The sequence below is a fragment of the Panthera uncia genome (assembly GCF_023721935.1).
Source record: "Panthera uncia isolate 11264 chromosome C1 unlocalized genomic scaffold, Puncia_PCG_1.0 HiC_scaffold_3, whole genome shotgun sequence".
In the NCBI taxonomy this organism is placed as follows: Eukaryota; Metazoa; Chordata; class Mammalia; order Carnivora; family Felidae; genus Panthera; species Panthera uncia.
Genome location: NW_026057584.1, coordinates 99020988 through 99165166, shown reverse-complemented (window position 1 = coordinate 99165166; position 144179 = coordinate 99020988). Strand labels below are relative to the sequence as shown.

The 144179-nt window shown below is 37.7% G+C and overlaps 1 pseudogene; it reads left to right on the top strand.

Moving 5' to 3' along the window:
• The first annotated feature begins 29651 nt into the window (after positions 1-29651).
• LOC125911431 (uncharacterized) lies at positions 29652-138907 on the top strand (annotated as a pseudogene).
• The last annotated feature ends 5272 nt before the right edge of the window (positions 138908-144179 follow it).

The following is a 144179-nucleotide window of genomic DNA, read 5'->3' as shown; positions in this document are numbered from 1 at the left end:
AAATGAAATTATTCTTGTCCTTGGTATTATCTTTCCTCAATACCACATTGCCTCGATTCATGTAACATCATAGTGAGTGTTGTAATCAGATACTGTGTGTTTTCTTGATTTATTCTTCCTTTTCAGAATTGTTTTGCAGTGTTACAATAAAAGTAACTAATACTTACTAGGTCCCAGACATTCTGCTAGTGCACTGCACGAATTTTTTCATTTAGTCCTCATAACAACATTATAAAATGCAGAGATTTATTATCATTCCCATTTTCCAGATGAAGAATTTGAGACTCAGAGGGACTAGTAAATTGGCCAACGTCATTCAATTAGTAAGTGGTAGATCCAGAATTATGAATCCAAGTCTGTATGTCTCCAGAGGCTGAGAATTCATGAACTAAGCTGCATTTATTACACCTCATTTACCTTCTTACAATTTTTTTCATTCACCATTAGAGTGTCAACTCAGGAACAATGACTTGTTAAATACATAATAGAGGCTAAATAAATATCTTGATAGCTTACTTCTCTCACAATGTTTAGAACAAGGCCTTGTGCCCACTTACAAAAACTTTGGACTGAATTAATTGAGATGTGGTCTGTGCTGTGCTGTGGTATTGTAGGGTAGGATCAGGCATATTTTCAATATTCCCATCATTTTGCAATCTTTGACACTCCAAAGCCTGGGTTGCAATGGGAGGCTTTGAAGCAGAGCTGAAAGGGCAGTAATGAAACTCTAATGCTAATAAAGTCCTGGGCCAGGGGCATTTGTGCCCTAGCAGAGTGTGATCTATATTTTCAGTGGCCTCCAATGCCCTTTTCAGCAGTCTCTTTACAGCTCATTGGTGGGTAATAAGTCTTGACCAGTATTGGTCTTTGACATAGGTAGTAAAATACAATCTAAAAAGCACCCAATGGAGTATAAAAGTCAGCATCAGGACAGTGGAGATGATTTCTGATGTAATATCTTTCCCATCTTGGATCACCAAGTACAAGATCCGGGGGGCAGGTATTTTGCTCACCAGGCTAAATTATTAATTGAAAAAAAAAACCTCTTACTGTTTCTTCGGGTATGAAAGTTTACAAATAATCCTCTTCCCAAAGTTCTTTTTAGTAGTTCTCTTCAAAATAAATAAAACTGTCTATTTATAGTTCACAGTGTCAGTTTATGGAATAACTGAAGAAAGTTGACTTGGTTGGTGAAGTTCTGAGAAAAATATAATTTAAGGAGATTTGGAGGTATTCAGGTTAGACTAAAGAAGAGAAGATCAAGGTGGGAGCATAATATCTCTGTTCAAAAATTTGAAATGGTCTTTTTGGTGGGTGATTAATGTCCTCTACCCCTCCCCCCCATCCAAAAAAATCACATATACCTGGAACCTTAGAATGTGAGTTTATTTGGAAATAGAATCTTTCCAGATGTAATTAAATTAAGATGAGGTTGTATTGGATTAAGGTGGGTTCTAAATCCAATGATTGGTGTCCTTATAAGAAAAGAAGAAGATACATAGAGATACACAAAGGGAAAAAAGCCATGTAAATACAGAGGCAGAGATTGAAGTGATATAGCCACCAGCCCAGAGATGCCAAGTATTGCCAGGAACCAGCAGAAGCTAGGAAGAGACAAGGGAGGATTCCTCTCAAGAGACTTCAGAGGGAGCACGGTCCTGCCAATACCCTGATTTTAGACTTCCATCTTCCAGAACTGTGAGATAATAAATTTCTGTAATTTTAAGCTATCTAGTTTCTGATTTGTTATGACAACCCTAAGAAACTCATAAAGTTCTGAAATAGAATTGACAAAACTCATTCTGGGTTTCTAGAAGTAAAGGCAAGGAGAAGAAAACTCCAGCTTTACCAACCATGGATAGTAGAATCAGCAGCCTTCTGAAGACATGACCATCCACCACTGGAAATACAGTGTAGACTGACTGCTCATCTACAAGGAATGTAGAAACATCATTCCTAGACTTGGCTGGATTTTGGGATAAATAGGCTGTGCAATACTTCCTGCAGTATTGTCTCAGGACATAAATAAATTTATCTTTAAAAAATATCAACCACAATTTCCCAAAAAGATTTACAAATAACTAAAACCCCTTGATTAGATCTCTTTATTAGTCTGAATTTCTCTGTATAAACCATGAAGTAATTTTCCTTTCTTGTAGAAAGCACATAAAATTAACCAGCTATTATTGTCATCTTCTCTTACAAATATACATACATATATATATATATATATATATATACACACACACATATCATGCAGTCTTACAAAGAAATCTTTTTGTGTAGAAATTATGCTTTTATGTTTTTACATGTTTCTATTATAGAATATGTTAACAATTGTCTCTCCTGCCTTAAATAGGAAATGAGTTCTGGTTTAGATATTGTCATTGCAGCAGCTTACGGTATTTTTGATTATTAGCCTCAATTCTTTACCCTTCTCTGTATCTCCACATTTTGTTGTGTATCTTTGCAGTTTCTACCTGAGGAAGCAGGGTGAGTTTGGGCTTAGCTATGTGACTTGTTTTAGTCAATAGGGCATTAGCAGATGTGCTACTGGTAGAGGTTTGACATATGCTTATGGATGGGCGTGCTATTTTGTGTTTCTGCCCCTTTATTAGGAAGAACAGGTATGGGATAGTCCCAAGGAGGATGATAGGCATGTGGAACTGACATGGACTTTACAGTGTGGATCCAAGACTGGCTGAACTCAACCTATATCATCCAAGACCCAAACAATGCACAGAAATAGGATGAAAACAAATGATGATTTTTTTAAGGCTATGGAGTTGTATTATACAGTATTACTCTGTCAATAGTTGCCTTCATCAATATACTAAGAGAATATACTGGATGTCATCATCATGACTCCATATTTTATTCCACCAAAGTATGTAGGAAAAGGGATCGGACAATCTCTTCCCACCCCACTTCACTTGAATTTAAATGCCTCCACTGGACTTGGCTGTTTTCCACAAGACAAACTCTTTCCGTCCACTTCACCAAATAAGTTAGGCTAGCTTGGGATTCAGAAATGGTGGCAAACATCACTATCTGTCTAAAAAGTATCCATTCTCTTTTCTTTCTTACTAAGAGATCCCCAACATTATTTAGAAGTGACAATGTACCAAATTAAAAATATCTCCCTTATTCCCTTATGACTCAGTTCTGTAAAACAGCCAACTTTTGAGTAGAAGGATGCAAGCCATTAGCTGAAGATAGTGAAACAATAGAGGAAGACTGACTCTCCTGATGGCATCGTGAATTTGCCATATTCCTCTGTTATCTCATGAGAAACAATTTGGTTAAGTCATTGTTGTCAAGTTTCTGTTATACATGGCTACACGCAACTCAAGCTAATATAGAATTTGATATTAGATGGAGAGGCCCAATAGTTATAGAATATAGAATGTACAATTGGCTGAGTGAAGGTGGCAGGCTATGGGCGGTGAACACCCAGATATTGCAAGCGGGCGATCATTGTTATTGGCAGAAAACCCTTTGGTCAAGTTGTCACCTGTAGTATATGGGATGTAGACAACATGTTGACTAAAGTTATTGAGGAATAATGCAGATTATTGGGATTTTCTGGTTAGTTCTTTCCTATGTTAGCAACATTTTATGAGTGGAATGAATTCGGGCTAGAGCTAGTCAGTCTGAAAGTAGATAATGAAGAATATATAGCTTTGCTAAGGAAGATTTTTTTCATATTATGGCTGGCAGTATAAATTGACCAAGAGTCTCATTTTATATTTAAAACCTTGTACTGTTGAAAAAATTCACTCTTGCACATCAAACATAAACAATTATAAACACTGCTATGAAGTAGTGGGCCTTAGTTTCTAGCCTTTCTCAAACACTTTTCATTAAGTATTTTCTGCTAAGAGGTAAGCTGACAGACAAGGACTGGTGTTCTTTTTAAAATTTATTTTGAGGGGGGAGAGAGAGAAAGAGAGAAAGAGAGAGAGAGAATCCCAAGCAGGCCCCACATTGTCAGTGCAGAGCCTGATGTGGGACTTGTATTCATGAACCACAAGATCATGACCTGAGCCTGAACTCATGAGCCACAAGATCACGACCTGAGCTGAAATTAAGAGTTGGATGATTAACTGACTGAGCCACCCAAGTACCTCACAAGGACTGGTGTTCTTAGGGAAGCTTATTTTCGATTGCCTCAAGGTAACTACTGGTCACTATATGACCAGTATATGGCTAAAGGGATAAGCAGAATTCAAAAGTCAATTGATAAAAGATATGAGTCTTCAGGTTAAAAGAGGAAGTTTAGGCAAGATTTCACCTATGTGTACCATGACATTGACTAAATTTTAGATAGAACTTAAAAAATTCAAGCTTGCTTCTTTATGTTCAACTCTTGTGGCTATACCTGGACCTCTAAACTCAACCCATGAGATGAAATTCACAACCCCCCTGAAGTTTCTAAAAGAGGCATTTTCTCTAACTCTCATTTTAGATGTTGCCTTGGAGTTTAACAGACTGAAGGTATCTTCCCCAGAAGTCGGATTTATAGTGAATGAGTAAGATTTGCCTGGATAGCAGAATGGAGTCCCATCCAATAGACTAAGCACATCCTAAAGTCCTTACTATTCTTATCTAAGAAACATGCTGGTTTCCCATATCTGCCCCCCCCCCTTTTTTTACCCAATGAGAATACTTGTTATTGTAATCTGATTCCTTTTCCATCATTGTATATTGTGTATTTGTGAGAGATAACTTGTCTTTTAGTCTTAAATATCAAGAAACCAAGAGAAGCCTCATTCTATCTAGGCAGAGATATCATACATCACCCAGAGATCTGGACTTTGAACAGGATTAAGAAACTGAGTGAGACTTTGGGCTTGTTTCCATGTGAGGGAGTCTATTTAACTTGGGGAGGGGTAGACTGTGTGAGACACTGCTACTTTCTTATCCTGCATTTGAACTTTAAGTGACAAAAATCCCCTGATATTGTTGGGGATGGCAATGTGTTTAGTTTAAAACCAAAACCTTACTTCCTCAGACTCCCTTTCGGATACGGATGACCCTATGTCTCTGTTCTAGCATCTAAGATGGAATGACTTAGAAGACATTCCAGGAAAGCTATTATGTTCCTGTTGGGGGGGGGGGGGAAGGATGATTTGGCCATCACACACATTTCCCCTTTTGTGTTTATCCCCAACTTCCTTCCTGGAACACATAACCAGTTTAGCTATCTTGTCACTATAGGATGAAAGGTGTACTAAAGGTTGTGAAAAAGAAAGATAAAAGGACATGAGTTCCTGGTAATGCCAAGGCACCTGTGTATACCACTTACTTCTCAGCTGCTTGTGACATCAGAAATATACCCCTCCCCTCAAAATAAAGTACATAAATGAAATAGAAACACCTATCTGCTTAAGCTATTTTCAAAATTCTCTTACATGGAGATAGATATAACCCTAATGGATAGGAATTTTTGGGTATTCAAACAAATACCTCTTCCTGACACAATGAAAATTTACATTAAATGTAGTAATTTAATTTACAATAGTAAATTAATGAGAAAGTGAAAAACAAACACAAAAACAATACCCAACACCTTTCAACTAATATTTCTCTCATGATGTTCCGATACATCCACTGCTTGCAATTAAATGAATTTAAGTATGATTTCCTCCAAGAAGCAGAGTGAAATCTCATTTTGACAGACCTTAAGCTGTCCACATAACCACTTTTATATTTCGTAGGCCCTACCAAGTTGATGTGTCTTTTAAGTGCAGAGAAAGGAAATAGCCTTGAGGCAGCATGCAGAGCAATTCCAAATTGACTACTCTTCCCCCGTTACCCAGTACACAGGGCATGTCTGCTTTGGATCCACAGAGCAGAGAACTGCTCTCTTTCCAGGACCGTATAAACCAGATATCCATTAAACTAGATAACGTTATCAGCGCAATAGGAAAAAGAGCATTCTTACATTCTTACTTTCTGAAGTCCAGATCTGTAATATCCAACATCCTTAAGCCTCCCTTTCCAGATCTCTTCTTAATCTCTTTAGGGTTCTCTAGGGCCACAGAGATGATAGCAAAATGTGGTGACTGATCTTCTGGCATGGTCAGAAACTTTTGCTGTACCACCTTTCTTAGAAAATCCCCCCAAAAGCTTTACAGTGGGGCCGTCTATAAACCATTGCTTATTGCAAATCTATAAAAATCAACTTCCAACATCCATCATGAATGATAGAATTCTCAGAAAAGAGGTTCTGTTTGTCATGCAATGAGGCTATGGAAACTAAGGAAGTTCTACAGAAACCAGAGACACTTGGCTGGCACTGTTGCTACTGTTGGGAAATTTTTCTTCTTCATAGAGTTTCCTAGAAAACAGACACCAAGTAAAGAGTCAGATAAAAGCAATTCAAATTTAACAGATGGAGATGATTATGTTTGGCTACAATGGATCTTTAACAAACAGTTGCTCTCATGACTTTACTTGGTGGGATTAATGTATGGAGTCAGATGGTTTTACATTTTCTTCCAGTGGTGTTTGGCTTTTCATTGCATTGTAAGTGAAACCAGGGCTCTACTCATACTTTTTTTTCCCACCCCAATTCACTGCTTTAAAAAGTGCATTGGATAATCTTCTACACCTAATTTCTATTCAAACATATTTGGCAGTGTCTATAAAGAGAAAATACTAGAGCTGAAAATATTATGCCCTACAGTCAGGACTTGCATGGAAACTTGGAAGTGTGTTAAAGAATAGGAGTCAAGAATCCCACACAGATTTACAGATTTATACTGCCTAGAAGATTTTAACAATATACGACTCCTTCCGACATTCAGAACACGTGGAGATCAGTTAATCTAGATGTGTCTGCAAATCTGTCCCTCTATTAAACAATGGGAGATAAAGGAAATGTACTCAATTCATCAAATGAAATTTATAAAAATTATGTAAATGGAGCAAAACTACTCTGGTTCAAAGGGAGAAACTGGGAAGTAAGACTTGGCCTTGCCTTGACTCCTGAAGCAGGCACAAGGTATTCTAGGAAAAACTAGTGTTCCAAGGATCACAATTTATAAATCACTGACTTATTCAAAGCATCTCACTTTACTGAGAAGGCATCTGAGACATATGGATGTCCAACACCTACATTGTACTTCTAATCATTTCATGGGCTTATGTGCTTCAGGATCAACACTGGAATTTGGCAGGCACTCATAACAGCCATCCTTCTTTATCATCTCCCCCACTTCCTTTAGGCAGTGGAGACCATGATGAGGAAGAAAGATAATCAAGTGTTAAAAGTGGATCAATATGGCAAGGAGAGAAGACATTTCCTGGGGCTGGGATTTTAGGGTCTCTGACAAGAAATAGGATACCTGTCATGGTGCACATGTATGACAGAATCTCTGGATGCATCTCTCTATGGATCTCTGGATAGCCTAGTCTGAAGTCAGCAGAAAGACCATTGTGAGGCCACCTCTGAGGCAGCTGAGAGCATCAGGACTTGACAGATAGTGCCATATGTTGTGAGCAGGATCCCCAAGTGGCAGAGGGAACAATGAGGTCAAGAGCCAAGGCTTAAGAACCAGACCCTTCTCATCCCACCTACCCACCCTGAATATTTATATGAGTCAAGAAGTAAGGACTCCTAAGATGATGAGATGAATTTTTTTCCTGCTTGACTGGGGACGTCTCAATGTTGGTTGGCTTGCAACCTCTTCCAGTGTTTCCTGGGTATAATCTGAAACTGGTTTCTGAACGTAGAGGGCAGGAGACACTGAAGAAAGAGGCAAGACACTCCAGGTTGGAAGGTGGTAGCTTTAATAAGCAAGGGAACTTACATGAGGCTTGTCTTGGGTGGTTGCAAGATGAGGAGATCTTTGCACCCATCTGCTAAATCTTTTAAGTTTATGTAGAGGACTTAGCTGGGTTCAGTTATGTATGCCACCACATGGTCTCAGCACCACATCACTATCTCAAGGCTATGTTATTGGGGCAGCTTCTGAATGTGGCGAAAGCAAGTGGATTCCAAGGACTCAGAAGAGGAACCTTGAGTTGCTGCAGTCCAGCTCACAGGTCAGCTGGTGGTCACATTCACTTGATGACTTTGCCCAGTGATCTTGGACCAATTTGAACAATGTTGTGGGGCAAATTCATAAACTATTACAATACAAGTGGCAAGAGAAATATAACAATTGTGAATCCTTAATCATTCTGATGTGGCCCTGTTTGGACTATCTTCTACTCAAAGGACAGAGACATTTTGTGTATGAGAGGTCACATAGGAAAAACTGTGGGACAAAGTAACTCTGTGTCTCCATGATAGATCACCATAAAGACAAAATGGATTTGTTTGCAGTATTTCTATTAAACAACGGGAGATAAAGGACATGTACTCCATCTTCTCCAAATATTCAGAAATTCACAGTGTTTAATGACACAGATAAGTTCTGGGGACAGGAGGAATGACAACAATGCAAAATCAGAGAAGCAAAGAACATGTGGCGGAAGTCGTTTGTTTTCTAAGCAATGAAGTCATTTATCTCCATCTAGCAATGTTATCTATTGATCCGTCATTTTCCTCTAGGGAAAAGGAGAAGCAATAATCCCTGGCCAAAGGGGAAAAGGACCCCAGGTGCACAACCTATCTTACTGGTGGTGGCAGGTGTGCTGGCCAGCAAGTTTCCCCAGCGGCTTTGAAAGGTGAGTGACTGGCAGAGGAGGGGACACCTCTCTAGTTTTATGCCAGTTTCTAGAGCTGCAGATTGTTACTGCCCAGGCAGAAACAGACAAAGATTCTTCATTCTAGCAGGAGCCTGCCACATGGCCACCCCTCGTGAGGGGTTCATGCCACCTAAGATTTTGTTAACACACATGTTCCCTTAGAGTGGTACCTTCTTTTCTTTCCTTTTTTGGCAGCAAAAGCATTTTGAAAGTTACAAATATATGAGAAACATAGAGATAAATAAAATGAACTCAGTTTTAGCCCCAGATTTATCGTCTTAGCATTTTGTCACATTCGCAGGTTTTTTTCAAGGAATATTTTACAGAAGCAGTTGGCCCCCGGCTTCCTCTCCCTGTCCCATTCTCTGCTCATCTTCCTTTCCCGGAGGCCGTCCTTGAACAATTTGTTGGATATCATATTCATGAGACTTTTATACTTTTATCTACTTAATGTATTTACTTCCAAATAGCATACATGCTTTTAAACCTTTTAAAATGATAAAATATTATATATAGCCACTCTGTAATTTAGTGTTTTTGTTTACCATTGTTTTCAATATGTGGTTATTGTCAATTATATGCAATTGATTGTATATGATTAAGATTGGTAACATAAGGATATAATTGTGCATCTAGCAATCTTGTTAATTGCTATTAACGTCAGTAGTTTATCTGTAGATATCTCTAGATCTTTCTTGGATTTGTTATAGAAATAATAATAAACTTGTAAATATTGACACTTTGTTCTTCTTTTTAAATTCTTATGCTTTCTTTTTCTTTTCTGTTGATTCATGGCATTGGCCATGACCACTGGCATAATGCTGAATCTAAGTGAGAATAGATGGCATCTTTAATTCTTTCTTGGCTTGGATGGTTTGAATGGCTAAAGACTTTCTTTTCCATTCTCAGTTTGCTTGCAGTTTTACCATGAGCAACTGTTGCATTATAGCAAATACTTTTTCCTCTACTGAGAAAATTATATGATTTTCCTCCTTTACTCTCTTAATGTGATACTAATAGATTTTCTGATGTTGAAACATGAATTTGACTTTTACTGTGGTGAATTATATTTAATAGCATTTTACTTTAAGGTTTTAATCTTTAACAGTTTCATTCAAAAATAGCAACAAAAATTCACAGTTCTTTAGAATAAATCATACAAATTAAGTAGGTCATTTGTGAAGAACATACAAAATATTTTTCGAGGCCATAAAAGAATACCTGAATATGTATAACAAAATCTTTGATTATAAGTGATGATCACATTTACATGGGATTAGTTACTTTCTTTTTATTTTGCTCTTAACTCATTCTATCTTTCATTTTTATACTTTCTGCAATAGTTTTTTTTTTTTTTTTTTAACCCAAGAGATATCATTCTGTTCTCTTCTGGCTTGATAAAGATTTATCTGCAACATTGCCTGGTCCTAGTGTTCTGGATCTTCTTTACAAAGTATTTTAAGCAGGTGTGAACTCTTAATTTAATAAACAAATCAATTTCTTTATTAATTTTTAAAATTTTGTTTCAGTATAGTTAACACATAACGTCACACTACTTTCAAGTGCACGATATGGTGTTGGATAAGTTTATATGTTATGCTATGTTTACCATAAGCTACCACCTGTCACCATACAATGCTATCACAGTGCCATTGACTATACTGATTCTCAGTTTATTTATTTTTTTAACGTTTATTTATTTTGAGAGAAAGGGAGAGAGAAAGAGAGGGCACAAGTGGGAGGGAGAGGGAGAGAGAATTCCAAGTAGGCTCCGCACTGTCAGTACAGAGCTCAGTGTGAAGCTCAGATTCACAAACTGCAAGATCATGGCCTGAGCTGAAATCAAGAGTCAGGTGCTTAACTGACTGAGCCACCCAGGTGCCTTGACTCTCAGTTTAGATGCATAAAGATGAGGAAAGGGTTTTATTAATCAATTTCTGTGTTATGTCTGACCACTTCAGGAAGATGATACAGGTCCCAGAGTTTAATCCATGGAATAAATGATGATAAATTACCTGAGAGGGACAAGGAGTCAGCTTGGTTTCTAATGTGTCTGTTAAAATAACTTTCTAGACGTTTTTTGCTTATTGTAATTCTACTTTTATAAGTTGGATTTCTTTATATATAATATATGGAATTAACAATTAAAATGTAAGCATTCTGCATATGGTGTATGTATAAAAATGCATACACATATAATCTTTGTTTAAAAATAAAACATGAAAAAATAAAAATGCAACAAGAAAGAAATAATAATTGTGCAGGGATATAGAGATGAAATGTACAGGTGGATTCTTGGCAGGAAGTAAGGAGAGCTGTATTCATATTGCAACTGGTTAGTATTTAGCGTTCTGACCTCTGGCTAAGTGACTTTTACTCTCTTAAACCCAGTTACTTCATCTGTAAATGAGAGGTTTGAAACACTGTTTGCGCTTTGTGGCATCCCGAGGTGTTCTGTGAAGTCTACCCAGGAACTGTCATTGTCGAGGATTCTAGGTGTATCCAACTCTCTTCAACCATGGATGCTTCCTATGTGTCAAGCTCCACTTTGCCTACTTTATAGGCAGTACATCAGTAAGTTTAATTTATTTTTCAAAACTCTACAGTTAGGTAGTGTGGCTGTCCACAATGTGCAGATGAGATAAGTAAGGCAGAGGGAGGCTGAGTAACTTTCTCAAGGTCACGTAACTGGTTAAGTGGTGGTGATGGGCGTCTGGTTCCAGGGCCTCTAATTCCAATCCCTATGCTGCACTGTTATTTGCCTTGTAAGATTTACCTTGAATAAACAGTCTTGTGCCTATAATATTACAAATATAGAACCATCAAAATCTCTAAGATTCATAGTTTCAATTGTGCAGGTTCATCATGGCAAGGAGGCCACAATCAATCCTGCAATGTAGGAAACTCTTCTGGCTCTGGTCCGATGGACATGCCTGGGACTCAGGAGGAGTTTGATCTTTTTCCTCTAGAGCAATGCAGTGCCTCTCGAGGCCATGAATATCTGTGTGTTACAGTATTCATTCTCATTTCTAACCATCCAATTGTACCGATCTCCCTGGTCTTGTTGGGAACTAGAGACACTGAAAAAGTAAGACAAAAATGAAAAAAAATGAGGCAGACAGAAAGTAATGGCTTTTTTGTCAGGCCATGTAAAGCTGAGTTTAAGTCTCAGCTTTGCCAACAAATGTTAGCTGTGTGACTTTGGGAAAGTTAATTAATCTTTTGATACCTCAACATTTTTCATCTAGAAAGAAGGAATAATAATGCCATTTACTTTATAAGGCTGTATGAACATTAAGAAACAGAATGCGTACAAAAGTCTCAACATAATACCTGGTATACCATCAATAATTAATAAATATTCTGTACTCTCTTTTTGCCTCTCACAGAGGAGACTGTGTGCCAGAGGCCTTATTTCCTTAATCTGCCATGTTGGAATCTGGAATTGACTGCATGACTCCTGCTAGACTATACTTCTTTAATTTTTTCCATGTTTATTATTTTTGAGAGAGAGAGAGAGCGAGCACACATGTCTGAGCAGGGGAGAAGCAGAGAAAGAGGGAGACAGAGGATCTGAAGCAGGCTCCATGCTGACAGCAGAGAGCCTGATGCAGGGCTTGAACTCACGAACTATGAGATCTGACCTGAGCTGAAGTCAGATGCTTAACCCACTGAGCTACCCAGGTGTCTTTCCTCCTTTAATTTTTGTGGCTTTTTGCCAGTCTTCTGAGTAAGCCAGGTATTTGTTTTCTTTGTTATCACATTTCCTTAGATTTCTCTTCAATATGGAATTATTAGAGAAAGTCAGATATTTGATCTTTTTGTTGTGTTCTCTTTCCTCAATTTCCTCCTTACCTCAACACTTTGTCTCAAATTTCTTGTTCCTTTTGAGCCATACAAGTTCCTTTGAATATAGCCTGAAAAGTCCAGTAGCTGGGAGCTGAACACCAATCTTGGTCTTTGGTGGGAAATGATCTAAGTGTGGTGGCATAACTCACATGTGGATACGTTCTGTATTATTTTACCTCTTTTGCCTAAAGGAGAAAATATGCTGAACAGAAAAATCAACCTTATTCTTTTTGATGGAAGATAAACTATGAGTTGGTTGAGAACCCATACTTATTTAGAACTTTTCCAAGGACAAAACACGACTGTTGTATTATGATTCCAGGATCTGAGCCTGAATACTTATGAAAATATGTATTCCAGAATTGATTGTCCCTTTGATTAAACTTATCTATGACATCACTTGTTTTTTTTAATTTAACTCATATTTGTTGATTGCCAACCTTGTTTCAGGTACCAGGAGAAACTGTGAGGAAGCATAAGTCAGGACTCCTCTCCTGAAGGACTTAGCTGTCCTCTGAGTATCAATAATGTACTCTAGAGTTCCTCCCATGGCACATACGATAGGGCAAACTTCATTAAACCGATAGATAATTAAGGAAACTTCACCAGAAGGAATCGTGGTGAGCTTTGAATACATTTAATTATAGATGTAAGATTAATTCAAAAGTGGATACATGAATGGAAGAAGAGAAAGCAAATGCTTGTTCAGAAATAAAGGGAATAATTCAGCTAAAAAATCAGAAGAGAAGGAAAAGAGAAGGAAAGAGAAGGATCAGAGTCAATTTTTTGACTCATCTCTTAATGATTGTTATATAGGTGACAGGTATAACTGGCAGTCAAAGGATATCATTTAAAGCTGATGCACCAAATAGTAAAACCCTAAGTATGGGGACTGAGGGCTTCTTCATAAAAGGTAGTCTAGAAAAGTAGTCACTAGAACAAAAATACAAAGTCTCTTAAAGATCAAAAGAAATAAGAATAAAAAAGAGCAAATAAGAAAACATAGTTAATTTGACCTAATATGTACAGTAGATATAATTTAACATGTTTGAGAACAAACATTTAAGTTGTATTAATGAGTATAAATTCTTTAAATAAATTTTTTTTAATGCTTATTTATTATTTTTGAGCGAGAGACAGAGAGCGAGTGGGGTTGGGGCAGAGAGAGAGAGGGAGACATAAAATCCGAAGCAGGCTCCAGGCTCTGAGCTGTCAGCACACAGCCTGATGTGGGGCTTGAACTCAGGGACTGCGAGATCATGACCTGAGCCCAAGTTGGAAGGTTGGTCTACTGAGCCACCAAGGAGCCACAATGAGTATAAATTCTTAACTCACCTCTTAAAAGAAAAAAATATATATATTTTTAAAATGTTTATTCATTTATTTTGAGAGAGATAGAGTGTGTGTGCATGCACATGAGTGGGGGAGGGAGAGAGAGAGAGGAAGAGAGAAAATCCCAAACAGACTCTGTGTTGTCAATGCAGAGCCCTACATGGGGCTCCATCTCACAAACCACAAGATCATGACCTGAGCCAAAATCAGGAGTGAGATGCTTAACAGACTGAGCCACCCAAGTGCCCCAGAAAAAGATTTTCAAATTGAATTACAAAGTAAAACCAAGTTCTATGCTATAAACAAAAGATGCACCTAACACAAAATTACTCAGGAAAAAAAAAAAGTAAATAAAGGCATGGGCCAATGTGTGTCAAGTAAATGCAAACAATAAGGAAATGGGGCTTGCAGTCTTGATGTCAGACAATGTAAAATTCAGGCCAAAAAGCATTATGATATAAAGAACACATGCGTAGGGTTAAAGACCACAGTGCAAAATGAGTCTATTACGTCATGAATACTATGCATCATTTAATACAGCATTTGCCTTCATAAAGCAGAAACTAGGGGAGCTGCATGAGTGAAAACGGACAGAAATGTACTAACAGCAGGAGATTTTAAGAAACTATTCTAAGTCTAAGACAGGCCAGGTGAACTAAAAAATAAGTAAAGCTATTGAAAGCCTGAGCAACGTGATTGATGCATTGCATGTGTTGTGTTGGATGTTGGAGCTGGTTCAGACAATACGAATGCATATGTGTCTCCCTCACTCTGTGTTCAATGACAGCACATGGTAACTTGAAATTGGCAAAGCGGGCAGTATTTATTCCACAGAAATTGGAAAACCCTATACATCAGCGCTTTTTGTTGTTGTTGTTTCTTCTTCTTAGGGCTACTTTACTAGCATTCCTATGGATATATATATATATATATCAACTTATGTTCCTCCGTAATATAAAATACCTCTTCTTCTCAAGTACAGATGGATCATTAAAAAAAGAATTGACTGTACATTAGCAACTAAGAAAACTAAAAATAAATTACAAAATCAGTGTCAAAACTATCCTTCTATCAAATTATTCTTGGGTAACAGGAAACATAAAACATAATTGCAATTAAAAATAATGGCAATTGAAATAGTATGTTAAAATTTGTAGGATATGATTGAATCAGTGATAAAGGACACGTTTATATGTTTATATACTTATGTCGATTAATAGTTTCATTCACAAAATGAATAAATAATAAAAATGAATTATATTAAATTTAAAAAGCTAGTAAAAGAAAAACAAATTAAATCCCCCAAAAAGAAGAAATAAGAGTAACAGAAAAGCTATCAAAATATTGTTTTTTTTAAAAAAGTAACGAAAATAGACAAACCACAAACTATTATAATGTTGAATAAGAGGAGAAAGCACACATAGACAGAATATAAAATGGTAAGAAATGAGAGGAAATGACAAATAATAAGAAATAGTTTGTATAACTCCATATAAATAAATTTGAAGACCCAGGATAACAAGAATATTTTGCTACATAGATAAAATTTATTAAAATTGACCCTAGTATTGATTGAAAGTTTAACTACACCAATTTCCATGAAAAGAGAAAAAATGTTATCAAACGAAAAACAGAAATAACAAAGTCTGTCTTCCAAAACACTACAGTCCCAGGTGGTTTCACAGGGTAATTGTACCAAAAATTCAAAGACTAGGTGATCCTAATGCTGTATTGATATTTTCAGAGTACAGAGAATTATTTATACAAAGGAAGTACAACATTGATACCAAAATCTGGTAAAGTTGCACCAAAGAGAAAACTATATACAACTCAATTTTCATTTTGAATTGCAATGGAAAGATATACAGACCTATTTGTAAAATAATATTATGCTACATAGGAAGTGAGACTTGTTTACAGAATAAATTAATGTGCTTCTTCTCTTGTCCTTTGTTTTATTTTGTTGCCATATTATTTTATTTCTACACATGCTATAATTCCACAATAATAACAATGTTATTGTTTTTGCTTTAAGGAATTAATTCAGTTTTGAATAATTAAGAAAATAAAGAAAAGCAGGTTTTTTTTTTATATTACTCATACATTTCTCAGTGTGCTTCCTATCTTCCCCTGGATATGATATCTTTTTTTAAAAATGTTTATTTTTGAGAGAGAGAGAGAGAAAGAGAGACAGTGGGGGAGGGGCAGAGAGAGAGGGAGACAGAGAATCCCAAGCAGGCTCCACATCTGTCAGTGCAGAGCCCAATGTGGGGCTTGAACTCATGAACTGTGAGATCATGACCTGAGCCAAAATCAGGGCTCAGATGCTTAACTGACTGAGCCACCCAGGCAGCCCAAGATCTGATTTCTTATTTGATGTCTTTACCCTACTGTCTGAGTAAATGCCTTTAATATTTCTTATGATGGTCTATTAGCAACAATTTAATTTGTTTTTGCTTATTTGAAAATACTTTTATTTTATCTTTTGTGGGTACAAAATTCTAGGGTTTTTTTTTGTCTTTCAGTAAATTAATAATGTCAAAACATGATCTTTTGTCCTCTGTTGTTTCTGATGAGAAATAAGCTATCATTCTTGTTGTCATTTGTTTGTCAATAACGTGTTTCATTTTCCTCAGACAAGCTTTTAGAAATTTTGTCTTGTGTTTAGCATTATGCTTTGTTAGTGTGGGTATATTTTAGATTTTCCCTCAGTTCTAAAGTGAATCTGTTCATCATTATATGCCTTTAACTCTGAGGCACAGGTCTTAAGAGGTTCCTCTGGGAAATTTGAGGTATTTCCCAAACCCCTCTCATGTGACATGATTCACTCCAAAACCTGTATCCATCTACTGAAGCCTCTACTCAGGTGTCTCCATTATTCAGGGGTTCTTTTCACTTTGGTCTCTCTGGTCTCCACCAAATACATACAGTTCAGGGTCTCCCAAAGATTGGAGCAGAATTCCTGTGCAGATTTTGGGGCTCCTTGAGGTTTTCTTATTCCTAGGACTTTCCTCTCAACTTTGTGCAACTTTGATAATCCCAAACTCCTCCTTGGATTCCTCAGACCAGCAAGACTGAGGCCATGTTTGAATCCCAGCTCTGCAATGTCTTGTGTACTGAGAATACTCTCTGGGGAAAAGCTGGATGAACGTGCATCTCAGAGGGACTGATTGCTTCCAATTTCTGCCCTTGGTGATTTCAAACAGTTATTGTCTAGTTTTTCCCATTGTTTATAGTTGTTATCCCTGGAAGGGTTAGTGTAAATCAAGTTACCTTCCCCTTTCCTGGAATCAGAAATTAGACTATAACATATTGAATAAAAATAATGTTATGAGTCCTAGTGATAGTCAAGGTGTGTGTGTGTGTGTGCGTGTGTGTGTGTGTGTGTGTGTGTGTGAGAGAGAGAGAGAGAGGGAAAGAAAGAAAGAAAGAAAAAAGAAGGAAAGAAAGAATGAAAGAAAGAAAAGTGTTTTTTCTCTTAATGAAGGTAATGAACAATTTAGAAAATCGCTACTTTTCAATTCCTTAATATAAAAATTGCATCAGGCACAGGCCATCAAAGGCAAAAGGCTGTCAGAGAACAGGATACATCTATGATGTTAAAGTCTACAGACTGGTTACTCATTACAGTGTTTGAAAAAAAAGACAAAAGGAAAATTAAAAAAGGAAAATGAATCAGATGTTAATGATGACAAAAAAAAATCATACAAGTTTATACTGTTCATAATATCAGAAAGCAGAAAATAAAGAGAAAGCAAATGTTATTCATGAAGGATTAGGAATCAGACCAATAACAGATTAAATCTCAGAACACACTATGTCAACACCTTTAAAATTTGAGAGAAAAAACCTGCACCTTGAATTTTATTTCAAGGCAAGTTCTCAAACAAACTGAAGAGCAAAATATAAAAACCATTTTGGACGTATGAGAATGCAGAAAATTTTTCTCCTAGACATTCTCTATGAAAAAGTATACTTTAGGGCATACTCCAGGGAAAAAAAAAGCAAAGGGACCATTAATCCTGGGGAAAGAATGACATTACAGACCAGAAGCAGTGTCAGTTAACTATTCCCCCAGTGAAGTGAAAGAGCTGAAAGGGAAAATGTGGTTTCCTCCTGACAAAGACTCAGAAAATTGCTCTTCTACCAATGAGCAGTTGATGGCTTAGAATTGCAAAGTCATAATAATGAAAATGTTGATTTTTTTGTTTTATGAGCTTTAGTCACATCCTCAATATGAAATATAGGCAGCTAAATATAGTCTCATATTAAAATATAAATACTTTAAACATTGAAAATATAAATGTAACACTGAAATGAAGAGTGCACAGTAGATGAGGGGATGGCAAAGGAAGATGGACCAGGCCAAGTGCCTCAGTTTTGGTGATAGGGCAGCAGTAGATACTCTCAAGTTGGTAAATACTGAAGAGATGACTAACTCTTTGTACAAATCCATAAGGTGAAGACTAGAAGAACCAAAAACTGCCTTGGCAGAGTTATCCCTGTGGAGTGGGGACAAGATTGAGGGAAAGGAAGATTGTTTCACTTTCTTTTTATTCTTTTGTTCAAAGTATTTTTGTTAATAAGGTCATGCATTATTTGTATTATTAAAAATAGACTATTTTAAAAAAGTAATTTTATTTATGGTTACCCAAACGCTGAGATACTATACAGCAATGAAAAGAATAAACTAGATCTACGTGTACATCATGACAGGGAAAGATAGCCATTGTCATTGCCTCATGAAATAAGCCATGTTGCAGAAGAGAACTGCATACTCCCAGTGTGTGAAAACAGCGCACATATGCATATGTGTGTGTATTTATATATTTCATATAATAAAAACATGTTGGATAAGAAAAAAATTAAACTCAAAGGTAAGAACTTTGAACCAAGTGGTTCTCCAGCAATTCCCATCAAATTATTAGCAGCCCTGCCATCAGGCTTCTTGCATCCTGAACCTAGCTTAGGTCCAGCTGAGATACTAACAGCAATTCTCACCGGAATCTCTCCTCCTTAATCTTCCATTTTCCTTCTGTTTCCACCCAAGCGCCCTGAGTTGCTCTGCGTGTGGTGACCTACTAGTCTACAGCTCTGCCAGCTTCATATAAATTTGAACCCTTATTTTGCCAAGTTTACTGAGCTATCTCAGAGCAACAATTAAATGTATTTTTGGTATAATTGTCCATGTGCCCATTGGGAATAATTGGGGTATTGGTTTAAAAGGTTCCCTTAGCTAAATAAGCTCACCTCTATAGGCTCTGGTTTCCTTCTGACAAACCAGGTGTCTGGGCTGGAACATTCCTCAGGTCCCTGCTGGCTCCTCTATCCTGTACCTCTAGACTCTTGGTTTGTGAATATCTTAAAAGGGTAATGAGTTTTTGAAGGACATGGTTTAAAAATGATGGAAAATGTGGCTGAGAGCAACTTTAAGCATTGCTAAAAAATTCTATCAGGAACTCTTCAAATGTCCTACAGGAGAAATAAAAGGACTCAGACACAGCATGTTGCATCCATACCAGAACACCACCACGAGGGGAAATACTTGGCTCTCCCGGCGCTTGTTCAAGCCGCATTAATTTGACAGCATGCACGAACTGTTGACTGCCTGCCGAAGTCTTCCATTGTCTGCGGCTCGTTGAGTGCACAACTGCTCTGATCGAGAGCAGTTCTGTGCCAGGCAGCTGCGGAACGAACAAGTTATACACAGCCAAAGAAACCTGAAGCCTCATCAGCTAATCGGTGGGTGCCTTGGGAGAGGAATTGAAGTGGAGGAAGGTGCATATAGAATGAGGAAGGTGATGATGGAAAGAAATAAGCTGACATTAAGAGGTGACAAAAGTCACGGGAAAAATGTGTGCCTTCTGGTTAGAAGCAAATGAAACACATTTGGATACAATCACGGAGTCCAGGGCCACGGAGAAAATGAATTTGGTAAGGGAAGGTGATGAGAGGCTTCTGGAAGGTGGGAGAGAGTTAATGAAGTTGTTTGGAAGTGCTTAATGATTATGCTGATTATAAAATACAAGAGACACCAGGGGAAACAGAAATCTAGGCTGGACGCATTGTACATTTTACATCCGTTTGCTGGTTGCTGGTTGCTGGTTGAGACAAGAAGTGACAGCATAAGCTTGAAAGACAAGGGTTTGGCTGTGTCTTACAGCAAAGATCCTGGATATAGTAAGAATATGCAGGAGTTGGGTGATGTGGCCAACGTCAATATTTCAGACTGTAGCTGGCCTTGTCTGGGGATTCTGACCCCCAGAGGCATTCTCTCTGGAAGGCAAATGCTTACATGCTCTGCCACTTAGGAAAAAGTCACCCTCGGGATCAATTTACTGTCCTGCTTGGTAAACATGCTTGTCTTCATGGGGCATCTGTAGGCTGTACCCTTCTGTCACCCGATCTGCCTTTTTCCCCATCATGAAGCCCCCAAATACGGAGATGATGGCCACACGAGGCATCTAAGGGATTGTCCAGTCCAATCTTTCCATTTTTCCAGGTAGGAGATTAGGCCCCCGAGGAGTTTGCCCCCAAACACTCAGCTAATTCGTGGGAGGGCTTGAACTTATTGGGGCTTTCCTTCTCTCAGGCTGGTGGTCTTTCCTACTTATGCTACCTCTCTTTAAAAGTCAGAGATATTATTTCAAACATCATCCATCTTCCCTTAATAATCATTTGTAATTTTTTTGGAATCCTTTTTTTGTTCTTGATTCATTCCATCAACACATAACAGAGTGACTACTATATGTTCTTAGGAGGCTTATCGGCCAGAAGAGGAGACAGACCATGAAAACAAACAAATGTCAGCGATGCCAGCCAGGCATAGGAACTATGAAGAAAATTAATGTGGGTTGAGGAGACACTATTTTCAACAAGCTTTGAAGATTCTGTGTGTGGCGGGGGGGGGGGGCAGTTTGAGCACACAGTTGAAAGATAGGAGGGAGGAAAACATGAATGTGTCTTAAGGATAGGCCTTCTCTAAGTTTTCTTTCATTGTTTTGTCCTGATGATCTCTTTTAAGAGGATGAGGGGTGTGAGGGCTGACGTACAGCATACTGAACCATAATAAACAAATCCGTATTTTCTCTATTCATAACTTTTCCTTCTTTTTCTCTAATTTCAAAACATATTTCCTCCCCCATTCAGCACTGACAGGCCAAGAGTGGAAATAGCTGCAGCTTCCTATTAGTTTTGATATTAGGCCATATCCTCCTGCTTATCGGGTGAAATAATCCATTTGGCCATTTATTGTGCGCTAGAGCCCGCACATAAGCCATTATCTTATTAACCTACTGTATTACCTCTTTTAATCTTCTCGACAACTGTGCATGAGAGGCTTTATTATATTCATATTACAGTGAGGAAACCAAGGCCCGTAGAAGTTAAATGACTCCAAGTATTGCGGTCGGTGAGTGGCAGAACTGAAGAAAGACCCAGATCTGGTGCAAACCAAAGCCCACGAACGTCCCACTGTACAGAAGCCCCCGAGTCTCCCTAAAGAGCACTTGGAGCCCCCAGACCTGAGTCAGTTGTCCTTCCTCAGGATTTCTATACCCTCTTGATTGAGTAAAGCAACCTGGCCTAATTAGTTGGTTTCTCAGAATAGGAGGGTAACTTCTAATTCATCCAGTGCCAATACCAGCTTATCTATGATGCCATTATCATCACCAAAGCAATTTTCAGTTTTGATTCCTAGTGCAATTTCCATTGTGTGAAATGCATTTTTTCTGTATTTCATTTGGGTCCCATTCCAGCTAGTCTAGACTGAACTAGCTTTTAAAGCCAACCTGGGCTCTTTGTTTTGATTTTTATTGTTTTGTAAACAGGGGTTAGGAGAAATACTCTTTCCAAATGAGCCCTGTTACTTTCCAAACTGAAATTTCTCAGTGGTGTGCTCAGGACAGGTTGGTTGATCACAGCCTATTTGGGAACTCTGAGTTTGGAATTGCCCTCAGGGTTTCTTCTGAGAGGCCACAATGGTGGTGCATGCTCGTTCGTTGTGATTTCAGAAGTAGTGCTAGTTGGATAAACAAATTTGGGTCCAAATAGTGTGGTTATAAACCAGTGAGCTAATTTTCTTGTGGGGTTTAGAAGCAGCTCTAAATCCAATTCTGAAAGAGGCTTCTCATAATGTTTTGTGGATTGAAAATATTGCTTATTCCCTTGTTGTGAATCTTTAATGTGAGTGTATAAATTCTAGTACGTTTCTGGATTGAAGAAAAATCAATCATTATTTTATTCAATTACCTCATGCACTTTTTTTTATCTTTGATAAAAGAATGATTAGGAAGGCAAATCAGTCTCCCAGAGCAATCGTCTGTAGTCTCCACAGGAAACATTGACTGACATCAGGAAATTCTGGCTGGGTCTCTGACCCAAAGATAAAAAGTTGGGGACTGGAGCTGCAGAAATGGCTGCTGGTGCAGTGATTTCTGGGCCAAAGTTCTGTGTGGGTTTAGCCTGTATATGAAGGACCAACATATAATTTCTCTTCAGGATAAATAAAACATATGATGAATTTCCTCAACATATGAGGAAACTAAGCCTATAAACAATGGCATTGAAATATGCAGATATAGTAATTCTAGTCAAGTCTATAGAATTTTACCTATTTTTTAATTGTTTATTTGTTTATTTATTTGACAGAGAGAGAGATCGATGGGCAGAGAGAGAGGGAGACTTAGAATCCTAAGCAGGTTCAGTGCCATCAGCGTAAAGCCCTATGCAGGGCTAGAACCCACAGACCATGAGATCAAGACCTGAGCTGAAATCAAGAGTCGGAGGCTTAAATGACAGAGCTACTCAGCCACCCACCCCAAACTTGATGTATTTTTAAAGTTAGTTTGCCCCCTCCCCATCCCGATACATTTATTCTTTACTGACTTATGTATGGACTTCACTTTGCAGAAAAGAGCGTGCACTTTAAAGTTAAGCTGCACTGTTACAGAGAACAGACTTTTTTCTCCACCCACGCTACATCCTCGGTAACTTTTCTTCATTCCTCTTTTCAGGAAAACAAACACACACTAAGAGGAAAAAATCTAACCCATTACATTGAAATTCAGGAGGAGAGCACAACACACCAGTTGTTAAGGAAATTGTTAAGGAAATCTTTGAGCCATTTGGTCCACAGTTTAAAAGGCTCTTCATGTCTTTCTGAACCTATTGTTCCAGGAGGGCCTCATCCTAACTGACAACAATTTCCAGATATAGAATAGACACTTGTGACTGTAACAAGCAAGTAAAATCACGCTCTAAAAATGAGGTGGGCATCACGGGAAGAATATTCAGCTGCTGAAATTTTGAATTGCCCTGTACTCTGGCTCTTAACATACAAAGATTCCAGTAGAAGTATGGATGCTTTTCCTTTTCCCTCCCTCCGTCCCTCCCTCCCTTCTTCTTATATGAACACCAGTTTTCTCATTTGTGTGTGTGTGTGTTTTACCAGTTTTCTCATTTGTAAAAGACAAGCAATACTGTATATACCACTTTTAAAAAAAAATTATGAAAGACAAAATACTTAGCATTGTCCTAGTACTTATCAGTAGTTCAATAAATTTAGCTTCCATTGCCTGGCTAATTAGTCACTTCTAATACATTTACTTACAAATAATATCTTAGATATAAATATTAAGTCTTCAAGCAAAAACAAAGGCAAAAAAATAAGATAAGCTTTTAGCCTCTCTACTTACTATACAACCTCCAGTTCCTCAGACAAGAGAGGGCATCTTCTTTCCATTCAGAATGGGTTAAAGCTGACTTTTAGTCGGACAAATATGGGCAAACATGAATTAAATAGAGTGCTTGGCAGTGGTTCGCACTTTTTAGTGTCCAACACGATCACTTGATGTGTTCGTGGAATATGAAAGCCTGCTGTCCAGCTCCCCAGGGAATCTGCTTCAGCACTATGTATAGTACAGCATGTCTAGCAGTGTGGAATCCAGGAATCTGCATTTTTCACAAGTCTCTCGGGATTTTCTTTTTTTTAATTTTTTTTAACGTTTATTCATTTCTGAGAGAGAAAGAGAGAGAGAGAGAGAGAGAGAACGTGAGAAGGACAGGGCAGAGAGACAAGGAGACACAGCATCTGAAGCAGGCTCCAGGCTTTGAGCTGTCAGCACAGAGCCCAATGTGGGGCTTTAACCCACGAACTGCGAGATCATGACCTGAGCCCAAGTTGGGCTCTTAAGTGACTGAGCCTCCCAGGCACCCCTCTCAGGATTTTCTATTGAAGAAAGTTCGCAGAAACTGGTTTGAGAGAATGAGGAGACAGAACATTGAATTTCATGGGTAAAAGGTAGAAGTAGAACCTCCCTTTTTAATCACCTTTTAGTGAAAAACATTTTGATATATCTGAATTTGTTTTTTTGCATAAATGGGTAGAATCTGATTATTAAAGCTTAGAATGAAACACATCTCACTCTTCACTAAGGTAATTTTATTTAAAAAAATGAATAGTCGGTCCTCTTAAGGACAAGTTGCACTAATTTTAATAATTACATTAATTTTTTTTCTGTCTGTGCACACAAGAAATTGAATGAGTGATTATCAGTCTAAATCTAGATACTAGAATAGAGTACAATATGTCTCCAAGGAGGCTACATTCTAATGATACGGAATAGGACCAAATGAGAGTACATATGTATAAAATTCCATTCCAGAAATTTCTAGCATGTATTTCAAATGTTGACACACTGGTTTTCCTATAGATCCACTGAAGGCAAACTGTTTACTTGGGATCATATTCCTTCTTCATCATCAGTCACTGGTTCTAGGGAATGGTTAAATTTAGCATTTATCCCAAAGACATGGGGTTGTCAGAAGGTATATCTGGACTTCATTCAGACTGAAATAGAGGAGGTCTGGAGATTACATAGAGAGCATGGGTTTGGAGCAGACTTAAGTTATTCTCTGTGGGGATGTGTACCTGTGCATGATTCCGGGTTGCCTCTTTTTCGAGAACAAATAAATGCCCTTGTGTCTATATGGGACAGTGGGTTATGTTAGGGGACGGTTTTGAAATTGTACTCTTGGGATATATTATTTCTCTCTCTCAAAAATCTGAAACGTATCTATATAAAACAAATCTAAACTCATTAAAACTTTAAATCAAGACATTTTTCAGTCATTACCTAGACCTTATCATTCCAAGTTTTTCTTCAACTGACATAACCTTTGCACCAGTTATACTCATTTTATCCTTCCTGTTTACTCATAGTCTTTTCACTGTCTCTAGGGCCCTCTTCTTCATGTCTATTGTTTTCTTTTTACTTTCAGTCTAACCCTACATTCCCTTTAAACCGTCCTCAATTTGTCCCTTCCTTACCTGGTCAACTCCCATGTATAATTCAAGGCAAAGTCATGTTTTCACTTTTTGTTTCTACCCTATAATTTGGGTTCCCAATATCCTCTGCAGCAGGAAGAATGAACAGGGACAGTGGAAAGATGAAACTGACATGAGAATTATCTCTGCCTGTAGCAGTAAGTACTGCTCATGACTTCCACTTCTCAAGATTCTTCATTACCTATAGACTTCATTCAAGTGTCTCCATTACCTATAGACTAACTCAGTAGTTCCCCAAAAGTGGCTGAATACTACAATCATCTGGGGAATTCTACAAAGTCAAGATACCTGTGCCCATCTTCAGTCATTCTGATTTAATTTGTGGTGTGTGGCTGATACATAATTCGCTTTTAAAGGCCCCCCAGTGATAATGATGGGCAGCCAGAGTGGAGAACTACTGGCTCTAACCAAACTATAAAGAGTTTAGAGTTTCTTCCCCATTCCTTTAAAATATAAGAAAGAAAGAAAGAAAGAAAGAAAGAAAGAAAGAAAGAAAAAGAAAGAAAGAGAAAAGAAAAAAGTAAAGCCTGCTATCTCTGCAGACACTGGGTGTTCTAGTGATAATCTGCCTGATCTTCAGAATTCTAAGAGAATAAATGTATGTTTTCATACATCACCAAGTTTATGGCAATTTGTTCCAGGAGCAATGGGAAACTAATACACTGATAAAACACATAATTAGGGAACAATGAACAAAAGTATAAATATATTTTTCTAGTATTTTTTTCCATCATACAGATTTAGAATTTCTTTTCACTTAATTCCTAACTTTGTTTTGATCTCAGCGTGTCTCAAAGGTAACTTTTTCTAATCTTGACAGATCAATTCCCCCTGTAGATACTTGAAGCACCATGGCCCTCACTGAAAGCACTTTTTCAAGTTCTAATTTTACCTTTATTGATGTGATCATTTCCCACAAGACTTTGGAGTCCATGAGGGTCAGGACCTTGGGTGCTTTGTTCATCATTTTTTTTTTTTCTCTCCAGGGTCTAGCAGAGAATCTGGAGAGTAGTGGACCTTCAATAAATATTTGTCAAAATGAACTGATGAATTTGGACAGACTCAGGTGGTGAATTCAGCTAAGGAAGCCAGAATCAGGTATGTGGGGATGAGACATGAAGTTATGGAAAAAGCAGTCTAGGAAGAAGATGATAGATCAAGGTACCAAGGTCAGTGTCAGGGTAGGAATGGAGGAGAGGAGGCTGAGCAGCGTGAGAGCACCATATGAGTGCACCACTAGGTTCCAGAAGCCCTCAATCCACCTTCACATTTGGACATGTGTGTGGAGTCCCAGGGAGTGTAAATGTAGGGTAAGAAATCTTTTTTTTTTTTTTAATTTCCTTCCTGATGTTTTCTTTGAAGAACTTAAAATTTTATGACTTCAGCATTTATAATTTCATAATTTTATTGGAACATTCAGTCAACCTTAGGTACATTATGATTAAAGGCATTTTTTAAGTTGAAATTCTTAAAAGCTGTTTTCTTGACACTTTCTCATATTTTTAAAAACTCAGAAATCATGATGGCCTTCCATTAGTGAGTGTCCTTCTGGGTAAGTTAAGCATTTTTCTAGACTTTTTCCTAAATTCTTACCAATTTTAAATGAGAATAGAAAATATAACACACATCCTCAAAATACTTACAACCCAAATCACCATCATCAGAATGATTCTGAAAGAGCATTTCTTCCTCATTTTTAGATGTAGTTAAAATGTTTGGTTCTTATTAGAACACTGCCTTTCTAGTTGATGAGTTTCTTTGCCAGAATGAGGGTATGGTAAGTATCAGCATTTATATATATATATATATATTAACAGTGCACTGTTCCGTAATTCAAAAGATTCAATTAAATGGACTATTATTGAACATCTCAGTCATGCCAAGAATTGTGCTAACCTTTATGAACTTGGGCATTGGTTGTGCCATATTGGCATTTCCAATAATTATAATAGCCGCTTATATTTAATTTTTTTCTTTTAACTCATCTTTTTTTCTTCCGTATATTTTTTTAGGTTTTTACAGCAACCTTGGCAGACTAGACACAAGAGTTAGATTTTGCTAATGACTAGTGTGTAGCCTAAGGCAAGCCGCTTAAATCTGAATCTCAGTTTCCTCACATGTCAAAGGAGGATAGTTGCATTTATCTTGTAGGGTTTTGTGACAATTGGAATTTAACCATACAAAGTGCCAAATTCCATGCTTGACATGCAGTAGGTAATCAATACATAGTGTCGTTAGTATCACTCCATTATTCTTTTTAAGGAAAATAAGTCTCACATAGGTTTAGTATGCCTTAATAAGGAATAGCTTTTTGGCACTCAGAAATGACTTCCTTAGACAGTATGGAGTTTCTTATTATGAGGCATATTTAGTCATAAATTTAATCACACATTGACAGGGCTGTGGTAGAGAAGATTATGGTGTTTACTAGTTAAAAAAAAATATTGAGTCCCAAATATCATCTTTATAATCCCTTCCAATCCTGAGTTTGTCTTAACTTGATTCAAGGCATTTTTCTAATAAGTGGTAAAGAATGTACCAGAAGCCATCTCCCGAAACTTTATCTGGTACAACATGCATTATACATACGAAAGAGCAGCAGAGGTATAAGGTTCTGTTTCTGTGGGGTATCATGAACTAGGATAGAACACTCAACTAAAAAAAAATCTTAAATAATAGGGTGCATTTGTGTGTTACATTTTTCTAAATCTTTTCTCATTTATCTTCAATATTATTTTGCTTTTTTAAAAAATATATTTATTTATTTTCAGAGAGAGAGAGGAAGAGAGAGAGGGAGCAGGGAGGGCCAGAGAGAGAGAGGAGAGAGAGAATCCCAAGCAGGCTCCACACTGTCAGAGCAGAGCCTGACGTGGGGCTTGAACCCATGAGCTGTGAGATGATGACCTAAGCTGAAACCAAGAGTCAGACGTTGAACCAACTGAGCCATCCAGGTGCTCCAATATGATTTTGCTTTTTAACATCCTGAACAACAGGTCAAGTAATTTACATGTATATTTTTCAGAAAAGAAAAAAATGGCATAGAATAATAGTTTGGAATGGTATAGACTAATGAAATGATTCATTAGTGACGAGATTATGAATTATAGATGGAATTAGGATGAAAATCTCCATCTCTCTCCTTTAGGCTACTGGCTGCTTCTTGCTTGTACAGAGAGTAATAGCAAATAGCTGGCAAGTGATACAGGTAACCTTTCAATCTGGGTCTTCTGAGTGTGGCTTCATTCTTCTTTTTGCTATACCACATCACTTCTGAGTATTCTTAAATGAATTCTTAAGCATTCTTAAATTAATGACAATGACAAGAAAGTATTCTTTCTTCAAAGAGGGGTTTAGTAAGTTAATATACAGAGAAAACTCTCTGAATATGCTACAGAGCAATTTAAACATAAGGTATTAAAAATTATTATTAGTATTGTTGTACTATTTTTGCAACTACCTGATTCATGTGGCACATCTTGGATTATTTATGCTTCTGGGATTCAATGTGCTTCTGGATCAAAATGCTCATCGTTTCTAATCAGTTGTAGATACATTCAGCCATTATTTCTTTGGATAATTTTTCTCCTACACTCTCATGATTCTCTGTTATTGCAAGATATTAGAAGCATATTGAAAGTTATTATATCTTCCAAATCTCTTAATCGCCTTCCTTTTTAAGTTTCTAATTTTCTGGGTTTTTTTGTGTGTGGCATATTTCATGTAATTTCTGCAAATGTACTTTCAGACCGGATTAAATCTTACCCCGGTAGGTATAAACCACTGACTCATGACTCAAAAACCCTACATGGAAATATCCAATTGGCTGAGCCTAGAACCCATGATCACCCTTTAACTGTCAGGAGTAGAACTAAGGATTAACTGGATGGTAAATTGAGCAATTATAGGGCATTCGTGAATCAAGACCTTGCCTCCCACTGAGACTGACAAAATGAGGGACTTTTTTTTTTTTCTAAAGAAGAAAGCTTGGATAATGGAAAGACAGAAAAAAATAAAATATGACTAGTTTACGAAGTCAGGTCTCCTGAGTTCACTGCCTGAGTTCTTCACAATGGGACTAAGGATTTTGTGTGTACACAGAACTGTGGTTGCAAAGTGTGCTCCGTAGAAGAGTAGACCCAATCGATGTTTTGTGGAATTTAAAAGTGTTCCATGGCCCTTATATGTTTTGGAAACACTTTAGCCTGTAGCTTATATTTGGAGCTCCGTAGATCACATTTCTATATGTCAGGTTCTGAGAAACCCCACAGTAAAGAAGCCCGCTTGATTCTGTTAACTGGGTCTGTCATATTTATTTAATCTCCAAAACATTTTTTATTTATGTAGCACTTGTTATCTTCCCTAGGACGGTCATTGAGAATTGCTGGACTAGAATAATAGCTCTGATTTAATAGGAGTAAGGAGGATGCCTTCCAGCAGCAAAGCTGGCACACCGGAGGTCATGTGTTGGAATGCCTCCTCCAGGAGCGAGCTCACTGGCAGGCAGAGGGTGGAGCTGGGTCCAATGTTCATGGATCTGGTTTGGCAACACAGTCCTCTGTTAGTGGCTTTAGTCTTGCGTGTCTGCTATCCCTTTCTTCCAGATAGCACACTGGCATCAGCCTTATAAATGGTCTCTGCATTTTGGCTTATTGGTGAGGCTCAGGCCATCCCCTTTGCAAATAACCTGGCCATGTCAGTGATCCACAAACACAGATGCATATCAGCATCACCTGGGTCATCTTGTTAAAAATATAAATTCTTCAGTTCCGCTACTGAGAGTCTCCATGAGGAGATCTGAGACAGGTTCTGGGCATCTGTGGGTATGTATCTCCCACCTATTAACCAAGGCTCGGCAAGGTTTATGCAGCTGTTCTGTCGATCAGCACCTGAGAGCCACTGGGAACATCACAACTTTTCCTCCTCTTTGACTTCCTTCATGTCCTTCCAAGGTTTCAGGCCATATTCCTCTGCTCATATAAAACTAATTTTACTAATTTTTTTCCAGTAAAATTTTATGAGCCATGGCAGTCAAACACTTTAGTAAGATCCCAACATACAGTTCATGATGCATTTTCTTCATTATTTTGGAAATGATAATTGCATGGCCATAAAGTTTGTTGAATATAATTTGTTTGGAGTAATCTTGTGTAATTTATATCTGATGGTTCCTCTGTCTTTTCAGGGTTTGTTGATTTATTTATTTCCTTTCTAGTTATAGTGTAGCAGAACAATTCAAGCTACCTTCCGATTTATTAAGTTGTGACTTCTTGGATACCATTTTATTTTGGACAAAGCTTTAATTATTACCATTATTATTCTATTTTGTCTTAATTAAATAATCCCAAGTATTTTAGCATGAACATGAGCTAATTCCTACAATATTCTCTGCACTGTTTCGTAGCATTATTATTTTTTGTCTTTAATTACTCCCCACTCCGGCTATACCAACACTTCTATTGCTTAAAATAAAATTAACTCAAAATATTATTTTACTTAAATTTAAAAGATGGGTTTAATATTTCAGACATTTTCAAGGTTATGTCTGAGGTAATAAAATTGCTCCATAATGTAAAGTGTTATCATTAACTTTTCAATGCACTTTCTCATGAAAACTTTTCAGATCTTAAAATAATCATATAGTGACATAGGGGAGATAATGTCATCTCTATAGAAAAGATAAGGCTACTTCAGGTGGGGGGAAATTAAATTAATTGGAGATCATACATAGCCAGAGAAAGAACTTAGAGCTCCTTACATCTAGTTCAGAACTCTGTCTGAAATCATTGGCCTGAATTGGTGCCCCCAGGCTGACTTTACAGAGGAAAGGCCCTCTAACCCATTGATAGCAGAACATTCTGCTTAAGAATTCCTTCTGTATGGGAAGGACACTGTTTCTTATTCTTGTAATACAAGGTATGTATCACAGAGAAACAGAAGGAAAACAATATGTAATTGAGTAGCTAGGAGAGGAAGTTAGTTGATAACGATGATTGGATCAATTTTAAAATCACCCTGGAATGTAAAAATGAGAATCAACTCTGTCATAATTCAACTCATTAAAATAAAGACTTACAGGTATCACAGATTGCCATTAGTTGAATTCATAACGTTATGAATCCCCTTATGGGAAGCAAAACATGTAAGAGAATCTCAGGGCTACAATTAAAAGCTACTGCGTCATTTCTCTACAATCCATTCTATATCCTCCTCACCCTCAGCAACCATCTCTGCTGCCTTCTGTGTGTTACTGATATTGTGACTCACAGCCTCCCATACGAAGCATCTAAGCCCCTGTCCCCAACAGAAAGAGGGCCCTGAGCTCCAGTATTGGGCCATGGGTACTATACATATTCATTTACAGTTACAATTGAGAAAAGCAGTACCAAGAGTTGCCCAAGTAGCTCACTTAGATTTTACCTGTTTTCTTCCTTGCCTTTGTAGTGTATATATTATATCATCAACCCTCCCTCTTCCTCATAATCCAGGTCAGTTACTCTTGCTAACACAGCTATTTCTCTTCTTGCCTCTAGGTCTTAGATACAAGAGGCTCTAAGTGCCTGGCCAGCAGCTCTAGCTTATAATTCCATGGTGCCCTTGTTTTGTGTCTACTAGAAGTGTGTCCCCTTTGATTACCACGGTTTCTACCTGAAGAATCTAGAGTTGTGGGAACAAGAAGTATGTAGTCTTTCAGCAGAATATTGAGAATAACGGTGAGTGGGGTGATTCCTGCTCCCACTTTTGGTTTTTGGACTCCTTGCCCTCTCTCTACTAAGGACACAGAACCATAATAAGATCTGTGAATCAGCACATATACTGCATCCCAGATGAGGGCACTATTTTTGTGTGTACTACCTCCAACCCCTGGAACACGTCAGCTATGACCTGAACTGAAATCAGGAGTTGGACACTTAGCCGACTTGCATCCCAGGCTTGTCTTCCATTTTAATAACATTTTTGTGATCCTCCATATATCTTTCTTCTTTTTCTTCTCTTGCCTGTGTGTGTTTTAGCTTTCTTTAATGCACTGGATTTAAATTTTAATTCAGTTCTATTATTTCTTGTCAATTTGTAATTTTTCTTCCTTTCTCAGATAATTTTTGTCTTTTTCTCAGTTTCCCATCTGAGTTTAATAAATTTCATTAAATTTGTTCTTTTTCCATATGTATCAGGTTTTTTTCTGGTTTTTAAATTTTTGACTATAGTTTTCTTTTTCTTTTTTTAAAAATAGATATGTGTCTCTGAATGTTTGAGGATATTTAGTTCAGTTTGGAGTGCCATATTACATTATTTTGCTTCAGAGTTATTTTTACAGGGAGAATATTTATGAAATAATATGTTGCAATTTCACATTTTTATTATGTTTTTTTTAATATGAAATTTATTGTCAAATTGGTTTCCATACAACACCCAGTGCTCATCCCAACAGGTGCCCTCCTCAATACCCATCACTCACCCTCCCCGCTCTCCCACACCCCCCATCAACCTTCAGTTTATTCTCAGTTTTTAAGAGTCTCTTATGGTTTGGCTCCCTCCCTCTCTAACTTTTTTTTTTTCCTTCCTCTCCCCCATGGTCTTTTGTTAAGTTTCTCAGGATCCACATAAGAGTGAAAACATATGGTATTTGTCTTTCTCTGTATGACTTATTTCACTTAGCATAACACTCTCCAGTTCCATCCACGTTGCTACAAAAAGCCATATTTCATTCTTTCTCATTGCCACATAGTATTCCATTGTGTACATAAACTACAATTTCTTTATCCATTCATCAGTTGATGGACATTTAGGCTCTTTCCATAATTTGGCTATTGTTGAAAGTGCTACTATAAACATTGGGGTACAAGTGCCCTTATGCATCAGCACTCCTGTATGTTTTTATTATGTTAAATTATGAAAGGTGGGGCACCTGTGTGGCTCAGTCAGTTAAGTGTCCAACTCTTGGTTTTGGCTGAGGTCATGATCTCACAGTTTGTGGAATCAAGCCCCAAGTCAGGTTCTGGACTGACAGTGCAGGTCCTGCTTGGGATTCTCTCTTCTGCCCTTCCCCTGCTTGCTTGTACATGCTCTCTCTCTCTCTCTCTCTCTCAAAATAAATAAACTTTTAAAAATGTAAATAAATAAATAAATAAATAGTGAAAGCTAGGAGAGACACTACACAAAAATGGGAGTAGAGCATCCATTCATCTTATCTATACCTCCTGCATGTATTTGAGGTTTTATTTTTTAAAAAAAGCCCACATCTAATTTATCCATTGTCCACTTATATTATGACTGACTGAGCAAATAAATTAATGAATTAATGGTAGAATGCCTTCAGTCAGGGTTCCTCTCTGAATCAGAATTGGAACTCTTCTCTCAAGTAGAAAGCTCTCAAGTCAATAACCTACATTCCACCTTGAGGAAGTAGGAAAAGAAAGCAAAGTAGACCTAATCTAGTGGAAGAAAGAACACAATGAAAGATTAGAATGGAGGTATATAAAAAATAGCATAAAAAGTACAGTAGATAAAAATCAATAAAACCAGAAGTTCACTCTTTTAAAAGTTCAACAAAATTGTCAAGCTTTTAGATAGACTGACATAGAAGAAAAGAGAGAAGATGCAAATAACTCCATTTTTATTGTTCAACTCATCTTTCATTTAAACATAGGGATAATGTTGCCAATTATACAAGGTTCTTATTAAATTCTTTACATCAAACAAACAAACAAACAAACAATTCTTACTACCTAGAATAGAGAGTTCAATGAAGACCAGGTTTTTCGATGGGGACCCCAAAAATGGCACCTTTTATTAGTAGGGTTAAACAAGTCATAGACTGAAGTCATTTAGATCTTACTTAACAAAGCTTAAAAGCAAGCTGTGAAAGGATTAAGCTAACAACTTGTTTGCCAAAATAAAGTTTGACAATGTGTAAAGGAATACAACAAAATAATGAAAAGCTGACATTGTAATATTCACAGTATTCTGCATCCAATCAGCAAATTTGAGATATGCAAAAGAAATAGGAAAATATGACAAATTATCAGGGAAAAAATCTGATTAATGGAAACAATCCCAGAAAAGGCAGAAATAATGGAATTAACAGACAGGGCTTTAAAATAGATGTTATGAATATATACAAAGAGTTAGAAGAAAATCGATATAAAATAAATATTTTCTCTGATTGTGTGCATTGTTTTTTCACTTTCTTGGTACTGTCTTTTGATGGACAAAAGCTTTTCATTTTGATGAAATAACATTTATCTGTTATTTTTTCTTTTGTTGCTCCTGTTTTGGTGTCATGTCTAGGAATCCATTGCCAAATCCAAAGTCGGGAAGATTTACTGCTATGCTTTCTTCTAAGAGTTTCATGGTTTAGCTCTTATATGACCTAAAGGCCATTGAATATTTTGAGTTAATTTTTGTATATGATGTGAGGAGGATGCCAAACATCATTCTGTTGATGTGGAAATTCAGTTGTCCCAGAAATATCTGTTGAAGAGACTTTCTTTCCGCATTGAATGGACTTGGCACACTGGTCAAAATCAATTGCCTATATATTTATGAGTTTATTTCTGGATTCTCCATTCTATTCCATTGGTCCATATGTCTACTTTTATGCCATTACCACATGGTTTTGATTACTCTAGCTTTGAGGTAACTTTTGAAATAAGAAATTGTGAGTCTTTCAGCTTTGTTCTTCTTTTTCAATATTGTTTTGGCTATGCAGGGCCTTTTGCAATTATGTATGAATTTGAAGATTGGCTTTTCTATTTCTGCAAAAAAGGCCCCTGGAATTTTGATAGTGAGTATGGTGAATTGGTCGAACTCTGAGAGCTGTTCAATTTACTGTTCTCAAGCAATTGCTCTATCCTCAGAGTTGTGGAGCTTTACTTTGGGTACAGCTTGGTATTTAGACAAAGATTCAGGATAAACCCTATTGATATTTCTATCCTTTTGGGAATTCTTTTTTTTTTAAGTTTATTTATTTATTTTGAGAGAGAGAGAGAGAGTGTGTGTGGGGAGGGTAAGGGCAGAAAGAAAGAGGGAGAGAGAAAATCCCAAGCAGGTTCTGGGTTGTCACTGCAGAGCCTGATGCGTAGCTCGATCCCACAAAATGTGAGATCATGACATAAGCTGAAATCAAGAGTCAAAGCTTAACTGACTGAGCCACCCAGGTGCCCCCCCACATTTGGAATTCTTATCCTACATATGTATCTGTATTCCAGTATTTTAGCTCACAGTTATCAGCTGAATCCACCTCCCGAACTCTGACATTTGTTTTTTTCAACTCAGTGTGCCTGCCAGTGTGTGCTTAGTTCTGCATCTTTGAGCTGCGGCACAGAAAGTTCCTCCTGGCAGAAAGCTGGAGCCATCATAGGGTTCACCTCATTTGTTTCTTTTGTCTCAGGGATCACAGCCCTACACTGCCTGTTGTCTGATATTTTAAAAATGGATGTTTCATACATTCTGCCCCATTTTCTTTTTTTTGTTTTGGTTTGTTTTTTGTTTTGTTTTGTTTTCTTTTAATGACCAGAGAGCAAATCTGGTTCTGGTTACTTCATTAGGGCTGCAAGCATATGAGTTCATTTTTGATACATAACTATGCAATTTCTGTCTTGTTTTCTGATTTGTGATTTATTCTTTATACTTTTATAATGGTAACAGCCTAAAAGGTTCTTGACAATAAAGATTATGTCTTATTCATCACTTTTTTCCCAGTGCCTAGTAGAGGGCTTGACAAAAGTTATGTTTCCAATGAATATTTGCTGAATCTTTAAATCAGATATTTTACCTGCCACACACATATAATATTTTATTCTTCTTAATTGTATTATTTTGTGCTTATCTCCTTGAACCCAAGTTTGGTAGCATATGGGTTTAATCTGATGTGTAAGACAGACTTTCTGTTCTTGTTAACAAGCCTTGTGTTTTAATGTTGATTTTTCCACAATTGGCAGCAACTTAGGAAAGTCATAATCATCTGTTTTTTCCCTGTATATATATGGAAAGATAGAATCCCTGCACTGCTTACCACCCAAGGCTGCTAAAATTCAGAACTGAAAGTGATGATGGATATGACTTCCCTTTGAGGAGTCATATACAGAAAATTATAACCTCACTGAATCTTGAACCCTATGCATTGATTTTGTCATCTTCCACATCCATTCTATTGCAGAATGTTGATGAGCTCCCTACACATGTTAAGTGCTCAATAAATGTTGGATGAATTTGAACGTATACATGTTTCATATCACTGAACTTCAAACGATTTTCCATCTTTCGTCTTATTGGTGATAATAATGCAGCAAGTAATACCTACATGAATTTCCAGAGCAATAGAGGGAAATTGTGGGAACATAGACACCTACTTAGATTCAGTTCCTAAAACAAAGTCAACAGCAGTGTGCACCAAAAGAACTTAGCACATTATTATTTTTGTTCCATTTGTTTTGTTTTTTGTGGAAAGCATTTGTCATTAAGGGCACTGCACAATCGGCCGTATTATTCCTATCCCTAAATGAAGGATGTGTCAAACAATGAAAGTCAATACTGTGAAGGTAGACAAGCCTTTACAATTAAGCTATTTAGGCCAAGTCAGAGGAAGTAAGAGTATCCAAAGGGAAGAGCAATTAGATCCAATGTGGGAGGCGTGTGCTTGAGAGACAAAGCTGAAATGGCAAAGACTGTCAAGGTGAACTGCTCAGAAATGTCTGATGGAGTATAAATGTTTCTTATTTTACCCAAAAGGGTATTTCCAAATTGCTGACTTGACACCTTTCTCTTCTTTGTTGGAACATTTCAATGACTCTTACTTTTTAACCTATGCACAGTTCCCTGGAAACTTTGTACCCTATTGACTTTTATCAACCTTCCACCTGGTACTATGGGGACATTTATCAAATGCCTGCTGTTGCAGAAATTGCTTTTGAATTGTAGCAGGTCATCGCTAGGAGGGGCTTTGGAGGAGAAGTAGTCCTGACTGCACATTTTCAGTTAAGGAAATAGATGCCTAGGAAAGGATTCTGGCTTCCGTAATGTCTTAGAGATAGTAACACAAGGATGACCTTGTGTTTCTGCCGGATTACACTACACTTTTTGTGATACAGGATGATATGGGGTTGGCTATGCAAACACAGACATTACTTTCTTAACTTTCTCTTTTCTTCTTTGCTTACTTCCTCTTTTCTTCCTTCTTTCCAGTATTTATGTCCATAGCGTTTACCAGTTTTCAAGTTTATGAGAATGTTTTATGTGTGTGTGTTAAACCCATTACTGAATTTTTGTGATGTCATTATAAGTAACTGTTTTAAAAATGGGAAGGTAAAAATTGTCATCCAATTTAGTGTCTGCTTTCTTTCCCCCCCCTTTTTTTCCACTAGGATGGAGCAAGCCTGTGAATCGAAATCTCATAATGGATGTCTAAAGGACCAGGTTAGTCGAAAACTGAAGTGCCCTTTTCTATTTTCAAATTCACTTTACTTTGATATCAAATGAAGCCCATTTGGTGTAGAAAATTAAAGTAGCTGCATTTTTCCTCAGCCCAGAGAAATCTTTTATTTCCCTCTAACCCTTTTCCATTTTTCATGACAGCCACAGCATTTTCTTCTCTGAAACACAAACAAGTCAATGTAAGCATGACTGCCATGCTAAAATGATTATGGGATAATTTGTGTTTGCCAGACCAAACAAAATCAATCACCATTGTTTAGAGGCCTACAACATTAAATGGCTAGGAGAGGGTATTTCTGGACTTTCATAAAATAGGTTTTTCAAACACAGATAAGAGAGGAGACCATCGGATACTCTCAGGTGTGGTTTGTAATTTTCAAATTCGCAGAAAAAATATCACTTGTACATATGGTGACTCAACTCCACCAGATTAACTCAAATTAAAGGCAGTCTGGCACCACGATGTCTCATACTTGAAATGATTGTCTCAGTTATAGGCTCCCAATGGGAAAGAATATAGAATGAATGTTTATGTAAAACTTGAAATAACCATTTGAGAAACATGACTTGCAGGCCTATAAGGATGGATGGAAGGTGACTTCACAACGAAACGGAAATCAAAATTGACAGAAACAAGTATACACTGTGTCTGTAGCCATTTGTTTCTGAGTATACTCAATACATATTGTTTGAGGGATGAGGTTTTCTGTTTGTTTGTTTGTTTGTTTGGATTATTTCCCTCCTCTATCCCAGTTGTATGCTCTTTTACAGACCATATAGGCCATAGCTCTCTCTCTCCCTCTTGTCTGAGAGTTTCTAAGAATCTACTTTCTCCCAGGGCTGGTGTCAACCTGCCAAAAACTGCTAAAGAAAATTTGGTCATAGTTTTGAACTAGTTGGGATTAGCTGATATGAGCATTTAAGGATTAAGATAGATTCTTCAGCTGGCAGAACAAGCTGAGTTCTTTTTGAAACTCTTCTGGAAAAGTAGATGGAAATTTCTAGCCCAGCTGTCTACAGCTCCCACCATTTTCCCCTCTTTCTCAATTACTTTTGACATTCCCATGAAATGTGGTTTTATATTATTTTGTGGCTTGAGAAATCTTAAAAGCAAAAAAAATTAAAAAATTAAAAAAAACCCTCTTAGTTCAGGTTACCTCAAAGCAGATCCTGAGATGGATATTTTTGTTTTAGTAAGTTACTGAGTGTGTGTTCTTGGGTAGAAAACCTATAAGTGAAGGAAGGAGGAGGGCTGGAGAAGAAGATGGGTATCAATGTGGGTTCCCCTGAAGTCAAGCTTTAGCTTGTTTCCACAAGAAGTTCTGAAGAGAAATCACACCACTTATTATTCTGCCTTGAGGAAAGAGGGCTGGCTTTTATACCCTAGTATCAGTAGGGATGTTGGCTGCAGACAGCCATCCTTAGACCCTTGGAGGATGTATAGTCTCCCAGCATCGCTCTTTGAGGTGGAAACTCTCATTGGCTGAAGGTTAATTCTGTGGGAAGGGTGCAGCTGTGATTGGTTAGCAGATAGCACTCATTGTAGCTGGAAAATACGTTCACTAGCCCAGTGAAGAGGCTCTGGGAAGGAGTGCAACACCGTCCACTAACTGATCGATACATATAACACCCCATCATTTCTTTTCATAACTACGTGATGCTTTGTATCATGGTATTTCTTTGGATGGATGCATTCCATTTTACTGATCTACCCTCCTATTGATAAATGGCTTCCACTCTTTCTGAATTATCGACCCCAAATGTTATTAAGGCATGCATCATCTTGCCATATGTATTCATGAATAGGCTACAGTCATAGATGCTAAAGTAATGGATCAAAAGGTGTGTGAGTTGGTAATTTATTTTTCTTTTTCCAAGTTGCCTTTTATAAAAGTGTTTTGCCAGTTTATACCAGCACTGTAGAAAATAATCTTTTCTCCATATCCTCATTAGAAGATATCACCAAACTTTGTGATGTTTATCAATCAAATGAAAAATGTCCAGGCTATTTTGCAAAGATGAATTTTCTCTGGCTGGACTTTTCTCATACATCCCCAGAATTTCCCAATTAATTCCTTATCCTTGAATCTCTGATGAAGATTCTTTAAAGAAAGCTTCTCTGACCTCCAGGCTAATTCAGATGACCCCATTAACATTCATAGAGCACCATGTATTTTCTTTACCATATCTCATACATGTTTGCATTTACATATTTGTGTCTTATGTAAAAACAACTCCCCCCCACCCCTCAGCTGGATAGTGAGTTCTATTAAGGTAGGGACTATGTTTCCCTTGTTTAAATATGCATCGCTAACAGACCCACATAGACTATAATAAATATCTGTGAAATGAATGAGAAAGTAAGTGAATAAGTCACATTACTAAAAGTTAAATTGGGATCTACCAGATCATAGCGCTCAAGTTCCTGATCATATCTTGGTCAGCTTCTTCCATTACTCAGTGGATCTCACTGTTCTCTCAGTGACAAAGTTATCTAGCTTTTAGTGATTTTGATTTTCCATAATGGCTCTGCTTTGGGGACAACACACCATTTGAAACCACCCTGGGGAATTATGTTCCATGGCTTCCTGGACAGAATTCAGGTAGCGGTACCCTCTGAATAAGGGAGTATTCTAAAGTAGATTTCATACTTCTTATACTTATCTAGGAAATACTTGCCCTGTTTCAATGTCTGGGGAGAACGATGACTCAGTGTTGACTGAAATTATTTTGACATCATTAATTATTTAATCAACAAAAAAGAGATGCAAAAGAATACACATGCAATCTGCATCATGGTCTAATGATATCCCCCTGGTTTCTCATGGAGTTGCTGCTGAAGCCTCAGCTTCATTCAGTTAGGGATGTGTCTCATCAGAAAATTTCAGAATTAGAGTTTCCTGTATTTTGTTCATTTTTAGGTTTGAGGGTAGCATAGAAATCAGTCCATATCACTCAGACCTAACACCCATAGGTGGGGCCATAATTTTTGACTGCCTCATAATTAATGTGACCTGGTTACTTCTGAGATGATTTATTGTTGCACCATTGGGTTCCTCAATTTTGCAGGACAGTGGGTCAGACTCTGTTCTACCATAATCCTCTCTTTGACAGGGAATGCATGGGTGGGAAGGAGAGGAACATGGGTTCCTACAGTCTAGAATAGATCTCAGTGGTGTGAAAATGCTACCTTTTTAATCTAGTGCATTTTTAATTGCAACTCACTGTGTCTTCCCATCCTAAACAACAAATACATAATCCAGGATCATTTTATGTTGTATAAATTGCCAGGTAAACATAGTGTTGCGTGGACAAGGTGTTAGAACTAATGCCTGGTATAGGTCCATTCACTTTCCAACACTTGGGGCACCAGATAGTGTAGATATACTTAGGAATTTAGTTCAACTCACTGTGCACAGTTTATGAGTTTTGTTATTCTGTGGTCTACCTTATCATGAAGTTCTTCAAGTTTTCCTTGCAAAACCTTATTGGGATGTTGGACTAACTCTGAGAGGTGAAGCCTTCTGGATCCCAGCCACCTGTGTGCATCAGACCCTAATACATGGTGCCTGGGAGCTGTATCCTTGAAGTCCAACGTCAGTTTTGGATGGCATCAAGTACGGTTAGATAGTCTTCCTTCCTTCACTGTCACTTTCTTTTATCCTCTCCCTCATCTCCTCTTTCTTCCATGCTGTTTCATTGTTTGGCCCACTTTGTAGTGAGTGGTAGAGGACTCCTATGTTCAAGGTCCCTCTCTGGTTGCATCATTGCTAATGTGTCTTTGTACCATTGCATCTGCAGTAATTACACTATTGATTTTATTACTTGTGTGTTTTCTTGGTCTCTCTCACTCTTGAGATGAGAGGTTATGTCTGTCACCTTCAATGATGTATCCCCAGCATTTATCAGGGGCTTGGTAGAAAGTAGTACTACATAAATATTGGTTGAATGAGTGAATCCTCAAATTTTGCCAATTCTTTCTCCTCTCTGTTGCCTGTTGTCAGGTCCTGAATATCATTTCTGGTAATCACTCTTTGCTAAACCTTCTAGCCAGCCAAATATTCTTATGGTACCCAGGCTGTAAAATTAGCTGCCTTGTATCTGATATTTCTGGGATCTTGGTGTGGGCTGAAGGTCTTGAGGAAAAATGAACTAATCGGCTAAACTGATTCTCAGTTGTATCTGTTAGAGCTTTTTGGTTGCTCTGCTAACTTTTGCAAAAATGAAAGATGTTGAAAGGCCATTGGGTCGTTCATAGGATCCATGTATGGAAAACCAGGGCAGGATAGAGTAGATAGAAACTCATGAGACTTTTAGAATTGCTCTTGTTGATGATTGAAACTTCCCTGCTTTTGGTTCCTTAACAGACGGTGCTTAATACATATGATGCCAAAAAAGGAGTGGATCAAGTCATATCCGTCTATGAGAAGTGATAGTTTTTGGCAGAGGAGGTCATGTAGCATCCTTTAAATCACGATATTTTAACAGTCATTACCGCTGTCTACACATAGGATCGATCCAGGCAGCAGCTCTTAGTAACTCTATGTTCTAAATCATCCAGGTTACACAAAGTGACTTGCATACAGATGGTACTAAATAAGCTTGTTGAATGCATGACCAAGTGCTGTATCATGCAGTTCTGGGCCTCTTGCTCTTATAAGTAGACACATGTCTCCAGAAATAGGTTCACAAGAGGCTTGTTACACATCCATCATGTGCCGGAGTCTTTCTTCCTTGGAACTGCAGGAGATTTATGGATGTCTGTCTTGCCCTGGTGCCCGTGTGTGGAGTGCAGCACTTAGACTCCCTTTCTTAAATAGAGTGCAGTTGGCTTTGCACCTCTGCAGCTATAAGCTCTTAAATTACTCTTTCTAGAAAGGTTTAGCCTGTATGAGAAGTAACTAAAACAGAACAGAATGCAGGAGAAGAACAGTTTTGCATCAACATGCTTTCCATTCTCCTCTTTTTGTGGCTCTTTCAAGAGTTCTATGAAGATATTGTTGAGCCTAAATTCCTCATTTTTGGCATGCTGACCAATTAGAAATGCTTCTAAATCCTAATAGGTTGTTGTAGTTACTGAAATGGTGTGTGCCAAGACAAGTCTTTAATGTAATTCCCACAAACTATGAAAAGGTTGCTGGAAATTTCTGTTGTTTCATCTGAGGTTGTTTAAATTATTTAAGAGCACATGATTAAAAACTCTAGATTAGATATTTTTCAGGCTGGGGTCCAAGGTCTTCACATTGTTTTGGAGGGAGAGACAAGCTTTGATTTGGGTCATGATTCTGACCATAAAATTGGTCCAGCTTGTGAGTGGTCACTGACTAATTGACCAAAACTCCTCTGACCTCCTGGCTTCTTAGTGAGAAATTGTGGATGTTGGTTGTAGTATAGGAACCACTATACCAAGGCAAAAGTGAGAACATGGTCTAAAAGAACATCAAATTTAAATGCCACTGCAAAGATATAGTCTACCTGGTTTCCCATTTGGTAGAAAGTGTTTTTTGATGTTAACCAAGTGGAAGTAATTACTCAGAGAATATCAATTCCTCACCCCCTGCCCAGTGCTTGCAGCAATGATTCTTTAACAGAAGAGTTCTCAGCAACTAGAGATTCCCCACAAATCCTCAGAAATTATGCCCAAACAGCTATTTAGACACGAGGCCAGATTTAATTAGATTCTAAAATGTTTCTTTTCCCATAAGTTCGATATAAATAGGCCTAAGGAGAAAGATAGACTTTCAAGGATGGCAATGACCGTCCTACCTAGTCCTAGATTCAGTCCTTCCACAGTCACTGATTACCTATTACATGCTTGATGGTGGAAAGATAGTAAACAAGCAACATATGAACTGTATCCTTGAAAAGGGAATAGATTGATAACAACAGATTTCACATTAATTCATGTCATTATGGTGCATATGACACAAACACACATCTTACCAGGCAACTAGTACCTAAAGGGAACTTCTGTTTTTCTCTGTTGTTCTCCCTTTATGTTTTTTTTTTTTAATTTGTTTGTCTGTTTGTTTGGTTTAGTTGTGTGAGAGAGAGAAAGAGAGAGAGTGCTTGTGGGGGGGGAGGGGCAGAGAGAGAGAGAGAGAGAGAGAGAGAGAGAGACTCTCAAGCAGGTTCTATGCTCAGTGTGGAGTCCGATGAAGGACTCAATCCCACAACTCTGGGACCATGACCTGAGCCCAAATCAAGAGTTTGTCACGCAACTGACTGAGTCAACCAGGTGCCCCTCTTCCTATATGTTTTGAATACTTTTTCTTCACTTCAGATTGGGAAATCCAGACTTACTAATCCCCTGAATCCTGAACTGCCAGTGCCTTGATTCCACTAGTGGGATTCATATAAGCACTTTGGATCTGATGGTCAATAACACTCCTAACTACTGCTCTAAACACCAAGCAATTTTAACTAGGATTTTGTTTTAGACACTCTTGAGACAATAACTACTTCTGTCATTCTGAGGTAAAGGAACCAGCCCAGTCACTTGTGAATTAAAGTTTTTGATCCTACCCTTGTCCTGACCCTTCCACTCAGTGTTTGTACTAAAATTGCTCTACCAGTGGGATTGGGCAGTGGGCACAGATCTTGTTGGAAAGCCACTTCCTCTTCTGCATTAACTTTTCTCAGTCTTATTCAGGGTTTAAGATCCTAGACCAGGATTCTTTTCACCTTCAAGGATTTTCATAAGACCCTTACTCTTGTTGACCTACCCCCATGTTCCTCAACTGTTTTTCCCCCTTACCCTCTCATAAGGAAAATTTTTGGACATTACCTCACCCCTCCTTCATGAAGTTAAATGCTAAAAAATGAGATTTTATTATGTAAGGTAGAGCTTTGGTGTAAGTATTGTAATACCTAAAGTTTGTCCTCTTCCAAGAAACAATGTTCACACCTTCCTAGGCAATGTTGTCCTCTTGAGAATGAATTATGCAGCCTAGGATGTGACAGAATCACCCAAGGAGCTTGTTAAAACTCAGATTGCTGGGGCGCCTGGGTGGTTCAGTTGCTTGGGCAGCCAACTTTGGCTCAGGTCATAATCTCGTGGCTCCTTTGTTGGTTTTGAGCCCTGTGTCGACTCTTTGCTGTCAGCACGGAGCCCTCTTCGGATTCTCTGTTGTCCTCTCTGCCTCTCCCCCACTCGTGCTCTCTCCCCAAAATAAACATTTAAAAAGAAGAAGAAGAAAAAAAACTCAGATTGCTGTGGCTCAACCCCAGCCACTAGCAAGTAGATGTTTATATATTTTAAAAGTCTGTATTTAGATATAATGTTAAAAAGATAAGAGAGCAATTTTAGTCAAGACTTTGAAAACTGAATAATTTCTAATTTGTTACTTATATAATATTTTTTCTACCTACTAGGTTTCCTTCCAGAGATCTCCTAAGTATAGGTTGACTTGTTTTCTTTTCATATAACTAGTACCGGATTAAAATAATAAGAGAGAGACTCATATAGACTAATATATTATAAACCCAAATTCAGTAAATTTGATTCAAAAAGAAACAGGTGCATTATTTCCCCACAAGCACATGTGAGTTTTATTTATTTAATCTTTTATTATTGTAAATATATTTGTTCTCCCTAAAGCCCTAAATCAAGTGATTCATATTAAATATTGTGAGCATTATCTTAGGATTTATTTAGATACAAGTTAGTTATTCTTTTAACTTTCTAAACCTTTAAAAATATAACATTTAAATAGGCAGTTTGGTTTAAAATAAACAGTAGCGCATTACATTTAATATGAGTAATATGTAAATGATAGTTGAGAACAAGGTAGATCAATACAGAGACTGAAAGAAATTTAAATAAAACATGTCAGAGTAAACAAAAAGATGAAATAAAAAGAACAGGTAATGAGCATTGAAAATATTTGACTATAGAAGTTAGACCAAGAAAAATGTGGCAATTAGCATGCAGAAGAGAATAAAAGTGTAATTTGATCTGACCATGAAGAAAGGATACAATAACACAAGTTGGGAGAAGAAGGACAGAAGAAATGTCTTGGAACTATTTCAGGCAAAAATCCAATAAAAGAGGAAACTATGGTGACAGCGACATAGTGGGCTATGTGTTGCTTTTATCTTTGATACCCTCATTTTCTGTGGTGAAGAGAGTAGTTTTGATTAATCAACTACTGGGGAGAGTGCAGATTCGCCAGGTTTTTTTTCCCTGTAAATCAGTTCATTTTTGGTTTATATATTTGAAATGATACTTTATATATTTGAATTGATACTTCTTTATACATTTGACTGATCTAATTATAGACATTTGTTTTATACTTTGTAATTGCAAACATTTAAAACTTTCTTTCTCTTTTCTACTTGTCTTTTTTTTTTTCATAGTGCTGGTTGGTGTTTGGAAACATTTAGACTGAGGAAAAAGACTTACTGGGGCACACAAATCCATATTTGAGATAAAATCCACAAAATATGAATATTATTTAAATTCATATATAACAAAACTATTTTGAATACATATAGTTGAAATAGCAAATGATAACCCTGTTTAATAAGTATCCTCATTAAGTTATGCTTAACTATCCTTTTTATAATGTTTCTTTTATTTCTTAAAAGGAAACAATAATAGCTCTCTTTGGTACTTACCCAAATGAATTGAAACATACATCCACACAAAAACCCGCACACAGATGCTTAAGAGCACTTTTATTTATAACTGACCAAACTGGGAAGCCGCCGACATATCCTTCAGTAGCTGAGTGGATAAATGAACTGTGATATATCCAGAAAATGGAATATTACTCAGCAGTTAAAAACAATGAACTATCAGGCATGAGAAGACATAAAGGAATATACATGCATGTTACTTAGTGAAAGAAGCCAATCTGAAAAGGCTACATACTGTATGATACCGCATTCTGCAAAAGGCAAAATTATATTGACAATAAATAGATTGATGGTTTCCAGGGATTAGGAAAGTGGGAGAGATGAATAGGCAGAGCACAGAGAATTTTTATCAAATTATTCTATGTGATATTTTAATGGGGGATACATGTTATTATATACTTGTCAAAACCCACAGAAGGTACAACACCAATAGTGAACTTTAATATACAATATAGACTATGTACGATGTGTCATTGAGTTGCACTGATTGAACAGATGGACCACCGGTGCGGGATGTTGGCAGTGGGGAGGCTGTATGTGGGCAGGGGGGGTGTCATCAGGGGTATATAGGAACTCTGTATTTTCTGCTCAAATTTGCTGTGAATCTAAGATTCCTACAAAAATAAATATATTTTATTTTATTTTTTTAAACATTGTTTTATTTATTTGTTTCTGCTATTGTTTTGAATATAATTTATTGTCAAGTTAGCTAATGTAAAGTGTATACAGTGTGCTCTTGGTTTTCGGGGGTAGATTCCCTGATTCATCACTTGCATGCAACACCCAGTGCTCGTCCCAACAAGTGCCCTCCTCAATGTCCATCACCCATTTCCCCCCTCCCCCTCACCCCCATCAACCCTCAAGTTTGTTCCCTGTATTTAAGGGTCTATTATGGTTTGCCTCCCTCTCTGTTTGTAACTATTTTTTCCCCTTCCTTTCTCCCATGGTCTTCTGTTAAGTTTCTCAAGTTCCGCATGAGTGAAAACATATGGTATCTGTCTTTCCCTGACTGACTCATTTCACTTAGCACAATACCCTCTAGTTCCATCCACGTTGCTGCAAATAGCCAGATTTCATTCTTTCTCATTGCCAAGTAGTATTCCATTGTATATATAAACCGCATCTTCTTTATCCATTCATCAGTTGATGGACATTTAAGCTCTTTCCATAATTTGGCTATTGTTGAAAGCACTGCTATAAACATTGGGGTACAAGTGCCCCCTATGAATCAGCACTCTTATATCCTTTGGATAAATAGATATATTTAAAAACAAGCAAAAATTAATTTAAAATATTATAAAATCAAATTCCTTCATACTTTAGGTTCCAAAAACATTGAGACCAGGGGCACCTGGGTGACTCAGTAGGTTAAGCTTCCGACTTTGGCTCACGTCATGATCTCACTGTTCATGAGTTTGAGCCCCTCATTGGGCTCTGTGCTGATAGCTCAGAGCCTGGAGTCTGCTTCAGATTCTGTGTCTCCCTCTCTCTGTTCCTCCCCCACTCACACTCTGTGTGTGTGTGTGTGTGTGTGTGTGTGTGTGTTTCTCTCAAAAACAAATAAACATTAAAAAAATAATAACAAAAAATTGAGAACAAAAAGTAAGAAAACAATCCAAAATATATCAAAAAGTAAAAATAAAGAAATTTAACTTATACTTTGGAACTTATAATACCATATAACAAAATTAGCAATGCCAATAACAACAAGGACCCATTTCCCAGTCATACATACTGTGCACACAAGGAAGAATGTAAAAAAGAATAGCAAATTAAATTTAAAAACCCATGTTTTGGATATTAACATATGCGTATACACAGTACAAACAAGCTAATTGGTGATTTAAAAGAATCCTATCTTAAGTGGTAAATAAATTAGTTGGGGTGATTAGGCTGGAGGTCAGGAGTAGGTGCTACATTGTGTAGCCAGTGCAAAGCACTCTCCAGTGCAAGGGCTAGAAGTACGATAGAGGTGCCAAACAACAGGCTTGAATTTGGGCAGTTTATAAAGGAAGTCATGCTAATAATGTCCAAATATAATTTTAGCTGTTGTAAGGTTTTGAATTATTGCAAATATTGTTTTCAAATGTTATCGAGGGGTGTCTGGGTGGCTCAGTTGGTTAAATGGCCGACTTCTGCCCAGGCCGTAATCTCATGGCTCATAGGTTTGAGCCGCACGTCGGGCTCTGTGCTATACACACACACACACACACACACACACACACACACCACATCTTCTTTATCCATTCATCTGCCGATGGACATTTGGGCTCTTTCCATACTTTGGCTATTGTTGAAAGTGCTGCTATAAACATGGGGGTGCATTTGCCCCTTTGGAACAGCACACCTGTATCTCTTGGATAAATTCCTAGTTGTACTGACCTTATTAATTTCCAGTAACTCTTTCTTCCTGAAAGTCTATTTTGCCTACCATTAATACAGCCTCACTAACTTGTGGTTAGAATCTGCCAGATAGATTTTCTTCGGTACTTTTATGTTCAACATTTCTACGGTCTAATGTTTTAAGAGTAATCATTTGATATTTTAATCCAGTCTGATAACCTTTCTTTAAATGGTAATCTTAGTAATTTACACTTATTGCATTTATTATTATTATTATTCATTCTATGTACAGATTTGCTGTGTCATGGTATTTTGTACTTTTAAGATTTTTTTGTAGGCTTCTCTCTGTCTCTCCCTCTGTCTCTTTCTCCCTCTGTTTCTTTCTCTCTAATATTCTTGGTGTAATTTAAAAACATTCCATCCCTTTTCTCCTACTCTATTTCTATTTTTAACACGTGTTAAATAAATACTTAGCTAAAGATAAGGTAGATCAATGCCTTTGCCCTTCCCTCAATAATAGAACATTTATTTACTTTAACTGTGCTTAGCCTTACATGTAACTGTTTCCAGCGTTCTGTTTCTGTATTGTTCTATCTTGTTTGATCTTACTTTACCTTTTTATAGTCACCTATATTTATATCACTATTTATTTGCTCACTATTTCTTCTTCCATCTAATTTTCCTTTCCATTGAAGTTTATCTTTTAGGGAGGGTTTCTAGGCCATTCACCTCTTTTGGCCACAAAATTCCTCATTTTCCCTTGTTCTCTGTCATACAATTCCAGGATGACCATTTTATTTTAATACATCACCATCTTCTGGCCTTTATTTTTGCCTCAAAAATTTTTCTGTAGCTTAGCTTTCTTTTCTAGTTATTCTGACCTTTTTCTCTGGCTGCCCCAATGATCTTGCCTTTGTTTTTGGTATTCTCTGGTTTCACAACAATCTTTTAAAGTGTAGATCTCATTTTATTTATCCTATTTGAGATTCATTGTACTCCTTAATTCTGAAGCTTCATGCCTTACACCAATTCTGTAAAATTCCCAGTCATTTTTTCTAAGTATTACCTCTCCCTCATTCTCTTTATTCTTTTTTTTTTTTTAGCACTCCAAATCGGTACATATTCAACCTACTCATTTTATTTTCTACATCTTTTAACGCATCTTCGAGATTTTTCATCCACTTGTTTGAGCTGCAATCTGGGTCATATGATTCATTCATCAAATATTTATTGACTGACTATTATATGCCAAGAACTACTTAAGGTGTGGGAATAGAGCAGTGAATGAGATAGACAAAGACACTGACTATGTGCTTATGTGTTAGTTGTCTATTTTTCCATAGAAATAAATGTACAATGTATAGTTAGTTACATAGTATTTAAGTTTGTATGAAGTTCTATGCAGTACAATAGGCATAGTAAGAGGGAGAAGGCGTTTTGAAAGCTGGCAACTTCATGTGTGTAGACAGGGAAAGCCCATTAAAGCAACGTTTGAATAAAGCTGTGAATGATTAAAGAATGGGAGAAGAATAGTTTGGAGAGACAGAGGAAACTGTTTTTGCATTATTTTTTAAAATAGGTAATATAATAGGATGTGTATATAAAATTCTCTCTCTGTCTCTTACACACACGCACACACACACACCCTGAAAACATTTCTACTATACATCACATAGAAAATCAAGATAGCATATTCACCAAGTAAAAGCTGAAAACTAGAACAGTGAACATGAACTGTACTGATGTCAAGCTTTTCTGAGAGAATCGCTATTCACTATTCTTGGTGATATTAGCAAATTTGCTTTGGTAAGATTTGGACTAAGATGTGGCATGATCTTCTTTACAATTTAAATTTGATTGTATTTATAATTAATTTGCTGGTCAGAGAAAAGCAAGATGTGCAACTGGGAGACCACAGAATGCAACTCCCCAAAAAGCATCTACATCCAACTTTCTTTTATCTGAAAAACTAGAAAAAAATGTGAATTGCTGCTTACTAAGATAAGGAATACTGTGGACCAGGCAGGTCATGGGGAGAGGAGCAAGTTCATTTAAATGGTATAAATCCATTAGACATCGGAGTGGCAATGTTGAAGGACACAGATGGATAGATGAATCGGGAGTACACTGGGGGGGCGGTCTGGCCTGGAGGTAGAAGTTTATTAGTTTCAGAAGAAGCTTCTATTTGGTCGTGAAACTGGATTGGACCACTCAGGGAATAAGTGTAGATAGTCCAAAAGCTCATAGACGGAACCTTGATTTACTCGAACATTTACTGTGTGGAAGATGAGGGGAAACAGAGAGAAGAAATTGAGGAGTCATGGCCTGTGAAATTACGGGGGATAAATCAAGAGAGTAGTATTCTAGAACCCAAGTTAAGAAAACATTTCAGGAAGAGAAAGCACTCCCGTGTGGCAAAGGTTAGTGATAACTCAAGTAAGATGAGGAATAGAGATGATCCTTGATAGTTTGGTTTGCTTGCTTTATCTTTTTAACGTGCGGTCACAATAATCTGGATGGGAACTGTGTTGGTGGAGCGGTGGGTCCGAAGCCTTGCTGGCCCCAGCTCTTCCCATTCACCAGTTCCCACTTCACTGCTTCTCAGTGGGTGCTCTCTGGACCAGAGGCCCCTGCATCTGTATCACCAGAGAACTTGTTAGAAAAGTGCATTCCTGGCCCAGAGCTGCGGAGTCAGAAAGCCTGACAGTAAGCCTCAGCCAGGTGTGTTTTCTACAAGCTCTTCAGGTGATTCTGAGGCACAGTGAGGTTTGAGAATCACTATTCTTGGTGATATTAGCAAATTCGCTCAGAAAAGCTTGACATCAGTACAGTTCATGTTCACTGTTCTAGTTTTCAGCTCTTACTTGGAGAATATGCTATCTTGATTTTCTATGTGATGTATAGTAGAAATGTTTTCAGGGTGTGTGTGTGTGTGTGTAAGAGACAGAGAGAGAATTTTATATACACATCCTATTATATTACCTATTTTAAAAAATAATGCAAAAACAGTTTCCTCAGAAGTGTCACTTAAACAGTAAAAAGTAAAAGTACAAAGTGAATTTGATGTTCAATTTTTTTTAAATTTTTTAACGTTTATTTATTTTTGAGACAGAGAAAGACAGAGCATGAACAGGGGAGGGGCAGAGAGAGAGGGAGACACAGAATCTGAAATGGGCTCCAGGCTCTGATCTGTCAGCACAGAGCCCGACGCGGGGCTCAAACTCACGGACCGCGAGATCATGACCTGAGCCAAAGTTGGACACTTAACTGACTGAGCCACCCAGGCGCCCCGATGGTCAATTTTAAGTTAACAAAATATATGATGGAGGAAAGGCAAGGAGGCGTGAGTTCATGTTGGCTTGCTCAAGTGCTGTATTGCTTGCCTATCAAGTACTCTAAAACTTAATTACTGCAATCATATTGCACAGTACACTCTCCCAAATTCTGGATGTTTTTTGTAATATTATGTTAGAAATATAGTGTAAAACATAATATAATGTTCTAGAGGAAAAGAATAAAAGTACTGGGTTTGAGACCAGTTTAAGTGTTTCCAATATCAAGATATAAAGGCTGCAAAATATGCTAAATTCGCATAAATAGTCCACCTGATTTTATAGGTGTTGTTTTTTGTGGTTGCTGTTTTAAAGCAAAGTGATCTACCATTTCGTCATGCCTAATTCATCTCCTACCAGGTCACTGTGAAGTCTCGCCTGATCAGACCTATCTCACAGTGACATCTGCACCTGTAGGGGATGCTAGCCTGTCATTCGGTGTGAATTCATCCATCCCAGGACAGCATTGCCGAAGAGGAAAGAGAAAGCATGAACCACTCGAGCAGATATCTCTTACATAGGCATTTCTTTAGAAAATGGTAACTTTTTCAATAGCCAACTCTTAGTAGTTGCAGATGTATGATGTCACCAGCTGGAAGTGGAATTAACCATGTCCAAATTGCTTCTTCCTTTGACATGGAGAAAAGTCAAGTTTGCAGACAAGTTGAAGCTAATTAGAGTAGTAATAATAGTGTGTGTGTGTGTGTGTGTGTGTGTGTGTGACAGGGCCAATGCCTTTATTTAGATAAAGATTCTCATTGCTTTTTTTTTTGAAGCCTCATGGCTTCTCTAATTTACATTATTGTTTCTTTGAATACTTTTTGTGCATGTTCCCATTGCTTACATTTTTTGTTGAATTGAATAAAATACAAATGGTAAATTTTGTTGTGTTTTTTTTTTCTTTATTTGTCCAACCAGCTTTTGTGGAGTGCTGGGTACTCAGTACTGAGAAGTGGCTAAGGTGATCCTTCTGTTCCAGAGCTTGCAGAGTAAAAAGAGAGCAGATAAGGGAGCCAGCACTGTGGTTCTGTGCAGAAAGTACCATGAAAGTGTCATGGGGACGCCGCTGTGTGAGTGTGGAGGAAGGATCCCAACCTCAGACTGAGATGTCAGGAAGCACGTTCTACATGAAGATCCTCTACCTCTCTTTTGGTCCCAACAGGATGCCATATTTTTGCGTATTTAGGACAATGTCTGATGCTCAGTGAAAACTTCTTGAATGAATATATAAATGAATTTTATTCTAGATGCATAGTTTCCTAAGCACCAGAAACTTAAATGGAATTATTCATTATAAATCTGAAACTAAAACACAATCCAACCTCAAGTCTTAGTTATTGAAAACAATGTAAACTGACAATTCCTTGAATGTAATCTTTCAGTGCCTGATCTGACTTGTAAACAAAAAGCCCACATGGCTTGTGACTGACCAGCAAACTTCTTTAATAACCATCTGTCAGGCAACATATTTCCTACTCCATCTGCTATGAAATGAGCATGAGATAAATATATATGTATATATAAAATGTTCCTACAGCTTTCCTGTGGGTAACCAGCTTAGAAAGAAAGGCTGTAAGCATAGCAGACATGATGAATTAATGTCAGTAAGCAGCAGGATACAACTCCAGAATAAAAAATATAATAATAATCAAGTTACACATGGAAGTGCTGTCAGAAATAGGACAAGGAGATGAAACCCTTATTCTCTGTTTGAATAAAAAGACCGGTAAAGCTACATTTAATTTTAATGCAAGTAGTTTAGTTGCATTTAGGTTTTGCTATTAAATAATTGCCCTCTTTCTCCTATAGACAGATAGCTAGTGATAGCCTTAAATCATCAGTTCCAAAGGAGGATTGGAAGAGGAAAGGGAATTAATTTTTATTGAAGATCTACTAGGTGCCAGGCAGTTTATATTAATATTCTTCCTTTTTCTTTCCCCCTCTTGCCTTCCTCACTCTGGTCTCTCTTTCCAGATCCTTCTCATTCTCCCTGTAGTTGGGACTGTCTATTGTCTTCTCATGTCTTTACTCCTCTCCTTTCTCAGTAATAGAACAGTTAGTGTTGGCCAGACAGATATCTGCCCCAAATGAAGACTGTTGTCCTTGGTCTCCCTTGCAGCGAGGTTCAGCCCATGAAGGAGGTAGAAATGGGTGGGAAACGATATGGCCTTAGAGGTGGGGTGTCATGAACACTTCCTGCCTCCTTTTCTTTTTCCTACTGCTCCACATGAGAACGATGGCCAGAACTAGAGCGATTATCGACTCTGAAGCAGGACCTGCACTTTTAGGTCAGTAAAACAAGGAGGTCAAAGAAGGCAGCATCTTGATAATAGATTCTCTCGCCCAGGCTTGGATTTCTGTAAGAAACATGCAATTGGAAACACTCCTATTTTGAGTTTTGATCACTAACAGGAAACCTAATACTAATACATTTCCATTATTTCATTCACATAGTATTGCTTGATTCGTGAATTCATTAAGCACAGTGGCCCTCACGTGAGAAAATAAGTGGACACATAACGAGCATCTGTTGAAGATTAGTGTGCATGGATTTCTATTCCTTCTACTAGTCTATCTTGAGAAGTCATTGCTTTCTCTAATTCTTAATTTATGTACTTAAATAATGATAGGTGTAGGCCAGTGGTTCTCAACTGAGGCTTACAGTTGGGTTCTCAACTGGGGCAAAAGTCCTCATGGGACTTTTGAAATTTCGGACACAATTTTTGATTGCCACAATTGCGTGGTGAGGTGCTACTGGCATCTCGTGGACAGAGACCAGGGATGCTGGTAAACACTGTAAAAGACACAGCATCACCCCCATGACAAAGGGTTATCTGGCTGGAAATGTCAATAGTACTGAAGTTGAGAAATCCTGGTTTTGGCAAAATTTGTTGATTCTTTTCTAAACTTCAATAATTTCTCTAGGATTCGAAGTATTCATTTCTTAAGAGAATATTATTATGTGCCTTGTGGTGACTTTGGCAGGAAGTAAGAAAAACTCCTAGATAATGGGGAAAAAAAGAAAAATTAATCTTATGTAATAAATCTGGTGATGGAGACAGTTGCCATGGCTGGTTAAATCAGCAGGGATTATGTCATCTTTCTTTCTTTTTAAATTTCTTTTTAACATTTATTTATTATTGAAAGACAGAGAGAGACAGAGTGTGAGCAGGGGAGGGGAAGAGAGAGAGGGAGACACAGAATGTGAAGCAGGCTCCAGGCTCTGAGCTGTTAGCACAGAGCCCGATGCGGAGCTCGAACTCACAAACCGCAAGATAATGACCTGATCCAAAGTCGGACACTTAACCAACCGAGACACTCAGGCACCCCTATTAATGGGGACATTTTTGAAGAGAAGTGAATTAAAAAGGCAGACAGTGCATCCTCTGATTCTAGGGTGTAAATTACAACGACATGAAAAACGTAAGAAAAAAACATATAGGAGGTGCCTCTTACACTGAAAAGAGTAGCTTGCATCTACACTGTTCATCCTGTACTTTTGGGATCTTTCACACTATAGGAGGGCCCAATTTTATAGAAATACCATACAGACGGTTTGTTTTAGAATATATATTTAAAAAACCCATGAAATCCCCAAGCACTCTATAATGTAAGCCACAATGATTTTTCATTTTCCAGACTAGCCAGATTTTGTGATGCTAGAATCTAATTCCACATATTTAGTCCCCTATGTTTTAATTTGTATCTCTAGTTGTGTCTGTGTTCAGATTCTGCTTTACCAGCTAGGCTGAAAGCTTTTTGGGGGCAAGCATTTGAAGATAATGGTGATCTCTCTTCCACCCATAATAGCAGGAAATATGGCAGGAACAGAAGGAAATAAGAAGGAACGGAATCAAGTAGAAATAACTCTCTTCCTGTGGCAGTGATAAGGCTGCTAATGAAACAAATTTTTGTCACTGAAGTCTGTGTATGTTTGGTATAGCAAATTTTAGTGGAATTAATATTAGCACTTTAGCTGGAGTTTTTAATTTTATTAGTAATGAACATGGTAATTAAAGAGGTAAAGTGAGGTGTTCCAAATCACACAGCTAATTGGATTGGGAGTGGAAACAAGATGCCAGAATGCAAATACCCAGCTCTAGATCAAGTCAGATGTCAAACATGAAGACAAGCAAAGCTGAAGGTAGGACTCGGAGCTATTGATAGAACTCTTTCTGTAATTCTTCTCAGCTCTTTGTGAATGCTGACAGATTACCTCTTTGGTCAGATCTTGCTTCTCAAAAGTCTGCCATAGACATTTTATTCAACATTTACATTGAGCATCACTGAACTAGAAACTGAACATTTCCAACTCAGTTGAGTGGACTCTTCTACTAAATATCTCCCTAGGGTTTCAGCCAGCAGTGAACTTCTAGAACATTCAGTTTGGCCGAGTTAGAAGTTCTTAGCTATTGTCTTTTTTTTTCTTTCTTCCCTGCCCACCCCCCCTCCATTTTTGCAGAGGGAGGCTGGAGATCTATTTTAACATAATTATTTCTGACAGGCCAACTGTACCCAACAGGATGAAATTATAACCTTTTCAGTTAATTGTTGTGATTATCTACTTAGCATAATGTGCTTGCCTGTCACATTAAGGAGCTGCCTGCTGTGGGGATGCAGCTGGTAGTTAGGTATAAAGGATAAGCCTTAAGGTTTCATTAAAAACAAAAAACAAAAACCAAAAACCAAAAGAAAGCAGGTATGCTTTAGGGGATAGAACAGAAGAAGATCAGCACCTGGGTAACTGATCAATAAATTAAAGTTTTCTGCAAATGAATGAATGATTAGCCCTGCTCCTTGTCTGACTGTTTTCTACCTTAAAGGCCAGAAAGGCAATAGCGAATTGGGGATTTGGTGGCACACAAAGAATCATTTTCCAAGGGAATACCACAAGGAGGCAGCTGTCTAGGTCAGGGCTGTGGAAGAGGAGAGGCAAGCAGTTCCTGGGGAAATGTGATAGAACCTAGTAGAAAAAGTGGGTGATGGGCATTGAGGAGGGCACCTGTTGGGATGAGCACTGGGTGTTGTATGGAAACCAATCTGACAACAAATTATATTTAAATAAATAAATAAATAAGTAAATAATAACATTAAATTAAAAAAAAAGAAACTGGTAGATAAAGGAAGTACCCCCAATAACATTTTCCTAATGGCAGGAGTGAAATGGTCTTGCAGCGCATGGGGGTAAGAGCACAGAGCAGGGACAGGATCTGTGGAGAAGAGGACAAGCAGGAAAACTTGGAGAAGGGACCCTTTGGGACACTGTTTCCATCTCATCAATTTCTTCAGAGCACTCCTTTGTCTTTTATTTTGGTCCAGATACATTACTAAGCTGAAGGACAATCAGGACACTCATTATTAATTATTTTTTTTCATCAAGAGATAATAAGGTCCACATTACAATTTCAATTTCTATTAGCTAAGGACAAGGAGAATCAGGACTCTTGATTATATATAGGTCCAGGACCCAAAAATCTCATGTCTAAGGACTCTCTTGGTGTTTGCTGTGAGCGCCTGAGCTTTCATTTTATGGGTCCACCCTTGAAACTATAACCTTATTCTAATTGGCTTCAATATTATTCATAACTCAGAGATAATTAAAGTGTGTTCAAGACTTTAGAGAGGGCACCAAAAGTCAAACCCTTACTTAGGGATCCCTGATATATTGCTTCCATGGTGTCTGACCTCAGTAAAATGTCAGTATAATATCTTTTGGGCTTTGTAGCCTAATAACCTTGTCTGATTTCCTTAAAAAGAGTTGGTAAGTTTTGCCTTTCTCTCTTCTAAAATAAAGATGTTGGACTCGGGTAGCTCTCCATTGAGTACAGAACAGAGGAGGAAGTTAACATAATTTACAGGTGCCTAATACTTCCCACTTGAAGAAATTTCTTAAACACCATATCGAAGAGAGTGGCTTTATTCTATATGAAATATGGTGGGTACATTCGCACCTTTGCAGAGAGACATGACTAATCCATTCATAAGTACGTGTTTATTGTTTGTTTGCTTTATATCAAACATCTTGCTCTTCCTTTGATTGTATTTGTTTGCTAGGTCCATGTTCACATAACAAGAAATCAGGCTGAGGTTGTGGGCTGCATGTGTCTAATATATATTAATTTAATTCATTAATTCATCTGGGAGAATGAATGGTAATAAAGCTCAGTGGGACCATTAAGCTAATTTAGTCCTGGCAAACTGCTTTAAAAATGCCAGCTTGGTTATAAGAGGCATTGGAAGCAAAGTGAGATTTGGTTGGGGGCCTTGAAGTCACGGTGATTGAGCACGTGAGTAATGGAACCAGCTTGGCTAGGTCTCTATCCCTGCTGCACCATTTGCTGCCTGGGTGACCTGGGGCAAATTCTTTAATCTCTTTATACCTCAGTTTCCTCATCATTGAGATTCGGGCCATCATAGTGCTTATCCATGGGATTGTTTGAGTTCAGTGATATAATACAAGTAAAATGCTCAGCAAAGTGTGTATTAAGGTAAGTAATTTTTAAATTGCTGATTATAGAGTCTCATTTTGTATTCTCTAAGACTCTGTTTGCCCTTGAAAAAAGAAATTAGACATTTCCTTCTCCTTGGTGAGGGCTGGAGCTTTAGATCAGGAAAAAATTGGACTAAACAGTTAACAGTAATTTTGACGTTGGGAGAAGTGAGTTATTATGACTATGTGATTTTGTCTTCCCAAAATTCTTTGAGGACTGTTCTTGTGTTGGATGGTGTTGTTCCTCAGCTCCATACGTGTCTTGCCGTAGACTATTTTCTGTCAGTGGAGCTAGAAGCCCGCTTATTACATTTCAGTCAGATTTCTGCCAGGTTCTGCCAATGGGGAGTGCCAGCAGGAGATTGGAAGGTAGAACGAGGAGAAAAGAACGTGCCTCCAGTCAGTGATGGCGATAGGAATGGTGGCAACACCAGCATTTTAGCATCAAATGTCAGTGCTGTATATGAGATGGGGCTTGATCAGATTTTCAACACAGAAATGGATTGCATGAGAAGGTAAGACAGACTCCCTGGCAACCTCCTGCATGGAAGTCGCAGGTTACAGCGTTTACCGCATCATCTTGAAGCAGCTGGTTTTAAAGAATAACACGCTGCTTTTGATACCAGTTGGAACACAACACCTTGGGAGGTTGGGCTGTTTCCCTTAGGGGTGTGATATATGCTTTGAACCTGTGATGAATATGTCATGCTGTTTCCTTCACAGCCAGAATACCAAAGTCTGAAAGTCAAGAGTGGAAGCAAGAATGACTCATTCACTAATGTACTTAATACAAACATTTGCTTCCTGTCCCCACAGTTTTGGACTTTTCTGACTTAGGAGTTTTACTTCCCAGGAGAAAAGTTTCTAAGGATCACAGCACTATTTTCAATCAAATCGAAGTTGAGACTGCTACCTGGTTATTTTGAGCTCTTCATGGCATTGAACCTAGAAGCAAATAATGGGATTACTGTACAGGCTGCGGGGAGGGGGGTAGTTTTATTCTGATTATCAAATGGAAATATAATGTTGCTATTAGGGGCAGGGAAGACTGAGAAACCCAAGGGAATCTCTGGGGTGCTTCTTAGCACTTCCATGCACAATGGTAACATTAATGGAAGATTACAGAAATCCAGTAAAAAAGCAGGGCCGATAAGTAATCAGTCTTCAAAAATAAATGTTTAGGTTAAATGCCAGATAAAGAGCATCAAACAGCAAGCTGGAGTATTGGCTAGGACAAAGAGAAGGTGACATGAATCATTGATTACGGAAGTCACAAATATCAACTATGCTTTCATGGATAGTTACAGAAAAGAGGACTGTAGTGACTTCTCCTATTTTCCTATAACCTTGCTATATGCATATTTTATATATTTTTCATTTTTTCTTCTCCCTTTTTCCTACTACATTATGTAGGAAGCATTTCAATTGCTTCTTCAGGTAGTAGTATGTGTAAGTGGGCTCGTAGCTAAGTTAGAAATTGAATTAATATTATACTCTCCCTTATTTGATCTAATGTGTGGCCCTTTGGGGGGAACAAGTACATTTATGAGGTTAACTGCTTTTTGCTGTGTGCAAACCTGATGTCATTAAGGTTGTTGTTTGGAAATATAATTATGGGAGGAGGGGAGGGTATGGAAATGAATTGCCAGGAGTGGACTGGGCCAAATGGTGTCTGTATTCGCTCAGCTCCATATGCATGCTTTTATACTCATCCTTTGCCTACCAGGGCTGGAAGAGGATAAAGCATGTCTCTCCAAACTCCCTTGCCAGCTGGCTTCCTTTCCTGTTCAGCCAATGGGACATACTGGAGTGAGATTACAAGGCAGGAGAACAGGAGAGCCATCTTCTTCTACTCTCTGGCAGCGCGGTCTAAAGTGGAAGTGTCACCACTGGCAGAAACGGTGGAGACGCAAGCATTGGTTACTGGCAGGTGTGTGCCTTGGCTCCAGATGAGGCATCTCAGACCAACCACAGGCGTTTCAATGGGACAATGATCACAGGCACAGGCTGGTGGCATACCTTTGTTTCTGCGGCCCTAAGGGAGGTAGCAGTCACCTTCAGCTATGAATTTGGGGATAAAATGACCTTCCCTTGTTACTCTTCCAGATCTTCCACCTCCCTTTAGCCAAAGTCTTGCATTAAACTCAATTTTTAAAAGGGCCTAGAACGTCCCTTATTGGTATAGACTAATAGAGTTTCACAAAGGCACTGGTTTAAGTTGCTTACCCTTCCTTGATCCTCTGTTTGGATTGCCTAAAACTATTGCAGAACAAGGTCAAAGTGATAGAATTGGGGGTGGGAGGGTATGGCACAGATTTAGCCCCACCCACTTTGGTGTTTGGTTTCTCTCTACTGGGTTCCAGACCTTTTCCCCCTTACTGCTTCTGCAGCCTGGGGAAGCAGAAATAAGCACCATCCACTTGGGAGATGGGCCACTAATTGAAAGCACTCACAACCAGTCCTATGGTGTCTCTGAAATCGTCTTTTAAGTTCTCTCTTTATCTCTGATTTGAAAGATGGAAGGATTGGATTCCACTTTTCTAGAAGCTTTCCCACATTGGTTTTTCAGAGAGAGGACTGGCAGATAAAATACAGAATGTCTAGTAACTTTGAATTTCAGATCCATATTACATGGGGCATACTCATAACTTAAAAATGTTATTGTTTGTGTGAAATTTAAATTCAGTCATCTGAGATATATATGCATATTGATACACAAATATGGATATGCATACATATATGTGTATCTATATCTGTATATAATTTTCTCTTCTTTTGCTAAATCTGATAATCCTAGCCTAAGAATTTCAGTAAAGAGTTTCTCTAAGAGCTCCTCACGATATAACAGAATTGTATTATATGAGGCTTTATACTGTGTGGGTCTAAGAACAGTTTGAAGGTTTTTTCTCTTCAGCAGAGAGTTTGAGATAATAGACTTCTCAAATTTCGTGGTTGTTTTCTTTTTCTTTTTTCCTAGATTTCTTCAGTCTTACAGTAGGGGATGACACCTAACACAGTAGGCCAATGGTTCTCAAGGTCCCTAACTGGTAAAGTCAGCATCACCTGGGAATTGGTTAGAAATGCAAATACTCAAACCCCACTTAGACCAGCTGAGTCAGAAACTCTGGGGCTGGGGCCCAGCAATCCATTCTAACATACCCTCCAGAAAATCCTAATGCAAGGTGGAGTCTGAGAACCATGCATCAGTGTAGTCAAACATGGAGCCCGTGCAATGCTCCTTCCTATTCCTCTACCCATGTTGGAAGTTTTTACTTATGACTATATTATTTCCCACTCTCTCATCCTAGAATATTTCTCACATAGCTCTTTAGGCAGGCACTATTAATTTATTTCCCAATGTATTGTTAGTTTTAGAATATACTTCCAACTTCCCATCCCAAACTTTGGAATCTTAACTAAAATGTATTTTTTTTTCCTAGAATAATGCTTTGTATTCTGAAATACCCTTGCTGATAGCCCACAATTTCTTCAGAGATGGATCAAAAAGGCCTGGGCTGAGAGTGAGTTAAAAGAGCCTCGTGTTTTAATGCTGGTTCTTGGTACCATAAATTTACACCTGAAAGCATTGAAATTCATTAGCCAAAGGGTCTCTATAATGGTAAAATTTAAGACAGCGTGGAAGGTAAGTTAAATAAATTATCTTGGCAAGGAAAGATTTAACTGTGGCCTGCAAATCACATTGAAACAAGTAACAGTTTATTATGTCGACGCATAGATTGTGCTTTTGGTCTGTTGCCTTGGGAAAATCTGAGACATAAAATTCTTGTGGTCAATCCATTTGGGTGGATTTGGAGGTCCTGAAAGAGACACTATCTGAATTCACGGAGAAGAAATCTCCTTTCCCCATAGGTAAACAATTCTTGAAATAAAGTCATTATAAATTACAGTGTGGCTTATTTACCATCAATATACACCCCCTTAATTAGGTGTTGAATGGATCAATTGCAAGACAGCACTGGGTCAGGTCAACGTTTGAGAAAGGATGATGAAAAGTTGCTTGGCAAGAGGCCAGTTCTAATGAATAAAATTGGTGCGATTTCTTTCTTACTACAGAGGCAGGATTCATGTTTCCAGGAGACACACTTTGCCTGGCTCAGGAGTGTTGGGCAGAGCATACACTTAAGAACTGGTCTCAAAAGGTAAGGACAACTAACCAACCTCATTGCTAATAAAAATATTCTAATTAAAATGAGATATCATCTTTAACCTATATTATTGGCAATTTTCTTAAACGAACAAAGGATTTTGTGCTATCAGGGATGTGATGAGGTCTAAATTCTCAGATTTTTCTTACAGAAATGTTAACTCACGCGTTAATTAGGTTAATTTGATTATATACATCAGAAGTCTTTCAAATATTCCCTTTGACCCAGTAATTCAATTTATTGTAATTTGTCTTACATACACAACAAGAGATGCATAAATATTTATATACAAGAAGTTTTCTTGGAAATTTTTAAGATAGCAAAAATTTGGAAATAGCTAGCTTGATGTCTAACAATAAGATAATGACTAAATAAATTATGTGCTTATATGGCAGAATCATTACATGATTGTTACATCCTTTTTATATGAAATTCTTATGATGTAATGTGACATATAAAAGCAGGATAGAATACTGTACATATAAAAATTTAGTGTATAATATAAAAATATATTTATAATAAAGTGGAGGAGAATGAAACATGTCAAAATGCTTATAACCATTTTATCTAAATGATAGGTTCAACATCATCTTCCTAAATATATGCCACTTCTGTATTTTCTAAAATTTCTAAAATAATAATTTATTATGTTTTAAAATCAGAAATAAAATTATAGTATTTTATTTAAAAACTTTATTGACATTTCCCCAAGAATTCCATGACTAGGTTCAATAATTTATTTATTCATTATTTTACAAAACTAATATTTACCGAGTGCCCAGTAAGTGCTAAGAACAATAATATCCATGCAAACATACATATCCAGATACAAATTATCACAGGTATTATGAGAAGCACATTTAGGCCATGGTAAATAAAGGAATAGAGAGTGATGGGGTGGATATGTGTGTGTGATGAAGGAAGGCCTTTATTAAGAGACTAGAAGGAAATGGGAAAGCTGGCCATATAGCTATCTAAGGGAAGGACCTTCCAAGCAGAAAAAAAGAGCAGGTTATAAAAGTCCTTGGGTTGAGAGTGTGTTAGGCATGTTCAAGGTAGACAATGAGGCCAATATGACTGGAGATAACTGAGAGAGGGAAAAAAGCAGGGAATGAAGCTGAAACCAGAGTATATAGGATGTTTTAGGCCATGAAAAAAATTGGATTCTCCTCTGAGTGAGAATGAGAACCCATTGGGAAATTCTGAGCAGAGGGGTAACATGATCTGACTGGTTTCAAAAGGCTTACTCTAACTACAGTGTGAATGAATAAGCAAGCTGTAGAGGGGACCAAATAGGAAGAAAGAAGACCAGTTAGGAGGCTTTCAATATAATTCATGTGAAGGATAATGCCGGTTTTAACTAGGATGGCAGCAATGGAGGAAGTGAGAAATGATCAGATTGTGGATGTAGTTGAAAATACAGCCAGTTACACTTTTTTGTGCACTAGATATAAGGCACAAGAGCAAGGAGTCGGGATCATGCCATGAAAATTTTGGTCTGACCACCTTGAAGAACGGAATTGCCTTTACTGAGCTTGAGAATATGGTGGGAGGAACAGACCAATGGTTGGGGAGGGATGGACAGAGAATCAAGAATTTTGTTTTGGAGATGTTTAATCTAAGGTACCTGTGTGATATCCCAATGAGGATATACAGTGGAAGACACTGGATGCAAACATCAGAAGTGTATGCAGATCATGTGACTGGAGACATGCTTGGTCATTGCCCTTCTACAAAGAATCCACGTGTAGATTGAGAACATGTCTGAAGACTGAGTCTTAAGGCATCCTAATGCTAGAAGTTCAGCAGGGTAAACAAGAATAGTCAAAGGACATTGTGTATCTGCAACCCATTTGAACCAGTTATCTAGGGTAGAGATTCCTGGATTTTAATGTACATATATGAACCACCTGAGTTTCTTGTTAAAATGCAAATTCTGACAGAGTATGGGTGCTGTTTGTGATTTTGCATGAATAACAAGCTCCCACAAAATGCTTATTCTGCTGGCCGTTGGACAAGCAAGAACCTTGGAAAGAACGCGAAGTAAATTGTCCAGGGGAATATTTCTGTGTCTGTAAGAAGGTCTAAAGATTCCCCATAAAATTTGTGATCATGATTTAAAGTGAGACTAATCAGTAAGACTGTGTGTTTTTCTAAGCCCTTGTCTCTATTTGGGTCCAGGTGTGGAGTAGGTGAAGATCAGGATTTAACCTGGGTTGCATTTTCCTAAATGTGTAGAAAGGAGGGGAGAGGGACAAATACACTGACAGACTGTGCAAAGGACTTTGAGATATAGTGATGGCGATATATACTATAGTGATATATATGATAGTGATATATAATGATGGACTGTGAGATATAAAAACAATAGGGAAAGAAATGAAGAAATGGAGTGTGAGTGATCAACAGTGAAAATGTGTAGAGTCAGTGGATGGGAGGTCCCAATGGGGTGGGAGAGTGTTAGAGTTGGGAGATGAGAGAGGTTGAGATGGAAAGATTGGAAAGTTTAATAGGATGAACAGCAAGCTTGAGAGTATGGAGGGATTATAGTTAGAGTAATTTCAAGGTCTAGGTTATGACAATAGGGAAAATAACCGAGGTGGAGTGATGACAAAATCAAGTAACTGAGTGGCAGGTATGGAGATAATCTGTGTGGAGATTAACATCACTGAGTATTGGAGAAAATTATGGGAAAGAGGGAGGTGAACCATCTGCTAACATTCCAAAGAATCAAGGACAATGGTCAGATGACTGCAATAAGGAAAGACACTGGGTAGGGGGGAATGAGAGTTGCTAGTGACATTCAGACATATTCCCTATTCCTCTCTTTCAAGTCGTTTGGTAGAAATACTCCCAAGAAGTTATGCCCATTCATATGAGTCACTTTGGTCCATTAATAGGAACATCAGATGCTACCTCTGGAAGGTCATCTGCAAGAGCCAGTACACGAGTCTGCATGTCTCCTTATCGCTGCCATGATGAGTGACCAGATGCAGATTCCATCCACCGGGCTTCTAAATGACAGTGACATAGGCTCAAGTTTTCCACTGACCAGCGATGGATGCATTAGGTGAATGAGACATAAATCTTGGTTGGTTTAAGCCAGTAAGATAATGGTTACTAGTGAATCATAATTAAGGCAATCTTAATTAATATACTTTATTGATAGTATGGACTTCAAAGGAAATATTTTAGGCTTTGTGGGTTAAAAGGCAAAGTTAAGGATGGGGAACCTGTGTGGTGCAGTCGGTTAAGCATCTGACTTCAGCTCAGGTCATGATCTCATGGTCCATGAGTTCGAGCCCTGCATTGGGTTCTGTGCTGACAGCTCGGAGCCTGGAGCCTGCTTCGGATTCTGTGTCTCCCTCTTTCTCTGCCCTTCCCCCACTCGTTCTCTCTCTCTCAAAAATAAATAAACATTAAAAAAATAAAAACAGGCAAAGTTAAGGATATTCTGTAGGTGTATATATAACCATCTAAAATCTAACCATTTAGAGGCGCCTGGGTGGCTCAATAGGTTAAGCATCAGACTTCAGGTCAGGTCATGATCTCATGGTTTGTGAGTTTGAGCCCATCTCTCTGCCCTGCCCACCACCACTCTTGCATGCTCTCTCTCAAAGGTAAATAAACATTAAAAAAATTATAACTATATAACTATATAACTATATAGTTATACATATATAGTTATATACTATATAGTTATAGTATATAACTATATATACTATATACTATATATATATATACTATAGTTATATAACTATATATATATATATAACTCCATATATATATACACTATATATATATATATAGTGTATATATATATACATATATATATATATATATGTATACATGTATATATGTATACATATATATATATATATAAAAGAGCCAGGAATATATACATCATCACCCACCAGTTCTGAGTGTTTGCCCTTTCCTATGTTTTGCTAAGAACTGCAGAATCATTAGCTCATTTTGGGTTAACCATAATCCCGTGAAGCTGGCAGTATTATATACACTGAGGAGAGTTGAAAAAACTATGACTTACAAAAATCTAACTCGGCCTCTGCCAGTTACTTTAAGGGTCATGGGCACCAACACAAATAGCATTCCCCTTTCCACATAATATCACACGGAAAAGTTATATGATGTTACTCTGGAATGCTTTTTCCCCTTTTCTAGATGTTCCTTATGTTTTAATTTCCTTTGTTCAGAAGTGCCGGTGAGAAGAAAGGCAAGGAATATATTAGCTTGAAATAATATGAATCCTTGTGAGTATTGATGCACTGAAGTGCTCTTCTGTCCTGCCTTTTTCTGACCTGTGCTATGATCTCTTCCAAATTAGTTGGCACAGGGGCTGAAATGGATGCTCCTATGTTAGTTTGATTTTATAAAGTAGAGTACTTGAGGTTTTAAATATCAATGGACGGTTTGAGAAAAAGGGCACCGATCAAGTAGAGGTCTGTGACCTCTATTTCTTCCATCGATTTGAAGTTGGCTTTGTTTTCCTATAGGACTATAAAAAAATATTGAAACTAAAACAGAAACCTACACTTGTATTGTAGCCAGCTAGCGTGTTTGAGCTGCTTGATCTGTCTTAGAGAAAAGAAAGACCGACTGAATAATATGAGAAGAATCTATCGAAGAGAAATGTTCAAGTCGATAATATGCGAGAGGATAACCACAATAGGGTAACATCTGTTAACATCTTGCTGTGTATTTATTTTACATATGGTTTAAAAAACAACAATGGGGTAATGCTGTTCATATTCTTTCAGTTTCCTTATTTCTTTTAATTTGTGTGCATCTTTATCAAAATTTGATACAATTTCTTTACATAATGTTATATGGTGTGAGTGTAATTGAATCTATTTTTATGTCTGTCTACCTATATTTACTCATTGATATGTAGGCTACCTAAAATTTTCAAATTATACGAAATAATAAGAGGTATATACCATTATGTGTTAGTATTTGCAGCCATCTGTGATTATTTTGTTAGAACAATTTCCTACGGATCGAATTTCTGATTAGATCTTAAAAGTCAATAATTTCTTCAAGACCCATGTAATCACCAAGCCACAATTAAGAAAAGTAGGAAACTTTCCTCCAAATTTAAAGGAAAAATATCTTTTTATCTGGCTTCCTTGGGTGGGGTTGGAGGTTAAGGGTGAGGTTGGAATGAGGCATGGTAATATGTGTATTTCCCAAGTAACAGAAACTATATTTTCTCAATTCTGATTTTCTAAAAGTCACTGGTTAGAGTCATTAGTGTAAACATTCAGCTTCTGGGGGTGCCAGGATGGCTCAGTCGGTTGAGTGTCCGACTTCAGCTCAGGTCATGATCTCACGGTTCGTGAGTTCGAGCCCCACGTTGGGCTCTGTGTCGACAGGTCAGAGCCTGGAGCCTGCTTTGGATTCTGTGTCTCTCTCTCTCTATGCCCTTCCCCCATTCACACTCTGTCTCTCTCTCAAAAATTAATAAACATTAAAAAAATTAAACAGTCAGCTTCTTTCAATTAGTCTAATTGTTCTGAGCATTCTGCATTTAGCACACTGTATACATACACATAGATACCTCAATAACTTGTCGAGTGATGGTTCATCTGTATGGCAAGAGGGGCATTGGTATCTCCTGGATGTTTGGGTTTGCTATAATATTTTTACTGGAATAATTTTATTAAATGATAATGTAACTAATTAGTGACAAATCCATTTCTAGACCCTCTCCAATCTACTGCTGCATTTTCTTAAATCCATTAGAGTTTTAGTCCCATAAACAAATCATCATCTTTTAAAATTAAATGGCTTCATGTGACAGGTAGGGTAAGTAATTTTGGTGAAATAAGTGTGTGGAAAGTGTCAGTTTTTTAAGTCACTGATGAAATATAGAAGCTATATGCAAACATTTTTTAACTGAGTTTTTAAAATCTCAGTTTTATGCTGTAAAATGCAGCATATTTTAAATGTACTGAAGAAAGTGGCTCTTCAAAAAAAAAGATATTCGATAATTCCTTTGTAAAGTACTCATTATGTTCTCTTAAATCTATTCTAGCACCAACAGTCTTTGAAATAAAGAACTTCCAGATATAGAGGAGTCTGGCATTTTACAGATAGCGCTCTAGCAAGTGACAAGTCTGTACATCCTGTGATCCTATTCTAGAAGCCACTGGGAGAATCATTACATTTTCATTATGGGTATTTTCAGATTGATGGGATTTAATAAATCATAAGACTTGAAAGATGGACAAGTTAATAAGGTAATGAACATTTGTTTGAAAAGCTTTTACAGACTGTTCTCCAGGACTAAAAGTGAAGAGCAATCAAAAAGGTTGATCAAGAAGTCCTGAAGTTGATTAATTTATCTGTCCACCATTTTGGGGTCAGATGCCTATCATGGGACAGGACATGGGCAGACATTGCATAAGTCATTAGACAGTAGAGCCGGAAAGGGCCTTCGAAACCATTGAGTTCGATTATCCCATTTTAAAATGATGAAGTTGGGAGGCCCAGGGGCTTCCTATAGGACATTGGTGAGTTGTGACAGATCTGGAATTAGATTCTTGGTTGCTTGTTTCTCAAACCAGAGCTCTCTTCACATGCTGCTTTGTTGTGAGACACATAGTCAGCCTTGCACTACTGCCCTTGTGCTCTCGCTGAAGGGCCATATTGAGTTGACCCTTCCTTGATGACATTTGAGGGGATAAGCGATATTAATGGCTTCTCTCTACACCCAGGTTCTACTCTGTGAAGGGATAGACTGCATTACTTATCCTCTCCTGTCTGCAATTCCCATTTTCTTTTTATCTCCCCGCAAGCCGATTTTTGGTAGGGGCATTTAATTTTCAGGCCCTGTCTGTGATTGAATCTATAGGTCTTTCCTTCCAGTACCTTTTCTTTTTGTCTGCTCCTACGCATTCTCTTTATCTTCATTGTCATTAGATATTTCATTTGCTGGACCCTTTTCTCATTTGTAACCTATCACTTGATTTTATTATTTTCTCTCAGTCTCAGGCTTGTTTTGAGTAATGTGTTTTTCTCACTGTCTGTCTCCCAGGGAAATAAAGAGGAAATACAAGACAGAGGAAGAAAACATCCTTTTTGTAAAGAGTGAAAAGCCAATCTCCTTTCGCCTGGCACTGTGTCTTCTCTTTCTTCACCTTCTTTATTTTTGCAAATCTTTTTTAGGGCAAGTGAAGAGTAATCTCCTGAATCTCAGATTACACCTGAATTCTCAGCCATTTCCCAGTTACTAAAGAGCTCATTGTGCTCCTAGCCATTTAAAAAAACACCATACAAGAAATTCGTCCAAGCATATCAAGAAATAAAATTAAGAGGAACTTGTATTAATTAATTTACCCCCTTTTATTGTCAATATCTTATTAAATATAAGACTGCAATGTAGAGTTTATTACATAACACATCAATTGCTATACTCAGAGCTATATTTTTAAATAACTTTTTAAAAATGTTTTATTCATTTTTGAGAGAGAGAGACAAAGACAGAGACAGAGACAGAGTGTGAGCAGGGAAGGGGCAGAGAGAGATGAAGATACAGAACTCTAGGCAGGCTCCAGTCTCTGAGTTGACATCAGAGCCCAACATGGGGCTTGAACCTGCGGTCTGTGAGATCATGACCTGAACTGAAGTTGGACATTTAACCAACCGAGCCACCCAGGTGTCCCATAATAGAACTATATTTTAAAGAAATCATATTTACAGACTGGCTGATTGTCTTGATATTTTGTTCCAGATATGTTTGGAAGTAATTTCTGACCATGCAGTAGAGTAGTTCCACTATATGATGGCATCTCATTTTCTGACTCTCAGTCCCCATCTGATCCAAATGGCCTTGTCCTGAAGGTGGTATCTAGGTCACCTTAGAATGTTTACAAAAATCAAATATATACCTACAGAGGTGAGCAAATGTTTGTGATCAGTAATGGTCTGTAATTCAGTTTGTTGTAAATGATTGTTTCTAAGCTCTGAAGACACATGTTAACCTGTTCACGTGCCTTCTTCACCTTGGCAGATATCTGTGGAACTGTGTCTTCAGGAAATAAATACACACCATGCCCATAACCAGCTTAAGTTCTCTTCTTCTCCTTCTCCCCCTCCCCCTCCCCCTCCTCCTCCTCCTCCTCCTTCGTCTTCAATGTTTATTTATTTTGAGAGAGAGCATGAATGGGAGAGGGGCACAGAGAGAGGGAGAAAGATAATCCCAAGAAGACTCCGTGCGCAGCACAGCACCTGACACAGAACTCGATCTCACAAATTGTGAGATCATGACCTGGGCAGAAATCAAGAGTCAGACACTTAACAGACTGAACCACCCAGGTGCCCCTTAAGTGCATTTCTGAGAATGGCATAAAATGGATGACAGTCTTCACTTATACTTTATTCCATTATCTTTTGGGTGGAATAATGTCATCTTATGTATTTTACCTCTAAGGTTGCTTTTTGTAATGATTTGCAGAATTCCAAAAATAAATAGAACTTATTCCGAATTCGTAAGGGTTGCCTCACAAAACATCACCACCTTGTCTTCAAACCCAACGTCAACAGGAGTCAGTGCTTTCAGATTGGACTACCGAACTAGCCTTCCCACTAGATTCTCTGCACTTACCTCCTATTGTCCGTACAGGGGCCAGATAGAACCTTCAAGTGCGTGATGCAGATGGTGCCAAGGTTTTTCTCCAGATTTGCCTGTGACTTCCCAAAACTTTCAGAGGAAAAGTCCTTGCAATGGTTTGTGGGTCCTTCTATGACTTGCCTTCTCACCATTTCTCTCATCTTCTCTCTCACCACTGTTGCCGCCTCTGGATTGCCTGCTCTTTCTTAAACATGTCCAACGTGGCCCTGCCTTAAATCCTTTCTGCATGTTATTTTCTCTGCCTGGGATGATCTTATTCCAAATGCCCACATGGCTGGCAGGCAGATTTTCCTTAGGAGCTGCTCAATCATCACCTTATCAATGAAGCCTTCACTGAGGTGACCACTTCCTGGAAACAGCACCCCCGCTCTGCTACATTCCCTGCTGTTTCTTACTTTCCTTTACCCCCCATAGCATTTATTATCCGAATATGCTTGTTTATTCATTTACTGTCTGTCTCCATGCCTCCTCGAAGTTCCATGAGAGCAAGGATTTTTGCTTAGCACATAGAGGAAGTTTAATAAGTATTTATTGAAAGAATAAATCGATGAAAAAAGGAAAGATATCAGCAACGCATCTAAGAATAAAGTCTTAGGCATAAAATATATGTAGGACCAAGTGGCTGTGCAATCATGGGAAGAGCTCTATTGCAAAAAGGGAACAAAAACACTTATCTTACAGGCTGGTCATATGAATTAAGTAATTTATAGTGTGAAGAGTTTAAAAAAGAAAATGAATACTAGCACAGAACTATGCTACTGCTGCTTCTCTTGCTGCACCTTGAATTTACATCTTTGAGAATAACAGAGCAAGTTCAGTTGCCCACTGCCACTGGTCCTCCTTCCATTGTCCCAGGGTGTCTCGGTGGGTGAGCCACCTGCTCATCTGGGCCTATGAGGCAGTATTTGTTATCGCAAGGCTATTTCCGGATATTTTATCTTTGTGATGCACGCATCTCATTATACTAAGACATTGATGAAAATCAACAATATATAGCTGCCATTCTTGTTGGCTTTTTACAATTGAAATCAAATCAGGGAATCAATAAAACTGAAAGAAAAGAAATCTTTACAATCCGCTTGAGGTTGACATCTTCAAGGAGAAACCTGAGTTTCTGGAATGAGGATATTTGCTATCATTGCCAGATGAGTAACTGCCTCTTCTGTTTTGCATTTTTCTTCCCAAAGGAAACACACAACAACCAAATGTATTTCGCAGCTCAAGTACACCTCACTACACCAGAGGACTCCCTTGTCAAAATAGGTCACTTCGATTGTTTGGGAGTGATCGTAACAAATGATATTGATAGATACAACTACCCCACGCAGAGCCACCATTTGCTAGGTAGGTGCTAGCTCTGGGATGGGCATTGTTCCAGATTTTGATAAAACATTACATCAATAGACCTTCAGAGGAACCCAGTGAGTTAGATGTTATTTGTCGTATTTTTTGGATGCAACACAAAAAAAGTGTGGTAAGATTAGTACAGCTGGCAAGTGACAAGGTCTGGATTTTACATTGAACCTGCCTGGACAATATGGTCTGGGCTCTTGCTACAATCCCTCCCCATGAGGCCCTGAACCATTTGTAATACATGTCTGATTGTAGATGAATTTAAACTTTATTGAGTGCATGTACAGAGTCAGTGAATCAGGATCAGGGCTTCTCTTAGCCAGGTGCAAGAAATTTCTGGATCCCATTTGCCAGTCAAATCAGGCTTTGCTTTTGGATTAGTGGTTTGTCTAGTTACTTTCTGTTGTGAATAAGTGTGTTCTTCAGAATCAGTGTCCTTTAAAAAAACTGTGATAAAAATAATTTCCAAAATCTTAGTGGTTTGCAGCACTAAACATTTATTTTTCCTCATGATGTGCATGTGGTTTGGTTGATTTAGGCAAGATTTGGTTGAGCTCTGCACTGCAGGCTTCTGGATGAGTTCAGGTTTATGCCTTCATGACCTGGGACATATTCTCCTCACGGTGGACATCAGAAATGCAAGAGAGAGAGAGCAGTGACACGTGATTCTTACACATTCTCAATCCAAAAATGGCCGCTATCACTCTGGCCGAAGCAAATCGTCTTCAGAGCCATAATCTCCACTGTGATGGAGACACTGAAAAGCCCTCCAAGGGTGTGGGTGTCTAATTCTAATAGATGGAGAGAATGAAGAAATGAGAATAATGTGGAAACAGTTTCTATGAACCAGTGTTCTCTCCAAAGCCCACTCTTGTGGTATGGCTTTATCTATTAAAAATGCAGGTGAGAGCATTATCTCATGGAAATTTAGTGAAGGTAACATGAGATGTATAAGAAACAAAGGGGATCATTTCTGACATAGTAAACGGTCAATGATAGCCTTTAGTATTGTTTTTCAAGTTGCACTTCTATTTTTATATTATTTTTTTCATGCCTCTTGGATTCATATGAAAAAATATATTCTGATCACATGTTTTATCCTTAATAAAAATTATTAAAAAATACTTATTGAACTACTACTCTGGGTCAGTCTTGTCCATTGGTGATAAAATTTATCTGGTTTTCATCCACTTGTTTGTTTAGTTTCTGGGCATCTGCCTACTCGGATTCCGGGTATGCGATTTCTCCTCTAACTTGCCATGGGTAACCATTTCTGACCGCAGCTTTGCCTGTCTGTGTGAGGGGCTTTTGATGGCAGGTGATTAATTTTTGATCTTTACTAAATCTGTGATTTTTGATTATTCATGACTCGCTGGCTTTTGTAATTTTCCATTACTCTATCATTTAAACTCTTTTCAGTTGCAAGTCAAAGAAAACCCAGTGCAAACTGGCTTAAGCAAGGGGAGCTTACCTGAAGATTCCCAGGGTAAGGACAGGTCTCAGGAACTGTCTGTTGCAGAATTCACTTTCCTCTCTTCCCCTTCCTGGCATCTGTCTTTCTGACTCAACTCTGTGTTCCTTATTCTCGTTATTCATTATTCTCATTCAGAGACCATTTTCCCATTTTGGAAGCAAAAGCCCTCAGCAGCTCTATACTAAATATGAGTAGCTAAGTTACTCTTCTCTAGAAGCTTCTTTGTAAATTTCATTGCATATTACTGAATCCGTTGGGAAACAAGTTCATCACTGAACCAGAAACCATGGATTGGAAAAATACTCTGATTGACTTCAGCCTGTGCAGCGTGCTCTCCTCCAGGAGGTGAGGGCTGACTCAGTCTCATCTGTGTTTGTGGGCTAAAAGTGGGGGAAATGTGGTTTACAAAAATCAGCCTCAGGAGGCAAAAACAGCAACTAAAACAAAAAAGATTACTATATTTTCTGTATGTCTTTTCTTTATCATTTTTTTAGGTATTAGGTCTAAACAGTGCTCACTAAAGTAAAAATTCAGCAAATAACAACTTATGTATATCTGTACAGACAGAGATTCTAGGTTCTGATTTAGAGGTCCCTCTCTCTTCTCTGGCTATCCCAGTCTCCAACCGTCTATATCCTTGGATGACTGAGATTAGCTACATGCATTTATTCTACCTAACAGTATCATTAGATTTTGTTTTGGGGGCTCTATGGACCCCAGTGCTAAATGAATAGTCTTCAATTTCTGCAAAAGTGTAAAATCTGACAATAAGTTATTTTTGACTGTTGGAACAAAAAAGATGAGGTTGCAGAACACTTGTTATTCCATGTCTGTTTCTCACGTAGTTCACTGACCTTTCAGTATTTTATGGAAAATATCATCTTCCTCTATCCCCTGATCTTTTCCACTCTAATGAACTATTAATATATTATGATCAACGTTTCAGTGTCTATTGCCGATTATGATGATACTAATGTGTGCAGTCTTTCACATTACTAAGCATTTCCTTACCTAATCTTTTATTTAAGCCTTGTAAAACTTCTGGGAGGCAAGTATTTTTATTAATTAGAAATTGAAGCCATTTTAAAGTTGTAAAAAGTCGTACAAGGACTACGAGGTTTAGGTTATCTGACCTCACATTGAATATCCTTTCCAATAGTGCTGCTCTATGATTTCAGAAAAAAGACAGAACAAAACAATTCATCTCAGCTAGGAGCCTTGAGGGGAAGAAATAGAAGCTTATAGACATTTGGCAAAATCATGATTTGTGAAATAGGAAACATCCTCTCCACCCAAATTGTCAACAAGTTTCATCTTTGAAGTTGGTTTTGTTGGGTCCAGGTCTATCTTCAGAGGAGAGATATTTAATAAAACTACCTATTTCACAAAAGGCACAGATGCACTTATATTTTAGAAGTTTGAAAGGGTTATGTGGGTGTTCTAAATCAATTATTTCACATTCTTTGATTTTTAGATTCACCATTAATATACTGATAGAACAGTTGTACCTTAAGAATGTTACCATATATTAGAAATCATAGGCTCTGTAATCACATACTTCCTCTTGAAACATTATAGTGCTAGATAATATATTATTACAACCATATATTATTTAGTCTTGCTTGACTATACCAGAACCGGTAAATTATTTTTCGATACCACTCCTTTGGTTGCAGATGGAAATATTTCATCTGCTTCATTCTAACTGGCCTATAGAATCAAGAAATGTAAGTGCTTTTGTACATGTAAGACCATAGAATCTTTTTTGTCTAAAGGATTACTTATTCTTTCTGGGAAATTGCTGTAAATAACTTCTAATTCCTGACTTAATCATACCACTATTCATTGGGAAATGACTTTGCATATCACTAAGTTATTCTAAACTTACAATGAAATTTTTCTTCGTCTTTTTGTATAAATAAACCTATGAAATAATTTCTCCAAAACATTGCTTTCTTCTTTTCCCAGCATGCTGATAATTGGTGGTTCAGGGCCCTGAATACGGATGTATGGTGGCAAATGTGAGTAGTGGAGACATTGTGTTTTCTTAGTCTCACTGAACAGAAGAGGACTAGGATTAAACAGAAAAAACTGTTTTTGTGTGTTTATTTCTGGTGAAAAACAAATTCAAAGTGATACATGCAATTCCAAATGCACTTAAGGGTAATCTAAGCCAGTGAGTCAGCACCTGTTGCTGTGTTAAGCATGGGAGATTCCAGGAAGGCTCTACTCACCTCTTCGCCATCCTAAATAATACCCACATAGCTGGGACATCAATTTACAGGAAAGAAAACCAGGGCTTCCGTCAGTTGTAAGGTGTTAAGTCAGGAATATTAATGTCATGTTTGTATCTTTTTTTTTCTGTTGAGACTGAGGTTGCCCCTAATTTAAGCACCATTGTGAGCCTATAAAATATCTATATATAAAATAAAATAAAATATAAAATAAAATATCTATATATAAAATCTATAAGTCTATAAAATCTATATAATTTATAAATCTACAGATTTATGGATTTTATAGATCTATAAATATAGATATTTATATATACTTATAGATATTTATGTATATATATATATCTATCTAGATAGATCTATAAATCTATCTATCTAGATATATATATATATATATATCTATCTAGATAGATGTTTATAGATATTTATCTATAATATTTAGATAGATCTATGTAGATAGATAGATGTTTATAGATATTTATAGATCTATAAATATATAAATATATAAAATCTAAAATCTATAAAATAAAATATCTATATATAAAATTTATATATATATATACGTATATATACATATATATATATATATATATATGTATATATATACTATACCTTTTGGGAGTTATAAAGCTGGTTTTGAAAGGTTGTTCGTGCATGAGTTTTGTCAGAACTTTGTACCTTCCTGATATATAAATTAGACGATGGATTGGCTACTCACTAGCACTGAAAACAGGGAACCTAATGGGCTCTGTATTTGTTTGTCAGGTGGAGGAAATCAGAGACAAATAAGGTGTGTTATCAACATGCGTTATTCTCTCTCTCTCTCTCTCTCTCTCTCTCTATATATATATGTAATATATATGTGTAATATATGTATATGTAATATATATGTGTAATATGTGTGTGTGTGTATGTGTATATAAACATGGATGGACCTTGTAGTTATTATGCTAAGTGCAACAACTCAGAGAAAGACAAATACCATATGATCTCACTTACATGTGTAATCTAAAGAAAGAAAAAAAAACAAATTCATAGTGAAAGAGATAAGATTTGTGGTTACCAAAGACAGAAGATAGAGTTGGTGGAATTGGATGCAGTTGATCAAGAGGTACAGATTCCAGTTATAAGACAAGTACTGGGGATGTAATGTATAACATGATGACTATCGTTAATACTGCTATGTGGTATATTTGAAAGTTGCTAAGAGAGCAGAGCCTCCAAGTTCTCATTGCAAAGAAAAAATATTTCTTCTTTTTTTCCTTTTGTAACTGTATAAGGAGTTGCATATTAAGCAAACTTACTGTGGTGATCATTTTATAGGATATGTACGTAAAGTCATGCAGTACACCTTAAACCTACACAGAGCTAGATGTCAATTATACCTCAATAAAACTAGAAAAAAAATGGGTAAGTTATAAGCAGACAGAGAGATGAAGAGATCCTGTATCGGGATACAGAGAGATATATGATGTCTTGCAGACACATTTCCCTTTCCATCCTGCAAAGCAGCACTTCTCACAGTCTGCCCTCTGCTTATCTCTCTGCTGGTCTGTGGTCCAGCCTCAGTCTATCAGGGTGTTGTCAGGGAGCGAGTCAGGGCTCGCTGTGTGTGCCCACACCTGAATGGCTACCCTTACCTGAGGCCAGAGAGGGGAGAAATTAGTATTATGTTGAGACATCAGGAACCTAAAGAAAGCTCCCATAACCTCCTTCTTAGCCCCGAATCACCTTCAGGTCTGTAACTAATGCCTGCCTTCAAAATTTCATCATACAAGACCTTCGATGCTTGAGGGATGTATCCAAAATCCAAACCAACCGAATCATTTCTCTGTTCGACCTTTCAATGGCTCCTGTTGGCTTACAGAGTCAATGTCAAACTCCTGGCATGGAGTGCAAGGGACTTTTCATTTGGTCTCTTATGGTTTTGGTCCATCTGTCGCTGTCCAGCAACCAGGGTCCTTCAGGCCACAGCCAGTCTGTCTGGAGGTGTTTTTTTTTTCTCTGATAAGCCTCTTTTTTCTCAGCTCAAGAATACTTCCCCATGCTCCTCACTGCCCCTGGTGTCTCCAGTAAGCAGGGACTCGTTCATCATCACTCAGCTCATACATCATCTCTTTGCTGAAGTTTTTCTGACTTGCTCATTCTTTTCTTACATAGATCAGGTGTTCTTCCTCTTTCCTCTATATTCTCAGCTTTTTCATGACCTGCCATTTGTCTCTGTGGGATGGGGATTCATGAGACAGAGCAGAGGCTGCACCTGTCTTGTCTGCCATTGTATTTCTGGTGTCTGGCACAGGGCCTGATACATAATAAGTTCTCTCTACACTCTTGTGGAATGAATACGTAAGGAGCAAACGCTAATTGCTAATATGAGGTGCTGTTTAAATTCGTATGAAATTATGCTTTTAGCGAATTTAAAAAATAACAATATGAAATGTTTTGTGTAAAAGCATGAATCCCAGAGTCTCTACAAGCTCATGAATTTGAGAAAACATGGGTTGAGGCGGGAGACCTGGGGTCCTTCGCCTGTTTTGAAGTGAGGAGTGAATGAATGAGTCTGATGAGCATAAGCCTGGCCCCCATCTTTCTGTCTGCTTGTCTGAGAGCTCTCTGGGGGCCGTGGCTCCATCCAACCTGGTTATTTGGACCTCAGTGCCACAGTGACACCTACTACATAGCTGCTTTTCATTAAGTATGTGTTGGAAAAAGAAAGTAAGGAGTACATACATTCCAATATTAGGTCTGCAAAACCATACTTGTTTCTACTAAGCTTATGCTGCAATAGATAGCAATCACTGTCTGCTTTTAGGTTTGTCAGTCTCAATGCCCTTGTTGAGGAGCTAAGATTTCAGTACTGCTTACAGGCTACATTTGCCTCCTGGGGTAGGATTAACATTCAGAGGTATTGGTATCAATTGGTCTTTAACTTCCTTCTTTCCTTCCTTCCTTCCTTCCTTCCTTCCTTCCTTCCATCCTTTCTACCTTTCTTTCTTTCTTTCTTTCTTTCTTTCTTTCTTTCTTTCTTTCTTTCTTTCTATAACCACCTTCTTCTCCCCCTGCCTGAGATTCTCTGCTGCCCCCAACCACAACTTCCATCCGGTGTTCTCAGTTCCTACCCATGAAACTTTTAAATATGGGCAGATTTTCTGCTTCCAAAAGAGGTTTATAAAATACTTATGGATGGCCTAGAAACTAGGATCTTCTTACCTACTGTTAAATTTTCCAGATATCCTGGGATTCTAGAATGTTTCTGATTTGTACTGGCCTGTCCAGACCTTGACACATTGCCTTTTCATAATTTGCACATCTACGTCCAGCTAATTTCAGGCCATCCAGCTATTTTCAATCATTATCTGTCATGACGCCAATACAGCCTCCAGATCTATATAACACCCCACTCTTCCCCTCTTCCATCTCTCAGTGCAAGGTTTCCTTGCTATACATTTTTGATTTACAGATGCTTATGGCCTCAAAAGTGACAGAAGGAAAAGATTAGGCTCATTGCCACACCCTTGAGCACCATCAAGGCCTTTGGCTAGGATGGATTCCTTTGAGTCCAGAATTATCACTCCTGCTGTATTTATAACTGGACCCAGAGGCATGCCTTGCTTTAGAACCAACATTCACACATTGACTTATTTCTTTTCAAATGATGAAGTTTTCCTAAGATGACTCATCACCTCTCAGAGGCAGGTTCTTTGATGGAGTTCTGGTAGAAGGATGGGTATTAGTCTCAGTGTTTTGAAAGTTTGTTTTATCTTTGTGTCTCTGACTACCATTGTTAAACCTTTTAATTCTTACAGGTTTTTTAAAAAGGTTTCTCTTTTTTTAAAATGTTGATTTATTTTTGAGAGAGAGTGCTAGTGGGGGAGGGGCAGAGGGAGAGGGAGAAAGAATCCTAAGCAGGCTCCATGTTCAGTGCAGAACCCCATGTGGGGCTCAATCCCACGACTGTGAGATCATGACCTGAGCTGAAATCAGGAGTCAGATGCTTTGTCCGACTGAGCCACCCAGGCGCTCTTTAATTCTTACAGTTTAACAAACATTTCCTGAGTATCTTCTGGGAACTGCTGTGGATACTGAGGTAAATAAGCCATAATGTGTACCTCTGAATCTCACGTAGAAAGACAGACAAGCAAATGTGGAGTTTCAATCTAAGTTGAATGTATAGTGACACAGCTGAGTAGAAGCCCACATAAAAACACAACGAAGAGGCAGTCTAACCCAGGGATTCTCAAATGTTGGTGCATGTCAGAATCACTCAGAGCACTAACACACTGCTAAACAGAATGCCTGATTTAGTAGGTCTGGGGTTGGACCCAAGAGTTTGCTTTTCTAACAGATTCCCTGTTAATAGTCCTGCTAGTACAAGGTCCATTTTGAAGACCACTGGCCTGTATTTAGGGTTACTAAGGAAGGATTTTTGGAGGTGATACCCAATCACATTTAAAAGGATAAATAAAACACCAAGGGAGGGAATTTCAAGAAAAGGAAGAGTGGACACAGAGGCACAGGGCATAACAGTGTTTCTGTAGAATGCAAACAGCAAGGGATGAGGTAGGGGCTTCCAGACATAAGAGAAATTAAGCAAATCAATAAGCTGTGAAATATCCGCCCCCCCCCCCCCAGCACTCAGTCCTGGGGTGGTTACTGTAACATTTCCAATCTGTACAATCTGAAAAGAATCACACAATTGCCAGAAATTATGGGTAATTCTTCCCTCCTGGGCCACATTCAGAGACTGGCCTTATTTAATGTGTCTCTGAAAGGTGAGGGTTGTAAGAATATTTTAAGCAGGCTGGAAAAATTTAGACACACAATGATTACAGGCTACATGAAAATGATGTAGAAACCCAGCAATATTCTGCATAGTACCTGTCAAAAATAGAAGCTTGAAAAGGTTTGTTTGGTAGAAATCAAGAAATATGCTTTATTGAATGTCAACGTGAGCCTAAAGCATATGTTTGTGACTACTGCTTGCCATTTCCAGTTATACACTCAAGTACATAGAAGTTAAAGTAAAATAAAATCCAGTCTAAAAATCCTTTAAATTTGTTTTAGTTTGTGTAATTAATTACCACTTATAAATAAAATTGGAGTTTCCATTTACATAAAGAGAGAAATCCTGGGGATAACAATGGAATAACAGTTTTATTCCATACACTTTGAGCCTTTATTTGCATATATATATATATTTAATCAATGTACAGAAATTTATAGAAATTATATATATATATTATCTATCTATCTATCTATCTATCTTTCTATTATCTATCTATTTACCTACAAATTTATTGTCAAGTTAACTAACATACAGTGTATACAGTGTGCTATTGGCTTTGGGAGTAGATTCCTGTGATTCATCACTTACATACAGCACCCAGTACTCACCCAAGCAAGGGCCCTCTTCAATGCTCATCACCCATTTTCCCCATCCCCATCAACCCTCAGTTTGTTCTCTGTATTTAAGAGTCTCTTATGATTGGCTTCCTTCTCTGTATTTTTTTTTCTTTCCCTTCCCCCATGGTCTTCTGTTAAGTTTCTCAAGTTACACATATGAGTCAAAACATATGACTGACTGACTTATTTCACTTAGCATAATACCCTCCAGTTCTATCCATGTTGTTGCAAATGGCAGGATTTCATTCTTTTGTGGTTCCATACAAATTTTAGGATTGTTTGTTCTAGCTCTGAGAAGAATGCTAGTGTTATTTTGATTGGGATTGCGTTGAATGTGTAGATTGCTGTGGGTAGTATCGACATTTTAACAATATTTGTTTTTCCTATCCATGAGCATGGAATGTTTTTCCATTTCTTAGTGTCTTCATTTTTTTTCTTAAGCTTTCTATAGTTTTCAGTGTACAGATATTTTACCTCTTTGGTTAGGTTAGCTCCTAAGTATTCTATTGTTCTTGGTGCAATTGTAAATGGGATTGATTCCTTGATATCTCTTTCTGTTGCTTCATTATTGGTATATAGAAATGCAACTGATTTCTGTACATTGATTTTGTACCCTGAAACTTTGCTAAATTCATGGATCAGTTTTAGTAGCTTTTTGGTGGAGTCTTTCAGGTTTTCCATGTAGAGTATCATGTCATTTGTGAAAAGGGAATATTTGAATTATTCTTTGCCAATTTGGATGCATTTATTTCCTTTTGTTGTCTGATTGCTGAGTCTAAGACTTCCAACACTATGTTAAACAACAGTGGTGAGAGTGGACATCCCTGTTGTGTTCCTGATCTCAGGGGGAAACCTCTCAGTTTTTCCCTATTGAGGACTATATTAGCTGTGGGCCTTACATATATGGCTTTTATGATCTTAAGGTATGCTGGTTTTTATTAAAAAAAAAGATGCTGTAGGGGCGCCTGGGTGGCTCAGTGGGTTAAGTGTCCGACTTCAGTTCAGGTCATGATCTCGCGGTCCATGAGTTCAAGCCCTGCATCAGGCTCTGTGCTGACAGCTCAGAGCCTGGAGCCTGTTTCAGATTCTGTGTCTCCCTGTCTCTCTGACCCTCCCCCATTCATGCTCTGTCTCTGTCTCAAGAAAATAAATAAATGTTAAAAAAAAATAAAAGATGCTGTATTTTGTCAAATGCTTTTTCTGTATCTATTGACAGGATCATTTTTATCCCTTCTTCTATTAATGTGATGTATCACATTGATTGATTTGCAAATATTGAACCAGCCCTACATTGCAGGAATAAATCCTGCTTGAACATGGTGAATAATTCTTTCAATATACTGTTGAATTCAATTTGCTAGTATCTTGTTGACAATTTTCACATCTATGTTCATCAGACATATTGGTCTGTAGTTCTTTTTAGTGGAGTCTTTGTCTGGTTTGGGAATCAAGGTAATGCTGGCTTCATAAAATGAGTCTGGAAGCTTTCCTTCGATTTCTATTTTTTGGAACAGCTTGAAAAGAATAGGCATTAACTCTGCTTTAAATGTCTGATAGAAGTCCCCTGGGAAGCCATCTGGCCCAGGACTATTTGTTGGGAGATTTTTGATAACCGATTCAATTTCTTTGCTGGTTATGGGCCTGTTCAAGTTTTTTTATTTCTTCCCTTTTAAGTTTTAGTAGTGTGTGGGTATCTAGGTATTTGTCCATTTCTTCCAGCTTGTCCATTTTGTTGGAGAACATAATTTTCATAGTATTCTGTAATAATTATTTGTATTTCTGTGGTGGTGTTTGTGATTTCTCCCCTTCATTCATGATTTTATGTATTTGGGTCCTCTCTCTTTTCTTTTTGTGAAGTCTGGTGAGGGGTTTATCAATTTTGTTTATTCTTTCAAAAAATCAGCTCTTAGATTCCTTAATCTGTTCTACTGGGTTTTTGTTTGTTTGTTTTGTTTGTTTTGTTTTGTTTTCTTTTTGGGATTCTATATTGTTTATTTCTCCTGCAATCTTTATTATTTCTCTTCTTCTGCTGGCTTTGGGGTTTCTTTGCTGCTCTGTTTCTCATTCCTTTACCTGTGAGGTTAGATTCTGTATTTGGGATTTTTCCTGCTTCTTGAGATAGGCTTGTTTTGTAATGTATTTTCCTTTTAGGATTGCCTTTGCTCCTTTGCTGGATCCCAAAGGGTTTGGGCTCTCATGTTTTCATTTTCACTTGCTTCCATATATTTTTTAGGTTCTTCTTTAATTTCCTGGTTGACCCATTCATTCTTTTTTCTAAAAAAATTTTTTTACATCGATTCATTTTTGAGAGACAGAGAGAGACAGAACACAAGCTGGGGAGAGGCAGAGAGAGGGAGACACAGAATCTGAAGCAGGCTCCAGGCTCCCAGCTATGAGCACAGAGCCTGACACGGGGCTCAAACTCACAAACTGCAAAATCATGACCTGAGCTGAAGTCAGATGCACAACTGACTGAGCCACCCAGGTGCCCCTGACCCATTCATTCTTTAGTAGGATGTTCTTTAACCTCCATGCATTTTATTTCATGTTTCATAGCATTGTGATCTGAAAATATGCATGGTATGATCTCAATCCTTTTATATTTGTTGAGAGCCGTTTCATGATCCAGTTTTGTATTGTATTTGTATTTGTATTTGTATTTGATCTGTTTTGGAGGACATTCCATGTGCACTTGAGAAGAATGTGTATTCTGCTGCTTTTGGGTGAAAAGAAATGAATATATCTGTTAAGTCCAACTGGTCCAATGTATCATTCAGAGCCATTGTTTTCTTACTGATTTCCTGCATAGATGATGTGTGCATTGTAAGTGGGATAGTAAAGTCTCCTACAATCACAGTTTTGTTATTTATACATTTATTTATGTTTGTGATTAATTGATTTATATATTTGGTTGTTTCACATTGGGGGCATAAACATTTACAATTGCTAGCTTTTCTTGATGGATGGATGCCTCAATTATGATATAATGACCTTATTCATCTCTTGTTACAGTCTTCATTTTAAAATCTAATTTGTCTGATATAAGTATGGCTACTTTGACTTTCTTTTGACTTCCCATAGCATTATAGATGGAGAACCATACCTTCACTTTCAATCTGCAAGTGTCCTTAGGTCTAAAATGAGTCTCTTGTAGGCAGTATATAGATGGATCTTGGTTTTTTATCCATTCTGATACCCTGTGTCTTTTGATTGGGGCATTTAGTCCATTTACATTCAGAGTAATTATTGAAAGATATGGGTTTAGTGTCATTATGTTATCTGTAGGTTTCATGTTTATGGTGATGTCTCTGGTCTTTTGTAGTCTTTGCTGCTTTCCATTCACAGAGTCCCCCTTAGGATCTCCTGCAGGGCTGGTTTAGTGGTCATGAAGTCCTTTAGTTTTTGTTTGTCTGGGAAAGCCTTTATCTCTCCTCCTATTCGAAATGACAACCTTGCTGGATAAAGAATTCTTGGCTGCATATTTTTCCTATTCAGTGTATTGAATATTGCCTGCCACTTCTTGCTGGCCTGCCAAGTTTCGGTGGACAGGTCTGCTACTAACCTTATGTGTCTACCCTATAGTTTAAGGACTGTTTGTCTTTAGCTGCTTTCAGAATTCTCTCTTTATCTTTTTGTATTTTGCCAGTTTCACTGTGATATGTTGGGTGTCAGCCTGTTTTTATTGTTTTTGAAGGGAGTTCTCTGTGCCTCCTGGACTTGGATGCCTCTTTCCTTCCCCAGATTAGCAAAGTTCTCAGCTATAATTTGTTCAAGTAAACCTTCTGCTCCTTTCTCTCTCTCTCCTTCTTCTAGAACTCCTATGATATGGATATTATTTTGTTTCATTGAATCACTTAGTCTCTAATTCTCTCGTTGTGGTCTAGTAATTTCCTTTCTCTCCTTTTCTTAGCTCATTTTCCATAATTTTATCTTCTATTTCACCTATTCTCTCCTCTGCTTCTTTCATCCTTGCTGTCACTGCATCTAGTTTATTTCGCATCTCATTTACAGTGTTTCTTAATTCATAGTGACTCTTTCTTAGGTCCCTGATCTCTGCAGCAATAGATTCTTTGCTATCTTCTACGCTTTTTCAAGCCAAGCTATTAGTCTTGTGACTATTACTCTAAATTCTTGATCAGATACAATGTTTACATCTGTTTTGAACTATTCTCTGGCTGTCATTTTTCCTGAAATTTCTTTTAAGGAGAAATCTTCTGTTTCATCATTTTGGAGAGTTTTCTGTCCTTTACATGTTTTAATAGCTTGGTGTGTGTCCTGCACCTGCAGGTGCTACTATATTAAAAATTGGTCATACTCAGTTCAGGGCCTGGCACTTCAGGAAGTTTTTGGAGTGTGTTACATGCACTCTGTTGCCGTGTCTCGGCATTTTCGTCTCACTACTCGTGGTGGTGGATTGGACCATCCACCAGGGATGTTTTGATTTGTTCCTTGAAATCACCCTGGAAAAGAGAAGGAGTGGGGGAAAAACCTTATCCCAAACAAAGAGAGAAATGATAGGGGCAGAAAAAGAGACCAGGCAAAGAATCAAAGAAACTATACGGCTTAATCTAGAAAGAGACAGAGGAAAAAAAAGAAGGGGATGCAGAAAAGGTATAAAAAGAAGAGTAAAACTGCCTGATTAAACAAACAACAAGAAAAGAGGAAAAAAAGAAAAAGAAAAAAATATATATAATAAGAATTGCCCAAAGATCAAATCCGAAACTCTAAGGCTGATTTGAGGGGAGGAATAAATGAGGAGAGTAGAATAAAAGAGGAGAGTAGAAAGATAAAGCAGGGAAAAGAGAATAGAAAGAAAGAAAAAAAAAAGAAAATAATAGTAATATTAATTTAAAAAGAAAAAAGAAAAAAAACAGACTAATATACAAAACTGCAGGACAATTGTCTGTTGGTGTCTTGGAAATGGTAGTTGTGCTGGTCTGGAGGAGGGGCCCACTGGTTAGGTGAGTGTCAATCTCACTCTGGTAGATAAGCAGTTACTAGGCTTGCAAGGGTGGGGCTTGGTGTAAGTGGGTCCACCTCCACTGGGTGCTGTTCCCTGAAGCCCCACCATGTTGGTCATGGGAAGGAAAATGGCGACACCTTAATCTTGTTTCCCCAGACCAGGTGTCTAAAACCTCACTGTTCAGGCTGCCCTGACAGAGCAGCACAGGTGGGCCACTGTGTCCTGATCCACTGTCTCCCGCACCTCCCCAGCTGTTGACTGGGATTCAAAACCCAATGTCTTAAAGGATCCCAATCAGCTGGACCCAGTTCTGGAATAGCGCCACCCCACCCAATAGACAAAGGGCCTCTGGCTGGCACCTATAGGTTCTTTTGTCCTTTGGGGGTAAATAAGCCCTTTTCCCACAGTACTTGAGGGAGGGAACAGCTTTCTCCCAGGGCGCCCTCAGGATCCTACAAAACATGGGGTTGACTCCCTTTTCCCCCCAGGCACACACACCTGTAGGGGCTCTGGTTCCAGTTGGTAGATAGTCCCCAAACCCTGAAATCTCTGATCCAACCCCCTAAGACTGTTTGCAAAGTAGAAACTGGCTTTCTTCATAGTCCTGGTTTTCCGGACCATGGTCCATAGAGGTATTTCTCTTATCCAAATACAATCCCACACTTCCACAGCCTCTCTTTTGCTTCGTTTTGTTTCTCTACTCAAGGGGTTGCCTGTTTTATCTCTCCCAGTTCACAAACACACACCTCTGTCCTGCCAAACTGTCTCCACATGGCCCCAGTCTGTAGCCTGGATTCCTGGAATTCCAAGTGTTCTGGCCTCAATGCTACTGTGTTTGAGGGAAGAGGGAAATTCTGGTGTCCCTATTTCTCTGCCATCTTGACTCCCCCTCCCTGCATTAACATTTTTAGTAATAAAATACATAATACAAAAATATATCCAGAGAATAGGCATAATTTTAAAGAATGTTAATAATATGAATCCTATTCTGCTTTAGAACATTACCAGCATCTTTGAGGCATCCACTTAAATCTACCAATGTAGGTAAATTCCCCAATCACATGCCCTTCCATCCCACCCAGAGGTAACCAAGGTAACCAACCACTAACCTTACTTTTGTTTTAATAATTGTCTTCATTTCATTATATTTTTACCACATATGTACTTACATTTATTTTTCTAGCTCTGCCCTTTTTTTTGAAATGTGCACAAACAGAACATCACTGTGCGCATTGCAATTTTTGCATAACACAATACTGTTGAGAGTTGGCTCTGTAGACATAGCTAAAGATTATTCATTTTCACAGCTGTAGGATATCCTGTTATAGGAAGAGCCCCAACTTACTTGTCCAGCCACCTTTACAGAACAGTAGGTGTTTTCCATTTGTGTGTGCGTTTCATTATAATCAGTGCTCTTACTGTGCCTTGCTGTGCTACAGGGCATGTGCATGTTTAGCTGTATTAGGTAATATTAAATTGTTTTTGAAATCATTTGTTACAAATTCTTAGTTTCTTCCAGAATTGGATGTGAGTTCCTTTTCTTTGTGTGTTTTGGCAGACTTCTTATTTATTTTTTGTCAAAATGGAAAAGTGTTAAATCATTGTTTTTTTTAGTCAGCATTTTCCTGGTGAATAATAAAGTAGATAAGTACATTTATATCTTTATTCATGTTTTCTCTTCTCTGAAAATCTTTGTCCACATCTTGTGTCCACGTTTATGTAGGTTGACTGTTTTTTAATTTATAGAATTTTTAAAAAGTCCTAGAGACTCATCGTTTGTCAGGTTTGCATTTTCCAAATATTTTCTTATAGTTGTGGCATTTATTTATGCATCTTTGATAAACAGAATTTGTCATATTTCATAAGGTTGAAGATTTCAAACTCTTCCTTCACAATTTGTGTTTTTTTTAAGCATAAACTCCAAAACTTAGATTTCCTCCCAAAAGTTTTTACATTTCATGTTTTTCTTTTCACTTTCAAGTCTTTATTACATGTGGAGTGTGTGTGTGTGTGTGTGTGTGTGTGTGTGTGTGGTGTGATGTGTGATATAAAGTGTATGCTACACCCAATGATCTGCAATTTTGGCTGTATTTACATATACATGATTTTCTGTTTCTAGGCTATTTTCAGTTTCATTGATCTTCTAGTCTATTTATATGCCACTACCACACTTTACCCATTACTACAGTTTTATTTTATTTTTTAAAGTTTATTTATGTATTTTGAGAGAGAGGGAAAGAGAGAGAGAGAGAGAGACCCAGGGAGGGCCAGAGGTCGGGGGTGGGGGAGTTCCATACTCTCAGTGTGGAGCCCTACACAGGGCTCAAACTAAGGAACCATGAGATCATGACCTGAATCAAAACCAAGAGTCAGAGGCTTAACTGACTGAGCCACCCAGGTACCCCTCTGCTACTACAGGTTTAAAGTGAAGTGATATTCTTCAAGGCAATTCCCGAGGCATGGTTATTTTTATCCAGGGATGTACCAGCTATTTACGACCCCTTTGTATTCTATACACATTTTAGACTTTGACTTTTCAAGTTCCATTAAAATCAGGTTGAAATTTTATTGAGGGTTTCTTTGAGTCTGCAGATAATTGGGGTAAAATCAACATTTTTCAATACTGCATTTCCACAACTAAGAACAGTGTATATATTTTTTATTTACTTAGAGGTTTAAAATACCTTTAATTAGGTTTTTTTGATACATGCTATCATTTTTCACATTTACTTTTAGGTTCCATATATTTTGTTCCAACAATATATGGAATCTTTTTTTTTAATTCAGAATTGAGGAATTTATTGTTGGTGTATACAGGTGCAATGAAGGCGGTAAACTTTTCTGTATTGATCTTATATCTGGCAAATCTCCTAAACTATTCTTATTTATTTTTGTTATTTGTTGATGAAGTTGACTGAATATACTATGTAGAGAATATTATATTTTGTGACTAAAAATCTACTGTTCCTTTCTAATTTCTATACCTCCTTGTTTCTTTTTCTTGTTTTATTGTGCTGACCATGACCTCTGACATTCGCATACAGTAGGATGTTCTTTATTTTTTATCAAGTGTATCAGTCAGGATAACCTTGGCTGCTCAAACAAACAACTTCAAAAATTAATGAGTGTAAGCACAGGAGGATATTTGTTGCTCTGGTCACAGCCAGTTCTGTTTGTGACTTGTGGTGGTGGGCACTTTGCTACAGGTAGTCATTCAGTAACTTCCATCTTGTGGGTCTTAGCCCTCAAGAGTCCAGTCAGCTTAGTAGGCGACAGAGAAAGTGCACAAACCATGAGAGAGAGTTTATGGTCCAAGCATGAAAATCATGCACATCTCTTCCTCTTCCAATCTCATGTCCAGAATTCTGTCACATGATCCCATCCAGGTGTGAGGGAGGCTACAGGAGTGGCCTTACGTGCTGAACTAAGAGGAGATGAAGGATGTCATAGAAATTTGAGAAAGTTACCTTCTATTCCTGGTTTGCTTTTTGCATTTATTTAGATGATCATATGGTTTCCTTTTTCAACATGTTAATTTGAAAAATTACTCTAATGCACTTTCAACTATGGTAAGCAATTTTATATCTAAGGAATAAATCCACTTGGATATATTATATTTAAAGTTTTTTAAATGCACCTCTCCTTTTTATTGGCTTTGTTTGTTTGTTTGTTTGTTTGTTTATTAAAGTACAGTTGACACACAATGTTACATGCTTTGCTTGGAGTGTTTGTGTCTATATTCAGGAGTGAGCTTGACCAAGAATATTCCTTTCTCATTAACATCTTTGCTTGATTTTGTTACTGAGGGTAACTTAGACTCACACAATTATCTGAGGATTTTTTCATCACTTACTGTTTTTACAATGAAATTTATCCACTTATTGAATTATCTCCTCCTTGACTATAAGGCAGAATTCATGAGATTTTGTATACATGGTAGAACTTACAGAGAAAATTCTCTGGGCCTATTTCTTCTTGGTCACAGTTAGTGATTCATAGTTTTCTAAAAATTAGTTCATTTTATCTAAACCTTTGTGTTTGTGGGCAATTTTTTGTTTATATTAAATTCTAAATAATTTAGATTTATTTATTTATTTATTTATTTATTTAATTTTGAGAGAGCAAGAGAGCATGAGTTGGGGGTTGCAGAGAGAAAGAGAGAGAAAGAGAGAGAGAGAGTGAGAGAATCCTAGACATGGGTGTTAATCAAATGAACTGTGAGATCATGACCTGAGCCAAAATTAAAAGCCAGTCACTCGACTGACTGAGCCACCCAGAAACCCCTCGCTTATATATATATATATATATACACTTATATATATAAATATATTATGTATATATTATATATTAAATATATATTTATATATATTAACATATTATGTATATTATATATATATATATATATATATATATATATTTGTTTTGGTTTTTTTGAGAGAGAGAGAGGGAGACAGAGCACCAGCCAAGGAGGGGCAGAGAGAAAGATGGAGATATAGAATCTGAAGCAGGCTCCAGGCTCTGAGCTGTCAGCACAGAGACTGACACGGGGCTCAACCTCATGAGCTGTTAGATCATAACCTGAGTGGAAGTCAGATGCTTAACCAACTGAGCCACCCAGGGACCCCCTCCCCTTATTTATATTTTTAATCTCTGCTCTGTCTGTACTTACAGCTTTCTTCCATTTTTAATAGTCTTTGGAGGATGCTTCTCTTTTTCTCTGTATCTCTTATCTGACTTGTTTTCATAATTCTTGCTACAAGTTTATTGTATTTGGTTTTCAACTTTTATATGAGCTGTTTTTCTCTATTGATTTTTTTTTGAATACTTAATTTTGGCTCTTATGTATTTTCTTCCTTTCGCTATCCGTCGATTCATTCTTCAGTTTGTTCTTGCTTCATAATTTGGATTCTTTAGCTATTATTTTCATTCAGTCTTCTTTTCTAACAGAGAAATCTTTGTCAAACATGGGGTTACACAGATATTATTTTATACTATCTTCTGAAAGTTTTATCACTCTACCTTTCACATATAATTCTACAAACCGGCAGAAATGTATTTTTGCTTATGATGTGAACTAGGATTTAAGATGCATTATTTTCCATACACATATGCGATTAAACAAAAATCCCACAATTTATGTTTAAGCCTCTCTTTTCTCTACTCTTCTGCAGAATCACTCTTTTATCTACTGCATATCTCTGTATGTGTGGGTCTCCCCATGAAGTCTCTATTCCATTCCATTTCTGTTTGTATTTCTTTGCACAAAGCTATGTCATTTTAATTACTAAATCTTTATAATAAGTTTTCCATCTAATAGAGTAAGTTGTCCAATTCAATTCTTCCCCAAGACTCTTTGTGCTCTAATGTCCCTGTGTATTTTCATAAAAATTGTTGAAAACAGCTTATCAAAATTTTACAAAAATATTCAACAGGATTTTTAAAAATCCTGCATAATTACATACAGCCAAATTCACAAGTCTTAAGTGTATATGTGAATTAGTGTTGACAAATTTATTCACCCTGGTTGTTATCATAAACAACACCCCAAATTTCCTTTCAACTTGGAGACTTCGCTCACGGCCATTTCACGGCCTGGAAGCTGCTGCCGTCTCAGTTATAAGATCATTACAGAATGTCTCCAGAAATGTTAGTTTTCTGTGTTTTAAGATGGGAAGAAGACAGATTGCTTGTGTTCCTTGGTATATTCAGGATTGGATTTTCAATAGCTCTTATACTCCCTATTTGGGGGAGGCATCCAGAGGATTAATGACTTACCAGTAGAATGGCTGGGAAAGCATTTTGTGCTGAGACCATACCTTTCTTCAACAAAACTCAAAGGGCTGCCTCTCCGTAGTGCCTTCTGTCTTCAAAGCCTCCCACAAATTGTTACCCTTCCCTTTCCCACCCCGGACTGGATATGATGCCTTTTCTCCAGGGAGAGTCTTTATGCCGAACTCTAGTGGGTCCTGAATAACTCATGTTATCTCACTCCTCTTAAATGGAAACAGTCTGTCAGTAAAATCCGTGGGCATCTTTTGTTTTTTTTTGTTATATATTTTTTAATCTTTTCTGGCAGCTACTTTAATTTTTTTTTTCCTGAAAGACCCCCAGATGTGGCAAGATGAACGTGTCTTGACTTCTAGAGTAATTATTTGGATTTTCAGTATAGCAGACATAGCTATAAATATGTGTATTGGATCCATTTATATTTCTCTATTTATGGTCTTATAAAAATGTTTTCTATCGAGCACTATGACATACAAGTATCTAAAATCTTGTCAGTTTTATTTCATATAAAATTTTTTAGTTTTCCTTTCAACTTTATTAAAGGCTTGGAGTATATGATATTTTTAAAGGAAAGCTCAAAGATGTATAAAGTGAACAGGGGATCAATGATGTGAACTCTAGCCTTCACCTCCAGAGTGTCTATTCTGCCTGACACATGAGTGAGAATGAGCTGGTATCACACAAGACTTTTCCCAAGATGCACCACCCACCATTCCTTGCAACAGATAACTTATGCAGAATATTCTAGTAGGAGATTGATTATGCTGGAGGTAGAAACCAACTGTTTTAAAACATTGAAGACAGAAAAAGAAAATTAAAACAAATTAAAACAAAAAGCTAGAACAAATGAAAGGAAGAAGATGTGGCATTTGAAGTCTGGAACAGGCTACAAAGCATAGAAGTATTTTAATATTTTGATCAACTGCAAGAAATGTGTAAATTCCAGAGTTTGGAAGAGATTGGCATTATTTTTAAGCCAGTCTCAATCACAGAGAACAAGAGACTCTGATACAGTGTGTATAGCACAAGATCTGGAAATCTGCATGTTTAACAAAATTACAAGGTAAGTCTGATGAAGGAAATCATGAGCCACATTTTGATAAATCGACCTTCTGGTGATCTCTTTGCATGTGTATGTGTGTGAGGGGATGCCTGTATTCAGCTGTTGATGAAACTAAAGACAGGTTTCTTTCTTCTAAAGGCTGCAAGCAACACACACACACACACACTCTCACAGGATTTGCCTGCCATCCCACAATATATCATTTTCCACGCTGATCTTCCTGATGCCCACATTTAGGTATCTGTGATGGCTACCTATTGTAGAAGATGAGAGAAGTAGCAATTCCTCATCTTATAAGCCATCCAGATGTTCTGTCTTGTTCTGCTAACATTCTCTTGATATTGGGGCAAAGAAAAATCAGAGCCATAATGTATACAGAGCCTTATGAAAGATAACGCCAAGGAGTTTACACTGTGACAGATGCATGCTCCTTTTACCTCCATATCAAGTACACTTTGAGTGTGGAAGCTGAAAGGGAGAATATACTGCATGTTACACCAATTTTTTGCTTTAAGCATCAAGCAACTTGGGGAAGAAATTATAAACTTTATTTATGCCACTGCTTAATATGCTATTCTGGAGTGTTGCCTTCCTTTAATATATCAGAATGAGAATCACATCTGTTAATGCAGATGGCTGAAGATAGAACAGAACCCAAAGCAGAATTCACGCTTTCTCCTGCACTTACCCAATTATGCAACTTGGAGCGAAACCAAAAAACTTACTGGTGTAAAGTGTTAATGGAAAGATATGTGTAAGTTTTAACGGTCATCTTCATAGAAGTTAATGACATTTAGTCTCCCATTTTAATATGGGAAAGATGGGGAGAAAGAGAAGTTAGCAACAACCTGAATGAGTACAGCCTCTCCTTTGGCAATTGGTGGTGTTCCCGCCACTTGGTAACACATCTAAAAGTGTGGGAGCCTAGGATACTCAGAAAGTGACAATGACTACGTGGTCTAAACTATCTTAAAATCTCCAGCTTAAAGGAAAACACTAAAAGACAAAATAGAAGATCAATGTAACGTGTTTAGTCCACCCAAGCCTCTCCTGCCTGGTAGGGATCTTCAAGATTCAGAGTGACGAAAATTTTAAAAGCTCAAATCAAAGCATCTGAAAACTACTCATCACCCACTCAACCCACAGTGAATGGAAAACCAGAAAGCTACAGGAGTTAGGGAGAACTGAGCAAAATATTTCCCATTGGTTATAAGTTCTGGCTGTAAAATGAGGTTTTAGAGGAAATTGAAAATTTAAATGCAATTCAATGAGCAGCGAACATGTGATACACACAGTATGCTTGTCTATGGGGAACCAAGAGCAAATTGAATAAAATGAACAAACTCTTGTTAAGTAGAAGTACAGTTGTCCACCACAGAAAAAATGCTCCTGGGGTGTTTCTATTTATATTTGTGGTGTAATGAGTTGCAATTGTGCCAGCAGCCTTTTGCATTTTGACATTATTGGCTGAGCTACAGGGAAACATTTCAAGTTGAGGTTTCTAACCACCAAGAAGCTGATATTGTGTTCAACTGAAGCTACTTTGCAAAAAATTTGTGCCACAACTTCCCATCTTCTGCATCACTGGTTCTGGCCCCCACAGGTGTCAGGAAAGAGACGGAAACAAAATGAAAGTCACAACAATTAACCTTTGAAGTTGGCTTCATGCAGAACAATTCTGCTTCTAAAGGTAAGTAAATTAGTAGAACTATTCCTATGGCACTTATCAGAATTCAAGTAAATTATTTCTGGTACATTTTAATCAAAAAGTATTGAAAATGATTGAACTCAGTTTGTGTTAAGAGCTATCGTGATTAAAAAAGGAATAAGATAATTTTCGTGGCTTCATAGCTCTTAAAAAGTAGTAAGGAAAATACAAGTGTGAATTTTAAAGCACAAGGTACTTTAAGGTAGGTGTGAAGAACATTATAATGGAAATAGTTACAAGGTGATCATAATGAAAAAACACATAAGGACTGAGCTTTAGCGTAGGTTTCATGAAAGAGTAAAGTAACATTTTCTTTTTTTTTTAATTTTTTTTTTAACGTTTATTTATTTTTGAGACAGAGAGAGACAGAGCATGAACGGGGAGGGTCAGAGAGAGGGAGACACAGAATCCGAAACAGGCTCCAGGCTCCGAGCTGTCAGCACAGAGCCCAATGCGGGGCTCGAACTCACAGACTGCGAGATCGTGACCTGAGCCGAAGTCGGCCGCTCAACCAAATGAGCCACCCAGGCACCCCCAAAGTAACATTTTCAAAAGGCTATAAATAATATTGGATAATGGCACCTGGGTATGAATTAAAGAGCAGAAAATATTCTTGGAAGAGAGAGAAGAATGAACAAAGACAGTGAATATATTGGTTTTAAGGAGAAAGGCCACAGGTTGAGATGACTGATATCTTGCTTCATAAAGAGCACATGAAGGAGACATGGAGGCTGGAGATATGGAAATAGAGGTTGGTGTCAGTCTGTGTAATGGCTGAAATACTATGCTAATGAGTCTTGAGGTTGCAGATGATGTGAGCAAATCTGTGTTTTAGAGACAGAGTAATGTGTACATGACAGAGGGTACAATCTGGGAACAGTCTTAGGAAGGGTGGGAATATTCAGAAAGAGATTCTCTAAAGGACATCAGTAGGGAAATGTAGTGATAATGAAAATATAAGAACATTATGGAGAAGGAATAAGAAGGAGTTGGTGATCAAGCAGATGTAACAAAATGGGGGAAAATGACATTCATTGGGATTCCAGGAATCCAGGACAAGGCATGTTGGCCTGGTGGGGCTTCTCACCAAGTAGAAGCAGGACAAGTACATGTGGGAAGCAGAAGCTGAATGTGGGGGAAGGGTTGCCACACCCAGCACATGGGCTGGGGGAAAACCCAAGTTGGAAGACAGAGTGCCAAGAGGGTATGGAAACTAATGCAGGCTGGATATGGTCTCTCCTATGTGACACTCCATGATCCTCTGGAAAGTTACTGTATTCACAAGATTGTTGATTTGAAGAGAGTTTTGTTGATTGGAATTAGATAAATAGAATATATTGAGTGCCTCACTCAGTGTAAATGCTGAGTTAGTCTTTCTTTTTTATGGCTTCTTATTACTCTCGTGACTGAAGAGCTCCAAAGAGAATAATCCAGTGTAGGATAAAACCAAGATGGCACATGCAGAAGAAGCAACAGAGTTGGGAAGGCCTGAGGAAATGGAAACAAGAGTTTGGGGATGTTTGCCTATGTGAGCTGGTAGAAAAGAGTTCAGGTTGCGTTCACTTTTGTGTGCTAAATGTAGGGAAGTCCCATTTGATTCCTGAGTTATTGAGATACGAAGAGTAAGGAACAAGGCCATGAGGATAGCTCATGTTTTAAAACTAACTTCCTGGGGGTGTGTGTGGGGGGGTGCCTGGGTGGCTCAGTTTGACTCCTGATCTCATCTCGTGTCATGATCTCACAGTTCCTGAGATCAAGCCCCAAGGCAGGATCTGTGCTGTTAGCACAGAGCTTGGTTGAGATTCTATCTCTCCCTGTCTCTCTGCCCCTCCCCAATTCTTACGCTCGTGCACGCTCTCTCTCTCAAAATAAATAAACTTTGAAAAACAAAGTTTCCTGGGGAAAAGGTGATTCATTTTTTACTAAATGAGAAAAGATTAAATAAAGATGCTGGAGCAAGAAAAGAAATTTGTTAAGCTCAAAGTGTTGGCAATACGTTAAAAGATGTCCAGGAATAGCAATCTGGAGCTCCAGTTAGGAGCTAGGGTGACGATGTGTACTTGTAAATCATTAGCATGGAAGTGTCAAATACCACTTAGGGGATTGGAGGACAGATGGTGAGGACAGAATGTTGGAATTCATCCAACAATTATTTGTTGAACATGCGACATGTATGAGAAACTCATCTCAGTGTTGGGGATATGACAGTGAACAAAGTAGACCAAATCCCTTTTTTTTTATGAGGAATGTGGCTGGTGTGAAAGTGGGGTGAAGAAGTTACTTTAGTAAGAAGAGAGAATGAGAGAAGACAGATGGTAGAAATTCTTAATAAGAAAGAACGGGTACAAAAAGGATGCAAAGGGAGGGGCACCTGGATGGCTCAGTCCGTTGAGTGTCCAACTGGCTCAGGTCATGATCTCATGGTTCATGGGGTTGAGCCCCGCATCAGGATCTGTGCTGACAGCTCAGAGCCTGGAGCCTGCTTCAGATTCTGTTTATTCTTTTCTGTATACCCCTCCCCCACTCACTCTCTGTCTCTCTCTCAAAAATAAACATTTTTTTAAAAAAAGGGATACAAAGGGAAAGAGCACACATCTTGCTCTTGCAGTCAAGCAGAACAGAGTTAAATCACATCATATCCACTTTGTAGAAAGTAGGATCTACATTAAATTATTGGATCTCAGTTTTCGGTAAAAGGGGAATTTGTGTGTCTGTGTGTGTGTATGTGTGTATTAGATAAATAAAACATGTTGAGTTCCCCATTCATTGTAAATATTCAATCTATACTAGCCTTTCTTTTTAATCTTCCCACCCTCAATACTAAGAAATATAGTAACCACTTGTGCATCTCGCCATCTCTTTGACTGGAATGGTGGCTTTCTTCTGCTCATAGTATAAATGATAAACTTCCTCCTGGGTCTGAAGAAGTTTTGCAGATTGATTTCCTCAGCCCCACATGCCACTGTCCTTTGTTTCTCCCTTTGTGTGCTCCAGGGATACTGTTCTTTATGTGGCAATTTCAACATGGTCGTGACCAGTTGGAATACTCTTGTGTTCTCCCCAGTTCACCATTCATTGACTGGTTAATTCAGATTTCAGCTTCACTTCCTCAGGAAGTCCTGACTTCATGGACCAGCCTAGGCCACATAGCCGGATTCTCTGTGGGAGCCCAATTCTCCTTTGTGGCACCTTTTATAGTTTTAAGTAAATGATTAACAGTGTGAGGGGCGCCTGGGTGGCGCAGTCGGTTAAGCGTCCGACTTCAGCCAGGTCACGATCTCGCGGTCCGTGAGTTCGAGCCCCGCGTCAGGCTCTGGGCTGATGGCTCGGAGCCTGGAGCCTGTTTCCGATTCTGTGTCTCCCTCTCTCTCTGCCCCTCCCCCATTCATGCTCTGTCTCTCTCTGTCCCAAAAATAAATAAAAAATGTTGAAAAAAAAATTAAATGATTAACAGTGTGATTAGTAGATAAACGTCGATAACCCTCAATAGGACATAAGTTCCAGAGCTGTCTGTGCCCCAGTTAGCAGTTAGCTTGATTCGTGGCTATAAAACAGATGCACAGTCTACACCTGTTGTATCCATGAACAAATAACACAAGGTAGATGTCCAATAAATAATTGCGGAATAAATGAATGGAAACATAGGAGTAATACATCAGGATAATGCCACTGCAAATATGCCCTAGGTTCTATTTCTAGTTGGAAGCAGAAGGACACATTAGAGAAACAAAAACTCATTCTTCACAGTATTAACTTCAGGGTCTAGGGTCACTTCATACAGGTAATCCCTTTTAATAATTTTATGTGTCTATCACCCAAAAACTTTTCTAAATGTTTCGGTTGTACTAAGTCTTACACAGATATTATAAAAACTTACTTCCCTTTTTCTGACATAATATTTACTTTATTTGCAACGACTTACACTCTCAAGCTTTTCTCTCCCTCTATTGCAATTCAGAATTTCTAGCAGTAGCTAAACAGCCCCATCAGCTTTTGTTATTCTGGATGGAAGCTTCTGACACATAGAGCCTGAGTTTAAACTTGTCCTTTCACATGATAAGCTTGCATATTGAAAGCTTTTCTATTTTTACCTGATTGGCTACCTCTTTTCCTCCTTGGGCTTTTCTCTTTCTTTTGTACATTTACTTATATCTTTTTGGAGGTACAGATGCAGTGATACACAATGTGCTTTTAGTATTCACAGTGTCTGAGAGTAGGAGGATAATTTCATATCAATTCAGAGTCTTCTTTGATGAAACTTTGGGTTGGACTTATGTTCCTGTATTTGATAATTGCGAATGGCTATGTGGTCACATTGAACACTTTAAAAACACAGAATACATAAAAAATTCAAAAATAACCCATCATAATGAACTATACTACAAAGTCAAGTAACTGAATTATATTTATTATTTATTTATTTATTTTTTTTGAGAGAGAGAGAGAGAGAAGGAATCTCAAGTACGCTCCAGGCTCAGTATGGAGCCTAACATGGGACTCAATCCCATGGGTCCGTGAGATCATGACCCGAGCCAAAATCAAGGGTCAGATGCCCAACTGACCAAGCAACCCAGACCCCCCGAAACAATTGAAGTTTTATAATCACTCTATAATGTAAAGACAATGTGTCTTAGAAACAGACATGGGCCAAAATTCTGGTTCTAACATTTATGAATTATGCGACTTTGGTTAAGACACATTTCCTACGCTTCAGGTTTATTTTCTCTAAAAGTAGGCTGTATCTAGTCTATACTATTGCTTTGGGGATTAAACAGCAAATTGTGGAGGTGGGAACAATGTCTCAGAAAATGTTACTTTGCTTCTTTGTTTCTCTTCCCTTCAATGAAGAATATCTATTTTAGAATATTCTTTTTCTCCATCTGCATTGCTGTTCCATCACCTCTTTTCTTTCCATTTTACTTCCAAATTAATGTCTTTATAAAGCTATCCCAATTTGGAAAATGAATCTTACAAATCATCTTTGTAATGTATGAATAACCATATAACTTTGTCTTCTAGAACACTAACATTTCTATAAAACTTTTGTTGGTGACCTAATGTAGCATTTAGTTACTCAAAATTCAATTTTACGTTAACAAATTTCTATTGAATCACTGAATCGGGAATGGTTAAAACAGAAGGGTTGGGCCATGAGAAACAACAATCAGTATTCTGAAAACATTTCTGACAAAAGCATGTTTTATATTCACGGACTTGGAGGAGGTGGGCACCGATGGATGTGAACTCAAGCGGGAGACAGGGAAATCAGTCATCCATGGAGAATAAATAGTGTTAATGGTAGAATGTGTTAAGCATAGTTCATCAGAGTTACTCAAGGGCAAGCTTTCTTTCTTTATATTTGTACTTTTAGTGCCTCAAGCAGTGCTTGGCACTTACTAGGTACTCAAACAAGTCTTGTGTGTTTGAACTTGACTAAAATTTATCACAATTTTCAACTACAAACTCTTCTTTCTATAACTTTTTAAAAAGTTGATTGCTGGTCATTTTTAAAAATTAGAATCATCGGCCACTGGGATTAGATATTTTTTTTACATATTTCCAACTAATTACCAATTCCTCATATGCTTAGGAATCAAAACATTGAGTTCATGTCCCTGGAGTAAGTGCAGTGTCATCTCCACTTTTTTTTAACTGTATATAAAATGTTGTCACTAATTAAGTTTTAAAACGTACTCCTGTTGTAAACAATAATGAATTTGGCTCAATGAAAAAAGTTGGTTTTTCAGATTGAAAGTAGGTGGTTTGACAAACTGATCCAAATGTGAGGAAAGTGAGTCAATCCTTGATCAATGCGAGCAATGCGTCCGTGATCCCAAGCTCATGGAAACCTCTGTTGTCCACACAATGACCATCACCTCAGCAACAGCAGTAACAACACTAGCAATGATCCACCACTCTGGATAGCAACATCTTCAAGGACTACAACACTGTCACCTGAGCGATGATGAGGCATAGGTGTTGCTCTAACTGCTTCACCTGCATTTTCTTATTCAGTCCTCTCAACAGTTTTTCCAGCTAGAGAGTACTACTAGCTTGAATTGAAGACAAAGAAACCAAGGCTTAACTAACACATAACTAAGCTTTTTAAAAACATCTTTGTATGTCCTCCACGTCCATTAGCTGTGTGAGTGGTAATATTTCCAATAAACTTGGGCCAATGAGATAATGATTTAACTTATTGCATTAATTGAAGTCTTAATTTAATTAATTACTATCTCTGCTTAATCATCAGTGGTTTCACCGAATAAGAGTGAAAGGGGACTAACGGATGGGAACTGAGACTTCTGAAAATATTCATAAAACCATCCAAATGCATGAATTTTTAATTAGGAGCTGATGTTAAGACGGTGTTAGGAAAGACAGGATATGGTTAGAATACTGAAAACCTCAATGAGGGAGTTTTGCAAGGACTCGGTCTGTCTTACCATCTTTCTATGCAGAGTACTCAGTCCAATATCTGCGATGTAAGGGGAACTCACTATATCTTCATTGCACTGGACCACAATTTATTAATCCCTCTATTATAATATATATGTATCTATGTATCTATCTCTGTATATATATCCTATATACAGTTATAGATTTTGCAGTTGTATACTCATTTGTGAAAAATGGAATTTATTTTATTTTCCTACAATATTTTAATTTCCATCTGGAGCCTCCATTCTGCCTAATAGCAAAATATTTAATTTAGTTTTAAAAACACTTTTGAGACCAATCAGGCCAACTTGAATGCACATTGGGTATTCAGGAAGAGTAAGAAATTGTTATTAACTTGGCTAGATGTGATAATGGCACTGTATTTATATGAACAGCCGATAGACAAAACAACAATGAAAGCAATCTATGAAAATATTTCCGGAAGAAAGACATCTGAAATTTGCTGTAAAATAATGAGACAACAAAATGTCATAAAGCATGACACAAGATTGTGTTGGAGGAAGTCATTGAAAACACTTGGCTGTTGGTTGACCCTGGAGCTGGACTTGGGCAATCAGACTCCTTACCCCTCCTCTGTCTTTGAAATGTACATCCTATCACTCTGCATTGTTCCCACTGTGGGAGACATTTCAAGGACTAAGTCGCAAGAATGTGTTGTTGAGACCATCTGGACTGTACACATGATTGAAGCTTGTTAAGGCTTCTATTTAAACTTTTAAAGATTCTGGTAGGTGGTGGGGAGATCTACTCTTTCTTTGGTCTGTCTTTGCTCTCTGTGTACAGGGAATGGCTTCAGATGATACCCAGGGAACTCTTGCCAAGACTGGCAAATGTATCTAGTTGTTGAAGGTGAGTGATGTCTTTAAGATTTGCCTCTGTAAGCATTTGAGTATTTCCATAGTAAAAAGTGAACATAATAAAACCCAGAATTCGAGAATTTGAAAGCTGTGTCTCAAGTCTAGATTTACTCTTGCCAGCACACCCTTCAACATGATGGCCAGCGCTCTGTGGCAGCAGAGGCCAGGGGCTTAATGATAATGATGGAAATGATGACATTTCCTCCCACCACATCTGCTTTTTCTAGAATTATTTTCAATTAAAAATAAAACACACTTGACCATTTTCCGTAGGCTGAAAAATTTGGTATCTCACACCAACATTATACGGTTCATCAACTGTGTGTAGAAGTTCTTGTCCTTCATTTCACAGACATTTGTTTAAAATATTATTGGATTTATGTGGTTATTTGATCACTGTGTATGCTCTCAATTAATCAATAGTTGAATATAACTAGTGTCATGGGGAGATTCACCACTTTTGTAGTTTTAAAGGAAATTCTCATACTAGAAAAGGTTGGAATCCACTTATGCAGACAAAGGCAACTGTTTGACAGAAGTTTTTTTTTTTTTTTTTTTTTTTTTTCCACCCTAGGGGTTTTGACCCCAAGATAAAGAGAACGTTAGAAACAAATGTCAGCTTTCTGGCTGGTGTCTGCAACTATCCTCTGTGCCCTGGGCTTATGCCTATTAGCCCTTCTGTTTGCATCTCTGCATTGAAGGCAGACAGCTTGAAGGGCCTTCTCACTGTTCTTAGACCTGCCCATGGCCAGGCCTGAACCCCTGAGGATGGAGAGGGTGTTCTTTGAACTTAAAGATAATCCCGATGATGATCGTGTGGCAACATAAGCAGAGAGGGCCAGTAAGGAGCTTTGTGTGATTTGCTATCCTGGGAACACTTTGAACCTTTTCCCTGGTTTTGCCCCTTGGCCATTCTTAGAAGCAGATCCCCCTCTATGCTGTCTGTGGGCTGCAGGATGAATATGTTTAAGAGAAAATCTGCTTTAGGATGGGTTTCCTTTCATTGCCCAAATGCCGGTTCACTAGTGGGCCTTCGTGGGGTTATTTCTTTTCTGTGTTGCATGCACATGCATCTGTGGCTTCTTTGCCACTTGGTATTTAAACATCTAATCCCACAAATCTGGTCACTTTTGGAGCAATCTGTTAGGAACTTCAGGGGCAATGAAGGAGAAGAACCAGAATTCACTGAGCACTGGTTAGGAGAGCATCAAATTAAGACTCAAGAAATCCTGCTTCTATTTTCTTTTTCTCCATCATGTGTTGGTGTGACTTAGACAAATCTATGCTTTCACCAAAAATAAAATAAAATAATCAAATAAAATAAGGTGAATTAAAGTAGAATAAAACAAAGTAATTCATACATACTTGCTAGTCTATCAGAAATGTTGGATGAGGAACTTAAAATCGAATCAAAACAAAACAAAAGCATGAAATGAGGCATGCGAATGTGCAATAATTTTAAAGCAAGAGTTATTTGAAGGAAGAAAAGCATCTTCGTGAATCGTCTTTTATTGCCCAGGGCTGTGGATACAGATGATATTTGACATTGGCTGAAAAGCTGCTTAATTATTCAGTTTCTGACAGTAACACTGGTTTGTTGCCATTTAGACCTTCACCCTAACGAAGAGAGCAAAGACATTTTTTAAAAATTATAATTGTGTGCCAGATAGTTAGTGGGTTTGATATTTCTCTCTGCTTTGTAATGTCTGTGACAATTTCATTTCCTGACTAAAACGGGAAATGTTTCTGGGTTATACTTGGAAAAAGTAAATTGCAAAAGCTTGTTTTTATATCACAGGACTCGGCTTCTTTCATGGGCCCCTTTTGATCCCATATCTACATGAATTATAAACTGATAATTCAAGGGGAAGTGAATGGGCTTGATTAAAGAAACAGAGAGTCTGAAATTCTATCCCTTTCCATTTCAGATTTGGAGGGCCTTCTGCATTGATGGATTCCTTCTGAATGCGCAGTGCTGCAGTTTCCACAATGGATTGCACGGGCCTCCTGGTATGTTTTGACTCTAGCCCCACAAACACTTCATTATAGACCTCCCTGGATTTATTGTTTTGATATTTAGTTACCATGGTTTTAATGTCATTTCTGTGACAACTCCCCTTCTTCGTATCTTCCCACCTTGTGCTCTCTCTGGACTGCCCAAATCAATGTAACTGTAATTTAGACCATGACTTTCATCACCAGGGAGTAACTTGGTGCTCTCACATTTACCATGCACCCAAAGGGCATGCCAACCTCCACTGGCAAGGAGCTCAGTAAGCCCCGCCATTCCCATAGGTCAATCTTAGGATGCCAGGTCGCTGATGCAGAAAGCCTCAGCCTCCAGGGATGATGGTAATCAACTCCAAAGCACCAGGCAGCTGCTCTATGCAGTGGATTTAATTCACATTGCATAGTAATGCTCATAAGATGAGGTCCCTGGGGATATGTTACGATGCAGGACTTTTCACAGAGGCTTATTGCTTTTCTCATCAGCTTCTAAGGCTGCTTATGAATTCCGCATGGGTTCCTCTTTCCCTGCAGGATAGCATTTGCATAAAAAACAAACTACTGGATAAACAAGACTTCACCAGTTATCATTCCCTCTAACACTCCTACATGGAAGGTTGACAGGCGTACGTTTGGGTGCAGTTTATATATTTTGTGTACCTGAGCTCATGGCTCACACTGTTCCACTGCTTCACAAACTCATGGGTTTCTCTTGCCCAAAAGGAAGCCCCAGCCCTGAAAAATGAACTGAAGTGACAATAAGTGGTGTCTGTTCCTCTAATCTCCTCGGGACTGGGAAAGCATTTTCTATACCTGCCCCAAACGGTGCCACTTCCTTATTCCAATACTCTTAGACATCACCGGATGTGGCTAATCGTGGTTCAGTGTTGCAGAAAGAAACCAGCACCTGGCTAAATGTGTTCTGCCTATTTTCTTACTGGTGGGCACGTTGAATCCCACATGAAACAAAGAGCTTCCTGTGGGATCAAAGGAACCAGAAATGTTCTCCACAGCCAAAAAATACTGATTCTACCTGCCCCTTTCACAAGGCCAGAGGAGATGTGGGTAAAACAGTAAGGATGGCTTTGGGATCGTACAGACTTGGATTCAAATATCACTTTAATTATCACCCGATTAGATGTGTAAATTTAGGAAGCTCTTCAGATTCTGTTCTCTTATCTGGAATGATAAATTATACATTTTTATTTATTTATTTTTTATTGAAAAATTACAAATGAAAAGCATGGCTGTTGTAACAAGTGTTAGCACTACAAATATTCACAAAGAAAATAAATGAGAGTCATGCCAAATACCCTTTCCATCTGGGCCCCTACCCTAAACACACCCATGGATATAGTCAATATTATCTGAGTGCCGTATCTTTGTTTGTGCTTCTAAATTTATGTATACCTTGGAAAAGAGCATACGTAAGTATTTTCTTTATTATTGTTTTGTTTTGTGACAAGATTGTATCATGTATCATGATACCAAAGGGGTGCTCTACACACTCTTTTCCAACCCAATTTCTTCACTTAAATTTCATGTCCCCTGCAGGGACTCTTTGCTTTAACAGCTCTAAAATATTGCAAAATCTAGATGCTCTGTAATTTACTTGACTACTACTTATTTATGGAAAATCCCTTTTACCTTTTTTACCACTAAAAAATGTGCTAAAACAAATGTCCTTATAATTACATTCTTGAGCACTGTTTTTTTTTTTTTTATCAGTATGGCACATTTTTAAAGTATAAATACTGAGTTCAAAGATTGTACGCATTTAAAAATTTTTGTTTACTGCCAGATAACTTCCCCCAATTAGTAATGATCTACATACCCATCAGCAAGTGTATGAGAGGGTCCATTTTCTCACATGCTTGTAAAATCTGCTGTTATCAGTATCTAATTTTTGCCCATTTCATGGTTGAAAATGGTTGTCTTGCTTTTGGTTGAATTTGCATTTCCAAAAATCTAAAATGTGTGCAGAGAGGTCACCTGGAAGTGCTTGATGAATCAAAGCAATTAGCAAGAAATCATGCTTAGTTTTACCGGCAGAGAAAACAGTCTTGCTCAGGTTCTTTCTTGAACTTTGGGAGATGAGAAATTGGCATAAGGAAGGTAGATTACAAAGAGTGGAGAAGCAGAGTACAGAGATGGTGTTGGGGCAACCCAAAGGAGTGTTTCCTTCCACAATATTCCAGAGAAGTAGACTGCTGGCAACATTAGACTTACACCCAGGGCCATACTTTTGGCCTTGCCCTCTGGCTGCCAGTCGGTCAGTCCATTCAAGCTCAGTTTTCACCAAGCAATTTGACAAATGTGGAGCAGAGTTGTGTTATGATCTTTGCATCACACACCCAAACGTGGTACTTAAAAAAATAAATGAATAAAATTATTTCATGTATTTTATACGCTCTCTCTGATGTTTTTCTCACATTTCCTATACAAAAGAAATCAAAACAGTGAGTTTATTTCCCCAGAATGAAAGCACTGCCCACTCATAGACCACAGGTGAACGCTGACACTAAGGCCCATAGCCTTATCCTAAGCATTTACCTAAGCATATACAGATTTGGTTCAATGAGGAGAGATGATTTGCCGGATTGCAGCTCAGTGTTTAGATGATCTCTTTCAGACTGTGATGAGAAATGCACACACTCCCGCTTGATATATGTTAGCAATAAAATACTCTGAATTCGCACATTTATGTGGCAAATGAAAATAGGAAAGGAACAATGTTTTAAGGGTCAGATGAATTTCTGTTTGTTTTTAATTATATCACCTATTACTAGAACCTTAGGAATTTTAGATAATCATTACCCCCATTTTATAGACAAGGCATGGAGAGGTTGTCACTTACACAAAGTTAACAGATTTGGTAAGTAGAAGAGATCTGGTTTGAACCCAGGTCATCCGGGTTTGAGGCCAGATGCTTCTTTGACTGTTAACTGGTCCAGACTCCCCAACTAGGGAGCAGGAGAGATGTTATCTCCATTTCCCCCTTCCCCCAGCACCCCCAAAACACACTAAGATTTGAATGCATTGCCTAACAACAAAGAGAAGTGAAGCTGCTTAAAATGACAATGTAGGGCAACTAGTTAGTCTCCTCCATGATATCCATAAATTACTTCTGCTGCCCAGTTTCAATGGACAGGATTAAAATTTCACTCTGTCATGAAACCTCCTCACCGTATCCGTTCAGTGTGGTTAGGAAAGAAACTACACGCGTTATTGTAACAAAAATAATTGAAGACAAGGATTTATTAACCAGTTACTAGAGAACTGGAAATGCTCAAAGGGGACACAGCATTGTCACAGAGAAAGGAAGTGCAGGCAGTGACCATGGCAGTTCAGCTTATAGAGGAGTGGCCTTGTGCACCTGGGGTCCAGAGCCCGGGGAGGGGATGCCAGCTGGCAAGTGTTGCTATCTGTCAGGCACTGTGAGGTGATTGGGTTATGGAGAAAATTGCAAATGGAACCCCCAGCTGCTACCCACCATAAAAGCAATGGATGACAAGGAGAGGGGGAACAAGTAGATTGGTCTGACCATTTCTCCATCCTCCAGCCTCCTGTCACCCTCAAGAGCCCCTCCTACCAGAGTCTAACAGGGACCTGATGACAAGCCAGAAATGAATTTTATGGAGTTTTATCCCTGGTATTACAAGGCTGAGTTTGAAGCTGAAAGAAAAATATTTAATATCAACCCATTGCACACTTTCAACTATTTGACATTCTTTCTGATCTTTCTACACATACAATGCATTTGAATTCCAATATCATGACAAAATAACTTCATACTTCCCCCTAACAAGATGCAACTTCTTTCTTACAGACAAAGGTGCCCTAAATCTCTCCTCAAAATGAGGAGAAAGAGATTTATCAGTAGAAAAATATTTTTAAATTACTTATATTTACTTATATATATACTTAAATACATATATACACACACGTATACACACACACACACACACACACACACACACACTTTTCTTCTTAGGTTCCTCTCACACATTACCACAGACTGGAGGACTTAAACAACAGACGTTTATTTCTCACAGCTCTGGAGTCCGGGAAATTCAAGATCATGGTGCCTGATGTCCCGTGAAGGTCCACTTCCTGGCTTATGGATGGCCATCCTCTCGATGTATCCTTTTATGGTGGAGGGCAGAGAGAAAGGCTCTCCTATCTCTTCTTATTAGCACACTAATCCCATTCACAGGGGCTCCACCTTCATAACTTATTTACCTCCCTAAAGCCCACCTCCTAATACCATCACATTGGATATTAAGTTTTCAACATAAGAATTTTGAGGGGGCACATTCAATCCCTAGCAACACTGAAGTGGAAATATTCAGGGGTGAATGGGTAGACTAATCTGTTGATCTAGAAGTCTGTGAGGAAAATGAGCAATAAGAAGGTAGTTTGGCTGTCCTGAAGGGTTTTTTAGGGACCCTGACTTTGACTCCATGGCTAATAAAGGGATAGCGAGGTTATTTGCATCAAGAATGGTGATAAAAAGATAGTCTTTTACACAGTGATTATTTCAGGGGCAGCTTGCAGGATTTTATGAAAACAAGCACAACTGTCCAGGTAGGAAATGATGTGGGACTGGAATTGGGACATGGCAGTAGGGACAAAATCCAGTATGACTCTGAGCCCACTACAGCCTCTACAACTGACTGATGTAGAAGGAAAGACACTGAGGCTGGTGACCTCACCGTAGGGATTGGCCCAAGGGTTTGCAGAACCTTAAAGGGGATGGTCAACATTCCAGATCCCCTGCTTCAGAGAAGTATGGAAATACTAGGGGAATATCAATGAGAATAAAACTGTAAGGCATCCAGCCATCTGTGGGTTCCAGGGCAGTCCATGCTCTTCTCTTTTTTCATCTGAATCACTACTATAGCTTGATCACCAGTTCTCCTCCTTTGCCATCTATCCCCCGCAGACCTGACTGATTTTTGATATGGCAACTGGAGCCATCTTTTTGAACATCACCTAGACCACAACTCTCCCTTCCTTGACATTATTCAGTGACTTCTCTCTGTGCTAAGAATGAAATAAATACTTGATGCCCTATCTAGCACGGTTTTGCCTGATATGGTTCCTGATGACATCTCTCGTCTTTTCTCTTTTTGTTTGCTCTAGCTACCTTGGCCTTTAACATTTTCTTGCGTATTCATGCTTTCTCTGCTCAAAGGATTTGACCATGCTGCTCTTGTATGGGAATGTTTTTGCAGTTGGCTTCTCTTCACCTGCCCAACCCCTAGAGGCCTTTCCTGACTGTTATAAGCTCTGCTACTTCCTGTCTTGAAACCCCCTATTTTTCCATAGGGTTTTTTTTCACGATTATAAGCCAGGACAAAACGAAATATAGACTTTTTTTTCCCCTTTTGCCTGAATCTCCTGATAAGGCCAGGCAGAGCCCAACTTCCTGTTCTTTGTCTCATGATGGATGAGCTAAGATCAGAACTGTTTGTCATGATTGATTAGCTAAGATTAGAAATGTTCATTCTAAAGCAATTATCCAGAAACTAACTTTTCACGGAGAAAAACATTTCCCTAAGACTGCCGCTTCCCCTGCCCACAGAACGACCCCCCACTGGAGACCACCCCATGGGCACTTGTTTTATCCTCTTGGGGCAAAACCACCTTGCTGAGATACTCCAATCTTTGGATCTAAGATGCTCTTTCTATTAAAATAACCTGAATAAATTTAGTCCCTCAACTTGTCCAGTTTTGGTCTTTGATAATTATACATTTTCTGATGTGTTTTCTTGTTTAATATGTTCCTCCTGACATGTCTTCGCTTCTCTCCTTTCACGTACACTAGACCCTAAGCTTTATGAGGGAAGGGACCATGGCCTTTTCATTATACAGTAGCACCAATGCTTCTCATGCATCTGACCATAGGAGACGCCTCATAAATATGAGTGAATAAATGAGTGAATGTAAAAGTATCAGGTGTCTCCAAGTAGTGACAAGACTTGCAATAATGCAGGAGGCAGTATCAGAGAAATAAGTGTCCAGAAGTGTGTACAACAGTATTTGTCCTCCAGAAAGAGGGGCTATAGGGCAAGGCGGATTGTTAGGGCAGCATCCTGGAGACCTGGAGTTCAGGTGAGGAATTCTACCATAGCAGATGATCTAGCACAGAGATTAGTAACTTTGGCCCAAGTTCAGACATAGATACCCCTCAGAAAGAGTCAGATTAGGCTCTAGCAAAAAGATGCAGAGGTTCACACTGGCATTCTGAATCTAAAGCAGCAATATCAACTCTAAAACTCAAATTTCTGAGTCTGAATGTGTTGATTTACTGGCAGCCTTGTTTTACTTTGGCTCTGGGCATGCAGGGTAAAGATATTGGTTTTATATTTCAACTTAAATGGGTAAACACACCTACTTACAATGGAAAAGGAAGAACAGAAAAAGATATAACTTGAGGCATAATCTAAGAAATGAAAACATTATTTTTCACCTACATGTTTGGCAAAGATTGAGAAAGATTGAGTGTTCAGGGAACCAGACATTTTTCTACACTAGTTGTTGAAGTCTACATTGTTTGAAGTCTTTGTGAAGTCACCTGGTAATATGTACCAGTAGCTTAAAATGTGCATTCCTTGAAAAAGTACAGTTTCTAGTAATATGTCTTGAAGATACATATATGCACAAAGATTAATTCTAAATATAATTACAACTCTATGTATACTATAAATTTGAAAACCACTGAATATTCCACAATAGTAGAATAGCTATATTATAACTCATTTCTATATGATGGTGCATTGTTTCAGATTATGTTTGCTACCCTAATAATAAACCCCAAATCTAAAGCTTTTTAAAAATATTTATTTATTTATTTTGAGGGTGGTGGAAGAGGCAGAGATAGGGAGAACAGAACTGAATCCCACGCAAGTTCCACGCTCAGCACAGAGACCCATGGGTTGGTGGGTGGGGGAGGGTTGAACTCACTAACCGTGAGATCATGACCTGCACTGAGATCAAGAGTCCAACCCTTAACCGACCGAGCCACCCAGGCCTCCCATAAACCCCAAATCTCATTGGCTTTATAGAATGGAAGGCATTTCTTTCTCACAGAATGTGTGAACAGCAGGTGTAAAACACAGTGACCAGTTCTGTAGCGTGTTAAAGGGATGGTAAGTCAGCATCATTCGTTTCTTGCCATTATGCACATGAAGAGTTTCTCGGTTTCCGCCCAGAACTCTGAGGGCTCTGCACAGAGTTCTTGATTAGGCACAGAGGCCCTTTCCAGCACAATTTAAGGACATCTCATAATTTAAAATCATATCTCTAATTTCTAGTCAGCAAAGTACAGGCTAGTATCTATCACTATGTTCTTTTCTATTCCTTCCAAACGTTGTCCCTCCCAAACAATTTTGGGTCATTCATTTTGTAGTAACCCAGGGAGCATGTCTGGGGAAGTGACTGATGTTGGCACTATAGAATAACTGTGAATTTTATTCTCTCTGTCTGTTACATATTTGAGCAAATGGTTTGACTTGCAGTGTCTTGAAAATCAAATTTAATATCAGGAAGTGCTTGCGATGGTTCAACTACTGCTGTGCTTTCTTTTTGTGAAATGAGTTTGGTCCTTTTCAGTTTTTTGATCAGTTTTTAGTTTTGTGCATCAAGGTTTTCATTCTATATTATATGATAATACTCTTTTTGCTCTTGGAGGAATTAAAGAAAAAACATGTTTTGAGTTAAAGACTTAAGGATGTGAAACCATGAATGATTCACCGAATGTTTTTGCTATTAGCACCTACACTCTAATTGAATTGTCCTAGTAATGATCAGCGTGTGCAGCTTTGAAGACACCAGGAAATGTAGATTAGGATGAAGAAAGTGAACTGTTTTTCTTATTTCCCGCTATTCCTCTTTATATGAAAAATGCACTTTTTTTTTTGAAAAACACACTTTGAATGCTAAAATGTTTATAATGGAAAAATTAAAATTAAACATCTGCAGTCTCCCTTAGCACCTCTATCTATCTAATAAGCCAGGTAGTGTTTGATCAATATAGTAATTACATTTCTAAATCGAATCTATGAGTGGATGGGTGGTATTTATAATCTAATGGTCTCAGATTTTAAGATATTGGGACAAATGACAGAAAGAAAGTAGTTCATTTTATTATACTTTTATTCAGTTTTAAAACCTGTGTTTTAAATATGCCAGATATAAAACAGGCATGGAGGTGATTTTTAAGATCTATCGTCTAAATGTTGGTAGCCTGCCCGTGAAAATCAATATCATTTTTGTTGAAAGATTCAGATTTTTTATGTCATTAACATACTACCATGAAAGGCTAAGTTCTTATACTGTTTGGAGAATGTATTTGTCTTCATTGTTGCAAGCTTCTAGTACCTTTATCTTGGATTTCACCGTGTTTAAAGCATTCATAACTACTTACCCTGCAGCTCTAGCCTAGCATGTATGTAAGGGTATGTAGGTATGTTGGAGAAGAGGTTATCTATGGTGTATGTGTATATATATAATATCTATATCTACATATGCATATGTAATTCACTTATAATACATGCACGGATATAGTAAATATACTTGCGTGTAATATAATAAAATATATGACATAAATATAATATGATGTTTTTCTGGCTTGGCCCTGAAGAAACTTCGTTCCCTTTCAATTCCCCCAGTGAGTACTGAGAATTTCCCAAGGCATGTCTCCCAGCTGTACCATGGGTCATACATCTTGCTGACAAGACTTTTTTTTCCCATCTCTTGTAGTGGCTTAGTGTGGTGACATCTACCGTAGCTTCAATACCTAATGCAACAGTTATGGCGTTAATACCTACAAAGCTGTCCCTATCCCTGTTTCCAGCCAGTTACCACCACAGTCATTTCTGGTGCTCACCCATTTCTGGAGCAAAGCTCTGCACCCCCAATATCAAACATGCAGATGTGAGCAACAAGTACCTTGTCTTAGCACTGCTGGTTAGTAGGCCATCCCTGCAGAAGATTTTGGCACAAGTTCTTTGTGAAACAGTTGTGTTTATATTTCATTCTTCACTGAACAGTCTTAATCTCAGGCATATGTACTGGGGGCTGGGCTAGAAGGTAATTGAAATAATCTACACTGTTATATTCACCATCACTGCCCCACTTTGATGCAGGCCCAAGGTCTTTGGATTACGCTTGTAAACTTGATTTCTTCTGCCCTCACAGTGGGCTTTCTCTCTGAAGTTTCATGTTTTATCATGTAACTAGAACCCCAGAAGACTCACTCTGCAGGTTTCCCCCCTATACAGACAAGGCTGAATCCTAAAATGGACAAACCTTAACCTCAAGTTCTGATCCTGTTATGAATATTTATGACACAATGTATCATAAAAGAAACTTTGCCAGCCAGAAAAATTCAGATGAAGAGAGATTGTGTTTACTGCTGCCATAACAAATACTTGAGAGCTACTTTAACATAAACTAAGTAGAGCATTTGATATCTATATTTTGAAAGGGGAGGGGACTCTAGCAGTTTGCAAAAATGAAAAAAAAACATTAGTAGGGTCAACTCAGGTAACACAGTAACATAGTAACTCGTTACCCTCACATCCTGAAAATCTCTTATAAGGAGGGTAGAGACTGGGAAATCAGTCGAACCACAAATTCATCAGGAACCTCGAGACATTCTCCAATCAATCCAAGTCTACTTCATCCTGGATAGATAGTGTGATTAGAAAACAGTTGAAGTGATATAAGAGCGAGGATTCCAAGTAAAAAGACCCATAGACTTAGAGGTTAAATGTTACTGAAAATATAAAGAGCACAGAGAGGTAAGTCCTGACCTGTGCAGAAGGGTCTAGGTGGACCCTCTGATGCATGTTCCCGCTTCACTCTTTAGCACACCTCCCTGCATCCACATAACCGCACAAGATAGTTGCAAAAGCTTGGGATGAATAAACTCTGGGGAATTACGAGTGTTGCTGGGGCTTCTGAGAAGAATAGAGGATCCAGGGCAAGGATTGCCTCACCTCTCTTGTGTGAGTGAAGCAGCTCATGTAGCATTACTAGAGATAAAGAGGGATATTTTTCAATGAGATATGACAGCCCAAAAGAAAGACATAATGGTAATAAATTGCCATGTATCCAAGAATATGCCTCTAAATGATATAAAACAGAAAAGGACAGAAATAAAAAGGAAAGTGGATGAATCCTAGACCATGCTGGAAAGCTATTACATGCTTTCACCAAAAACTTGTAGAACTAGCTGACAAAAAAAAAAAAAAAATTAAAAGCATAGAAGATACAAATAACACAATAAATAAAGCTTGATCTAACCCATATATTTTGAGCAATACAACAAACAACTGGAAAAATAGTGCAGGTGTTTAAGTACAGATGGGTTATTTACAAAATTCACTACAAAATTGATCATTGGCTAGTCCATTAAGTAAGCCACAGAAAAATTCAAAACATTGAAAGAATTTGAATTATGTTCTCTTACCCCACTGGAATTAAGGTGGAAATCTGTACCAAAAAGATAACCAGTAAGTGCCCCTACATTTGTTTATTTATTTTTGAGTTTTGAAATTTATGAAATTAAGCAATGCATTTAAAAATAATCCATGAATCATAGGGAATCCTAAGCAAATAAGAAGTATTCTGAAACAAATGATTGGGAAACTATGACGTACAGGTGACAGTGATATTTTTAGTTTTGATTCAGCTGATGATCGCACTGGAAGATTCATGAAGTAGTACTCTTAAAACTCTTTCCTTTTCTCTTCTATATATTATATTTTTAAAAAATTGTACAAGGGTATATCTGCTTCAACTAGGTGATTCAACATTATTAAGAATACATCTTTGCATCTCTTAGAATCATCTTCTCTCCTACACCATGAGACATGACATTATAACTGAATGTTTATCTTTGGCAACCTCTGTGGATATAGAATGTGTGTCCCATCATCATAAACTTCTGGGACTGAGGTCTTTCGTGTCATAGGTCAGGCCCCAAATATATATGTATTTTAAGTTTATTTATTTATCTTGAGAGAGGGAAAGAGAGAGAAAATTAGAGGCAGAGAGAGAGGGAGAGAGAGAGAATCCAAAGCAGGCTCTACACTGTCAGCACAGAACCCAACGTGAGGCTCAATCCCATGGAATCATGAAATCAGGACTTGAGCTGAAACCAACAGTTGGACACTTAATCGACTAAGCCATCCAGGCACCCCTCAGGCCCCAAATATAAATGTCATCTTCTTCCTCCTGACTTTGGAATGTAGATGTAGGCAAAGAGTTTCTAGAAGTTTTCATTCTTAACCCCTTTTTCTTCCCTAAAACTTCATGATGGAGATCATATACTTTCTGCCATGTTTTAAATTATGTTCGTATTTAATTATCTGTGTATACCTAATTTATTTTCTTACATTATGATGTAGTACAGCTCCATGAGCAAAAACCCATTGCTGTCAGACAGCCCTGGTTAAAAATCTCACCTGTGTATTTTTTTTTAACTGTATGATATAGGGAAACTTACTTAAGCTCACTGGGACTCAATTTTCTCATTTCAAAATAAAAGTAACAATGCTTACTCTGTAATTTACAGTAAGGAATAGAGTAAAATAACCTATGAACAATGCTTTGTATTGAATTTGTCTCTTAGAATACTAATTCCTTTCCCCTCATAAATTATTTTTTGAATCAAAGTGGTCAATGGAAAAATATCTTTTATGTGATAGAGAAATTAATATCTTTCTTTTTCTTTGCAAGAGTATAGAATATTTAGAGGGCATTGGTATTTTTAGGATGAAAAATGTAGAGTGAATTAAACTCATTAATTTTCCATATATTCTCTGAAATTATTTTTCATAATATCTTGCTTGTCAAATAAGAGATTCATATAAAAAGCCTCATAAGAAATTCCAATAGGAAACAAAATGTATTAAAAGTATTATTAGCTCTTTAATGGGACTCCAATTTCAACATTTATGTAAAGATTTTTCCTTTTAGTGTGGCTGCAGTTTCATTAAAATCTAAATTAAAAGAAGAGAAGAGATGCTTTTCTTAAAATGACCAAATCTGTATATTTTTCCCCCAAAAGTATCAGAGATGGGAAAAAGCTAGTGGAAGCACACAAGGCTTTTAAGGTTCATGGTCAGACCCAGGGAACCATTGTCATCCTTGCCTTCATGCCATCAACCAAAGGCAGTCAGAGAGCAAGGGGATCACGAATGCACAGTCACCCCCACTGAGGTTGCTGGGTTGGGGGGGGTGAAGCAACAGTTTAAAGCACATAGGTACCATACATTCATGTAAGGTTAATTAGCATATAACTAATTTTGGGCTTAACCAAACACAAAATGTCATTAATTCATGTTTTTATTCACTCATTAATGCAGTCAACGACCAAATAAGTATTTAAGGGACATCAGGGACTTCTGTGAAGTTAGTCTAGTCACTGACCCTGGCTTTAAAAACATTAGAATTATCACTTCATTTGTTCATGTATTCAGCAAAAACTTCTTGAACTTCTATTAGATGTCAAGCTATTTGGCAAATGATTCCCAAAATTTAGCTATCTCTTTTACCCAACAATTCTCTGTACTGGATAAAATAATTCAGTGACTTAGATGTATCATATACAAATGATTATTCCTGGAGAGTTCACCAAGATTCTATATTAAATAAAAGTAGACGCCCACTTTTTGGGTCGTCTGGGTGGCTCAGTCCGTGAAGCGTTGGAAGTCAGCTTAGGTCATGATCTCATGGTTTGTGGGTTCGAGCCCTGCATCAGGCTCTCCACTGACAGTGTGGAGCCTGCTTCAGATCCTCTCTCTCTTTCTCTCTCTGCTCTTCTCCCACGTGCTCACTCTCAAAAATAAATAAACATTTTAAAAAATAAATAAAAGTAAACACTTTTTATAGATGATTTCTGAGATTATAAACATAGAAAAGATTGGTAAGATCTCTTTGTAAAGAATTTTGGGCTAATATTTTTATGGCAATATTTTTTTGCCAGATGTTGCCAACTGTTGGCCTACTGAACATATTCAGACACAGATGAATTTTGTTTGGCCAGCATAGAGGTTACACATTCTTGCATTTGAATATATACAGGTGTGGCACATACCCTCTGGTTCATCACATCACCCTCTACTTCTATACTAAGGACTCAGTCTATCCGTACATCGGTTAACCTTTCATGGCCCTGCAGCATTTGATTTTATAAACTGTGCTCAGTGGCATATAACATTGGAGCACTGGTTACCATTCACACATGCATTTGAACAGTTCCAAAACTAGTGAGAAAGACTTAAGTCTTGTAAGTATTATGTGAGATGACCCATTTATTCAGGCACGTTAAGCAAAAACATGTAATATCTGCACTTCAGATGGGGAATATAAACTAAGTAAGCAATTGAGGTATCTGTCTGAGTTAAAAACCAAAGACAAATATGACAGTTATTGTCCTCACTGAGCTCACTTTTTAAGAGGCAATCAACAAACTATTTTTGATAAACCAGGACAAAGCTTCCACATGGATGTGATGATACCTGGACTGAGTCTTGAAGGCAAATAGTTTGTTTTGTAGGTGAATATGGAGAAGAGGGTATTTCAGGTCCAGGGAAACATAAGACAACAATCACACACACGACTTCCTGGGTGAAAATTAAGTACATTTGAGCCCCTGAGACCAAATGATGAAGGGCCTTTGTCACCAAGGCATGCCCCCCAGCCTGCTATTAACCCACTGATCAGTCATCTATATTTGGACAGTTCTGTATCTCCATAATAGCTATTGCTAATCGCCTATCCCCTATCCACTCTGCCCTTCTTTCTTACCCAATTCTACTTGGAAGAAGGTGATACGTGTAAAAAATCTTGATTTTCCTACATGCCATCTTGCAGTTAGGTTTGGCCATGAGGCCCTCATTCTGGGAACCAAAATGTCAGTGAAAGTTTTGGTTAGGGCCTTTAGGAAAGCCATTGCCTTCCAGATAAAGAGACACAGACTGACATGTGTCTTTTCCCCTTTCCTCTTTGTTTTTACCCTTCCTCCTACCTGAAACATGGACATAAAGCCTGCATTGTTGTTGTCATCATGAGAGCATAGAGCTAAAGGCCAACTGCTAACAGCGGTGGGACAGAAAAACAAAATAGAAGGCTTCTAGGTCTCATTATGGAGTCATGGAACCATTGCATCAGCCTTCAACTACCTGTTTCTGGATTTTTTTCCTTGTGTGGCAAAAATAAACCTACTACTTGTTTAAACCACTTCTGGTCAGGTTTTCTGTTTCTTGCAGCCAGATGCAGTCTTGACTGATAAACCATGAAGCCAGATCATAAACACTGGGAATCTATAATGTTGTGCTCAGAATTGGGATGATTTCTACTTGTAGGAGATACAAAAATAACAAGGATGTGGTCTTTGATCCTCTCTAAAGTATGCTCAATAAAGGAAACTTGTGCTTCTATACTGAATACTGTGCTTGTGAGCCAGTAATCCAAGTACCTGAAGACATTCATTAATCTTCCATGGAATGTTCATTCATATAGTCATGTACACACCTACTATCCCAATTAGTTTAATATTCCTCATAACAGCACTTTGCTTGGAGAGAGAATCTGGACACGGGCTCCTGGATTGCTCAGTCAGTTAAGCACCTGACTCATGATTTTGGCTGAGGTCATGATCTCATGGTTTGTGAGTTCGAGCCCCGCCTTGGGCTCCTAACTGACAGTACAGAGTCTGCTTGGGATTCTCTCTTTCTCTCTCTCCCTCTCTCTCTCTCTCTCAAGATAAATAAACTTTGAGAGAGGAGAGAGAATCTGGATATACTGAGATGTCCTTATTTAAGTAACAGCTTATATGTTAATAGCCTTGTATAAGATATGTTCTTATGGTGCATGTTGGATGTGGGGTGTTGGTAGCGGGATAGGTAAGAAGAGCCTCTCATGGAGAGGTGAGGATCGACACCACAAGAGAGACATTCCAAAGGAGTAAGACTTCAAAATATATTCATTTTCAGGAAGGCTATTCTTTTTCTCTGAAATATAAAAGAATATGTTTGGGGCGGGTTCTTATGTGTACATTAGCCTTTGACACGGAGTGGAAAAAATGACTGGCATTTCTCTCCAAGTAAATCTGCTTCTTTTTCTCCCAAGAATCAGTATAGCATCTATTCAATGACTTCCTGTGTGGAAGAAATGATAGGAGATTTTCTTCTTCAGTTGGAAGGAAAACTTTTGCTCTCTGTAACCCAGACCCCCGGGGAATGTACTGGGCCTTGGTGCCGGTTTGGTTAAATCACATACTCGGATCCTACAGTAGGGAACACTAATGCCGGCATGAACGACTGTGCACCTCCTCAAAGTTGAAACATTCTCATTTTCTCTGCTAGGAATGACCATTTTCAGAAAAAAAAACAAGAAACAGCCATGGTCTGATAAAAAATAGGTTTTTCTGAATGGGAATGAAGTCATGAGAGCCTTTTTTTCTATGATGTTACTTTCTCTTTTATAGACAATTTTTTGTTGACTCTGTGGTAATCTAAGTTTACTGAAAAATTCCACGTGTTTATGATTTTCTTAAAGATCAGGCTGTGTTCAAGTCTCATGCCACTGAGCTGTGACTGTTTAAACATAAAATGTTTCGGCTTGTTAAATGTGTTGATTTACCAAGGAACGCTGCTTTATATCTCATGAGAAACTTTTTATTGGAATAATGAGAAATAGAAAAACAAGGTTCCCAAAGTGGAAGTGGTTTTGACGTCATCTAATTTGACTTATAAAATAAGTTTTGAATAATTCCCATGGGTTCCTGAATGATAGTTTTCTATGTTATTTCAAGGTGAGAATGCTTTTTTTTTAATTTTTGTTATTTTTTTCTTTAGATTTACATCCAAATTAGTTAGTATATAGTGCAACAATGATTTCAGGAGTCGATTCCTTAGTGCCCCTTACCCATTTAGCCCATCCCCCCTCCCACAACTCCTCCAGTAGCCCTCAGTTTGTCTCCATATTTATGAGTCTCTTATGTTTCTCTTAAGTTTTGTCCCCTTCCCTGTTTTTATATTGTTTTTGTTTTCCTTCCCTTATGTTCATCTGTTTTGTCTCTTAAAGTCCTCATATGAGTGAAGTCATATGATTTTTGTCTTTCTCTGACTGACTAATTTCACTTAGCCTAATACCCTCCAGTTCCATCCACATAGTTGCAAATGGCAAGATTTCATTCTTTTCGATTGCCAAGTAATACTCCATTGTATTATATATATATATATATATGTATACATATATATATGTATACATATATATGTGTATATATATGTATACATATATATGTGTGTGTGTATATATATATATATATATGTATACACACACATATATATGTATGTATACCACATCTTTATCCATTCATCCATCGATGGACATTTGGGCTCTTTCCATGCTTTGGCTATTATTGATAGTACTGCTATAAACATTGGGGTGCATGTGTCTCTTTGAAACAGCACACCTGTATCCCATGGATAAATGCCTAGTAGTGCATTGCTAGGTTGTAGGGTAGTTCTATTTTTAGTTTCTTGAGGAACCTCCATACCGTTTTCCAGAATGGCTGCACCAGCTTGCATTCCCGTCAACAATGCAAAAGAGATCCTCTTTCTCCTCATCCTCACCAACATCTGTTGTTGCCTGAGTTGTTAATGTTAGCCATTCTGACAGGTGTGAGGAGGTATCTTATTGTGGTTTTGATTTGTATTTCCCTGATGATGAGTGCTGTTGAGCATTTTTTCATGTGTCAGTTGTCATCTGGATGTCTTCTTTGGAGAAGTGTCTGTTCATGTCTTTTGCCCATTTCTTCACCAGATTATTTGTTTTTTGGGTGTTGAGTTTGATAAGCTCTTTATAGATTTTGGATACTAACCCTTTATCTGATATGTCATTTGCAAATATCTTCTCCCATTCTGTCGGTTGCCTTTTAGTTTGGCTGATTGTTTCCTTCGTTGTGCAAAAGCTTTTTATTTTGATAAGGTCCCAGGAGTTCACTTTTCTTTTCCTTGCCTCTGGAGACATGTTGAGTAAGAAGTTGTTGCGGCCAAGATTAAAGAGGTTTTTGCTTGCTTTCTCCTCGATAATTTTGATGGCTTCCTGTGTTACATTAAGGTCTTTCATCCATTTTGAGTTTATTTTTGTGAATGGTGTAAGAAAGTGGTCCAGGTTCATTTTTCTGCATGTTGCTGTCCAGTTTTCCCAGCACCACTTGCTGAAGAGACTGTCTTTATTCCACTGGATATTCTTTCCTGCTTTGTCAAAGATTAGTTGCCCATACATTTGTGGGTCCATTTCTGGGTTCTCTATTCTGTTCCATTGATCTGAGTGTCTGTTCTTGTGCCAGTACCATACTGTCTTGAAGTTTTGTAGTATAGCTTGAAGTCTGGGATTGTGATGCCTCCTGCTTTGGTTTTCTTTTTCAAGATTGCTTTGGCTATTCAGGGTCTTTTCTGGTTCCATACAAATTTTAGGATTATTTGTTCTAGTTCTGTGAAGAATGCTGGTATTATTTTGATAGGGATTGCATTGAATATGTAGAATGCTTTGGTAGTATTGACACTTTAACAATTTTTGCTCTTCCTATCCAGGAGCATGGAATGTTTTTCCATTTTTTTGTGTCTTCTTCAATTTCTTTCATAAGCTTTCTATAGTTTTCAGTGTATAGATTTTTCACCTCTTTGGTTAGATTTGTTCCTCGGTATTTTATGGTTTTGGGTACAACTGTAAATATGATTGATTCCTTGATTTCTCTTTCTGTCACTTCATTGTTGGTGTATTGGAATACAACCAATTTCTGTGCGTTGATTTTATATCCTGCAACTTTGCTGAATTCATGAATCAATGGTAGCAGTTTTTTGGTGGAATCTTTTGGGTTTTCCATCAAAGTGAGAATGTTTTAACCCTAAGAGTGTTTTGAACAAAATATTTTCATCTAAATAATATGAACCCCAATAAATGTCATCTAGAACGTTTTATCCAGAGATTTCATTAATCCTTTTGATTTCATTGGTCAGTTTTCTCTTCATCATAGTCAAAAGATTTCCATTTATTTTTATCTTACTGAAAATATTTTCACTTGTACAAATACTTTCTCAATTAAGTTGGTAAGAAAATGCAATTCATTAACTAATTTTTTTGACCAAAATAAATTTTTATTCATCAATTCTGATATAACCTTTTGTGACCTTTATTTCCACCAATTCTAATTTTCCTGAGTCAAAAATGGGATGTATTTAGTTCTTAGCATATGTGAGGAATTTGTGAGTCAGATCAAAGAAAGACAGATATGAGAAGGAGAGAGGACAAGTAAGACAAGAAAGGTGAGGACAGAAAGAGAAGTGAGAAGAACATAAGAACGAAAAATGGTCTGTTAGACATCAACATGAGAGGAAGCATGTGATGTTGACACAAACCAGAGAGCCAAGAAATCATGTTGGCCATATCCTAGATGGTGGCCTAAACTCAGGTTCTTCTTCTGACTGAATTCAACTCTAGCCTAAGAAGGTGAGATTTGGTATGCCCTTCCCCTGCAGGGCTCTACCTTCCATCAGCCTACCCACTATGGGCTAATACCCAGCCATCTGGCTAGTTGATGGACCTAGAGCCAAACAGGGTTTCCACTTTGGCTCTGACATCCTGCACCACCAAAGTTCAGCTTGTGTTCGAGTGTTCATGTATTTTTTTTTTTTACTGTCTGCCTCCACTTGAGCTATCATTTTATATTTGAGTGGAAGACAGATGGAGCCCTGAGAGTGAACTTTCAAGCCATCCCAAGTATGAGACAAGTCAGGATCACATTTTAATGAATGAATGAGCACATATACACTACACATTGCCATCATCATATTAGTCACCTGCAGGTACTTAAGTTTATATTTGGCGATTGGAAGCATTCAGGACTCTTTAACCACCTTTTTTTATTTATCTTGGAATTTGTTTCTTTTATAATATTTCTTCATCTTGTTCAATACTTGGAATTAAATGAATATTCTTTCTGTAAGACTTTATTATCAATAGGGATACACGCTAGATAAATAACACTCTTAAGTTGAACTATTTCAATCTACAATTCAGTAATATTGACTGAGTACCTACAAAATATCAAGCCCTCTAGTTGTTTACAAAGATTTGGAAAGCTTACAAATTATTTGGCACTTTAAGTTACTTACAAATGCACTTTTTATTTGCTTGACAATGCTATTCATTTTCCCATAAAAGGATGATTTATGCTGGCTTTCATTTTTACATTATCTATGGACTCCAGTCAAATGCCAATGTCACCCACCAGTTTCTGGGGATTGTGAAATCTACCCTTTGAGAGTTATTTCTTTAATTGGAGTGATAGAGTCTGGAACTGCTCCCGTGCCTTGGCTCATAACCCCAGGGTGTCCTTAAATGCTATGTTGTCATCAATTATCCAAAACAGAGCCATTATAGTCTATCCAAATCATCAAGAGATGGATGAGCTTGCCACTGAGAGAACAGTGAAGGCAGCTGCAGGTTGAGATGCTGGCCAATATATATAATATGTGTTTCCCAGGACATGAGAGGAAGAAACAGACTGTGATCCAAAATCATGGCAAATATAGGTAAGGCTTTGTTGCACAAAATATGTTTCTGAAGCTTAAGACCTTTTCTCTGGCCATCACAGTGGACCAGAGAGAACTAGAAGTTAAATCAGACATTCAGATTTTCATTTTGGTAGTAACTCTTTTTCTTCTAATTCAACAAATATCTATTATGTACCCACTATGGGCTTGGCGCAATGCAAGTGCTAGTGATACAATTAAGCTCAAGAAACTTAAATTCTTGGTACTTAATTGAGTAATGATATGAACAATGATTGAGGTATAATTGTGATGAGTGCTACACAGAAGAAGCAAAACATAGGAAAATGCCTACCCTGAGAAAGTCTAACTCGGTTAGAAGTTGGGAGAAATCTAGAAATGTTTTCCTGCAGAAATAAAATTTAAACTGAAACTTGAAAGAGTCAGTTAAAGACAGGCAGGTAAGGACAAGATACAAAGGAGCATAAAAAGTGCCAGGCAGAAGAACGGCATGTAAGAATGTTCTCACAGGGGTGGTTGGCACACCCAGAACATACATGGTCTGTAGGCCATGAGTTACTTATATTACTGGGCATAAATGACCTCTTCCATGAACTACCATGATAGAGATACTTTTCTTAGACTGACATAGTAAAAAAGAATGAGTTTGTTTAAAATATCTAGGCACACACATACACATACACATGGGGAAAGACGGCAAAATACAGTCTGACCTGTGAAGCTGAATTCTGACCTGTGAAGCTGAATTTTATGTGAGCTGTAGAATTGTAGAACTAGGAATGGCCATGAAAATCATCCTAGATGACACTTTATAGATGATGTCAACAAGATCAGAGTTTGTTATTTACCCTGGATTGCAACATTGCTTAAAGGCAGAGCTAAGAATGTGTTTTCTGATCCTGAATTCATTGCTTTTTTTCTTAGACAGTGAGTTTTAAAATAAATTATTGGTTCATATCACATATTACACCAGATTACATATTAACTATTGAAGTCAGAATTTGAACACAGACCTGCCTAATAGCAAAACCCATGTTATTTATACCAAATCATAGTGATACTTGGTAAATGAATGAACCAAATTATATAAACGAATGAGTGAATAAACATGTGAAGCTTGTAAAAAGAATACAAGAATAAAAGAAATAAATAAAAGAATGAAAGAATACAAGCAGTATTTTTTTAATGTATGTTTATTTAGTTTTGAGTGAAAGAGAGCATGAGCAGGGAAGGGGCAGAGAAAGAGGGAGACAGAATCCCATGCAGGCTCCATACTGTCAGCACAGAGCCGGATGCGGGACTCGAATTCACAAACTGTGAGATCATGACCTGAGATGAAACCAAGAGTTGGATGCTTAACCAACTAAGCCACCCAGGTGTTTTAACAAGCAATATTTTGAATTAGGCAGTGTTTTGATTGAATGCACAGTAATGGTTTTGAGAAGAATATTTTTATCCTTCAGGAATTTTTTTTTTTTCCTTTAGAGAGAGAGAGAGAAGGAGAGTGCCAGCAGGGGAAAGGCAGAGAGAGAGAAGCAGAGAGAGAATCCCAAGCAGGCTCCACAACCAGCACAGAGCCCCCTGTGGGGCTGGGTCTTAAGACTGTGAGATCATGACCTGAGCTGAAAGCAAGAGTCAGAAATTTATCTGACTGAACCCCCAGGCATCCCTCGTTCAAGAGTTTTTAAAAACAGAATCCAACTCTGGAATAGGAGATAAAAGGTGCGGGGTTGTTGTAAGAACCTAAATTGGAGGGAGCCTTGGCAAATAAAGAATTCCAGAGTTTGGCAGCAAGAGCACTGGGGTCAGGATTGTGCTGTCACCTTCAACATGGACTCTGTGATGATAGAGGACACATTCCAGCCATCAACCCATCTCTGTAGTGCCTGCTGTCGATTCTAGATTGCTTCCTGGGAATGTCTAATTGGCTGAGCAAGGGTCAAATGCTTCTGCCAGGGAATGAGGAGTCAAAATTACCCCCACCTTCAATTTCCAATGAGGGAGGTAAGATATTATGTCCCTCTGATATTGTAAGCAATGAGGATTTTTATAAAATAGGAAAGGAAATTAGACATTTGAACACCAAAATAATAAAATATTTCACTACAGCACTTTTTCTGAATAGTGATGAGAGTAGGAAGTAAAAAATAAGTTTAAGTCAACTAATACTTTGAATTTGTCTTAGATGAGTTTTCAGTCGTACTACGAGAAAGACGAAGATTAATTCTAAACAGCTAAAAGCAAGAGAGGAAAATAAATCAGTATCAAAGTTAGTAATTCTAAAGCCACATTGAAATGAAAGCAAGGAATTAAATATGCAAATGCCCATTTTTATTTGAAAGATAGCAGTTTTAGGGTGCATCCGCTGACCTATCACAGGAAAATATAGAAATATTAGGGAGAAAAGAGCAAAAACTAAAGACTTTATGTATATATATATATATATAGAGAGAGAGAGAGAGAGAGAGTTACATAGATATAGATATATGGAGATAGAATTAATTACAGCTTTATTTTAGAGGCAGTAAAGAACAGTAAAGAGCACTCAAATGAAATTATTCACACTGTGGGAATGTATAGTAAAAATATCCATCACACTGTTTAGAAAATAAGCCCAAACAAATGAACACTCACGCCCAGATAAAATGAGTTGTTTTTTGGTTTGTATTTATCTGTTTATTTGGTTTACAAAGGCTTGAAGCTTTGTTTCTGTAATCTATTTGGACAGAATAACAGTTCCAATGTATGGGAAAAAACACTGCATTTTTATCATTATACACAGGCACATGTATTCATAAGAAGGGATTTTGTAATAATTGGCTGGAATGAGGGTTGTAGTATTTGTGGGTCTCATCTTTCCTTCATTCCATATCCTCTGTCACTACCAATAGCAAAAACCTATTGATTCAATTCTTTGTATTTCAGTGACGCACTTAGACAAGGAGGTCTCCAGATCACACTATACTTACAGGTCACAGAATGCTATTCTCATCGTTTTAGAGGATTTGAATGAATGCCAAAGGTTTTGGGTGTTTCCCGCATGCAAATTTCTAGAGAGAAATGTCTTCATAAAGAAAGCAGGCAATTCTGGGTACCATCTGAACTTTTCCATGCTCCATGCAGCTTTTCCTGAATGCCATATTTCTTCCTCTCCAAGACTTTAACAAACTAACAATTGAAGATGTACAGACCACTAAAGAGAGACAGGATAAAAGGCATCTGGATGGCTCTGTTGGTTAAGTGTCCAACTTTGGCTCAGGTCATGATCTTGTGGTTCATGGGTTTGAGCCCCGTGTTGGGCTCTGTGCTGACAGCTCAGAGCCTGGAGTCTGCTTCGGATTCTGTGTCTCCCTCTCTCTTTGCCCTTCCCCCATTCATGCTCTAGCTCTCTTTCTCTCTCCAAAATAAACATTTTTTAAAAATTTAAAAAGAGACACTAATAACACATACTGAAGTCTTAACGTGGTACCAAGTGAACATCATCTACAGATGCACTCATTTAATCTTTACAAAGACCCTATAAAATAGACACTATTGCCCCAAGTTTCTTCGAGAGTAGGAAAATGAAGCCCAAGGAGGTTAGCTAAGTAACTAAACAGCTCACTATTACACAGCTCCTAAGTGGAGGGTTTAAACACAGGCTCTTCAAGGCCCAAGTCCATCCTCCTAACTCCTTCTCCTTTGGCTGCCAAACTGTGACTTTTTCTTTTCTTTTCTTTCCTTTTCTTTTCTTTTTCTTTTTTTTTTTTTTTTATCCATCTTCAGCCATGGAGCATGCTCTTGTCACATGTATTTTGTGCCTCCTCCACTTGTGTTTCAGCATTTGGACTTTCAGTTCGGTTGGAAAATAATCAAATTGAGAAGCTTTGTGTGTTAAGCATGTATGGGAGCATTTGCATCAGCTATGAACATTTTGTCCCTTCACCTGAAGTAAGGTAGGTTTGGGGGTTTGGGGGTGCCTCTCTTGAGTTGCCAAATAGGGTAAAGTTCATAAAATGGTAGTAACCAAAAGCATTAGTTTGTTTGGGGTCCCTTTTAAATTCCTATCCTGCTAATGTTTTTTAGATTCTCCTTTGTGTTGTGCATATCCCCTGCTGCAGGTGAACAGTAGCTCTTTCTGTTCTGCTCTTACTAGTAGCTATTTCATGAGTCCTTACGGTGTTACTCATGATCCATGTAAATATCATATAATTTTAAATATTTATAATTACGTACCCCTTGCAGAATCTGATGAGTTCTACAAAAATCATCTTCCGACTACTATCAAATTAACACAGTCACATAAAATATTCAAAATCTAAATTTAGTATCCAGAGATAAAGATTCTGGCACGGTGGCATGAAAAGATCAAAATATGCTCTCCCCAAAATATAAAAGTGGGGGGAAATGATAAAAAAAAAACCACTTCAGAGCTCTGGAAGTCAACCAAAATAAACAACAAATGGAGAAGCACTTATTCATAAGAAGCGACTGGTACCTGTAAGGACAATGGGAGACACAGCCCTTTTTTTCTGGGGCTGCTCTTATCCCTTTTTCCCAGTTCAGGTGAAGGTTTTTCCAGGGCTCATCTGGCCCTGAAACATAGTCGTCATGTGGCCAGAGGGGCTGACTTGATTTGGCATAAAGGCCAAAATCTATGGTCACATTATTAGTAGAAGTTACAATTTGGGGAGAAAACAAACTGAGAAATCTGCTTCTCTGTTATAGAAGGTTGAGAAGAGGTTAATAAGCAATAAATTTAATGAAGAGGGCTGAGAAATTAGAGTTAAAGCAGGACCAGATGAGGTCCTTATACTTCCCTGAGTGACTAGAGTAATAAGCACACATGCAAAGAACATCAAAAGGAAGCAACCAGAAAGTCCAAGTCTAGGCAGAGTTGAGAACTAGTTGAATTTTGAATGTATTCCACAGAGAGAGTTTTTCAGCAAAGGGAAAACTCCTTGTGGAATCCATGCGTTCGAGCACAACCTCTGCCTAAAATACTAATTGGCCACTAAGCCATAGAGACACAGTGGTATCCAGTAGGAAAGTAGAAATACATATTTTTAAAAAATGGAGCAGAGAGGCACCTGGGTGGCTCAGTTGGTAAAGCGTCTGACTCTTGGTTGCAGCTCAAGTCATGATCTTACGGTTCATGAGATCTGATTGAGATTCTCTCTCTCTCTCTCTCTCTCAAAAATAAATAAATAAACATTAAAAAATTGTTTTAAATGGAGTGGAGCCTCTAGATTTGAAAATTATACTAACTGAAATGCACATTTCACTAGATGGGTGCAACAAAATATTTAAATGGTAGAAAAGTAATCCATAAACTTGATGGTAGATGAGTAAATATGATTTAATGTGAAGGACAAATATTGATGATAAGTGAACAGAGCCTCAGAGACATGTGGGACATCATCAAACATATCAACACCCATGTAAAGGGAGTGGTACAAAAAGTAGTTGAGGAAATAATGACCAAAAACTTCTCAAATTTAATGAAAAACTTTATAGATCAAAGAGGTATAATAAACAAGTAGTCAGATATACACAGAATATTTAAATTTAGACATTTTATAAACATTTATTGTAGCAGTCAAACTTCAGCAAGATAAGAAAATGAGAAAATCTTGAATGCAGAGAAAAATGACATATCATATACAGGGGAAATAACAATACAGTTAATGCCTAGCTTCTTATCATAAATGGTGGAGATTACAATGAAGCAGAATGACATATTCAAAAAAAAATGAAACAAAAACTCTCAACTAATAATTTTATATATGACAAAAATATCTTTCCAAAATAAAGCAATATATATTATATATATAAAGCAATACATATATATTATCATATGTATTTATATGTATTTATATATTTATGTATGTGTACTGTAGTAGACAGACTTAACAAGAAATACTGAAGGAATATGTTTAGTCTAAAAAAAATTACACTGAACAGTAACTTGAATCTAGGAAAAGAAATGAAAGTCATCAGAAATGGTGGGTATGTATATAAGTATAAAATATAGTACTTAATTTTTAAATTTTTCTTATGAATTTGTCTTAAAATATATTTTATAAAACAAGAAATATGCCATTCAATTTTTGGGTTTATGACATATGGAGATGTATGATACATATCCATAAGACCACAAAGGAAAGGAGAGGAAATGGATAATTATTAGAGCAAAGTTACTGTACATTATTGGAATTACATAATTATTAATCTAAATTAGTTTATGATAAATTAATATCTATATTATAATATTTAAAGCAAGTCTCAAGAAAATAACTTTAAAATATAGTTTAAAAACCGAGTGCAACTGGGGCATCTGGGTGGCTCAGTGGGTTGAGCATCTGACCCTTGATTTTGGCTCAGATTGTCATCCCAAAGTCATGGGATTGAGCCCCACATCAGGCTTCTCATTGAATGTGGAGCCTGTTAAGATTCTCTCTCTCTCTCTCTCTCTCTCTCTCTCGCTCTCTCTCAGCCCTTCCCCTGCTCACATGCACGTGCATGCATGCACTCTCTGTCTCTCAAAAAAAAAAAAAAAAAAGTTAAAAATTGACTGAATTAAAACGGTACACTAAATATATTTATTTAATATAATGAACAAAAAACGTCATTGATGTGTTTCAATAAAGTAAAATAAAAGTCATATCTTTGGAAATAAAATCAGTATCAGTAAATTACCTTTATTCCTTTTTACCTACCCACTTTGATAAATTTTTTTGAGTAATCCAACGTAAACATATTCATATGCATAGGCCTAACTTGCTGTTGTTTATGACCTTCTAAGATTAACTATGTCCTTCTAAGATTTTCCCTTATGTAAAGTGTTATTGTCAAGGTTATATTCTAAGCAATATATCAAAAAAATAAGTCATCCAGGCTTCTAGTGATTCTCAAAGACACAAGGACCAAAATAAGTTTCTAATACTCTCAGTGGTAAAGAACCAGCTTTACTTTTATTTTTAAATCTGCCACCAACAAGTGCTTTTATAAAATCTAGTAAAATAAATTACTATAAAAAAATGAAATTTTTAGGAAAACCAAAAACATGAGGCAATGTTTTTGTCAATGTGAGAATCAACACATTTCATCAAATTGCTGTCAAAACTTCTAAACACTCAGTTTCTATACTTAATACATTATGATGGTTAATTTTATGTGTCAATTTGACTCGGCCAAGGGAGTACAGATAGCTGATAAAACATTCTGTATGTCTGTGAGGGTATATCTGGAGATTAGAATTTGCACGTGTGGACTGAATAAAGAAGTTTCACCCTCACCAACATGGGTAGGCATCATCCTATACGATGAGGGTCCGAATAGAGCAGGTGAAGGATGGACACATTCCCTCTTTCTGCTTGAGCTGATCTTAAACTTCTCCTATGCTCTGGCATAGGGGTTCCTGGTTTCTAGATGGGAATTTCTACCATAGACCCCCAATTCTCAGACTTTTGGACTCACGCTTACAACCATCTGTTCCCTGGTTCTCAAGCTTTGAGACTGAGACTAAAATATACCACCTGATTCTTTCCCGATTCTCCAACTTGCAGATGGTGAAATGTGGAATTTTTCAGCCTTCACAATAGTGTGAACCAATTCTTATAATAAATATCCCATTTTAGTATCTATCTATCTGTCTATTATCTATCTATCTATCTATCTATCTCCTATTGGTTCTGATTCTCTGGAGAACTCTGACTAATGCAGTCTGAACATGAAGAGTTTAGGTAATGACATTAGGCCACAGAACATATTTTGAGTAGTTCTGCTCTAAAAGACCACCTTTAGTTTTGAGGGCAAAGAGTCTTTAACTGTGTGTTCAAAGAATGTTTATTTGAACTCCAGTAGTTATCCAGGTTTATGTTGCATAAGAACAGAGCAGATGGTCAATTGTATGATGTAACATCAAAGGCATAGAGGGAGTTACCCTGTTCCCCATTCTAATGCTTTCCAACTTGAATACTTAAAGTTTCTTCCTTTCTCGCATGAAACATTTGTTCTTCTCAAAAGGTGAAAATGTAAGAGACACTTGAGCATGGTTAAAAGATCTGAAGGAACAAATTGCCTAGAGAGGAAACAAAGTTAGCCTGAGAATGCTGAAGGGGAAGAGGGAAATAGGAGATAGAAAATAAATTATCCTATTGAGAAGCATGTATATTCCCTAAAGAAGTTTGCTCGGGATGGTGATAAAATCCAAATTACCTTGACCTGGTAATGAGTTTCTTTAGCAGACTTTATTAGACCAAGCTATAGCCATATGTAAGGTTTAATCAAGGTGATAAGATGCTCTTACTTTATGAATGAACTCTGATGCCCTTTAACCTAGTTTAACAATAGTTAAACAATATCTTCTGAATTTGTGTAAGACAACTTTCTATACAGCCTTGCAAACACACATTCCTATTTGCTAGATAATAGCAGATAGAAAAATAAAAAGAAGATGGATTTTGGAAAGTAGTACAAATCAAATGGAAATGAGGAAATTGTGCATAAGTGTAATTTATTTTTTAGACAACCTCGTGTGCTTTTTTAGATATAATCAGTTCCTAACACATTTCTGAATGGTGTCTTTTTCGCATATAAACTCCCTTTTAAACAGGGATGAGGAAAGCTAATGGTTTTCTTTATCAGTGCTAGAATTGGGTTATGATGCAAACATATATGCAAAAATTTGTAAATCACACAGAAAAAAGTGCGTATGTGTAGAAACTATTATGGTTGAGTTTTCTTCTGAAGCTGTGTTCTCAGTATATAAAACGTCTTTGTAAGTAATGTTTAAGGACGGACTAGTTCTTGTAGTTTTATGGAATATTACCACAAGGTCCCTTCCAGTTGTGGTCTATGATTCAATGTGAACAACATTCTGGTACAATAAAGGAATCAGAAGAGTCACTTTTCCTTTTAAGGGACCATGTGATGCCACAAAAGAAATGACACTGGGAAAGTTAGTCCTGGCTTCAGAAGTTTGAAATGCATAAGTCCAAAGAATAAATTTATGGATTGGTGAAACTGAGTCGATATTCAATCTTGACACCATGGTCGTTGTCCTTTTTATATAATCTTATTTTTATAAGTATATACCTAAAATTTTATAAGTCTAACTTATTTTTTAAGTATTTATCTAACATTTTATAAATCTAACTTATTTCTTAACTATTTATCTAACAATTGTGAGTAGAACCTGTTGATAGAATGATGCTGGGTCTGTGCTGCCCATTCTCTTGTTGGAATCTTAGTCGCAGATTAAAATGTAGGAGAAAATAATGTGTCTATATTATAGAATAACCAATATAAAATGGATTTCTCCGAAGTGGAACTTAACGCAGTTCAAATATGTTGTAGGTATTGAGTAAAATTTGTTGAATGAATGTACAATAACTCATTGCTATTTGATCCAGAGATTCTCTCTCCATAGGCAGAAAATTCACTTTTTTTTAACATGGAAAACATTGTAAAAATTATTAATGTGATGTTTTTCCTCCTTGGTTTCTTTAAAATTTTTTAACATGTATTCATTTCTGAGAGACAGAGAGAGACAGAGCATGAGTGGGGGAGGGGCCAAGAGATGAGGAGACACAGAATCCAAAGCAGGCTCCAGGCTCTGAGCTGTCAGCACAGAGCCAGAAGTGGGGCTCGAACTCACGAGCCATGAGATCATGACCTGAGCTGAAGTCAGATGCTTAACCAACTGAGCCACCCAGGTGGGCCCTCTCTCTTTGATTTCTTAAGCATGTATGTGATTTTCACCCTACTTGACTCATATTATCCAAATCCTGGGCTTGTGGAAAAGAGAGAAAAAATTAGGAATTTTAATATTCAACCTCTTACAGTAAAAAACGGGATTTTCAAGCAAGACTACAATGTTCAATTTAAGCTACTTTCTTGACAAAGGACTGCTTATATTTTATTTTTGGTTTTCCTCTTTAAGCATATTAATAGGACGTCAGACTAGATTTTACATGAGGAAAGATAAATAAAAAGAAGAGAGCAAGTTAGATCCTCTCTTGAACTAAGGTATTTAGGAAAAAGAAAAGAAGGAAGGAGAATGAAAAAGCCAGATAAACATCAAACTCAGAGAGAAAGCTGACTTAGGTACTAAGACAAGCACTGAGAAATTATTTACTGTGCTGCTGGAAGGTCATCTCATACACTCTCCTGTATCACCAGTCACATTGACCAGTGTGCTTAGGCAGAGAGAGTTGCAGCACTGAGCTGTCTTGATCGCTCTTGGTTCCCGTGGAGTATGACTGTTGATTTGCTAGCTAATGACTTGCTGCGAGGATACTCATGGAAGGACAAGGTGACCTCATCAGAGGATGTAGGTAAACATCCATGCTAGGGGACAAGAAAGAGGATGGACCAAGAACAAGCACCAATTAAAGCTGAGTTGAGGGGCGCCTGAGTGGCTCAGTCGGATGAGCGTCCAACTTGGCTCAGGTCATGATCTGGCGGCTTGTGAGTTCGAGCCCCAGGTCGGGCTTTATGCTGACAGCTCAGAGCCTGGAGCTGGCTTCTGATTCTGTGTCTCCCTTTCTCTCTGCCCCTAACCCACTTGCATTCTGTCTCTGTCTCTCTCAAAAATAAATAAACATTAAAAAAATTTTTTTTTAAAAACTGAATTGAAGTGAAGTCAACAGAGTACCCCAAAACCATTGCTGAAGCCTAGAGAAATTAGACCATGAATAAACATCTCTCCACCTGTATCAGTAAGGCATGCTACAGCCAGAGATGCAAAAGAAATATAATTCTGGAGATCTAAGGATTGGCATAAGGTCAGAAAGCCCTTCCTTCCATGTCCTACTTTCCATGAAGCATATGGTGTTTGCCCTACCATACATTTAGATGATGGGGAAAAGAGTCCAGGAGATGGGGAAGGTTATTCCAAAGACTGCTCATATTTATGCAAGAAAGATAGAAAACTCCCTTTAAGGAAGTTTAATGATCAAACTGGACTCAAATTTAGTCCAGCTTAGATATTTAGTAATTTTTTCCTGCTAATTGGGGTGTGAGACCTTGTATGAAACAACATATTCAGTTTAGTCAAAAATAAAGAAATTAACTTTAATTTTGAATATTAAAGTGGCATTGTTAGGTAAAATTTATTACTTGGAGACCCTTTCTCTCCCTACAATTTTAATTTAAAAATTAGAATTATCTCTCAAAAACAACAAATATTGACAAACCATGTTGTTTTTTCCCCTCAAATCAGTTAGTTTCTCTTTTGTTTTCTTTGTTGAATCTCCCAGAAGTCTTTAAAAACAGATACACAAATAAATAAGATAGAGTTCTGCCTTTCTTAGCAAGAGGTTGGGGATAGTTCTAGAAGCCCACCTTTATAGCACACTATTATAGCATGTGAAGTGTGACAGTGTGATTTATACAAAATGTCACAAGAATACCAAAGACAGAGTGACTCCCTGGATCAGGGCAAGTTTTGCAGCTGAAGTGCTATTTAACCTAAGCCTTGAAGAGCCAATAGTAATTGGCCAGTATGGGAAGAAGACAGAGGGATATCCCAAAAAACTTATTTAAAAGCCCAGAAGTGAACAAAAACCGGCCATGTTTGGGGACTCTGAGAGTTTGTTGTGACTCAAACATATTGAGCATGCACATAGAAGGGGAGAATGATTAGCTGTAAGGACAGAAGCAATGAGCCAGAAATACAAGCCTGTGTACAATTAAATATTGAATAGTGAGCCATCTGATATTCGAGTATTATGGGAGCCATGAGTATTATGGGAACGTAGAAAAAAAGAAAACTAATGACAACAGAGTGCTCAGTGAAGGCTTCATGAAGCAGATGTAATTTATTCAGACGCCCTCGGCGTTACAGTTCTCATGTTAACAGTATTCTTATTATGCCTCATGCTACCAATGGGCACCAGTCAATTAAAGCATCGGGACTGGAGGGAACAGCATGTAGACCTTCTGATTGAGATGTATGGCTGTTAGGCTGACTGATCCAGCTGTAGGTATGGGGAAAAGACTAGTTTTTTCTGGAAGCTTTTCCTAAGGACTGCTCCTTAGGTACCATTTCCATTGGTGGTTAGGTGTTTCCTATAACAAGAATTTTGTAGGCAAAACTCAATGGGCTTCTATAATGTTCTTTATGAATATTCTGATGGATTTTGGATTGATTCAAGTGGTGATAATGTAAACTATGTTTCCTGAAAAAAGGTAACCACAGAACCCTTTCCTTGAACATTTCACAGGATTAACTTTCCACAGAATATATTTTAAGGAACACAGACACGGTTTGGCTGTTGACAAGAGAATCTAGCATGTCATTGGGCAATAAAATAATTCAAAATATAGCCGGGTGCCCTAGCAGGGTGTGGAGGTCTGCATCAGGAAATACTTAAGTAGGAAATGTTTAGGTAGACAAGCAAGGAAATGTACAATGTACAAGGAAATTTTTATTAGGGATGCTTCACAGTATCATACCTGACCCAATGTACTTAAAGTATTCATTTCTATGGAAAACCTTTCTGTCTTTTATCTTGTCTCTGAAATGTACATTCAACCGTTTTGACTAGTTGCTCTTGAGTCTCTCCTTCCTTGTCCTTTGGTTTTCATCCCACATCACTACATCAAATTATTTCCTTTACAATATTTTTTAACCTTTTTTTCTACTAAATTGTCTCCTACCAGAAGGTAAGTAAGCTTTTTGAGACCAAGGACTTTAAGATAAGATCACTGCTGTATCCTCAGTACCTAGCACACAGTAGGTCTCAATATTCACTGGAAGGATGGATGGATGGATGGATGGATAGATGGATGACTTAATTAATTAATCTGGGCATTTGGAAGCTCTTGAGAAATGGCGACTGTGCATTGTCTCATTGTCCTGTAAAAAACTACAAGTAAAATTCACCTTCCCATATTCTTGAGTTTTCTTTTCATTGAAATGTCTTTTAAACTGTCTCATTTCTGTACATGTTCGAAGATATTTTCACACAGAATTCAAGCAAATTGACACGGTTCTTGGATGGAAATTTTAATTCTTCTTCCTTTATAATTATACTTAGCATATGCTTCACACGTGTTCCTAATAGCTGAGAAATGCTGTCGTTTAGAGTGATTTTTAGTCTCCTGGTGTCTTCAATTAAAGGGAGCCTCCCATACCAGCTGCAGAGCCAATGATGACATTGTTGTTATAGTGTTATTTCTAATTATTTTAGCATATATTGACCACAGAATATTTGTATTTTAAAAATCCATAATTAAATAATTAATGCAGGCAATGATCATAATGGCCGTTAACATAAAATAGGAGACATTATCTGCCTTCTCATATAAGTGTAAAGCTTCACTTATGAACAAGTGTTGCAAAAAAAATTGTTTTTAATCTTGAATCAGATTAAGCCTCCAGCTCTGGTGACCAGTGTCCATTAAATACAGAGGACATAAATATATCACATGACCCCACATGCAAGCAATCAGTGAAATCTAGACTGTGGAAAAGTCTGGTCAACAACCAGTCCATTTTTTTTTTTCCAACAAATGAATTGCAAGACATAAAAGATGAAAAGAGGTACATTTAATGTGTGGACCTTGTTTTGATCCTAATTTAAAAAAATCAATGGCAAAAAGAAAATAAAACCAACAAAAAGCACTCTTATAAGAAAGTCCTAGGAAATTTAATACCTTATTATTTTCTAGAAAATGATCAAACTCACTTGAGGAGATCCAACTAAAGAGATTCATGTTACTGTATTAACCAATACACCTTTCATACAACTATTTTAAAACATCATTATGTATCCTTTCTGTGCTACCCAGGGAGAGAGCCATAAGGTGTTTTATGTTCATGTCATAACTTAAAGGGAAACTTTCACAGTGTCCAGAGACCTTTATGTCCTGCAAGTGAAGGAGGAGGGTGTCCTCAAATTCCCTGCAGCAGGAACCCATTTAGGTGGCACCAACCTTGACTTCCAAATAGAACAGTGCATCTACAAAAGGAAAAGTGATGGTATCTACATCATAAATCTGAAGAGAACCTGGGAGAAGCTTCTGCTGGCAGCTCGTGCCATTGTTGCCATTGAAAACCCAACTGATGTCAGTGTCATATCATCCAGGAATACTGGCCAGTGAGCTGTGCTGAAGTTTGCTGCTGCTACTAGAACCATTGTTATTGCTGGCCACGTTACTCCCGGAAATTCACTAGCAAGATCCAGGCAGCCTTTCCAGAGCTGAGTGGTTACTGATCCCAGGGCGGACTCTCTCAGAGTCCTGAGACTCTCTCAGAGGCATCTTACGTTAACCTGCCTATCATTGCTCTGTGTAACACAGATTCTCCTCTGCCCTGTGTGGACATTGCAGCCCTTGCAATAAGAAGGGAGTTCACTCTCTGGGTCTGATATGGCAGATGCTGGCCCAGGAAGTCCTATGCGTGCGTGGCACCATCCCCCTCGAGCATCCATGGGAGGTCGATCTCTACTTCTGCAGAGATCCTGAAGAGATTGAAAAGGAAGAGCAGACCGCTGCCATAACGGCTGTGACCAGGAGGAATTTCAGGGTGAATGAGCAGCTCCAGCTCCTGAGTTGACTGCTACCCAACCTGAAGTCCCGGACGGGTCTAACGGCCTGCAGAGCCCTCTGCAGCGCCCTGCAGCGGTTCCCTACTGAAGTCTGGAGCACTCAGCTTGCCACTGAAGTGGCCCACAGTTCCCACTGCTCAGGCCACTGAATGGGTAGGAACAACCATGGAGTGGTTTTAAGCTGCTCTCTACAAACGCAAACAAAATGGAAATAAGGTTGTCAGAAAATAGTTTCTAATAAATAAATAAATAAATAAATCCACATATTATAAAACACATAGAATTGCAGGTTGCTGTATACAAAGACATATTACTAAAGGTTAAAATATTCTCAGGAAAGTTGAAAGTTCTGGGAGAAAAAAAAAGTTTTAATCTCATTTTTCAGCAATTTCATGGCTATCTTTATAAGAATTTAAAAATTATTACCATTCCTCAGGAAAAATTCTTCTTTGTCTTCTGGGGCTTGATGGCAATGAATTTACCTAATCACTACCACCTGCCTTACTTATGACTCACAACTCAGGGCTAGATATGTCGTTGTAATTTCTTTCATGTATCAAATAAAAAAAGTGCAGCTCCTAAACTTCCAGTGATTAGTGGGTGATCTTAGAATGTTCTTTCCAGTTTCGGAGGCTAAAGTTTTAGACCAGTGAATGAAGTAATGAGATGGGAGGTATCTAGAAAGCTTTGGGTAGACTCTTGCCTTTTGTAATCTGTAGAGGGGAGTGATTATTAGAGACAAATACATGCCAACCACAGTTAAATGTTCAACTTTATCTCAGTCACCAACTTCTCTACTTTCAAAACTTTTGTCAGAAGTAAAAGAACAGGGGCGCCTGGGTGGCTCAGTCGGTTGAGCTACCGACTTCGGCTCAGGTCATGATTTCACAGTTTGTGGGTTTGAGCCCTGTGTCGGGATCTGTGCTGACAGCTCAGACCCTGGAGCCTGCTTCGGATTCTCTGTCTCCCTCTCTCTCTACCCCTCTTCTGCTCGCACTCTGTCTCTCTCTGTCTCAGAAATAAATAAACATTAAAAAAAATTTTTTTTAAAAGAAGTAAAAGAACAGATTTATAGAAAAGTCATCATTTTCTTCCTCTTTCTCTCTTTGCTATGTACACATATGTTATTGACGGGAAAAATACAGTGGCCGACATGAAGCAAGGGAGTGGAAAAAGTGAGCCAAAATTGAGAATATCCATTTTCTGGATAGTCAAGTGTTAGCTGTTCTGATATTGAAATAGAAAGATCCTTATTCATTTCATTCTCTATGTATAATCCATATGTGTATGCACATATGTGTTATGGATGTGTATAAATAAATGCAAATCCATACACTCATCTATATATGTAAGACATACACAAATATTTATATACAGAGAGAGAGAGAGAGAGATGAAAGAGAATAAAATTCCAAAGAACATTCTTTTCTCCTTAGAGAGTAATGTACTGTATCTCTTCATTTCCTATATGTTTTCATAATGAATGTATGACTTACATTTTTCTGGATTTATGATACATTTCTAGAGATATAATTGCTATAACTTTACTTTTATAAAGAAAGATATTATTATAATACTAAGTGATTAGTATTATGTTATTAATAAAATAATCACATAAAATAGCATGGACAATAATATTAGAAGATTTTCTTTTTTTCCTCTTTACTGGAAAAATTATCATTAAGGAAGGTATAGGAGAAAAATAATCCCTTCTCCTTTGTTTTTTATTTCTACATGTAGACATACCGAGACACATGAGCATAAATTTTAAATGACAATTTAAAACATGCTTTATATAAAAATATAAATAAAATAGAACATTCTTTCATATTTAAGATTATGAAAATATAGCATATTTAGAGCTTTGAGGGGGAGGGAAAAGAGGGCAGAAATTTCTTTTTTCTTTTTAATTTATTCATTTTGAGTGAGAGGGAGAAAGCAGAAGTGGGGTAGAGGTAGAGAGAGAATCCCAAGTAGGTTCCATACTGTCAGCACAGGACCCGGCACAGGGCTTGAACACTCGAGCTGTGAGATTATGACCTGAGCTGAAGTCAGACGCTTAATCCACTGAGCCACCCAGGCACCCAAGGGCAGATATTTCTAATGTGAATTCTAAGTTTCTTAAAATAGTAACTCCAGTGCTACTAGGCTGACATTTAGACCTATGCCCAGCATGTACAGGCTACTCACGATTATTTTTTAATGAATTAACTAAGTGACAAAAGAATGTCAGCCTGATAGGAGACAGGGGAGATAGAAAACCTGAAGATTTTTAAGGGAACAATGGAGACAAAGTAGTAGAGTCAGAGGGTTTTTAGTAAAGGGATGGGAACTAACTCAGAAAATGTTTTCTCCCCTTATAAGTATAGATGCAATGTTAATGCTTTTCTTCCGTCCCTTGAGAGTACAGAGAAGTCTCAAAGGACTTTCCAGACCTGCTACTGACAAGCTGATCTTCTGCTGCAGGGTTCTTCTTCCTGCACGCCCTACACCTGTCCTTCTGAGTTTCATAAAATGGTCAGGACCAAGATTTCCAGGCTTACCGCCACAGTATATTACAAGAATCAACTCAGATGGATGTGTTGGCACTTTGAAGCAATAAAATTCCCCCAGTTATGGAATGTTTACTATTGTTACTATAATTGTTATTTTTAATAACACGTGCAGAAGTGGCTCAAACATTGTTCAAAATCAAACTCACGTCATTTCGATAGTCACAATAGCTGTGATCCTTTCATTTTTTACCCCCAAGTTAATCGCTAAATTGCTCATCATTACAGTGTATTTAGACCTGAATTTAAAACCCACCAACCCCCACAATAACAGCAAGGCCCCTTCCCACTCTTGCCTAATAAATGTCAAATACCTATCCACTTCTCTAACGATACTTTACAGGTAACCTGTTATTCTATAGAGTTTTTTGTGTTTTAAGAAACAAATGTATTTCTGTAGAAGCATTTCAATTTTATTATGTTCTTTAGGTTTTAATTAGACCTCCGGAGAAACATCCAGACACATGAATTAAAAGAAAAAAGGTAGAGGCAGCGGGAACACTCTAAAGATTACATAATCTTTAGATTTCATTAGTCTTTGGAGTTGAGTATTTTACTGTGGACGTTCCAGATGGAGATTTTACCTGTAGCACTCATACATAAAATGCCACCCCGCAGGTTGAACTTACCAGAGCCCTCCGCTAGATCCAAACTTGATCAGGCATTTGGTGGCACAGGCTCTCAATATGGTAGCTATTAGCGGCATAAAAAGTATCATCAGCTTTTTATCCTGCTGTGGCTCCATGCTGACTTTTGTTTCTTAGTTTCCCTGAGTACAAAACAAATTGATAGGGTATTTTGCTTTGTTGTATCTCTGTAGACATCCCTTCATCTTCTTCCATTTTAATAGGCCAATCTCACTTTTCAATGCACATACGTTGTTCATTTGATTTTTGCTCATCAGTTCAGGTTGATGCTGATTAAGAACTTCCATTTGAAGTTTAGCGGTAGACCCGGGAATAAACAATAAGAACTCCTTGTCATTAAGGAGCCCAGGGTAAAGAAGGAGATACCAATGTGTAATTAATTGCTTGTAATATGGCAGGATACATGGGCAATGGCTTAAAGAGTTGTAGAAGAGATACTGATAATTTCAATCTCGAAGTCACTTGTTATCTTTGACATGCCATCCAACAAATTTCACAATAAAGTGTGGCTTATCTAGTATCCTGTCAATTATAATTTTCTGTGGGTTACTTTTTTTTTTTTGTAGTTTTCCCAAACAAAATCAACTGATATCCCTGATAACGAACATGAAGCAGTCTAAGACAAAAAGAGTGGCTTCTGAACATTAAATGGCTTAATTAAGCCCTGGGTTATTTTGTTATTAAAATTTCTTATTTATTATATTCTGTTCCATTAAGAATTGAAATTGCTAATCTGATATGTAAAATCAGTTTTCATAAGCCAGTTTGTCAAGGAGGAAACAGTTCTCTATGCTAGAGTTTACAGTTTCTCATGCATGGTGAGGATGTAGAAAATAATGACCATATACCAAAAATTATTCACTAGGCTTTAAGCTCTATTTATTCTTATATCCTCCAGAATGAACTCATTCCAAGAAAAGGGAATATTTTGTATTAGTAATTGCAGAGAGCAGTAACACACTCTTGATTCTGTCATGTTTGATATAAAATATTCTAACCCATCGAAATGAAATTTTCTTTGTTACCCATATATTTTGCTTCTTCGCATTCCTTAAAATTCAGGGCAAAAGAAAATAAAATAAACTATATCAAAGAAAGTTTCCAAAATCAAGTTTTTAAATGGGACTTTCTCTGTTGCCAGTTTTGATATTTGTACCGGGTTTCTGTTTTGTATTGTCTACTCTCCATCTCTGTTTTTTTTCTGCTGTCTCTGAGTTTAGGTTTTCTGTTTTCTACACTTTGCCTTCTCTTCTTGTCCACTTTTGGTTCCCAAAAGGAAGCCTGAACTAGCTCTGCTTTATGTCTGTTTGTGCTCTAGAGTGAATCATCACCATATTGAGGAATTCATGAAAGTTGATCTTTTTTTTTTTTAACTATTTTTGTATTTTATGTTTATTTATTTATTTATTTTGAGAGAGAGGTGAGAGCAGGAAAGGGGCAGAGAGAGAGGGAGAGAGAGAATTCCAAGCAGTCTCTGATCTGTTAGTGCAGAGCCCAATCACAAACCATGAGATCATGACCTGAGCTGAAATCAAGAGTTCAGACGCTTAACCGACTAAGCCACCCATGCACCCTGAAAGTTGAATTTTTTTAGTTACCCAGGGATCTTTGTATTATCACCAGTGATTCAACCAGTATGGACAGCTCGTTTCTAAAAAAATGGAGGTGTTGGCAATCTTAAAAGAATATTTTTATTAAAGAGGATGGTGAAAGGATGGTGAAAGATGCAGAAGTCCAACTGCAATGGATTGTGTGGCTCCCACCTCCTGAGACTGACCTCATGGAGTGGGATTCACAACCTATCTTTCTAACTAACAGCTAACCAACAAATTAACATCAAAACTCTTATCATTGCTTTCTTCCCATCATCTTCCTTTTGCCTGACTGTTCCTAGGCTGCTTGTTTCTGGTCAATGAAAACAACAACAAAATTGCGCTGCTATGAAATGTGTAGTCAAATCAAAACAATACTCACCAAACTCGTCCAGGCCATCAATGTACCTTTCAAATCCTGTGTGATTCATATGGCATCGTCCTTCTTTGTTTTCAGTTCCCTCTATCCTCTCAACACTCTATATTCCAGCCACTTGAAATCCCCAATTTTTCTCACGTTCTCCTTCAATGCATGATATAATTTTTCCTTTCATTTAGTATGAGTCAAGTTCCAGTGCAGGGATATCAGATCCAAAATATGTGACAGCTAGCATACCGTGTTAGAAGTCCCTTCTTTGTGCTGTTTGAGATTCCCCTGGAA